At 41.5% G+C, this 110,686-nt stretch overlaps 2 protein-coding genes across 4 annotated transcripts; one reads left to right on the forward strand and one right to left on the reverse strand.

Annotated features, from left to right (window-relative positions):
• The first annotated feature begins 609 nt into the window (after positions 1-609).
• MRPL33 (mitochondrial ribosomal protein L33) lies at positions 610-10,021 on the forward strand. 3 transcript variants are annotated; one of them, XM_003908446.3, is made up of 4 exons: positions 610-727; positions 1,642-1,660; positions 3,367-3,473; positions 9,716-10,021. In XM_003908446.3, the coding sequence occupies exons 1-4, from the start codon at positions 706-708 to the stop codon at positions 9,763-9,765; spliced, it is 198 nt and encodes a 65-aa protein (XP_003908495.1). In that variant the 5' UTR covers positions 610-705; the 3' UTR covers positions 9,766-10,021. The 3 variants fall into 3 exon arrangements, with proteins under 3 accessions (XP_003908495.1, XP_031511373.1, XP_009182176.1); XM_031655513.1 differs by lacking the exons at positions 610-727; positions 9,716-10,021 and adding exons at positions 734-1,210; positions 5,220-5,257 and having other exon boundaries at positions 1,642-1,664; XM_009183912.4 differs by lacking the exon at positions 610-727 and adding an exon at positions 740-1,210 and having other exon boundaries at positions 1,642-1,664.
• Positions 10,022-11,791: 1,770 nt separating this feature from the next.
• Positions 11,792-92,895, reverse strand: LOC116270334 (ribokinase-like). The gene is made up of 8 exons (XM_031655497.1): positions 92,885-92,895; positions 92,479-92,653; positions 81,573-81,636; positions 80,583-80,645; positions 76,621-76,785; positions 64,425-64,516; positions 59,248-59,436; positions 11,792-12,096 (listed from the first exon to the last, which is right to left on the reverse strand). Exons 1-8 carry the CDS (start codon positions 92,893-92,895, stop codon positions 11,923-11,925), a joined length of 933 nt encoding a protein of 310 aa, XP_031511357.1. The 3' UTR covers positions 11,792-11,922.
• Between the last annotated feature and the right edge of the window lie 17,791 nt (positions 92,896-110,686).

A 110,686-nucleotide genomic window follows, 5' to 3' on the forward strand; every position in this document is an offset into this window, starting at 1 on the left:
CAGGAGTCTTTGGAGTCAGATAAAATCTAGGTTTAAATTCTGACTCTGTCACCTGGTAGTTATGTGATATTAGGCAAGTGATGTGAATGCTCTCAATCTGCTATTTGGCCTCTATGTCAGGAACTGTGCTAGGTGTTTGGATACAGAAGTTTGAGATGCGAAGGGTCCTGCCCTCCTAGAGATTCAACAGATAATTAAGGAAAGGTGGGCTTCCTAACGCCGAAGGGACTGAGAGTAGTGAGAGTAAGGCTTAGCCAGGCGGAGAGGGAGTTGGGTCGGGGGAGGCAACATTTTAAGAAAATAAGCGAGGGGCTGATAGGCTGGAGCGGCCGAGGTCCAATACACAGTTGTTCTTGTGGGTCTAATGCAGGTGGTTGCGATTATTTTGTCAAACAAATATGAAAAGCACCTAACGCTGAAAGCACTTGACCCAGAAATAGGAGTCAGGGCCGGGGCGCGAACCCTGAGCTGTAAATCCCTTTCCATAAGGAAGAGGATTCCAACCTCCACTACGAAAAGAGCAAAACACACTCGCTGTAAGGAACGGAAGAACGAGTCAGACGATTGGGGGCAGGTTCCAGGCGGGGGGCGTGGCCTCGGCGACTGCCGGATGTCCTCTTCCGGAACTGGCCCGTGCCCCGGAAGCAGTTGTTGTTTGTTGGGGGCCTTTTGACCAGTGACGGAGACTGTCCAGGGGTGGTCACCATGTTCCTCTCCGTCGTCTTCTGTAAGTGGGGATGGAGGCGCCGGCAGGGGTTACGGTGAGGGTTGGGGGCCCGTGACAGGCAGGGCCTCGGAATGATGCGGGGAAGAATGTGCGAACAGGCCGGGAAGCTACAACTGCGGACTTTTCCAGGCCTTCAGGACCACAGCGCCCGGCATGCCCCGCGGCGCGCCTCCCTGCGCGGACGTGTGGGTGCCTGAGAAGGGGTCTGTGGTGTCTGGATTCAGTTGCCGTCCTCGCGGACTGTTGAGTCTGGCTCTGGGGCGTTTTTCTCCAGCCCGTGTTAGGAGAATCACTACATGTCCGAAGGACATCCGAAGATTCTGAAGGACCTCAGAATTTGTAGCCCACCCATTTCGAACTCTAAAAATAAGGAAACCGCTCCCGAGAGGGGCAATGAATTGCCCGAGTAGTAACGGCAGGGCAGTGAAAGAAGTCCTCGGGCTCCCGAGTCAATGCTCTTCCTTACACCTGGCTGAATTCCCAGTAAGATTTAGTGTCTGATTTTCACCACATGTGATGGTTGTTACTATTTGCAAAGATTAACTTGTCAAACAAGAAGCTTGCTGCAGTGCAAATACTTGCACTTTAGAAGAGGGAGAAAGTGGAGCGGGCATTACTTACTTTAGAAAGATTTAAAAGGTAGCCAGTCCAACAGACATGAAATTGTGCAAAATATTAAATCTAGAATTGTGTTGGTCTGATTGGCTCTTTTAACCTACCTTCTATAAAATATTAAGGGGTTCCCTAATATATAGGGAATAGTTACTTGAGTGACACCTCATGGCGTATTTCATAAGTTAAATATTTTTGGTTATTACTGACATATAATGAACTGACATATAACTGAACTTTGCATAAGAAAGATACATTTATATTTTTATTTTCTTTTCCAACCTTTCCTGTCTACAAAAAAGTTGCCAAGAGCAAGTCAAAGTAAGTAAAGATTTTTCCTTTTTTAAACGTCACTTGTTTATGTTAGATTTGTTAGTCTCGTTGCTCCCAGTACATCCTTATATGAAATTAAGCATTGGGCCTCGACTTCCTAAGAGTTGGTCTGTGGATTACTTAGTTGATAATTTTTTCTCTATGAACCCTTTCACAAAATATTTTCCCTCCTGCCCAACTGAGCTACTTCCGTGAGCATTGAAATACTTAAAGGAGCCTTTGCTGCTTTTCTAGTCCCAGGATTTGTGAGCTCACTGTCTGTTTCTAAACAAACCATTGGGCTGTGCTGTATTTGGACTACCACCATATTTCCATTTCCTCAAATTGAGGACCAGGGGCCATTTGTCTGGAGCTCACTACAGGAATCCAGAAGAACAAACTCTGCTTTGATTAAATCATAGAGTCTGTTTTAATGAGTTTTATAATCACTTGCATTCATGGTATAAGCATTTCAAAAATAGCCAAGATTAAAGATTCCATGCTGTACCAGAGAGACTAGAACTACCAAACTTGTATTTCAAAATAAATGTTGTAGACAATAACTGAAGATTTTGTGGTAAAAATAGGGAAGTTCTAAAGCAGCCTTTCCTTGCAACTCAAGACACTGAAAATCCTTAAAGCTAGTCGTTTGGATTAAAGTTAATGATAAACATGTATGTTAGCGCTTTCCCTCTCAGTATCTTTTAGTTATTCACGTAGCTTTCCCCACAGTCCAGTTATTTATGTCAGAGTTCCCTACCCCCAGGATGTATAGGAATCCCTTGCCTTTGGTTTCTGTAGAGGTATATTCTGACTTTTTCTACCCTTGTGATGTATTTCATATATGTCTTGCCTGATCGACCTCATGTACCAGCTCACTAGGAGTACTGCTAGGAGTACTGTTAGCTCCTAGAGGACATAGACATAGACTTACAGAGCTTTGTATTTCCCAGAGTGCCTTCCACAGAGTAAGTGCTTAAGATTTGTTGAATCTGTGTTGAATGGATAATTATTGTCTATCTTAATTAGAAATAAATACTGTATGCCCCTTATGAGGCACTGTGCTGAATGTTGAAAGCAATGCAGTGATGTATAATATAGTCTTAGATGCTTCCAGGTTGTTCTGGAATTACACGAGAAATAACACGGTCTACGTGAGGAGACAAGACACATGAAAAAATAACAGACAGTACAGGTATTAAAAGATCTGGTGAGGCAAACATGGACTTTCTGCTTTGGATGACTGTAACTTAAATGAAATATGAAGGGGCACAAGGTTTTGCACATTAGCAACCTAAAAGCTTCAGTCCCTTTCTTTTGGCCCTTCCTGATGATAATCATTTATGCCCCGAAGAGAGGGCTGTTCTGAGACAGCTGTCTTTACCATTTCCTCACTAGCCAGCTGTGGTTACCAGTACTTTGATATTTTCCCCTTCCTGACTTCTGCTGCTCGTGAGGGTTGGATGTCTGAGGCTAGTCCCACCATGTGGCTTGATTGTTCTTATTGTTTTGGTTAGGTCATTGTGAAGTAACTCTGTAGTGGAGCAAATCCTAGAGATTTGAAACCATTGAAATTGTTTCATGGAAAACTTAGGCTGTCTTACAGCCGAACCTTCTTAGGGCCAAGTGATATCCCACAAAATGTGCCATCCCCCCATGACTGATTTTAGTTTATTTCGTCAGCTCACACGTAACAGCATACTTTTTAATCTTAGAAACATTTTGGTGAGAATGGTGAGCCAAGCTGGGACAGGTTTCTGCTTCAACACCAAGAGAAACCGACTGAAGGAGAAACTGACTCTTTTGCATTATGATCCAGTTGGTAAGATCTGGGGAGGTTAATGCTTCCAAGGCCTGTTGCCCCCTTTGTAGGCTGAACATCTGAACATCTCTGGGAGTTTTTTTTAGCCTCTGATACTAGCATTCATTTAGTAAATAGGTATTGAATGATTATTATGATGCTATGTAACATCCCAGGTGCTGGGATGCACCAGGACACAAGACAAGTTAAGTCCCTGTATTCTTGGCACTTAGTCTAGTCTGACAGGGGGAGAAAAAATGACAAATTATAAGTGCTATGAGAGAAACAATCAGGATGCTGAGGTGTAGGATTAAGTTGGGGAGTGGTAGGGAAAGTCACATTAGATGGCTAAATCAGGGAAGGTCTCTCCAGGAGGAGATAGTTAACTGAGACCTGAAGGTGAGAAACCAGCTATGTAAAGAGAATAGGTGGTAGTGTTCTGGAAACAGACAAGTGTCTTGAGAAGGGGACGGTATGGTGTCCTGGCATCATCTGTTGAACAGTGGCTACTTTTTGGGTCCTGATATAAGTTACATGAATACGATTTCTATATATTAGTGCAGTGGGGGTAGGAAATTTGATTTTTCCATTTTGTGCCATCCACTAAAATGCTGTACTATATGGTAACTTTAAATGGTCTCATTAGATGGAAGTATTTATCTAGAAGAGACAAATGTTCCCAAGGCCAGATTATCTGCTCACAAACAAAAATAGAGTCAGCACCTGATGCTGTTGGTGGACGTCTATCCTGTTTCTGGATTTTATGTGCAGATTTATGCAAAAATAGCAAACATGTTTCTACTTTTAGAGCTCTGGTTGTTCATTTCATTTTTGTGCTTTCCTTTACTATAATTGTTTTTTGGAGACAGAGTCTGCAAACCAAATACCGCCCAGGCTTCAGAGATCGCAGCGACGCGATCTGACTCGCACGAGCTCGCCTCCTGGGTTCCACGCCATTCTGCTGCCTCAGCCTCCTGGTAGCTGGGACTACAGGCACCTGCCACCATGCCTGGCTAATTTTTTTTTTGTATTTTAATAGAGAGGCGGTTCACCGTGTTTGCCAGGATGGTCTCGATCTCCTGACGCTGGTCCCTCCATCCTCCCCGCCTCGGCCTCCCCAGGTGGCTGGGACTACGAGAGGCGTGAGCCACAGCGCCCGGCCACTGTTTTTGTTTTTAAATAGGGGAGTCTTACTCTGTGGCGGTAGTGCAGTGGTGCAATCTTTCCGGCTCCGCACCCGCAGCCTCTGCCTCCTGAGTTAAGTGATTCTTGCTTTCATTCTTCCAAATAGCTGGGACTACAGGTCGTTGCCCACCTGGCTAACTTTTTATGTTTTAGTAGAGATAGAATTTCCGCATGTTGGGCTGGTCTTGAACTCCTGCCCTCGGGTGATCCACCTGCCTCGGCCTCCCAAAGTTCTGAGATTGCGGGCGAGGCACGCCCGACCATCGGCTTCTTAACAAGCTAATGGCTGTAATAACACAAGAAGCAGAGACATTTTTAAGGCTCACAAAAGCACAATGGTCAGCAAAGTTTAATGTTCCATCCTTTAACAGAAATAAAATTCCCTTGCTGATGGTGTTCAAATTTCTGTTTATTCATTATCACAGTAAAAAGGGAATTCTAGGTTTGTACCTGATGATAAAGGAGTCTGAATTTCAGGGTGATTCCTCATATGGTGGAAAAAATGAGGAGGTTTGCTGTTGGGTTGGTCAGGTTTAGAATTGGATTAGTATGTTTTACTCCCTCACGATTTCTCTGTGTCAGCTGGTGAAAAGTCAAAGGGATGAACTTTACAAAGTAAAGTCTTTTTTTCTACCATATTTCTCTCTTTTTTTTTTTGAGATGGAGTCTCGGCTCTGTGGGCTGGGTGCAGTGGCGGATGCGCAGCTCACTGCAGGCGGCTCTGCCTCGGGTTCACATGCATTCTCCTGCCTCAGCCTCAGTAGCTGGGACTACGAGCGCCCTCATGGCAGTTTTTGTATTTTTAGTAGAGGTGAGGGGTTTCACCGTGGTAATAGGATGGTCTCGATCTCTGACCTTGTGATCCGCCCGTCTTGGCCTCCCAAAGTGCTGGGATTACAGGCTTGAGCCACCGCGCCTGGCCTATTTCTCTCTCTCAGTAAAAGGTGAAAGATTTATACGAGCCGAAGAGAAACCAGAGTATATATATTTAACTCTGAGTTTATTTTTAGAAACTTGCACAACACTAATAAATATTGATTGAATAACCTTCTGTGATATTTTAAGTATCAAAAATGTATGTATTGGGCTTTTCATCCTTAGTATGGAGGTATTAGGAACTTAATATTTGTCAGTTTGATTTTAAGTTTTGAGATTGGGAAAGGATACAACCATAAACAGTTCTGATCGAAGTGGGAGAAAAGATTCACATACAAATTTCAAACAGATGCTTAGAACTTTTCTCAAAAGGAATGTCCTTAGCTTTGACAGCACAGCTTTGTCTTTTCTGAAGAAGAGAATGTTCTGGGATAGCAGACTTCCTGGCTTTCTGCCCACCTGCTGAATGCCCTGCAGGTGTTCGTGATGTTTGCCTCGGGGCCTGCCCCATTGCCCAGGGTACCAAATAGCTTGGCAGTTCTCCTAGCATGTTTTACTGTGATTAGTAAATTGTTAAGATTGAGGAAAATGATTATTCGTCTGCTTTATGAAGGAAATAGGTAAGGAAATGTGAAAAAATTCCCAACTATTTGAGCATTTCATAATACAGTCTGTGGCAAGAAGCAGCTGCATATGCCTGTCCTTTCGAACTCCTTTTCCATGTATAAAACTAGATGCTAATTTCCGAAGAGGAAGGATTAAATGCTGAGGCATAAGCTTATTAAACTTTCGTAAATGTATTGAAGGTTTATCATAAAGAGAATGAAAACTTGTCAGTTTTAATTCCTTGGATGACTAAACAAGACAATATATACTTTAATTGAAGCAGAATCGATTTTGGTTAGATGTAGGGAGAGAACTTGACAGATTCATTCTTCTATGCATTAAGCATTAAATATTTTGACAGAAAATTCATGTTTACAATTGTGGGTAGCAGTGTGTCATTTCAACTCACTTAACACGTGTTGAATGTGCACTGTGTGTCCGGCAACAACCTTGTGAGGGAGATAGTTATCTCTTCCACAGGGAAGAAAGCAGGGTAGAGTATTTTGAGAAATTTTCCCAGGGACTCATAGCTGATAAATGGTGGAACCAGAGTTGGAACCCAGCCTTTCTCACTCCAAGTCCCTGTTCTTTTTTTTTTTTTTTTTTGAGATGGAGTCTCATTCTGTCGCCCAGGCTGGAGTGCAGTGACGCGATCTCGGCTCACTGCAAGCTCCACCTCCCGGGTCCACGCCATTCTCCTGCCTCAGCCTCCCAAGTAGCTGGGACTACAGGCGCCCGCCACCGCGCCCGGCTAATTTTTTTGTATTTTTAGTAGAGATGGGGTTTCACCATGTTAGCCAGGATGGTCTCAATCTCCTGACCTTGTGATCCGCCCGCCTTGGCCTCCCAAAGTGCTGGGATTACAGGCGTGACCCACCGCGCCCAGCAGTCCCTGTTCTTTAATTTTTTTAAAAAAGAGAGATGGGGTCTCACTGTGTTGTCCAGGCTGGTCTCGAACTCCTGAGCTCAGGCAGTCCGCCCACCTTCACTGTCCAAAGGATTGGGATTACAGGCCTGAGCCATTGTGCTTGGCCCTTCTAATTTAAACACAGTTTTTTTTGTTTTTTTTTTTTAAGAGACAGTGTCTTTCTATGTTGCCCAGGCTGGTCTGGAACTCCTGTCCTCAAGTGATCCTCCTACCTCAGTCTCCCAAGTGCTGGGATTACGGGCATGAGCCACCATTCCTGGCCAAGTCCCTGTTCTGTCTCTTACATGGAGCCAAATTAATCTTTCTAAAACTTTTTTTTTTTTTTTTTTTTAAATCAAAACCTATCCCTGTGGTCAGGCCATGGATCCCCACTGTGAGACTCCTACCATCATCTAACCAGATGCCCATTCGTGGTTCATTTAATCCAAATGCTGATCTGTCTTCAGGGACCAAACTTGACACTTTCCATGAGGCCTTCTGTCACCATTCCTGTCCCTTCTGACCTTTAGGGTCCTCTGGGGTTTACTGAACATTTGTGTGGGCACCTCATGATGTACTGATGTATTAAATCAGGGAGTCTTCTTACACTTTTGTAAACTCTACATTGCCTCGCACAGTTCTATGGTCTTAAATATTTATTCTTTGTGTTAAAGGAATAGGTGCAGTGAATGAATGAAAGAATCCTACTCCATATAGCCTTGCTCTACTAACCTTAATCAGTTACTCCTAGTCAGGGTCATTTAAATTGTCTCCAGATTGCTTTTCAGTGAGACAACTCTTTTTAAACCAAGTTTTTAGTTCCCTGTAGAAAACCATGGGGGAAATAGTTCTTGTAATTAATAACATTGATGAGAAACTGTTTTGGTTCTTTACTACCATCTTGTAATGCATTAATGCATTGTAGTCATCCTTGGAGTTTTAGGAGGATCAATCCTACTTACATTTCACGTGGTTTGAAGTATGTTAAAAAGATCCCTTATGTACAGTGTATTAATATTATAGATAAAAATCTGTTGACAGTTTAATAGTTCTTAAATTCAGCTGCCCATCAATTGAGGAGTTTTTTTTTTTTTTTTGAGACGAAGTCTTGCTCTGTTGCCCAGGCTGGAGTGCAGTGGCCGGATCTTGGCTCACTGCAAGCTCCGCCTCCCGGGTTTACGCCATTCTCCTGCCTCAGCCTCCCGAGCAGCTGGGACTACAGGCGCCCCCCACCTCGCCCGGCTAGTTTTTTGTATTTTTTAGTAGAGACGGGGTTTCACTGTGTTAGCCAGGATGGTCTCGATCTCCTGACCTCGTGATCCGCCCATCTCGGCCTCCCAAAGTGCTGGGATTACAGGCTTGAGCCACTGCGCCCGGCCTCAAATTGAGGAGTTTTAAAAAAATATAGACTTCCAGTCCAACTCTAGCCTTACTAAACCAGGATTAAGGTAGGAGTGGAGGGTGAGAATGGACTTACTTAAATAAGGTAATTCTTAATCGTAGATAGCTTGGGAATCTCATATACAGAGTATCCATGTTGACTGTAGAAGGAAAAAGCTAAAATGTCTGTGTGATAGGGACAAGTGAGGAATTGTTAGGTCATAGTTTAGGTCTTCCTTGGGTGATTGTTCCATTTCTGGTGTATTTTTGTTTTAGCAAGGAGGAAATAGGTAGGGGTGGGGTGTGTGTGTGTGTGTGTGTGTGTGTGTGTGTGAGAGAGAGAGAGAGACAGAGAATGTTGGAAGTTAATGGAGTGCCATAGGGCATTATAGAACTATGAAAGCCTTACTGCTCAGCATCTAGTCTTCAGTCATTTTTTTTTGAGATGGAGTTTCACTCTTGTTGCCCAGGCTGGAGTGCAATGGCACGATCTCAGCTCACTGCAACCTCTGCCTCCTGGGTCCAAGTGATTCTCCTGCCCCAGCCTCCCGAATAGCTGGGATTACAGGCATGTGTCATGCCTGGCTAATTTTGTAGTTTTAGTAGAGACAAGGTTTCTCTATGTTGGTCAGGCTGGTCTTGAACTCCCAACCTCAGGTGATCCGCCCACCTTGGCCTTCCAAAGTGCTGGGATTACAGGCGTGAGCCATCATGCCCGGCTAGCCTTCAGTGTTTCATCCAGGCAGGTAGCACTTTGTTTCAGAGAACTGTACTCTGTGATATTTACAATAATGAGATTTTGGTTATGATGTTAATTATAGTAGCAAACTAAAAACTCCATATTTGGGTGTATTAACCCATCTCTGGGAAGTAGAGGTTTAGTGTCTATTACTCTTCCAGACAGTGTGGTCCACTTGGTTCTTGATGCTCTTTTTCTGGAGTCCACCTCCCAGTCTGTCCTTGCTTACCTCCTGCAAGAGTGGACATTAATTGGGTGAAAACATTGTTTTCCATTTTTGTCCCTAGTTTTCTTTCTTAATGTGAATATTTCTACATTGGTTTAAATAATGACTTGTGGGATACCAAGGATGTTGCTGATTAGCTAGTGGCCCTATAGCCATTTTCTCCAGTCTGCCCTGGCTCCTGGGATGGAGGAACTGAGTTTGCAAATCAGCTCCATCCTCATATCAAGAAATAGTAAAATAAGAGAAAGAAGAGGGCTTATGGTCTGATACATATTTTTTATAAAAATGTCGATGATACTTTATAATAATTTTCTGCTACAATTCTTTGTTTTCTCCCTCCATAGTGAAACAAAGAGTCCTCTTCGTGGAAGATAAAAAAATACGCTCCCTTTAACTGGTGGATTGAAAGTGACTTTGATTTATAAAGAGAAGACTGAGGGCGGGGATACTGATTCAGAAATCCTGTAGTGTGTAATAAAAGAAGAGGAAATGGCATGGAATCACTGCCTCCTGTGATTTGAAGGCCATTGTGAAGGAAAACAATGCAGTGAAAGAAAGTTCTTCATATTAGGACAGATATCATTGCATCACATTTATTTATCTTTCTGGGTATTTTTATAGCCCTTAATAAAAAATATTAAAATAGCCTATGCTATTGTGTCTTAGTGATGTTTTTCCACACTATTTGAGGTTTTAAAAATCAACCACATTACTAAAAAATAACCATTGTTTCATGTAATAAATGTTTCCATAACAACACTTATGTAAGAGTTTCCAGCCTGCTCCCTCTGTACTCAAGAGAAAAGGCAGAGTAACATTCCAGAGTGATCTTGAAGAAACTCCCATGTAATAACAAAGATGGCAAGGGGGACCAGGAATGACAAAAGAAGGAGCCTTGTAACACAAATCAAGAGAACTTCTATTTCTGATTTGTGCTTCATTAGGAAAAATGCCACTGGCCTATATTTTCAAACCCAGGTCACCAAAGCAGTATCTAGGATTTTGTGGGACAGCTTTGGATTCCTTTATTCCCTAGATTTTTCTTTCCTTTTAAAATAAAAGAAGCTATAGTGTATTTCCATAAAGCCACTGCTAAGACTTCTGAGGCATGGTGGTACCACACAGCTAACTAGCATGGAATTCTGGGAGCAATCCCTAATGTTCAGATAGGGACCTCTGTGCTGCCCAGAGCCATACACTTTCTTACTTGGGCTTTTGTTTCCCACAAGTTTTCAAAGTTGTCCAGTTTTCTCCTTTGTCAAGTTCCTGGTTGAAAAGGATCTGCTCATTTTAAGCTCTGCTGGTTCACATCCTACCCCATTTAAAGCATTTGTGTGGGAGAATGATACCGTGCCCACCCTGACTACAAAATAAGAAGTTCCTTCTCCATGGCCCAAACCTGGCTCCGAGGGAAATGTAAGAGCAGCTCTCTGGCGGTTTAGAGGAATTAGAGGCAGATAGTTGATGAGTCTTAGGGGCTTGTGGCCTCATGATCAATCAGCTATTTTATGGCATCTTTTGATAAAGCTCTGGTTCAAAGCAATAATAGGTGAGATCTTGGCTCTTTTTAGGCTGAAACTGTACATAGTATTGAGTTATAAGAAAAATCACCTGCTCCTAGCTAAGCTGATGTAAAGGGTCTGTGACATGCATGAATTGCTTTAAAAAAAGGAACTTACCTGGTTTAACAAATGACTTACTTATTCAGTCCATGGGTTGAATGTGGCCCATAGGTGGTGGTTACTTCTTTTTTTTGATACAGGGTCTGCTTTGTCACGCAGACTGGAGTATAGTGGCGTGATCATGACTCACTGCGGCCTCAAACTCCTAGGCTCATATTATCCTCCCACCTCAGCCTCCTGAATAGCTGGGACTACAGGTGTGTGTCACCACGCCTGGCTAATTTTTTGTATTTTTAGTAGAGATGAGGTTTTTCCATGTTGCCCAGGCTGGTCTCAAACTCCTGGGCTCAAGCAATTCTTCTGACTCGGCTTCCCAAAGTGGTGGGATTACACCCACCACGTGAGCCACCATGCCCCTGTGGTGTTTACATTAAAAAAAAAAAAAAATTAGTTGCTGATACATAAACATTGAAGGGTTTCAATAAATATCCAAACTTCTGCCTTCCCTTACAAAACCAGAGGTTTTGACAACACTAAGCTAAAGTTGAGTATCAGCTGCCCCTCTTAGAAAGTGCCCTTTCCCTTAAGAAGAGTCTGCTCTGGCTCTAGACACTGTTGTCCACAACCTCTGCCGCGTGGTGCACATGGGGCATTAACAATCTGTTGACAATTGAGTTTACTTGTCCCTGAAGAGTGGTAATGTTTGTACAGATCTTGGTTGTGGAATCTTTAGTTCTGGTTGGTTTGTGCAAATGCATGGAAAGCAAAAGAATCATTGTTACAAATGAAGCTTGAGGATGACTTTTTGTAGAAGAACTAATATTTGCAAAGAAAGGGGACGAGGACATTTTCTAATAAGTGTTAGCCAGGAGCAGCCACCCCCAAGTACATTTTATTCCCAGGTATATTTATTTTGGGACTAATAGCAATCAAAACAGAGTAAGCGGAAGGTCTTTTTTGTAAGGGTAAGATGACTGTGTTCCTGCAGCCTGGACGCTGACTGCTGCAATGAAATTGGATCTCTTGAGCATGTCTTCCAAGGACAAATTTGGATAGTAAGCCAGGTAGAAGGCCAAAGCTCCCACAAAGCTGTCACCAGCACCCTGTAATTAAAAGCACACTTTTGAAGACAAGCATGTAGTCAATCTGTTGCCCAAACTGCATATTTTAAAAATATTTAAGTAAACTTAATTTTAGTTTTAGATTTACAGAAAAGGTACAAGGATAATACAGAGTTTCCATGTACTCATACCCAGTTCTGTTAACATCTTACTGTGGTACATTTATCACCACTAAAGAAATAATATATTATTAACTGAACTTCATACTTTTTTTCAGATTTTACTAGTTTTGCTTAATGTCCTTTTTCTGTTCCAGGATCCCATCCAGCATGCCATATTACATTTAATTGTCATATTTGCATAGACTCCTGTAGGCTGTGATAGTTTCTTAGACATTCTTTGTTTTTGGTGATTTTTTTTTTTTAAGAGACATGGTCTTACTCTATTGCCCAGGCTGAAGTGCAGTGGCACAATCATAGCTCACTGCAGCCTGGGCTCAACTCCTGAGTGAACTCCTGCTGGGCACTGGCAATCCTCCTGCTTCAGCCTCCCAAGTAGCCGGAACTACAGGCATGTGCAACACCTGGCTAGGTTTTAAAAATTTTAATTAAAAAAAAAAAAAAAGACAGAGTCTCACTATGTTGACTAGCCTGGTCTTGAACTGCTGGCCTCAAGCAATCCTTCTGCCTCAGCCTCCCAAATGCTGGGATTACAGGTGTGAGCCACTGCACCTGGCTGTTGTTGATGACTTTGATAGTTTCGAGGAGGACTGGTCACGTATTTTGTAGCACGTATCTTAATTGAGATATGTCCATTTTTCTCACAGGCTGTGGTTATGGTTTTTGGGGGAAAGACCACAGAGGTGAAATGTCATTTTCATCACATCATCTGAAGGGTACATACGATCAGCATGACTTCTCACTGATGGTGTTAACCTTGATCACCTGGCTAAGGTAGTCTTTGCCAAGTTTATCCACTGTAAAGTTACTTTGCTCCCTTTTTTCATGTTACACTCTTTGTTTTTTTTTTCTTTTAATTTTTTTTTTCATGTTGGAAAGCAAGTCATTAAGTGTATTCCACTCTTAAAGGTTGGGGAATTATTCCCTGAAGTTATGCTCTATCTTCTTAAGGGTGGAGTTTCTATGTTCTATCTCCTTAAGGGTGGAGTTTCTACATAAATTATTTGGAATTCTTCTGTATGGGAGATTGGTCTCTTCCATTTATTTATTCAGTCATTTATATCAGTATGAACTCATCGTTATTTGTTTTATTCTTTGGGCTATAATTCAATGCCATATTATTTTGTTGTTCAAATTGTTCCAGCTTTGGCCATTGGGAGCTTTTCCAGTTGGCTTCCGTGTCCCTTTGACATACGCCCATCCTTTTGGTTTTGAGTACTTTCTGGCATTACAAGATGCCCCAGGGGGCCGGGCGTGGTGGCTCACACCTGTAATCCCAGCACTTTGGGAGGCTGAGGTGGGCACATGGCTTGAGCCCAGGAGTTTGAGACCAGACTGGGCAACATGGCAAAGCCTTGCCTCTACAAAAACAAAACAAACAAAATCCCCCAAGATGCTCCAGGGTCATCTTGTATAGTCCCTGCCCTAGCCCTAGAATTAGCCATTTCTTCATTAAAAATGCATGCAGAAAGAGCTGAGAGCCATTTGATATTATTTCTAAACCAAATATAGGGGCACATCAAGTTTCTTTCCATTTTCTCTGAAGCTCCAAAGATCCAAGCTGGTGAAGGCCATGGAGACACAAAACATCCTGAGAAAGTCTATGGACGTGTGCCTTTGGACAGAGCAATACCTTGTCATGTTTGGCTAACAATTGTGTTCAGGACAATTTAAATGTGACTACACAGTCTCACTTGAAAAACCATTCTTGTATTCAACAGCTCTCAGGGTCGTTTTCTACCTCTTTCCAGTTTGCTGGTTCCTTAGACCAGGCTTTCATAACAAATCTTGAGGCTATACCTCAGGCTTTTTAAAGAACCTTGGCATGCAAGATTGTTCCAGTCACAGTTGATGTATTTGATGGGCTATGTGCCCAGCACAGTGATGGGTGCTAGAAAAGGACTAAAATCCATTGTGGATTAAATGCTAAATAGCATGGCAGAATTTGTAAGTGCTGTTAGATTTTAAGAAGGGGTTTGAAGAAAGCCCCCCCAAGAAGGGAGCCCTTATAGAACAAGCCAGATTTATAAAGAGAAGGCAGACCTCAAAGAATAAAGACACAGGAGAAGAAAGGACCAGAGTGAGCTCATGAAACCATTAGTGGCTTTAAGGAGAATGACATTTCCCCTTGTTTTCACAGACAAAGCCATCAATATTAAATTCGCCAAGGGGTGATAGTAATACAGCTGTGAATGCAACTTTCATTCCCCCCATGAATGTTGTCTGAGTGCCTAAAATGTGTTAGGCCCTATGCTAGGTGCTTTGCAACCTTTACTGGTCTTTCCTGAAGGATGCAATGGAGAAAGAGACAGACATGGTTCCTTCCCACTCGCAGTTTACAGCACAGCAGCTGACATGAGGAAGGTCTGAAACCTGAGGAACTGGAGGGTGAGCTGACTGGAGGGTTATTATGAAAACATGGAAAATGCCACAAGATATGAAGAGCTATGGCAAACTCCCAGATGCCAAGTCTTGACTCCTCCTTACATTACATACAAAATTAAATTCCAGCTAAAGTCTTGAATGTAAAAAACAAAACAGTACAATAATAAGATGAAAATTTTGATGAATATTTTTGTATAACCCCAGACAGGGAAAACATAAGTCAGTAAACACAAAAAGACATAATGAAAAAAATAACAGGTTTTTAATTTTATAAACATATTTTAAAAATATGTCCAAAGACACTATAAATAAAGCCAACTGAAAAAGTACAGATTTGGTGAAAATCCTTGCAATACATGTAACATATCCTCATTATTCAAAGAATATCTTCAAATTGCTAGGAAAAAGACAAATGTAGGATAAAAGTGAATAAAGATATAGACCTGCAATTTCAGAAAAGGAAATGTATATGGTCAGTAATAAACATATGAAAAGATGGTCAATGACTAGAAAATGTATAATGCTTAGCTGGGCTCAGTGGCTCACGCCTGTAATCCCAGCACTTTGGGAGGCTGAGGTGGGTGGATCACGAGGTCTGGAGTTCAAGACCAGCCTGGCCAAGATGGTGAAACCCTGTCTCCACTAAAAATACAAAAATTAGCCGGGCATGGTAGCACGTGCCTGTAATCCCAGCCACTCGGGAAGCTGAGGCAGAAAATTGCTTAAACCCGGGAGGTGGGGGTTGCAGTGAGCCGCGATCGTGCCACTACACTCCAGCCTGGGTGACAGAGCGAGACTCCATTTCAAACAAACAACAACAACAACAAAAAAGACAGAATATGCCTAATGCTCTTTGATTCAACAATTTCAATCCTGCTCCTGGGAATCTCTTACAGAAGGAAAAGCTCCTGTAATATAGGAATATAGGTACAAAGATGCTTATTGCTGCATTATTTTCAAAGGCAAAACATCTACCAAATAGGATGAATAAACTGGCACATTCTTATTATGGAAAAGTATTCAGCTATTAATGAGAAAAGTCTAGCAATATAAGCACATACTTGGAGAAATGTCCATTAGTTAAGTCACAAAAGGAGGTTTCTGCGTCCATGATCCCATTTGGGGGAAAAGAAATAAAAGAATGAAAAAAAGACAAATACCTATCTGTATGAGCATATGTGGGGTTTTTTTTGTTTTGTTTTGTTTTGTTTTTTTTTTTGAGACGGGGTTTTGCTCTTGTTGCCCAGGCTGGAGTGCAATGGCACGATCTCGGCTCACAGCAACCTCCGCCTCCCAGGTTCAAGCGATTCTCCTGCCTCAGCCTTCCGAGTAGCTGGGACTACAGGCACATCACGCCTGGCTAATTTTGTGTTTTTAGTAGAGACGGGGTTTCTCCATGTGGGTCAGGCTGGTGGTTTTTTTTTTGAGACGGAGTCTCGCTCTGTCGCCCAGGCTGGAGTGCTGTGACGCGATCTCGGCTCACTGCAAGCTCCGCCTCCCGGGTTCACGCCATTCTCCTGCCTCAGCCTCCTGAGTAGCTGGGATTACAGGCGCCGCCACCTCGCCCGGCTTTTTGTATTTTTAGTAGAGACAGGGTTTCACCGTGTTAGCCAGGATGGTCTCAATTTCCTGACCTCCTGATCTGCCCGCCTCGGCCTCCCAAAGTGCTAGGATTACAGGCGTGAGCCACCGCGCCCGGCGTCAGGCTGGTCTTAAACTCCCGACCTCAGGTAATCTGCCCGCCTCGGCCTCCCAAAATCCTGGGATTATAGGCATGAGCCACTGTGCCTGGCCCAGCACATGTGTATTTTTTAAAAAGAATATAGAGAATATAGAATGAAGGATATGTATCAAATTGTGAATATTTGGTTTTCTTATGTGCCAGGTACAGGGACAGTGATCTTTTCTTTATATACTTCTATATTGTTTGATTTATTATAAGTTTATAATATTTTTCCAAAAAAGTTTAAGCTAACAAAAGGATGAATAGGTTAGCCATGCCTCTGTGCCTGCCTACCTTGCACCCTGACCAGAGTGGAGGCAGGAGGCAGAAAGGAGACATTCTGGCATTGCCGACAGAAATCAGGTCTACCTACCCCTCTGATAGCTACCGGGGTATTTCTGGCTGCAGACAAGGTTTTTTAGAAAGTTTTAAAAATATGGCTGGGCTCTGTGGCTCATGCCTGTAATCCCAGCACTTTGGGAGGCCGAGGTGGGTGGATCACGAGGTCAGGAGTTCAAGACCAGCCTGGCCAAGATGGTGAAACCCTGTCTCTACTAAAAATACAAAAAATTAGCCGGGCGTGGTGGTGGGTGTGCCTGTAATCCCAGCTACTCAGGAGACTGAGGCAGAGAACTGCTTGAACCAAGGAGGTGGAGGTTGCAGTGAGCCAAGACCGTGCCACTGCACTCCAGCCTGGGCAACAGAGTGAGACTCTGTCTCAAAAAAAAAAAAGAAAGTTTAAAAAATATTATACCCACACCTGAAAACACTCTTAAAATCACTAAAATTTTTTTCCACTACAGCCAAGGCCAGGGAAACACAGGTTTTGGTGGAACTGTGTGTGCTGGAAGCATTATTTAGGCAGCAACAATTCTCACAATTTGATTACCCTTCATTCTTGGGGCTACATTACATATTGCTTTTTTCTTTCCTTTTTTTTTTTTTTTTTGAGATGGAGTCTTGCTCTGTCGCCCAGGCTGGAGTGCAGTGGCGCAATCTCGGCTCACTGCAAGCTCCGCCTCCTGGGTTTACGCCATTCTCCCGCCTCAGCCTCCGGAGTCGCTGGGACTACAGGCGCCCGCCACCTCGCCCGGCTAGTTTTTTGTATTTTTAGTAGAGACGGGGTTTCACCGTGGTCTCGATCTCCTGACCTTGTGATCCGCCCGCCTCGGCCTCCCAAAGTGCTGGGATTACAGGCGTGAGCCACCACGCCCGGCCATATTGCTTTTTTCTTTCTTTCTTTTGAGACACGGTCTCGCTCTGTCACTCAGGATGGAGTGCAGTAGCATAATCATAGCTCACTGATGCCTTGATCTCCCAGGCTCAAGCAATCCCTCCACCTCAACCTCCTGAGTAGCTGGGACCACAGGTGTGCAACACTATACCCAGCTAATCTTTTTATTTTTTGTAGAGATGAGGTTGGCCAGGCACAGTGGCTCACATCTGTAATCCCAGCACATGGGGAGCAAGACCAGCCTGGGCAATGTTGCGAAGCCCTGTCTCTACAAAAAACATAAAAATTAGCTGGGCATTGAGGTGTGTGCCTGTAGTCCTAGCTACCTGGTAGCCTGAGGCAGGAGGATCACCTGAACTCAGGGATGTCGAGCCTGCAGTGAGCTGTGATCATGTCACTGCACTCCAGCCTGGGCGAAAGAGTGAGATCCTGTCTAAATAAACAAATAAATAAATAGGCAGGGTCTTCCCATAAATAGGCAGGCTGGTCTCAAACTCCTGGGCTCAAGGGATCCTCCCGCCTTGGCCTCCCAAAGTGCTGGGATTACAGGTACGAGATGCTGTGCCTGGCCTACACACTGTGTTGCTAGAGAATAAAAGATAAGTCCTTCCTATATTAAAAATGGGGGGTTCCCAATAAAGAAAACTCTAGACTAGATGGCTTCGCTGGATAATCCTTGCAAACATTTAAGTAAGAAGTAATCCTAATTCTACACAAATTCTTTAAGAAAATAGAAGAGCCGGCCGGGCACGGTGGCTCAAGCCTGTAATCCCAGCACTTTGGGAGGCCGAGACGGGCGGATCATGAGGTCAGGAAATTGAGACCATCCTGGCTAACACGGTGAAACCCCGTCTCTACTAAAAAATACAAAAAACTAGCCGGGTGAGGTGGCGGGCCTCTGTAGTCCCAGCTACTTGGGAGGCTGAGGCAGGAGAATGGCGTGAACCCGGGAGGCGGAGCTTGCAGTGAGCTGAGATCCGGCCACTGCACTCCAGCCTGGGCGACAGAGCGAGACTCCGTCTCCAAAAAAAAAAAAAAAAAAAAAAAAGAAAATAGAAGAGCCAGGGAAACACTTTATAATGCTAGCATCACCATGATACCAAAACCAGACAATGACATTGCAAGAAAACAAAAAAGATCAATACCCTTTGTGAATATAGATGTAAAAACCTTAACTTTTTTAAAGCAAATTAAATGTGTGTGTGTGTGTGTGTGTGTATATTTAATATATGATAATACATCATGACCAAGTAGAATTTATCCCAGGAATGCAAGATTGGTTTAACATTTTAAAAAATCAATGTAATTCAGTAATATTAAAAATCTTATGATTATATCAACAGGAGATGAAAAAGCATGTCACAAAATTCTACATTCATTCATGATAAAAGTTCAGCAAATTTAGAAAGAAGATGTAACTTGATCTTCTTGATAAAGAGCATTTATGAAAAATCTACAGCTAACATCATGCTCAACCAGAAAGACTGAATGCTTCCTCCCTAATACAGGGAACAAATCAAAGATGTCTGTTCTCACTACTTCTACTCAACACTGTACTGGATTGCCTAGCCAGTGCAAAAGGACAGGGGAAAAAAAAAAGAAAGAAAAGGCATACAGATTGAAAAGGAAGAAGTAAAACACCTTTTCTTTGTAGATGACATAGTGACCTATGTAGAAAATCCTAGGAAGTCCAGCCAAAAAGCTGCTAGAAATGGTGGGTTTAGCAAGGTAACAGGACACAAGGTCACTATAAAAAACCAAGTGTGGCCAGGCGTGGTGGCTCACGCCTGTAATCCCAGCACTTTCGGAGGCCGAGGCAGGTGGGTAACAAGGTCAGGAGATCAAGACCATCCTGGCTAACATGGTGAAACCCCATCTGTACTAAAAATACAAAAAAAAAAAAAATGAGCCAGGTGAGGTATCGGGCACCTGTAGTCCCAGCTACTCGGGAGGCTGAGGCAGGAGAATGGCATGAACCTGGGAGGTAGAACTTGCAGTGAGCCAAGATCGCGTCACTGCACTCCAGCCTGGGTGACAGAGCAAGACTGTCTCAAAAAAAAAAAAAATTGTATTTCTATATATTAGCAATGAACAAGAACTCAAAGTTATGAAAACATTTGCAACAGCATTTTAAAAATGAAGTATTTAGGCTAAATTTAACTGAATATGTGTAAGATCTATCTATTCTTGCTATGGAAAGTTAAAGAAAAATAAATGGTGAGAGTTTCAAGGATTGGAAAACTCAATATTCTTAAGATATCAATTCTCCCCAAATTGATCTATAGATTAATGCAATTCCAATAAAAATCCCAGCTGGCAATTGTTGTAAATTAATAAACTGATTTTAAAATGTACATGGAAATGGAAACGTTCTAGAATAGCCAAAACAGTTTTGAAAAAGAACCAAGTTACCAGGCTTACCATAAGCTACAGTAATTAGACAGTGAGATACTGACATAAGGATAGACATGTAGGTCACTTGATAACTTGATAGAAGAGTCCAGATACAGACCGACAAATATATGGTCAACTTATTTCCAACAAAGGAATAGGTTGAGTATCCCTTATCTGAAATACATGGGATCAGAGATGTTTTGGATTTCACTTTGTGTGTGTGTGTGTGTGTGTTATACTCACTGGTTGAGCATCTCTTATCCAAAAATTTGAAATCCAATATACTCCAATGAACATTTCTTTTGAGGATCAGGTTGGCAATGAAAAAATTTCAGATTTTGAAGTTATTTTTATTTTTATTTTTTGAGACAGGGTCTCACTCTGTTGCCCAGGCTGGAGTGTGGTGGCATGATCTTGGCTCACTGTAACCTCTGCCTCCTGGGTTCAAGCAATCCTCCCATTTCAGCCTCCCAAGTAACTGGGAGTATAGATGTGTGCCACCACACCCGGCTTTTTTTTTTTTTGAGTCAGAGTCTCACTCTATAGCCCAGGTTGGAGTGCAATGGTGTGATCTTGACTCACTGTAACCTCTGCCTCCTGGGTTCAAGCAATTCTCCTGCCTCAGCCTCCCAAGTAGCTGGGATTACAGGCACCTGCCACCATGCCCAGCTAATTTTTGTATTTTTAGTAGAGATGGGGTTTCACCATATTGGCCAGGCTGGTCTTGAGCTCCTGACCTTGTGATCTGCCCACCTCGCCTCCCAAAGTGCTGGGATTACAGGCGTGAACCATCGTGCTTGGCCGGCAATTTTTTTTTTTTTGGGGGTGTGTGTGTGTGTATTTGTGTGTGTATGTATATGTATATGTGTGTGTGTGTGTGTGTGTGTGTGTGTATGTAGAGAGAGAGAGAGAGAGATGGGGTTTCACCATGTTGCCCAGGCTGGTCTTGAACTCCTGGGCTCAAGCGATCTACCTGCCTAGGCCTCCTGAAGTGCTAGGATTGCAAGTGTGATTACAGGGATTATGGTGCACCTGGCCCATGATTTTGAAGCATTTTGGACTGCAGATTTTGGGTTAGGGAAACTCAACCTGTACCCAGTAATTCAATGGAGGAAAGGGCAGTCTTTTAAACAAATGGTTCTGGAACAAATGGATATCCATATGCAAGAACACAAACCCTTACCTCACACCATAGACAACAATTAACTCAAAATGGGTCACAAACCTAAATGTAAGAGTTGAAACAACAAACTTCTAGAAGAAGATAGGAGAAAATCTGTAACCTTGTGCTAGGCAGATTTCTTAGGACACCAAAAGCACAAAGATTAAAAAACCTGATAAACTGAAATTTATCAAAATTTAAAGCCTTTGCCCTTCAAAAGAATATCAAAAGATAAGCCATGGACTAGGATAAAATATTTGCAAAACATGTATCTGACAAAGAACTGTTATAACTCAATAATACAACCCAATAAGACCAACAACCCAATAAAAATGGGCAAGAGATTTGAACAGAAGTTTCATCAAAGAAGCTTCATCATGCATATGCCAAATAAGTATATGAAAAGATGCTCAATATAATCAGACACTAGGGAAATGCAAATTCAAAACACAATGAGATGGCATTATATACCTAGTACAAAGACTAAAATATTTAAAGCTGAAAGTACCAAAAATTGGCGTAAATGTCCTGGAGATATGAAAAGTCTTATTCATTGCTTGTGGGAATGCAAAATGATAGAGACACTTTGGAAAATAGTTTGGCAGCTTCCTAATAATGTTAAACATATACTTATAAAACCCAGCATTTCTATTCCTAGCTATTTATCCAAAAGAAATGAAAGCATATATCCACATAAAGACCTATATGTGAATGTTTACAGCAGCATTATTTATAATCACTCCAAACTGGAAACAATCCAGATGTCCTAGAACTGACGAATGGATAAACAAACTGTGGCACATCCAGACAAGGCAATATTACTTAGCAATAAAATGGAAGGAACTGCTGATAAAACAGCATGGATGAATCTCAAAAGAATTATGCTAAGTGGGAGAAGCCAGGCACAAAAGATTACAAGTCACATCGTATGATTTCTGTGATGGTGAATTTTGTGTTAACTTGACTAGGCTGAATGATGCCCACATAGCTGGTTAAACATTATTTCTGTTTAATAGAAATAATGTTTCTGTGTCTGTGATGGTGTTTCTGGAAGAGACTGTCATTTTAATTTGTAGACCGAGTGAAGAAGATCGGTCCTCACCAATGTGGGCAGGCATCTTCTAATCTGTTGAGGGCGTGGATGGAACTAAAAGGCAGAAGGGCAAATTCTTTCTCTCTCTTCTTGAGCTAGGACATCTATGTTCTCCCCTCTCCCTCCGCACATTAACTGGGATCTCAGGTCTTTGACCTCAGACTAAACGGTACCACTGGCTTTCCTATTTCTCCATCTTGCAGACCGTGGGCCTTCTTGCCTTCCATAACTGCACATGTCAATTCCCATAATAAATCTACACACACACTTGGGCCGGGCGCGGTGGCTCACGCCTGTAATCCCAGCACTTTGGGAGGCTGAGGTGGGTGGATCACGAGGTCAGGAGATCAAGACCATCCTGGCTAACACGGTGAAACCCCGTCTCTACTAAAAATACAAAAAAATTAGCTGGGCGTAGTGGCGGGCGCCTGTAGTCCCAGCTACTCCGGAAGCTGAGGCAGGAGAATGGCATGAACCCGGGAGGCAGAGCTTGCAGTGAGCCGAGATTGCGCCACTGCACTCCAGCCTGGGCGACAGAGCGAGACTCCATCTCAAAAAAAAAAAAAAAATAAATAAAATAAAAAATAAATCTACACACACACACACACACACAAAATACATATACATATACATCTCTCCATCTGATTTCTCTGGTGAACCCCAGCTAATATCAATTCATGTATATGAAATCCTAGAAAAGGCAAAAATGTAGCAACAGAAAGCAGGTCAAGGGCTGGGGAGTATTGACTGCAAAAGGACTGCACAGGAACTTTCTGGGGTGATAAAAATACTCTAGGTTATGATTACAGTAGTGATTAAATGACTGCATACATTCATCAAAACTCATTGAATCATGCACTGAAAATGGGTAAAATCTTATTGTATAAAAATTATATCTAATACAACTGATTTTTTAAAAAGGCAAAGGAGTGGGTATGTGTATTGAGTTATACAGGAATGTCAGGTTTGAAAACCTTGACAGTTATTTCCTGGGTTTACTATTGATTTACTCCCAAGTGTGTGGTTGAGATAATCATTGAGATTTACTGTGGGCCATGCTTAAGTGTTTTGATTGGCATATGGGAATTTATTTGTCCTTATACTGAGAGCTCGAATTCTACCTCTGCTCTTCCAGTCTAAAGATTTCTTTCTTCTGGCAGTGTGGGCTTTGGAGTAACACAGACCTGTATGTGAATCTTGGCCTCACCACTTCCTAGCTTTATGACATTGGGGAAATTAATGTAAATTCTCTGTGACTTTGTTTTCTTATACATAAAATGAAGTTATTAACATCTTTCTCATAAGGATTTTGTGAACATTAAAAAACAGCTCAACTTTCAATAGAAGAGATAAATTAAAAAATAAAAGCTAAACAATTGTTAGTTCTTTCCTTTCTGACCAAAAGCATTTCTGTCTTTTCCCTAATTAAAAGTTGATGGCTTTGTTTCCACGGAATCTATCATCCCTTGGTGCTCAATCTTTTAACCTAAAATCAATGACCAGAAATCTTAACACATGTTGTTTCTTCATTTATTTTTCTACTTCCTCCCTTGACCTCCCTTGCTCTTTTGCACACCCTCTGCACAGACTGGGCATGTTCACTTCACTGCTGGTTTATGCTCTGCCTTTCTCCTGCTCCTTCTTGCTCTGCCAAGTCCCCCTTTCTCTGTGTCTAGTTTGGAAGCCGTTGATCCTGCTAGTCTTTACCTTTTTGGGCCTTCATTCAAAACTGTTTGCTGTCTTTCTTTAGAAGGCCCTGCTCCTTTATGATATCTTCCCAGAGTACCTCATTTTTTTTTTTTTTTTTGAGACAGAGTCTTGCTCTATTGCCCAGGCTGGAGTGCAGTGGCATGATCTCGGCTCACTGCAACCTTCGCCTCCTGTGTTCACGCCATTCTCTGGCCTCAGCCTCCCGAGTAGCTGGGACTACAGGCACCCGCCACCACGCCCGGCTAATTTTTTGTAATTTTAGTAGAGACAGGGTTTCACCGTGTTAGCCAGGATGGTCTCAATCTCCCGACCTCATGATCCGCCCGCCTCGGCCTCCCAAAGTGCTGGGATTATAGGCATGAGCCACTGTGCCCGGGCCCAGAGTACCTCATTTTGCCAAAGTTACTTGAAACACTTCAACAACCTATGTGCTTAACCTAACAATTCCTACAAAAGCTCAGCATTCTACTTCCTGTTTGCCTTGGTGTAGAGTGGAGTATAGATTAAATGGTCAAGTCCACATCAAGAAAGAGCTCTGATTGCAATTAGGTTGACTCATCCACAAAACGCAAAAGCAATTTACTTAAAGGATTCTGAAAATAGATCAATTGTTAACAGTGACATTAAATGTTATTAAGAATCCACAAGTCTATACTGATACAAAATAAATTAATAAATACTGGAGAAAGAAAAATTCTTCCTTACAGTAGAATGCCAGCTAGTAAAAACCTTTAAAAAGTCACTATTGTGCAACTATCATAGTGCTGTCTGATTCAGGGAGGAATCATCAGTGGAGGCATTAACACTGCTGGGTAAAGGTAGGATGAAGGTAGGATATTTACAAGTTATAAATAATCCCCCCACAGATTATGTATTAATTACACAGGCAAAAAGAGTGACTGTACACTTGAGAAACTTGGGAGGCACCACCTTAACCAAGTGGCCAACAGTAGTATCACCGATAAGACGACAAACTGACACCACTGCTCCCTGATGTGGGGCCTGGAGAAGGACACGAGGTCACGGATGTAGCATTCCTGCCTCAAATGCATAAGACAGACCTAAATTGACATGCATTCTACAAAACAATGAGCTGGTGCTGTTCGAAAAATATCAATGCCATGAAAGACAACATAGTTTACGAACCTGTTTCATATTCAAGAAGACTAAAGTAATACATAGTCTTGGATTGGATCCTGAACCAAAAATTATAAAAAACCACTATTGGGACATTATTAGACTGTACATATAAGATTATCTCCATGTAAAACTTCTTGAATTTGATAATTATATTGTACTTTTGTTATGTCCTTTTTTTCAGGAGACATATCCTGAAGTACTAAGAGGTAGAATCATGATGTTTGTGACTTACTCTCGAATCGAAAAAAAGATATTAATGTGTTTTGAGAGAAAGCAATAAAACAAATGTGGCAAAATGCTAACATCGGGGAAACTAGGTGAAGAGTATATGGGACTACTGTAACTTTTCTGTAAGTTTTACTTTTTAAAAATAAAAAATTTTATTAAAGAAGTTGTGGTGGCATGGTGGCTCACGCCTGTAATCCTAGCACTTTGGGAGGCCGAGGCTGGTGGATCACCTGAGGTCGGGAGTTCAAGACCAGCCTGACCAACGTGGAGAAACCCCATGTCTACTAAATACAAAATTAGCTGGGCGTGGTGGCGCATGCCTGTAATCCCAGCTGTTTGGGAGGCTGAGGCAGGAGAATTGCTTGAACCTGGGAGGTGGAGGTTGTGATGAGCCGAGACTGCACCATTGCACTCCAGCCTGGGCAATGAGAGCGAAACTCCGTCTCAAAAAAAAAAAAAAAAAGAAAAAATTTTAAAAATCCCATGTGTAAGAAGGAAATCAATATCAGTCACTCTCTGTGAATTTGCAAATGGGCCAATTCCTGCCCCTGAATGATTTCTCTTTCTTTTTAAGTAAGTGGACATCTGCTACAAGTCGGGGTGGACTGAAGTGAAGCTCTTTCCCACACTTGGAAATACCAACCTTATTGAGGCAGTTTCCACTGTAATCATGAACTAGACAATGACACTCCCATGAACAATGAGAGGATTGGGAGGAACACTTTTTTTTCTTTTTCTTTTTCTTTTGAGCTGGAGTTTTCGCTCTTGTTGCCCAGGCTGGAGGCAATGGCGCGATCTCGGCTCACTGCAACCTCCGCCTCCTGGGTTCAAGCAATTCTCCTGCCTCAGCCTCCCAAGTAGCTGGGATTACAAGTGTGTGTCACCACGCCTGGCTAATTTTTGTATTTTTAGTAGAGACAGGGTTTCAACATGTTGGCCAGGCTGGTCTCAAACTCCTGACCTTGGGTGATCTGCCTGCCTCAGCCTCCCAAAGTGCTGGGATTACAGGTGTAAGCCACTGTGCCCAGCCTGGTAGGAACACTTTTTAACTGTGACAGTGATTGCCAAAAACCAAAAAACTGAGGCCTGGGATGTTAGTGACAGCCCTGTTGTGATGGTATCCAGCACCCTGTGCCAAGACCACTGCTGGTTTCTTCTGTTTTCAACCAAGAACCATGACAGAGGCAATCTCCATGTGTTAAACTCTCATGAGAGGTCGGAAATCCTGTCCATGTCTTTCCCTGCTGACTCCTTAGAGTTTTACAATCCCTTAAAAGTACTGGGCATTCAATTAATACTTGCTGATGGACCGTCTCTCAGATGCCCCAGTCTCCACCTTCTCACCAGATGTGAGATGCAGGGGTTCCGTGTTTTTCTTCACAAAGAGGGCAGCAGTTGGACTACTGAGCCCCAAACCACAAAGAAGCAGGGAGGCTCCTGGCTGACAGGGGCCTTCAGGTCAAAGACAAGAAGGCTGATCTGAAAAGTTACATTACATCCAACAATGGAAAAACTCTTTGAAATTTAAACATAAAAGGGGCAGAAAAGGCCTTGTACTCTTCACAGAGGAGTGGAAGGGTAAGGAAGAGAGTGAACTTTTCCTGTTTGCTCTGCATCAAGAGGCAGCAAAGCTGGGTATTTATACACACACATACAACACTGACCTCATTTCATCTTCACACTGACCCCCCGACCACCCCCTACTGACACTTGAGGGAACTGAGTCTCAGAAACATCCAGTAATTTGTCCAGAGTCACACAGCTGGTAAATGGCAGAGCTGCACTTTGTACCCAGACCCAGCGATTCCTGCTCTCATCACGTTACACCACCCAGTGAAGGTTTGGGGCAAGCAGGCAAGGAGGGAGGGAAAAAGGAAGGAAATCAAGCTGAGAAAAGTCTCCCTTCCTTTTGACATCCTGTAATCCCTTTGTATTTCTCTTAGGACTCTGAGTTCATTGTGCTGAATGTTTTTTGTACAAGACTTTGCTCTGGGACAATCTGAACTCTCTTTAGGGTAGGTACTACTTCTCTGTCCCCTCTGTTTCTCCTGCTGCCTTGTCCCTTGCTTTGAGCTGACCTGACTTATTGGTCCTAGCTCTATCATGTTCTTCTCTTCCCATGATCTCTTCTAAGGTGACCGGACGGCCCTTGCTGAACTACATGTGACTTTCTTTTGTGTTAGTGAAAATGAAGGTTAGGTTGCCACGGCCCAGAGTTACTTGATATTCTCATTGTTGAATCTATTTATACCACAAAGCTTTCAAGTGCCAATAAATTACTTGGCTGTTGATTCACATCTTCAGTATAACTATTTTTATACACTGGTATGATTTTTTTTTTTAAATGGAAAGTGCTTTAAAAGTAGGAGCTGTATTGTATCACTGTGATTTTCCTGTAAGTCAAGTACTTTCCAATCAATCATTCTTAGAATAATGAAATAGTTCTCATTGATACAACATGATGGTTTTAACCTTTTACTGAAAATTATTTTTGTGCCAAAAGGGGTGATGGCATAATTCATCTTCCTTCAATATAATACCCATGTGGCTACTACCCTTTGCCTTCTCACAGTGATTTCCTCTTAAGGAAGAGCTGCTCTTATAGAATGGGTGTGGCATCTGAAACCCCTGCCTTCCTGAGGTCCTTGACACTTCTGGGTTCTGAGTTCTAGTGGTGCCCATGGAGGAAGCTGGGGAATCAGGGAAGCGCAAGGACAGGAAAATTGGCCCCATGGAATACCTGAGCCTTCTAGTGGGGGTGGGAGGGGTGCCGGTGGGGAGGGTTGAGGACTTGGCAGGGCTGGTGAGAGATGACACTCATGAGTAGCTGGTGAGATGACCCCAAGGGGAGAATCTGAAAGGCGGGCGCCCCTGAGGTCAGCGCCTGGAGCTGGGTATGGGTCTGGGTGGGCAGCCTCTGCTGCTAGGGCCCGAGGCAATGTTGCCATGGGCGGCTGGTTTCTCATTTCCCTTCCCCTCTGTTTCAGACAATCCTGTCTGTCCATAGCTCCCTCCCTCCCCCCTCCCTCCCACCGTCCCTTGCCTGCCTGGGCCGTGGACTATGGCCATGCGTTAGTTCCTTCACTGAACGTACCTGACTCATGTCCCTGCTTCTTTTTTTTTTTTTTTCTCTTTTTTGAGACGGAGTCTCACTCTGTCGCCCAGGCTGGAGTGCAGTGGCGCGATCTCGGCTCACTGCAAGCTCTGCCTCCCAGGTTCAGGCCATTCTCCTGCCTCAGCCTCCCGAGTAGCTGGGACTATAGGCTCCCACCACCTCGCCCGGCTAGTTTTTTGTATTTTTTAGTAGAGACGGGGTTTCACCGTGTTAGCTAGGATGGTCTCGATCTCCTGACCTCATGATCCACCCGTCTCGGCCTCCCAAAGTGCTGGGATTACAGGCGTGAGCCACCGCGCACGGCCTCCTGCTTCTTAAGGCTCTGCTCTCTTAATAAATGCTGTGGAGCTGGGAAAAATGTATGACATCCCCAGCAGAGCACACCTCCATGTTAATCTGAGTCTGCTGGTCTTCCATAGCTTTTGTTTTGAGGCTCTGCTCAGAGTCAGGCTCTCTGCTGAGTGCTTTGCATGTTATGGCCTTTGTTTTCATTAGAACCTGGGGGAGGTAGGCTTATTTGGGGCTGTGGTGTATGGTTAGGCAAAGTGGCATTGCGCAAGGGTGCCCAGCTGAGGGCTGAGAGTGGGCTGTGGGCCATGGCCAGCTCACTGAGCTGTGTGCCTATCCAGATGGGCAGCTTCTTCTATAATAATTTGCACAGAGTGTCACAGATGCCAGGAGCAACCCTGGGCCATCCTTATTTTACACTGAGGAAAATGGGATTTAAGGAGGTTAAATCACTTGCCCAGTGTAAAGAAAAGGTGGTAAATGGCAGTTGAGATTTGTACCAAGGTCATCTGTGCAGGAATCCAGCAGCAGAGCAGATGGAGAAGCTATTTTGGGGGAAAGAGACTGCCCACATTTTCCCATTTCCCCATGGGAAGGCTTATGTTTTCTGTAGTGATGAAGAAATACAGGGATGGAGGAGGGAAGGCTGTGAAGGTCCAGTGAGAATCCACTGCATGGGGGGCCCATTTTCCTCTGTGTGCTTGGGGCTGGAGCAGAGAACATGAACTAGTGTTGTCCTGGGTGAACTAGTGGTGTCCTGGGCAGGTGTGGGGGAGGAGCAGGGGTACAAAAGAATCAAAGGTTTCAGGAAAGAATATTTCAGATGAACAGCCAGAGAGTCTGACCTGGATCAGGAAAGAAGAGAGGTCAAGAGGCAAGGAGAAAGTGCAGGGAACTAAGACAAGTGGGAACGGTGTAGAAGAGGTGAAAGCCAGGGGGTGCTCGGAGAGGACGATGTGAGGTTTTACCGGAGAACTGAAGTGGTTTCAAGGAGGTACTAGCCATGTCCTGGAGGTTGTCATGGGAGTGGGAGGCTGCAATGGAGTGGAGGTGAAGAGTCACCGGAGTAGAGGGCATCTAGGAGCTATGAGACTTGGTAACGGTTCATCCTCATGGCACTGAAGTCATCCCACATCATGACAGCATTGGGGCAGAGAGAAAAATGGTCATGTAGACGCCAAAGTCCTAGATAAATACACATGGATCGAGAGAGGAAGTTGGGGTATATGTAGCCAAACAGTTTCAGCTGCTATGAATATAATGGGTCCTAAATCAATATCTTTAGCCCAGACTCTCGTCTGTCTTTGGATTTGTGTATCTAACCACCTGTGAGCCGGCTCAACCTGGCTCATGTCTCTTGCAGGCAACTCTAACTCAACACGGCTGAAATGAACTCAAAACTCTGCCTTAAAATGGGCCTCTTCTTATCTTTTCAGCTTGTGACACCTCCACACTGAAAACTTGGGGTTCTCCTGGGTATCTCCTTCCCATATACTTAATCAATCACCAGTTGCTGAGTTTAAATCCTAAACGTTTCTCAAATCTGTCCTCTCGTCTCCACCCCTACCCCCACTGCCCCAATAATGGTCACATCACCTCAGAGGGTCACATTAACTTCCTAGCCAGTCTCCCTGCCTCCAGTCTGGACCCTTCCAGCCCATCCTCTACACTACTGCAAATCTGTCCATGTGGCCTCCGTGCCGTCAACTTCTTAACATGGCACATGAGGTTCCCACTTTTCCAGTTTCATCTCTTACTTCCTCCTATTCACTTAAGGAACTTACTTCTTCCTATTCAGTTATGGGTCTCAGTACATAGAGACACCTCGGCGTGGACTTTTCCCTAGGCTAACTCCTATACTCATTTTTGGAGACGCAGCTTGGGTATTAACTTGGTCATCACATATTTATTGCCTAGCACTATGTTCAAAGCACTGTGCTGTCCCTGAAACCACCAGTTTCAGGCCCTCTGGTTGCCCCCTGCCCTCCCCTCGAGGGTAGGACACCCGTCTTCATCACTTCCGTGTCCTGAGACCTAGTGCAGGACCTGGACCATAGCTGAGGTAGGCACTGACTGAACCAAGAACTGTCAGGAGGATGGGTAATGAGCGATGAGGTGAGGAGCACACACTGTCCCAGGAACGCCCTGTAGGAGGATGACAATGGAACAGATGCGTGAAAGTTCTGGTTTGCCAAATTCCAGTTGATAGAAAAGGGGACAAGCTGGAGGAAATGATGGGTATGAAGTGTGGCTGGGAAAAACCCCCCAGTGATGAAAGTCTCCAAGGTAAGACCTTGTCAGGCAGCTCTAACAGATCCCAGACAATCTTGCAAGAATGACGTCACTACCAAGCTTCACTTGTTAGGAATCCGTACCCACGCTGAATGAGTCACTACCCAAACTGCCGAGGGACCCTAACAGTTACAGCCCTTGCATTCCTCCCCGATGTCTTCATGCATTCCATCTCACAAGTAGATGCCACTTTCTTCTCTTTTCAAAACCTCTCCCTACACAAAGCTATTCAGAGCCTACACTGTGGACATGAATTCCCCAGCCATGCTTGTGGTTTTAGAAGCCAGGGAAAAGCAAATGGGATGAAACATGACTAAATCATAAGTCAATGCATTATTTCTTTAAAAAGAATATTGTCAGGGATTTAGGAAAGGGAGAGAGGGCAAATGTAAACCACCAGGGTCTCTGCTACCTCCTACCACCATACCGGGGCCACTAGATTCCACCAACAGGGTCAGCCTTGCTGGCTACACTGGGTTTAGGTCAGAATTTCTTCAAGGGAGAGTGTTTCAAGGAGGGCTGTGCCAGCTGCTGAGACGGCTCATACTTACGCTGGCCCAGGGGCCAGGCTTGCTCTGTGCTTGCTTCCAAGTTCTAAAAATGGGGCTTCTGCCTTGTTCTTGTCTGCAGGAGGCTGAGGCGTGAGTATCTAGCTGACTGGGCCTGGGAACGAAAAAGTCATTTTTTGTCCTCCAAGGGTTAATCACTGACAGGCAGGAGATATGGGTGTCAAACAAACCTGGTTTTAAGTCCTGCTTCTGCCTTTTTGTTAGCTGTGTCTTTTTTTTTTTTTTTTTTTTTTTTGAGACAGGCTCTTGCTCTGTCACCCAGGTTGGGTTACAGTGGCACAATCACAGCTCACTGCAGCCTCAACCTCTTGGGCCCAAGCAGTTCTCCCACTTCAGCCTCCTGAGTAGCTGGGACTACCGGTGCAAGCCACCACTCCTGGCCAGCTCTGTCATCTTTTAAGAATGGTAAATTCATTGCCTTTTCACTGGCAGTAAAGGTCTTGTGTCATTTTTATTTCTATTCGCACAACTGGAAAATGTGATTTTTTCAACTGGGACAATATGGTAAATGGTTCGGAATTCAGACAGACCTGGGTTTAAGTCCTGATTTCACCACTTACTAGCTGTGTGACCTCTGGCAAGTTACTCAGCTTTTCCGTGGGTTTATTTATCTGTACAATGGGAACTTGCCTCATATGGCTATTGTGAAGACTGAATTAAGTAATGTATGTGAAAAGGCTTAGCACAGTGCTTGGCACAGAGCAGGTGTTCAACAAAGGTGAGGCAGACAAAGATGGTATTATCTCAGTGGCCCCTTATGTTGCTCAAGTTTTTGGCAGTGAAAGCCCATGACCTAGGTCAGAGGGGGCCAGACAAGGCATCTAAGAAACAAAGGTCAACATCCTAGGGCACAATCCATAGGATTGTGAGGCAAGGGGTTTGCGCTGTGACTGGCTTTATGTTTCCAGCTCAGAGTAGAAGGATAAGGGCGGCCAGGAATGCACTTGGAGGCAGGAAGAGGTGAAGGTCAGTGTCCTGTGGCCTTGTTTATGAGGGATGCCAGGCTCCAGAGAGTTCCAGCCATGATCACCATTGTGTGCTGGGGTCTCCATTCCCCATGCTTTCATTTGTGGAGGAGGTGCAGAAGGAGAACACTGAGAGAGGCTTCTGGGCAGAGGCCTAGAGCTGGGGCAGGTGAGGCTGCAGGACAGGATGGGAACAGGGTTACTGCTGGCAGGGACAGCCTGCACATCCTCAGCAATGCCAAGTTGATGGAGCATTCCATTGTCAACCACAGCTAGCCAGCCACTGCACAGAGGGCTGCCACCCATGGAGAGGAGATGTAGCAGAGGCTGGAGGACAGGGCAGGCAGGCTGAACAGATGGTGCAGGAACAATGTGATTTTGGAAGATATTCCTCTAGCAGTGCAGTGCTGGAACCTGAGGTCAGGGCCTATCCTGATTAATGATGGATAAAGGGCCACCTGATCTACTTACTCCATGTGATCAACCTCACCACTCACTCAGAGCGAACAGAAGGGCCCTGCCTACAGCCTTCATTTCATCCGGGGCATGCATTCCCAACTGGGGCTATATCTCCCCGAAAGGGGTCAAAATCCATTCTTGGTGGTGTGTGAAAGAAATCTTAGATATTACACAAATGCTCTCCAAAGGGCCACAGTATACATACACACACACACACACACACACACACACACACACACACACGGTCCTAACTTATGATGGTTCGATTTATAATTTTTCAAGTTTATGACAGTATGAAAGTGATACACATTCAGTACAAACTGTAATATAATGTTTGGTAGCTGTGTTAGGCAGTTCTTGCATTGCTATAAAGAAATACCTGAGGCTGGCTAATTTATAAAGAAGAGATTTAACTGGCTCATGGTTCTGCAGCTGTACAAGCATGGCGCTGGCATCTGCGTGGTTTCTGGGGAGGCCTCAGGGAGCTTTCACTCATGGTGGAGGGTGAAGCAGGAGCAGGCATGGTACATGGGGAGAGCAGGAGCAAAACAGAGTGACGGGGAAGATGCCACTTCTGCTTTTGATACAGGGTCTCACTCTTGTCACCCATGGCTCACTGCAGCCTCAGCCTCCTGAGCACAAGCCAGCCTCCTGTCTCAGTTTCCTGAGTAGCTGGGACTACAGGTGTGTGCCATCTTACCTGGCTAATTTTTTTTTTTTTTTTTTTTAAAAGACAAGAGTCTTGCTATGTTGCCCATGCTGGTCTTAAACTCCTGAACTCAGGCGATTCACCTGCCCTTGCCTCCCAAAGTGTTGGGATTACAGGCGTGAGCCACTGTGCCCCACCGCCACACTTTTAAACAACCAGATCTCAAGAGAACTCACTCACTATTTTGAGGACAGTGGCAAGGGGATGGTGCTAAACCATTCATGAGAAATCCACCCCCATGATCCAGTCACCTCCCACCAGGCCCCAGCTCCAACAGTGGGGATTACAACCCAACATGAGATTTGGCAGGGACAACATCTCAAGTATAGCAGTAGGTTAGCTGTATTAAACGCATTTTCGATTAATTATATTTTCAGTTTACAGTTGGTTTGTCTGAATGTAATCCCACTGTAGGTCAAGGAATATATGTGTGTGTGTGTGTGTGTGTGTGTGTATGTGTGTGTACGTGGTATAAAAATTTCATGGGGAAGAGGGAGGATGATTAGGAAAAGAAGTCTCAAAAGTTTCCTTGGAGTGGGGTGATGATAAAGAAACAAAGTTTGAGAAAAAAATGAAGCAGGACCTCTTGTCCCAAAGAACTACCAGTGGCCCAGTTAGGGTCTTCTAGTGAGTTAAGAAGCCCTAAGCAGCCACCCTAACTTCAATGCATGCTAATACTCCCTGCTTTCCTCCCACTGAACGAGAAATCCCTACCTCTGTCAGCCAGTTCCTCTCCTGTTCACCCACATCTACAGTCTCCATGGCCACCAGTGAGTCCTGGGGAAGCTCAACCCCTGGGGTGAGGAATTTATTTTTTATTTTTTATTTTTTATTTTTCATTATTATTATACTTTAAGTTCTAGGGTACATGTGCATAACGTGCAGGTTTGTTACATATGTATACTTGTGCCATGTTGCTGTGCTGCACCCATCAACTCGTCAGCACCCATCAACTCATCATTTACATCAGGTGTAACTCCCAATGCAATCCCTCCCCCCTCCCCCCACCCCATGATAGGCCCCGGTGTGTGATGTTCCCCTTCCCGAGTCCAAGTGATCTCATTGTTCAGTTCCCACCTATGAGTGAGAACATGCGGTGTTTGGTTTTCTGTTCTTGTGATAGTTTGCTAAGAATGATGGTTTCCAGCTGCATCCATGTCCCTACAAAGGACACAAACTCATCCTTTTTTATGGCTGCAGAATTTAACAAGAAGATGAAAACCAGCATGGCATGGCCTATCTTTCCCAAGGTGGGAAAGTGGAAGGGTTCTCCCTATGCAGACAGGACTGAGCGGTCTGTTTGTGAACATACCATTAGGCACAACGCCACTTACACAAGAACCCAGTTCCACAGCTCAAATCTGAATTTTTCTTTTTCTTTCTTTTCTCTTTAAAAAATGTTTTTATAGAGACGGAGTCTCTCTTTGTTGCCCAGGCTGGTCTCAAACTTCTGGCCTCAAGTGATCCTCCTGCCTTGGTCTCCCAAAGTGTTGGCATTACAAGCACGAGCCACTGTACCCGGCCAAAATCTGAATTTTTCTAACTTATCAGTGCATATTTCTATCATAAGGATGAGATCACATCCTTTCCTGAACCTCAACCTTGCAGCCTTCCCTAACCAGGTCAGTTTATGAGCATCATGAAGGACAGTGAGAGTTCAGTTTTCTTATCATTATTATGTAAGTACTGATTTTTTTTTCTAAAGAAATCTGTAGGGAACATGACAAACCACTATGTCGCAAATGTTCGTGACTTTGCCTTCTACTACCAGCCACCTTGATTTTTGACATTTAAATTTCAATTATTAGCCAGGTGTGATGGCTCAAGTCTGTAATCCCAGCACTTTGGGAGGCTGAGGCGGGAGGATCAGTTGAGGCCAGGAGTTCAAGACAAGCCTGGGCAACATGGTGAGACCCTGTCTCTACAGAAAATAGGAAAATTAGCTGGGTTTGGTGGCATGCACTTATAGTCCCGCCTACTTGGGAGGCAGAGGTGGGAGGACTGATTGAGTCAGGGGGTGGAAGTCACAGTGAGACAAGATTGTGCCCCTGCTGGATTGTGCCACTCCATCCTCGGTGACAGAGTAAGACTCTGTCTCAAAAAAAAAGAAAAAAAAAATCTATTAGTCTGAGATAATCCATTTTTTAATTACTCTGCAATTAAAAGACAGAGCAGGGGCCAGGTGCAGTGACTCATGCCTGTAATCCCAGCACTTTGGGAAGCCAAGGTGGATAGATCACTTGAGGTCAGGAGTTCGAGACCAGCCTGACTGACATGGCGAAACCCCATCTACACACAAAAAAAGTACAAAAATTAGCCGGTGTGGTGGTGTGCACCTGTAATCCCAGCTACTTGGGTGGCTGAGGCAGGAGAATCACTTGAACCCGGGAGGTGGAGGTTGTTGTAAGCTGAGATCGTGCCACTGCACTCCAGCCTGGGTGACAGAGCGAGACTCTTAAAAAAAAAAAAAAGTATTTTCCGGCTTAAGGTATTTCAAATGACCACTTTCATATGAATCAAGTCTAAAACTGCATGCAGCAAAGTTTTGATATTATTTTTGCTTCTGTTGTTTAAATAGGCACTTTTTTTTGTCTTGGCTCTATAATTCATTAGCTATTGGGTTTTAAAAATATGTATAATTAATATACATGTAATACAGCCACTTAAAGTATACAATTCAACGTTCTTCAGTATAGTTAGAGTTGAGCAACCATCACCACAATCTAATTTTAGAACTGTTCATCTCCCTTGAAACAAACCTCATATTCATTAACAGTCACTCCTCATTCCTCCCCACCATCCCCAGGCCTAGGAACCACTTATCTACTTTGTCTCTATAGATTTGTTAAGTGGGGACACATTTTTGAGCAAAATCACTTCATATTCTAATTCTATAATTAACCAATAGCTTATTGTTCCATAATTATCCAATAATGGAACCACAATTAACCAATTATTAATATACTCACACCTAATCTTGATTTTAGCTGACACTTTGTGTGAAAAGTGAAGTTGGTGTTGGCCAGGTGGTTCTGTGTTACTGAAACTTCATTCCCAATAAGCACTGAGGCAACAGGTTTAGCTTCCTTCCTGCCCAGAAGTGTTCATTAAAGAGTTTGTAAAGTTTTCAAATTAAATTATAAATGCACCAGAAGATTGCTGTTAAAGAATTCCTGGTCAGGCACGGTGGCTCAAGCTTGTAATCTCAGCACTTTGGGAGGCCAAGGCCGGCGGATTGCTTGAGCTCAGGAGTTTGAGAACAGCCTGGGGAAGATGGCAAAGCCTTGTCTCTACAAAAAAGTGTGAAACTTTAGCCAGGTGTGGTGGTGCACACCTGTGGTCCCAGGTACTCTGAGGTGGGAGGATTGTTGAAGCCCAAGAAGTCGAGGCTGCAGTGAGCTGTGCACTCTAGCCCGGGTGACAAAGTGAGACCTTGTCTTAAAAAAAAAAAAAAAGGATTTCTATGATGAAGTTGTTTGCAAAGGCTAATCTCTAAGGTAAAAATCCATCCGCATTCTTCTTGAACACAGATACATCAGGGGTGTCTAATCTTTTGGCTTCCCTGGCCCACACAGGAAGAAGAATTGTCTTGGGCCACAAAATACACTAACGATAGCTGATGAGGTTTAAAAAAATCGCAGAAAAATTCTCATAATGTTTTAAGAAAGTTTACAAATTTGTGTTGGACAAACTTGCATTAACTGGTTTGGTCTGTAAATCTCAGTTTCCATAGATCTGATTTTCTTGAGGGCTTTTCTTTTCGGTCTCTCTGCAGTGATTAATGTGTGGCAATGAGCACTGAGCTCCCTCCTTGAAGGTCCAGACACCCCTGCACAGGCATAAAATGATGGTTTTAGGATAAGACCCTTGCACGGTTGGTGTGTGCCATGTTCTAGGCACGAGAGCTTCAGTATCCATGCAACGTAGTTAGCCCTGATAGCTCATTTCCGAGCTTTCCTGGGACCTTGTAGGGAACAACAAGTTTGAAAATTGATATATTTTTCTTTTTTTTTTTAATTTTCATTTTTTTGAGACTGAGTCTCACTCTGTCGCCCAGGCTGGAGTGCAGTGGCGCGATCTCAGCTCACTGCAACCTCTGCCTCCCGGGTTCAAGCGATTCTCCTGCCTCAGTCTCTTGAGTAGCTGGGATTACAAGCGTGCACCACCATGCCTGGGAAATTTTTATATTTTTAGTAGGGATGGGTTTTCACCATACAGGCCAGGCTAGTCTCAAACTCCTGATCTCAAGTAATCCACTCACACTGGCCTCTCAAAGTGCTGGGATTACAGGCGTGAGCCACCACACCCAGTCAAAAAAATGGTTTTTTTTTTCTTTTTTTTTTTTTTTTTTTTTTTTGAGACAGGGTTTCACTCTGTTGCCCAGGCTGGAGTGCAATGGCACAATCTCAGCTCACTGTAGGCTTAACCTCCTGGGCTCAAGTGATCCTCTTACCTCAGCCTCCCAAGTAGCTGCGACTACAGGTGGGTGGTTAATTTTTTTGGTATTTTTTTGGTAGAGTCAGGGTTTGGCCATGTTGCCAGGTCTCAAGCTTCTGGGCTCAAACGATTTGCCAGCCTCGGCCTCCCAAAGTGCTGGGATTAAAGGCGTGAGCCACCAGGACCGACCTGAAAATGGATATATTAATATTTTCCTCGCATTTTATAGCCACTAATCAGGCAACGGTTTTTCTCTCTTAATACCAGATGAATTGTTGGACTGAAATGGCAGAATCTGAGACACAGCCATAAGGCCATTATATAGACAAAAAGGAATATCTGGCCAGCGAAATGATAAATATAAGCCTTTGCCCCACTCATTTCCCTGACATAATGCGCAGGCTAGCAGAATTCTGCCTGCAGAGTGACATTACTTTCACTTTTCCACAGCACTTTCTGGTTTACAGGGCATGTTTGCAGATGTGATTAAATTTGAATTTCATTGCAGTCCTGTGAGGTAGGTAGGGTGGGTCTTTGATTTTCCACATGAGAAACCAAGTGTAAGAACCTGCTCAAGGTCAAATGGCTAGGTGATAGAACTGAACACCTTGGTTAAAGCCCAGTCCCCATTAAAGCAGTCCTCTGGGGAGGCCATAAATGTATTCTAACTTTGCTCAAAAATATTTTGAAACTTCTCTTCAGTACCTTCAAAATCTGTAGCATATCTTTGAATATCTTCAATGGAGGCACATTTCATCTCAGTCAGTGGTTCTGAAACATAAGCATGCACTGGAATCGCCTGCAGGGCTTGTTAAAACACCGACTGCCGGGCTCCATCCCCAGAGTTTCTGATCCATTAAATCTAAGGTGGGGCCTGGGATTTGTGTTTCTAATGACTTCCCAGGTGATGCTGATACTGCTGGCATTAGGGCCATATTTTGAGAATCATATCCTAAGGAATTTATTTCTGGAAAGAGTGAATTGTTTAAAGCCAAGTCTAATTATTAAGGTGAGGGATCAAGCTAGGGAACTCCACCATTGGCCAAAAGCAATGGGCAACTGTAAAGAACAAGATTAGCTCTGGCAAAAATTCAAATAAAGAGCTCCAAAAAGGTTCTGAAAACAACATGTGGTCTGAATGTGAAGCTTCCCAATGTGACCACTTTAAAAGGAAGAACACTCTTGGATGTGTGCTAAAGAATTCTCACAAGTGTACAGGAACATCTTGTACAAATTTACACTGTGAGATGTTCACTATCAACCTTTTATACTCCAGCTTAGGAAAAAAGAAACCATGGCGGTAACACCCACATTCGTACTGTATTAAGGAGGGATTAATATTTACAACAGCTGAACTCATTATACTGGCATGGCAGAGGTCTTTTTTTTCTTTTTTTGAGACAGGATCTCGCTCTGTCACCCAGGCTGGAGTGCAGTGGTGCAGTCACGGCTCACTGTAGCTTTGCCCTTCCTGGACTCAAACGATCCTCCCAACTCAGCCTCCTGAGTAGCTAGGACTACAGGCACTTGCCATCTCGCCTGGCTATAAAAAACTATTTCTGTAGAGATGGGGTCTCTCTATGTGGCACAGGCTGATTCTCTTGTCTTGGGCTCAAGCGATTCTCTTGTCTTGGCCTCCCAAAGTACCGGGATTCCAGGAGTGAGGCACTGTGCCCGGCCACCAGAGGTCCTTTCTATGCTGCAAAGGTGTGAAGAGGAGGGAAACTCCCACTCTTCCTACCCTGAGTTTTTGGTTGTGATTGGAATGGAAAAGGTGAAAATATTTAATTTTGGATGCCAGAAATAAATATGCAGTATTTTGTGTGTGTGTGGGGAATCCCAGCAGAAAGGAAAAAAAACGAACTACATTAGGTACTTGAGCTGAGAGAAAGTCAATCCTTCATGTCACAGCAGGGAAAAAAAGAGGCGGAGGACTGCCTAAATATTGGTTCTATTTTAATTCCAATTCTACATTACATTAAACTCTCCTTGTACTCCTCTCTAATTTACAGCAAATGCTGACACAAATTGGTATGCCTTCTCTTCTTTGACATCAGTGTTTCTCTTGAATTATGTATTTCTATCTGGAATGAGGTTTATGAGGCTAAAGCCTTCTTTCATTAAGATAGGTGAGAACAGAGAAGGATCAATAAGGGGTTGAGTGCAAAATCAAAGTAAGGTGGGGAAAAGATATGCTCAGGGCAGCACTGCACTGCCCAAAGCAACTGTAAGTGGTATTACCAATGACACTAATCTTCTGAATTTCAATACACTGATTACATTTCAACTACTACAGAACAAGAAAAACTCTATTAACCTTCATCCCAGAACTGCCAGATTCCTCCTTTATTGGTACCCTACAAGTATTTAGTACCCATTTGTAAAAAAGAGTACAGATAATCATAATAACTACATCACTTGGAATCCATCTAAAATTGAGTCAAAGACACAAGGAATCCCCTGCCTGACACAGTGTGTCTCGGTCATCTCAGCCTTCACACAGGTTGGGTGCTTGGTTGTGGTGCTCAACCTACCTCACAGTTTGGTGCCACGGACAGATGTGGCCCCACTATTGGTGATAAATGGCTCCCGGTCCAAGTCAGTCATTAGTTCATATCGACAGAGGCCAGTGGCTGGCTCCATCTGGGGCCTGACTGTGTCTCAGGGTCCATTCTCAGCTTTGTTAGTTTGTGATGGGCTCTGGGCTGGCTGGTCAGACCAGGACTGAAGTGGAGCATTTTGATGAAGCTGTTTTGAGATAACATTTGCATCAAAATGACCATGTAAAAATGTCGATATATTGTCTTGTATTACCAAATAATATACAGAACAGACATGCCTGATCCTTTCCCTTTTCTATACCTCATTCCACCCTCGGCCCAAGCCTGAGCCTCACCCTATAGGTAATCTTCAGCCATCTCTGAAAACTCTTCCATTTTTAATCTTTACCTATCACTCACTTCACCCCAGGAATGGAAACTGGAGATAAGATGAAGCTCTTTGTTTTTTCACATTTCTTGATAATTAAAAAAGAATATTTTCTGTTTTGCTTATAATAATGTGAAAATTGTCCGTAAGTCAATATGGCTACATCAGTGCAGCTCAACCATAATGTTCTTCGGCTGAAACTGGCTGTGCCCAGTAGCCTTATGGTGACGTGGCTTACCCACTGGCATATCCCTTGTTTGGCCAGCCTAAGGAACATGTGAAGGACACTGTCACCCTGAGAGTGTGCTTGGGCCAGGAGCCCAGTGGGCTGCTCTAGCCTCTCTTCAAGTTCAGGGGCAGGTGCTGCTCCCAGCCATGGCCCTCACTGCTCTGCTGGCTGGCAAGCTGCTGAGAAGAATGGCCTGTGGAGGCTGAAAATTTGCTGAAAACCCCATTCTGCCCAAAATGTCTGCGGTGGGTTAATTTATTCTACAATTTAAAGAATTCCACATTAATAAAAGAGAAGTGGAATCCTGAGAGCGAGCTAAAAATGGAATTAAAAAGGGCCCATTCTTCAGGCAATATTAATGAGAGCTTTGTATATATATTGGTGAGTAAATGGCAATTAAAACTAAAATGTCTGTTAGTGATTCACTGAGTTCTAAAGGTTGGCCTTTTGCCTTTTGTGGTCAGCAATCGCCTTTTTTTTGTGACTCCACCATTCTAGACAGAAAACAATTAATCCAGTAGGACTTAGTATCTTACAAAAGATTTGCTAAAATATTTTCTGCCCAATGTTCATCTTCTAACAGCTGCTTTTTTATTTCAGTGAGAGGTACTTGAAATAAAATCATTGTTCTTCAAGAAAAATGCATGCTAAATAATATAGAGCTACCAGATTATTAAACAGCAAAGGCATTTCATAATATTAGCACCAACCACAGGTTCCACTTCTGCTGATGCACAAAATTTTGAGTAATTAGTCATTGCACAATGTTGTATTTATATTCGTTTTTGCTCGAGCTGTTAGGCCACAAAATCAGTAGGCAGTTGCTGTTATAAAAGGATTCTCTGGGTTATTTATAATGTTTCTGCTTCTTCACACTTGCTGCTTCACTCTTGGGTCTTGAGCCAGGTCTACACTGTGAAAATGAAGGAAGGAACTGAGCAATTGTTCTGTGAATCTAACTGCACTGAAAGCTGGTGTGGATGATTCACAACCAACTGTGTCTGTCTTGGCTGGTGCACCTGGTATATTTGTCTACACAACCCAAATTCGTCATATACTGGCTGATTTGTCACTTTATCAGGGAAGGATGCATAATTACGTGAAGGCTGTGTTTCCACCAGGAATAAGCTAGTGTCTAAGGCACAGGTGGTAGGGCAAGTATCTGAACTAGCATTATGTTGCAAAAGAGTTACTTCAAATGTCAGTTACTTTAAATGAAGGATCGATTTCTGCTCCAAATGCTTGCCTGTTACACACATCAGTGATTCCCTAGAAGGCAGGCATACCGGATGGAAGGGCATTTAGGGATCACCTGAGATTTTAATTTTTTTTTTTTTGTAAGTTATATAGGCATCTTTCTGTGCTATCTGCAGAGAATCACTGATGACAGGAACTCTTTCTAGTGGGAGTAGGTTTTAGCCTTTACGTGAGTCAGAGTAAAAAAAAAATGTGGAAAACCACTCAGACTGACAGAATGATCTGTTTGTTTCAACTATGAAATAACCATCTTAGTTATCTCTCCCCATCCCCACTTTTTTTTAAGGAAATGAACTATCTTTATGTCATCTGAATTCCCATGAGCTCTTAAACCCACTTCTCAGAATCCGTAGTCCAGGCTGCCACCCTCTCTCACCCAGATCAATAGGACAGTCTCTGGACTGTTCTCCCTGACTCCAGTCTTGTCAACTCCAATTTATTCTTCATACAGCAGCCATATTAATCTTTTTATAAAGTATAAATCTGATCAAATGTATCCCTTGCTTACATGGCTCCCCACTGCCCTCAGAAGTGTGAATTCCCCGAAGTGGCAAAGGAGACCTTTTACAACTCAACCCTGCCACCTCTCCACCTCATCCTTTCCCACTCTCCTTTGTACTCAGGTCTTTCCAAATAGAACTATTTGAAGCAGCACAAATACGCCCTGCTCCTTTTAGCTGCTTCATGAGCTGCTGCCTCTGCCTGGGTGCCACTTTACCAAGCGGCCACTGCCTTATCCTTCAGCTCGGCTCCTTCCCTTACCCTCTCAAACAGCTTCCCTGGGCTCCTCAGGCTAGGTGGGCTCCCTCCACTACATCACCATGAGACTTCTCATTCTGACTGTATGGACTATGCACTCTTCTAGATTCCAAGCTCTTTGTGGCCAGGGACTGTCTTATTGTGTCGGTGTGTCCCTGGTATACCAGTGCATATCCACTGCGTGGCATGTGGAAAATTCAAAGTGTGCTGAATAAGAAAGTATACAGTGGGATGTGCCTCATTCCATTTTGCCATTCTTTCCAATAGGGTATTTCCTATTTCTTAAGGAACTGTTTTCAGTTCTAGAGGCCGCTTTTGTATCATTAGTCTTGGAACTCCCACGATGCTCTGAGAATAAGATGAAAGGCAGCCTGAGGACCCTGACTGTGATCACTGCCTGTGAAGAAACCCAATTTAGGCTTCTCTTTGTAGCAATGTTGTAGCCTAGAGTTCTGAAAACTCTCCTTCTACAAGATACTCAGAATTCTGGGATAAAACAGAAGCCTTATTACTATTAATATATCTAAAAAATAGAAATAAGATTTTCCCAGAGTCCAAAAACAAAGAGAGTTCTAAAAATTAGCATGGTAAGAGCATAAACTATGGCCATCCAAGCAGTGTGCTGGTCCTGGTAATCTTGGGACTTCGGTTTTAATGGCCATGTTTGGACAAAAGGTGGGTTTCAAGCAAAGTGGAGTGCTGGAACTAAGACTCCTACAGAAAAGATGAACCAGGAAAACAAAATTCCAGCACCGGCTCAGAGAAACAGCAACAAATCCTGTTACTGAGACTTTGTAACGTGATCTTGTTTTTAGGCAGTTTGGGTTTTGAAATTTATACTACCTGTGTGGCCAGAAATTCACAAGCCAAGAGATCAAAATAAAAGTATTCCTCGGCCGGGCGCGGTGGCTCAAGCCTGTAATCCCAGCACTTTGGGAGGCCGAGACGGGCGGATCACGAGGTCAGGAGATCGAGACCATCCTGGCTAACACAGTGAAACCCCGTCTCTACTAAAAATACAAAAAATTAGCCGGGCGTAGTGGCGGCACCTGTAGTCCCAGCTACTCGGGAGGCTGAGGCAGGAGAATGGCGTAAACCCGGGAGGCGGAGCTTGCAGTGAGCCGAGATCGCGCCACTGCACTCCAGCCTGGGGGCGACAGAGCGAGACTCCGCCTCAAAAAAAAAAAAAGTATTCCTCAGCTAGGGATACTCCCGGGGCAGCAGGCAGAAGCAAAGGCAAACTTCTCTGGCAAGAAATACCTTCAACCTAGACTACATAGGATTCTCACAGATAAAGTACCACTGAAGATAAGCTCACAGCCCACAATTATAAAACATGTGACAAAACATCTACCATAAAACAGAGTAAACAGTTAGACATGAAATTAGTCCTCAGCAATTTCAGATAATAGAGTCAGCTAAAAGAAACTACAGATATATGTTTAAAATGATTAAAGACAAAATAAGAAATTTTAAAATAAGAATCTACCATATGAAAGAATGGGCAGGTTTGAGATAGAATCAAATGGAAATTTTAGAAATAAAATATATGGTTTCTATACACAAAAACAGGTTTCTAAACAAATCAGACATAGCTAAAAAGACAAGTAATGAACTGGGCAAAAGACCTGAAGAAATAACCCAGAATATAGCACTGAAAGACCAGGATATGGAAATTATGGAAGAGACAAAATTTAAAAGACATGAAGAATAGGAAGAGAAGGTCTACATATATCTCTATCTATATATCTCTATCTATATGTATGTGGAGAGAGAGAGAGAGAGAGAGACAGAGAGAGAGACAGAGAGAGAGAGAGAGAGAATGAATATCTAACAGGGTTCCCAGAGAAAATAGGGGAAAGGCAACAATAAGAGAAAATGGTTGTGAGTTTTTCAGAATTGATGAAAACCATAAATACTGAGATTCCGGAAGAAGAGTCATAAGCAGTATAAATAAATTCAGATCTAGGTTCCCTGTAGTAAAACTGCAAAATGGCAAGGAACAAGAGTCATTTTAATAAACAAATACTGTCTTCAAATGTATTATTAATAGCTAAGTTCTGGCTCAGCGTGTTGGCTCATGCCTATATTTCCAACACTTTGGGAGGCTGAGGTGGGAGGATTGCTTGAAACCAGGAAGGAGTATGAGACAAGGCTGTGCAACAAAGTGAGACTCCAGCTCTAGAAAAAAAAAAAATCAGCTGGGCATAATAGTATATGCCTGTGGTCCCAGCTACTCAGGAGGCTAAGGTGGGAGGATGGCTTGAGCCCAGGAGTTTGAGACTATGGTGAACTATGATGGTGCCACTGCACTCTAGCATGGGTGGCAAAGTGAGACCCAATCTCTTAAAAGAAAAAAAGCTAACTTCTTCGTAACACTAAGCGTCTTAAACACAGGAGTCACAGTGTGTTTGTAATATTTTATTTCTTAAAAACTATCGGAAGCGAAAATAGCAAAATATAAAAAATTAATAAACTAGGTGGTGAGTCAATGGATGTTCATGATATTATTCTCTGTACTGTTCAGTGTGGTTGAAATATTTCATCATTTGAAGGAAGGAAGAATAAAAGGAGGAAAGGAAGGAAGGAAAGAGAGGCAATCTGATTTGCCTTGGACTAGTGAGGGGAGAAACAAATGTATATATTTGATGCAAATTATAGTCACATACAACTTGATCTAAACAATTAGATTCCTACATACTAAAACTAAAAGTTAAAGGGAATACTAAACGAAGGAAAAAGATTTTCCTAATTGGGAACAGGACAGTCATGGGGAAGACACCTAGCAGACGTCACTATAATCTTTCTTTTTCTAATTTTGGTTTGCTTGACCAAGGAAAGAAAACAACATAACATTTTCAGTTTTTAGAGCATCTCTTAGGGGAGATGTACTTCACCTAATCTCTGTATCCCTTTGATCTCCAAATCCATAACCTTTTCAGGGGCTGTACCACAGTATAGAACACTTCTGTATTTGTTCTTAAAGGAACTGAAATAGGAAGAGGAAAGCAAGAATGAATTACTTTATAGCTGCTTTAAACTCTGTCCCACAGCAGTACATTCTTTTCACACACACGTACACATAAGCACATGGCATTCATGCAATTAACTGTTTATTCACAGTACATGCCATCAACATAGACGCGCAAAGTATACACACCATTAACCTACAACACACACACACACATGCACACACTTTTATACAAAGGGCAGAGTGCAGCAAGCTATGAACCAGACATTTTCTATTCCCTTGTTCAACTCCATCAGCAATAATGGGCACTGAGGGCAATGGGCATGGCTCCCACTGCCATGGGCTCTATGGTTTGGCTCTGGGCATTTTTTTTTTCTTTTTTTGAGACAGGGTCTTGCTGTTGCCCAGGCTGGAGTACAGTGGAACGATCTCAGCTCACTGCAGCCTTGGCCTCCCAGGCTCAAGTGATCCTCCTGCCTCAGCCTCCCAAGTAGTAGGGATTACAGACGTGTGCCACCATGCTGGCTAACTTTTTTTGGTCAAGACCGGGTTTTGCCATGTTGCCCAGGCTGGTCTTGTACTCCTGAGTTCAATCTGCCCACATCTGCCTTCCAAAGTGCTAGATTACAGGTATGCACCATCGCGCCTGGCTCTAGGTGGTTTTTTTCACCTCCTCATAATTTCAGGTCTACCCTAGAAACACTGTCACTCAATGGAAACCACTTAGAAAATCTATTGTGTTGTCCTGGCAGGTTTGCTCCTGAGAACACCATTATAACATCCCAGGAAGATGGGTGAGGAGTAGACCCCAGGCTCACTGCCATATTATCACACCAATGTCTTAGAAGCTTAAGGAGGGTTAGCTGTAGGAAGCTAAGAGGAAGTGAAATCCTAATCGTAGATGGGTAAGCAAGATCCTATAATCTTATACAATCCCCTCTTACTGGGCAGAGGGACTATTTTATGTCTAGGCCCACAGAACATTCTAAATCTAGATTTAGTTCTCTCTTGACTTTTTCCAAGGCTGAAACAATGGTTCCTTTTCTGTACTCTACATCCACTTCCATACCCCTCTTCTCTACTACTATATTCCTCTTTCAGTCCCTGGCCATATTTGAGTTCTGAAGCAGGGCCAGGGGCCCACATCTCCTCAGGGAGCCCCTAAGCTGTCGGGCAGTAGTCACATGTACACACATGTCCAGGTATGACTGTGGGACAGTACCTTGGGAAAATGGAGAAAACAGCCTTAGATTTGGCCCTGGTTCAATTCCTCAAAGTGAAGATGACATTTCTGGTAAGCAGTTACAATTAGATTTCTAGAGCCCTGGGTATTCAACTGATCACATGCAGGATTAAGAAAGATAATTTAAAATATTGAATTCTGCCTGATTAGCTAATAAATGAGGTGATCTGTTGATGTGGAAGTAATGTAATAGAGCTAATGTGGCCCCCTGGGCATGACAGATGTCTTGTGCCTTGTCTATCCATCTCTTCTGCAATTACCTTGTCCTCTGTCCTTTCCTTACAGTCAGTGAACTTCTTTTTGTCTTCTTCATTTTTTCCAGCCACCAGAGTCTGCAGAGTTTTACTAATATCATTTCTAAGGTTAAGAGGGCTATTTCGGAACCTCATTTGGGTTTTCTTTATTCTATGATGATGATTTCAGAGATGTCGTGCACTCTCTGTAACTTAGTTTTTTTGGCCTGGCCTTTGTATGACTGTAGATAAAACAATCTAAGGATATGTTTAAAAATGGAAAACTGGGTAATTATTCTATTTGCAAATCATTTATAGGGAGCATTTTTATCTAAGATTATTGTTTCCCTGGGCATCTTCAATGTAGAACCTAAGGAATGTAAGAAATCCAATTGATCCCCTAGTCCCCTGAGAAAACTAAGGCTCAGGGAGGGTAAGCAACTCTTAACACTCTAACTAGTTACTTTCCCAGAAGGAACTAGAACTCTTTTTTTTTTTTTTTTGAGACGCAGTCTCTCTGTCGCCCAGGCTGGAGTGCAGTGGCCGGATCTTGGCTCACTGCAAGCTCTGCCTCCCGGGTTCACGCCATTCTCCTGCCTCAGCCTCCCAAGTAGCTGGGACTACAGGCGCCCGCCACCTTGCCTGGCTAGTTTTTTGTATTTTTTAGTAGAGATGGGGTTTCACTGGGTTAGCCAGGATGGTCTCGATCTCCTGACCTCGTGATCCGCCCATCTCGGCCTCCCAAAGTGCTGGGATTACAGGCTTGAGCCACCGTGTCCGGCCCAGAACTCTTTTATTATTTGCAGAGGGCCTGTTATTATATGCCAAGCATTGTATTAAGCAGTGGGGTTGCCCAAAGAGAACTCTCTGAGATGAATCTTAAGGATGGGCAGGAGGTTGCCTCAACTAAAAAGCTAGTTTGTGAATGTTAAAAAATAAGAATCACATTTTCACTAACTTTTATAGTTTAGCTCTTACTTAAATAAATTTAATGAAAAAATGATTTGGTTATAGTCTCTGAGAGTGGTGCACCTCTCCTCTAGGTTTGATCATTCAATGATGAGAATGAAAGAATATGAGTTGTTCCAGAACCTTTGCTGTCTGGAATGGGCATGATCCTGCAAATCACTGTCCATGTGTATTAGTCCATTTTCACACTGCTATAAATACCCAAGACTGAGTAATTTATCAAGAAAGGAGGTTTAACTGACTCATAGTTCCGCATGGCTGGGGAGGCCTCAGGAAACTTACAATCACGGTGGAAGGAAGCACTGTTCTCAGTGTATACAAGTATTATTTCATTTAAATGAGGCTGCAGTGTACTGTACAAAGAAAGCAAGGCCTTTTCAAGATCTGGCAGCTTCTGAAGATCTACAGAAAAGGAGCAATTATAGATGCCTGTATCATGACAAGTGACAAGTAGGCACATCTTACATGGCAGCAGGTGAGATAAGAGCGTGTGAAGGGAAGGGAGAAGAGCCCCTTATAAAACCATCAGATCTCGTGAGAACTCACTCACTATCACAAGAATAGCATGGGAAAAAGTGCCCTCATAATCCAATCACCTCCCGCCAGGTCCCTCCCTCGACATCTGGGGATTACAATTCAAGATGAGATTTGGGTGGGGACACAGAGCCAAACCATATCACCATGTGGTCCTGCTCCTTACCATGGTAGGAAGAAGCTGGAGTTGCATCATGGTACATTGTACTAATATATAGAGCCAAGAGAATATTCATTCTGCTTAATGGTGGGTGATACAAGCTCCTGGTCTATGCTACCTGGTACCCAAATGATCCATAAAGTGGTAAAGTGAACAATAATATATACAGGGATGTACTAGTGAGAACTAACACATACTGAGTGCTTACATGTGCTAGACACTGTTCTCAGCGTATACATGGATTATTTCATTTAAATGAGGCTGCAGTGTACTGTACAAAGTAAGCAAGGCCTTTTCAAGATCTGGCCGCTTCTGAAGATCTACAGAAAAGAAGCCTGTATCATGAGAAGTGACAAGGAAAGTCAGTGCTGGAATGTCAAATAAGAGAGAGTGAAGGCTAGGCAGACTGTCACCAAATCAAAAGACAGGGTGGTGAGTGAGGTAGCAAGTCCATGGGTGTCGGAGACAGACAGATAGGCAGATCGACCAACTTAAAATCAATCCTGGCTCTGCCAACTTACCAGCTGTAGGCCCTTGGGCAGGTCAAGTAACCTTTGAGAACCACAGTTGCCTCCTCCCTCAAATAGTCAAAAACTCATCCTGCAGGTTGTTCTGAGGATGTGAAGTAATGCATAGAGTCCAGCATGATGCCTGGCACAGAGTGGTGCCCAGCTTTTATTGTTAGTCTAAAGAATCCTCATGTCCCCAAAGAATCTAATTTCAGAGGCTAATGAACCAAGGAATTTCAGAGGTCAGAGGTGCCTCAGAGATCAGCCACACCAGATACATCATGCTTGGATGAACAACCTGAGCCCCTAACATAAGAAATCATTTGCCCAAAGCAGCACTGCTAGTTAATGGCTAAATCAGGGTTAGAACTCAGGCCATCATCTGCTCTTAGCCACTGGGACTGATGACTAGAGTTAAACCATATGCAAAAACCCTTGAGATATTTCACCAAAATGATGATTTACGCCAGTCCTCTTAGTTTGCTTTGGATTATTTTCTCTTTACAGAACAGCCAATTTTCTAGCATTCACTTCAGGTCACTTCTGAAGCACATTCACTTGACTCCGTGTATGTATTAGGCTCCTAGGGCTGCTATAACAAAATTACATGGACTGAACAGCCTAAACAATAGAAATTTATTTCTCACAGTTCTGGAGGCTGGGAAGTCCAAGATCAAGGTACTGGCAAAGTAGGTTTCATTCTGAGGCCTCTTTTCTTTTTTTTTTTTTTTTGAGACAGAGTCTCGCGCTGTGTCACCCAGGCTGGAGTGCAGTGGCGCGATCTCGGCTCACTGCAAGCTCCGCCTCCCAGGTTCACGCCATTCTCCTGCCTCAGCCTCCGAGTAGCTGGGACTACAGGCGCCCGCCACCACGCCCGGCTAGTTTTTTTTTTGTATTTTTAGTAGAGATGGGGTTTCACCATGTTAGCCAGGATGGTCTCGATCTCCTGACCTCGTGATCCACCCGCCTCGGCCTCCCAAAGTGCTGGGATTACAGGCTTGAGCCACCGCGCCCGGCCGAGGCCTCTTTTCTTGGCTTGTAGGTGGCCACCATCTTGCTGTGTGCTCACATGACTCTGTGTGCACACAGAGCAGAGAGAGAAAAAACAAAGGGAGAGAGCGAGAGAGCAAGCTCTCTGGTGTCTTTCCTTATAAGGATGCTAATCCCATCGAACCAGGACCCTACTCTTATGACCTCATTTAACCATTGCTTTCTTTCCCTATCTCCAAATACAGTCACATTGGGGGTTAGGGCTTCAACATATGAATTTTGGTGGGAACGCAATTCAGTCCACAGCACGGTGTTACATGTTCCTCCATCTCTCATGAGCCATTCCATTCACGACTGTTTCAAATGGGAGATGAAGTACGTGAACTACTAAATACCTAAACATGAGACATCACCTATTGGCTGGTCCCTTTTACAACTCCAGATAATCCATCAACTGAAGACCAAGCAACGTGGCAAAAGCCAGAGTTAAGATCACTCAAGCTATGATTAATTGTGAGACTGAGGGTTGAAGAGTTAAATGGAAATCTATAAGCAGATTCATTCATTCAGAAAACCTGAACATGAGGAAAATTTGTCTGAAGATCTGCTGTACATTTGAATGATGATCAGAAACAGTGATGCTTTGACATTTATTCTGGTATTTCCAAGAAGAACTGTATAAAATAACATGTTTTCTGAGGAATGATTTCTTTAAAAAGATTAAGAAAAAAACCTGTCAAAGTATATAATAAACTAACCAGACTGACGGAGCCTTAAGTGCCCTCAATAGGAAGGTAATGGAGATCTATCTTTTTGGCACCAGGAGTCTATCCATTCAGAGGTTATCCTACGTCAAGGAGCTCCTCGGCTCAGTTATATGAAGATTATGAATTGCTTGAGAGGTTCTTTGTGAGGATAATGCCCAGTACACCCTCAGAGAAATGGTATCACCGATCTTACTTGCTAGATATGGCTCCAAACAGCTTTTGGCCATGTCCCAAAGTCATATTTATTTCAAATTACAAAGTAATAAATGAAAAATACAGGCTTATGGAAAAACTCAAATAATTCAGTAGAGTATGGAGTAGACAGAAGTCCCCCTTTATAACACCTTCTCCCCAGCCTATACCCCTTCCCATGAATAATGATCATAACAGCTGGTGAGGTTCTTTCCAGATTTTAAAATATGCATTTACTTAGAGATAGCTAGAGAGTTACTTTCAAGTAAATGGCACTACATTATTATTAATATTTACCCTTTTTCTATTGATGATTAGGAAGATACACCTCAATTTTTGGTTATTGCAAACAAAGCTGAATTAAACATTCTTGTACAAATATTCGTGTATGTGAGCATTTTTGTAGGACAGACTCTTAGAAGGAGATTTACTATTTTCTGTCTTTCTTTTTTTTTTTTTTAATAGAGACAGGGTCTTGCTATGTTGCCCAGGCTGGTCTTGAACTCTGGGCCTCAAGTAATCCTCCTGCCTCGGCCTTCCAAAGTGCTTGGATTACAGGTGTGAGCCAGCATGCTTAGCCAAGATTTACTGTTTTCAAAGGGAAGGTATATTTTAAAGATTAGTACTGTCAGCTGGGTGTGGTGGTTCACGCCTGTAATCCCAGCACTTTGGGAGGCCGAGGTGGGTGGATCATCTGAGGTCAGGAGTTCAAGACCAGCCAGACCAACATGGTGAAACCTTGTGTCTATTAAATACAAAAAATTAGCCGGGAGTGGTGGCGCACGCCTATAATCCCAGCTACTTGGGAGGCTGAGGCAGGAGAATCGCTTGAACTGGGGAGGCAGAGGTTGCGGCAAGCTGAGATTGAGCCATTGCACTCCAGCCTGGTCAACCAGAGCAAAACTCCATCTCAAAAAGAAAAAAAAAAAAGATTAGTACTGTCAAACTGCCCCTCTGGAAACACTGTAGAAATTTACATTCCCACCATAATTACGTGACTGTATAATATTTGTTTTGTGATCTATTTGGACTGAAACATTCTCAAATTTTAATTTTGGCCAACCTTATGGGCAATAAAGAGGACCTCACTGTTATGTTAATGTATATATTCCTGACTTCTAATGAGGTTAAGCATTGTCTCATTTATTTTTTTCATATTTCTTCTTCAGTGACTTGCCTATTTATATTATTCTAGAGAAATACTTGATTTTTTTAGTTGTATTTACACTATTTTTTAGTTGTAATTTTTTGGTTGTAATATGTGCAATTACACATATTAATCCTATAATATTGCAAATGTTCAAATTGTCTGTAAGTAGATATTCAAAAGTATATGACTATGCAGAGAAAAAAATCTGGAAGGATTTACACCCAAAGGTTAACGATTACTTTTAAGTGGAAGGATCATGGATACTTGACTTTCTTCTTTATACCTTTCTGTGTTGCTGCTCTCCTTCCCCCCTTGAACATTAAAATATGTATTAATTTCACAAGTAGAAAAAGTGATTAGTGGAATAAAGGGGATAATGAAGGCTCTCAAGGCAATTCTGACAGACGATTTCCAAAGGCACTTTGAGTAGTAGCTGTATCAGTAGAGTAAGTCTCTTAAAGTCAAGGTTTGAAGGAAACAGTTCTTGGATAAAACATTTGACAGAGCAGTTCAAAATTAGCCTTATTACTTTACAGTTACCTCTTCAGCAGCTAAGATTTGACCATTTTTTTAAACCATATTATTTTACTCACCCAGCCCTTTCTCAAGTATTGCCAATCAACAGTAAGGGACACCAAAACATCTTGGCTATAACAGAAGCTTCTGGACAGAAATGTGCAAAGCCTCTATTCAAGGACAAAATGGCTTCTGAGCCACAAATCCCCTCAGAAACTCAACTAATTACCACATGCAAAGAAAGTATATGTTGATCAGAGAGAAGGAGATGAGGAGAAGAAGAATAGTCTGCTGGGGAAACACAGTTCAAGGAGAGTCACGGAGACTAGTACTGGCAGTGCTCATGCAGGAACTGCTGAGTATTCAGTCCTCCCAGCAGGACTATGGCTAAGCAAGGAACAGGGCCTCAGGTTGCCTGCTTTGAGAAACACCTCTTGAGATCACCTCAATTCATTAGTTCTAAGTACATTTTGTAATATTAGTTTGACTTTCCACTGGTGGAAGTGACAACGGTGGGGAGAGGAGAATGTAGGGCGGAGGAAAGGTCACACCAAGTCGGGAGTAATGGCCCCTCAGATGCTAGGTTTTCAAAGATTGAACTGTCAGACTGGATGGGGCCTAAGAGGTTGATCCATTAACCCTATCCTTGAGACAGCTGGGACGGCTGTGGGCCAGAACCCAGGAGGAGAGGAATACAAGAGGTCACCTGGGAAACCTGTGAGTAACCAGCCAGCCCCAGCAATCACCTCATCCTAAGAAAGTGCTTCTGTGCAAACTTTAACAGAAATTATCTCTACTTCTTACTGGTGCAATCCTAATTTAGAGTTAACTCTCAAGCCCTGAGTAGTTATGGGACACCCATGCAGCTGGCTGCCACTGCCTAGTGCCTCATCAGCAACTCTGAACACTACAGGACTCAAATGTGAAGGATAGAAAGGAGAATAAAGAACAGGAAAGATATATTTCCTGTGCCCCTGGCTTGTGTTTGTTCTCAGTTTACTTACATACCCATGCATTATTACAGAGTGAGTGATTCTTGAGAAGACAGATTTAGCCTATGGACTAAATTCTTGAGAGTGTTATTGTAGATTCCAGGACTTAACCATTTACATAAAGAAAAGCAATTTATATGTCAAGAATTTCAGTGCTTATAAGTCAGGGATAACTAATGTTATAATATATCACAGTAGCACAATCCTAAAATATACTATGCTTAGGTGTGTGTCTCTGACTATGGAGTGCTTAGTGCAATCCTAAACGCAAGCAGGCAAACCCCTTAACATTCAGGGTGGAAGAACAGCGGGCGGACATGCACGCTCTGTCATTTGGAGGCTGAGATTCAGATAACATGTAGAAATGGGAGAAAAGACACATCTGTCACGTCTTCCAAACTGAGCTGAGGACATCTGCAGCTACTGCCACCATCTCACTCTAGTACAACGGGAAAAACAGATGTAAAAATAGAAGTGATATATTCAACTATTAACAGTGAGGCAAAACTGAATATAGCAGTCTGCAGAAGCACTGACGTAGAACGGGAAATGGCTTCTTCTAGGGCAGGCTGTCTGCCTTGAGTGGACAACACGCCAACAAACTAAAGATGTTTCCACTATCCATGTCACCCCTGACTTTTTAATAAGGGATTAGGAGGAAGAGAAAAGCGAGAAGGTTACATACCGACTGAGAGCAAGTAATACCCTCCTCACAGAAAAGTGAAAGAGCTCATTTGTTCAGAAGAAAATGCCTCCCTGGGAGCTTCTCACTCACCACGTGAATTATCTTCTCTTTATCAGATTTACGAAGAGGCTGCACAGCTGTGTGCAGAACAGGTAAGAATTTTAATAATGAAAGTGCTGGATGAGAGGACGAAGATAGCATAAAAAAGATGAGGAAGATTCTAGACCCAGAAAATCACTACCCTGGTTCCTGTCAGTGTCACTGCTGCTCCACCTGGGGGATGCCGAGAGTCCACTCACGTATATTCAGTAGGGCAATTCAGTGGAGAGTCTTTATCACGAATATCCATTCATGAGTGAATTGCTTAGGTGGAGCTTTTTTGTTGTTGTTTGAAATATAATTCATGCATCATAAAATTCACTCTTTAAAAGGGTATGCTTTAGTGTTCTTTAGTATTATCCACAAGCTTGTCCAACTATTACCACTGATGCCAGAACATTTTCATCACCCCAAAGAGGAACTCCATACTCATCAGTGGTCACTCTCCATCCCCTCCCAGCAACCATAAATTGACTTCCTGTCTCTATGGATTTATAATACCTATTCTGGATATTTCATAGAAATAAAATCATAATATGTGACCTCTTATGCCTGGCTTCTTTTACTTAGTAGTATGTTTTCAAGGTGCATCCATGTCATAGCATGAATCAGTACTTCATTCCTTTTAAAAAATAATTATTTAATAATTTACCTATTTTAACATAAATAACTCAGGGCATTTAGTATCCTCACAATGTCGTATAATCACCAACCTCTTATCTAGTTTCAAACCATTTCCATTACTCTAAAGTAAAACTCCTTACCCATTAGGCAGTTTCTCCCCATTCCTCCTCCCCTTAGTCCCTGGCAACCACCCATCTATGCTCTGTATCTATGGATTGATCTATTCTGAATATTTCATTTAAATGGAATCACATAATATATAATCCTTTGTATCTAGCTTCTTTCACTTAGCATAATGCTTTGGAGCTTCATCCATGTTGTTGTATGTATCAGTATTCTTTTTAATGGCTGAATAATTTTCCATTGTATGGATATACCACAATTTGTTTATCCATCATCTGCTGATAAATATTGGGTTCTTTCCAATTTTTGGCTATTATGAATAATGCTGCTATGAACATTCACATACAAGTTTTTGTGGACTCATGTAAGGTTTAAGTATAAATGCCCAATCTCTCTCCATTCCCATTTTCATGAGGCAAATACTTTAAATTCTTTTAGTGGTTTCTTCTGGTAATTATCTGATGTTTCTGGCAATAAACTTATACTGCTTTTAGAAAACCAGCTTTAGGGTTGCACACGGTGGCTCACTGCCTATAATCCCAGCACTCTAGGAGGCTGAGGTGGGCGGACTGCTTGAGCCCAGAAGTTTGAGACCATTTTGGGCAATGTGGTGAAACCCTGTCTCTACTAAAAATATACAAATTAGCCAGGCACAGTAGCGTGTACCTGTAGTCCCAGACACTTAGGAGACTGAGGTAGGATGATCACCTGAGCCTGGGAGGCAAAGGTTGCAGTGAGCCAAGATAGAGCCACTGCACTCCAGTCTAGGCAACAGAGTGAGAACCTGTCTCAAAAAAAAAAAAAAAGTCAATTTTAGATATTATCTCTTAAGTTCCAATTATGGAAGATGAGCGTTTAGTTTTATGTCCCCCCATGTGCAAATGCACACTCACTTTATCCTCCCATCTTTAATCTCCATTTTTGGTTAGATCTAGAATTGGCATTTACATTGTTATGACTATGCATTTATAGCATTTATAGCCACGTCATATACAAAGATTATATTCACTTCATCATACTTTTTCCCCTTAGGTTCTAGATGACCTAGAAGGGAAAATTTGCTTTACTTAAACATTTTCCTCAGTTTCCTATGTACTAATTAATAGTTCATCTTCAAATTCTGCAAGAAAATGAAAAATCTCTAGATATATTAAAACACACTAGACATTCTACTGTTTTCTTGTCAGCATCCACTTCCCTATCTTCTGATAAGAGTGATTTGAATCTGAAACCAGGGACAGGGACATGACATGAGGCACAGTGTGGGCAGGGAGCTCACAGCCCACTATGAGGAGGGCAGAGCTGACAGGGAGGGAGCCAGCGAGCAAGTGACCTGACTTGCCTGGATGACACCGTTCAACCTCTGCATTCTGCCATATCTTTACACTTTGCAATTATATGCAACAAATAAATCCTTTTTCCTGCATAAGCCTGAGCTGTGCTTCTGGTGCTTACAATCCAAAGGGGTAGTAACTAACATGGACACCGAGAATAGGGGCTGAGCCACTTCTGTGCATCTATGTAGGTCTTTGAGGAACTCTCATTTCACTTTTAGCAGGAGATATGCATAGAGTCTTTTCACTTTAGGTCAGGACTTAAAGTAGTGTTAGTCTAATGGAGGATCGATTTCAGAACTAAGGATCCCCTCAAATACAGGTTCTTGTCCTTGACAAACAGAAAATAAACTAATAGTTTCAGAAATGACTAAATATGAAGACAATAGCAACACCAAGCACATTTTATCAAATACCTGGTAAAGCACATTTTGAAAGGCAACCAGGATGTTAATTTCATGTCACATAACCATTTCTTGCACTTGAATATTTTTCAAAGTATATTCACATCCAAAACTTCATCAGATCCCCTCAGCCTTCTTTTTTCATAATGACCCACATTTTGAAGTCACTTTTAAGCATAAAAACAAACCAAAATATATTTTATGAATAATTATCTATCAGTTTCTTCTAAATAAAAGCCCTAAAATGTTTATTCTTCCTCAAGTCTAGTTTACTTACTTTTCTAGTCCGCGCTCCTGAATTCTGTTTTTTTTTTTTTTGAGACGGAGTCTTGCTCTGTCACCAGGCTAGAGTGCAGCGGTGCAATCTCGGCTCACTGCAACCTCCGCTTCCTGGGTTCAAGTGATTCTCCTGCCTCAGCTTCCCAAGTAGCTGGGACTACAGGTGTGCACCACCATGCCCAGCTAAGTTTTGTATTTTTAGTAAAGACGGGGTTTCACCATGTTGGCCAGGATGTTCTCAATCTCCTGACCTCGTGATCTGCCCACCTCAGCCTCCCAAAGTGCTGGGATTACAGGCATGAAGTGGCGCCCGGCAAGCTCTTCTGAATTCTAACAATAAACAAACAATTTATGTTTCCCTAGCTTTAGGGGAACCATGAGTCTTTTTTCTAACTTGTTTCCTTTTTATTCCTACTCTGTAGCCATGGCTTGTTCACCTAGCACACTGGTCCTTAGCACAGTACCTTACACAAAACATGTCTGTGTGGAGTCCATATGCCTAGTTTCGAATCTCCAGCTCTGTTACCTACCAGCAATGTGATCCTGTATAAGTTTCTTCATCTGCAAAATGGAAACAATACCTGTCCCACAGAATTGTTTAAAGATTAAATGAGATGTATGCAAAAGAGATGCGGCAAGCATGCAGTAAATGTTAGCTGCTAGAATTTGTTGGTTAAAAGAATGATCTCTGCTTAACCAGTGCTCCTTGCTGTTCATTTCACATGAGAAGCTTGTAAGACACAGCTACTTGTTCACTGTCTAGAATCTAAGCCCTACAAGGGCAGAGACTTTGCCTTATTTATTGCTATATCCCCAGCAACTATCATATATCTGGGACATAATAGGTATTCCACAAATCCCTATTTGTTGAATGAATGACTGGATAAATGAATGAATATAGGTAATACAGGTATAATTTTACTGCTATTCTGACTTTATGAATGAGGAAACAACATCTCAGAGAGGTCAAGTTGCTTGCATGAAGTCCCACAGAGAGTTAGAGAGGGATTAAAACACAGTTCCCCTGCCTGGTTGTTCTTCTCTTTCACCATATCACTTACTAGGCCTTTATTTCATTATCCAAAAATTCAGGTGCGGCATCTAATTAGCTACTAAGTCACAATTTTCAAGGGCTAAACATGATTCTTAAATTTTAAAACTTACCGTGGTATCCACAGCCTTGACTTTCTCTGTGGGAATGTGCTTTGGTTCAGGTTCTGTCTGCGACAGCACCACACATCCCTCAGCCCCTAAGGTAATGATTACCACCTGGCAGCCCCTTCTCAAGAGCACTAATGCAGCCTCCCCAGCATCTGCAGCGCTGTTCACTGTGAGGCCAGTTAAAATCTCAGCCTGGAACACACAAAAGTCAACAGAAACAGTGGTGAAAATAAGTAACCCGGATCCACTTCCAGATTTGTTTTTCTAGAAAATGTCTCCCTTCTTTTTTGTAATAACCAATGCAATGGGAACCTTGATGGATACTGGTACAGGAAAATAAAGCAGTAACAGTGATGACAAAAACAACCTATAAAAGACATTTCAAGCAATAACAGTGATGACAAAAACAATCTATAAAAGACATTCTTGGGACGACTGGGGAAATTTGAATGTGGCTTGGATATTAAATGATAGTATGGAATTACTGACAATCTTCTTAGGTGTGATAATGGTACTGTGGTTCCTCTTAGGAGATGTATGCCAAAGTATTTGGGGTGAGGTATCATGTTGTCTGCAACTTATTCTCAACAATAAAATACTTTTTTTTCACTTACGTTTCAACAAAAACAAAACTAAGTACACACAGGGAAGAGGAAAAGCAAATATAGCAAAATGTTAACAAATGTTTAGGTGAAAGGTAGTTGTTCATTCAGCTTTTCTGCACATATAATAATTTTAACAAAGAGTTAGGGGCAACAAAGGGAATTCTATCAAAAAAAAAAAAAAAAAAAAAAAGGAGGGTTGGAGGAGAGGCAGGAAAGGAGAAAGGAAAGGGCCACTGCCAATGATTTTGGTATAAATTGCACCTGTAAGTTTGGCACCTAAGGACATAATTCTTCCAAGCCTCTCCTGGGCCATAACCCCTCTTCTCAAATTTCCAGTTTTTGCTTTCCATGTTTGCAGACTACTCGTTTCTTTTGTTTTTGCCAGAGAAGATGGAAGCAGATTAGGAGAGGTACTGACAGGTAGCAGAAAAAGCAATGCCCTGGCATTCAGGAGACCTCTCCTACTCACTCAGTCTGTGACCTTCCCCACATCAATTACGATCTGTAAAATGAGGGAGCTCAACAAGATCCATATTTTTCTCCCAATTTCTCTTTCAATGTACTAATTTTTTATTCCATTCTAATGCTTATTTTTCTACCGAGTGATTTAAAAACATTTCCATGACCATTTAGGTTTTCACGACTTCTAATTGGTTGTTTTTCATATTCGCATGTTGTTGCTTCAATTCTGTGTTTCTTTCACAAAATTTTTTCTTCTTTCATAATGAATGTTAATCTTAATTACACTATTTTAAAGTATTTTTTGCCTTGTTTATTTATTTAGAGACAGTATCTTGCTCTATTACTCCAGCTGGAGTGCTGTGGCATGATCACAGCTCACTCCAGCCTCAAACTCTTGAGCTCAAGCAATCCTTTTGCCTCAGCCTCCCACATACTGGGACTCTAGGCATGCCCCACCACACACAGCTCATCTTTTATTTTTGTAGAGACAGGATGAGGTCTCATTATGTTCCCCAGGCTGGTCTCAAACTCCTGGGTTCATGTGATTCAACTGCCTTGGCCTCCCAAAGCACTGGGATTACAGGTATGAGCCATGGCGCCTGGCTGAGTTTTATTATATGAATTTCATCTTGGGCAAATTCATCTGTAGGTTGTTGATTGTGCTGCGTGAACTTCATAGCATTATGTTTTTCATTTGCAGGCTCACTTTGTTCACTGTGAGTTGGAAAGCTGTCACACCTCAGCTCCTACCTGGTTGATGCCTCCTTTTCAGTGTTTTTTTTTTGGTTTTGTTTTGTTTTTGTTTTGAGACAAGAGTCTTGCTCTGTCATCCAGGCTGAAGTGCAGTGGGGAGATCTCAGCTCACTACAACCTCTGCCTCCCGGGTTCACGCGATTCTCCTGCTTCAGCCTCCTGAGTAGCTGGGACTATAGGCGCATGCCATCACACCCGGCTAATTTTTGTACTTTTAGTAGAGATGAGGTTTCACCACGTTGGTCAGGATGGTCTCGATCTCCTGACCTCGTGACCCACCCGCCTCAGCCTCCCAAAGTGCTGGGATTACAGGCGTGAGCCACCGTGCCTGGCCCTCAGTGGTTTTATAGTAGCTTCCGCCAGGCACACAAGAGTCTCTAAACCAGAACCAGGTATTATATTGGCAATAGGGAGTTCTTGCTCTGCTGTTTCTGGAGCTACTGCCAGTCCAGTCACTAAGTCAGTGGTTGGCTTGGTTTACTTCTTGGTCAGAGGCTGTGTCTCTGTCCTGCTAGCTCCTCAGGTTGGGAGCCTTAAATATGCTTCAGGCAGCAGGGGTAGCAGGTTCCTCCACCTTTTACTGTTAGCGGGGAGCCACAGTCTAGCATGTATGGTTTCCATCCGTGGGCTCGGCTCCAGCCACCTATAAGTGGCACACTTTTAGTGCCCATGACTCACAGTGGGTGAACTTCCTGCCACCTCTGCCTGTTTCTGGGGTTGGTGTACAGCCAGCATATCAAGGGCTGAATGCTCTGTGAGGCTGTTCCATTTCTGATCTGTGGACTTATTTATCTTGTTTTAGAGCTTGTGAGTATCTTTTCATTGTCTCCATTAATATTTACATATCAATGGTTTGTGTTTGGAGCAGAGTATCATAAGCATGAATTTACATTATTGCTGTGATTAGAGTTCATCAATAAGAACATTACACTTTTTTTGTTTTGAGACAGAGTCTCTCTGTAGCCCAGACTAAAGTGGAGTGGCGCGATCTTGGCTCTTGCAATCTTCGCCTCCTAGGTTGTGGTTCAAGCAATTCTCCTGCCTCAGCCTCCTCAGTAACTGGGATTACAGGCATGTGCCACCATGCCCAGCTAATTTTTGTATTTTTAGTAGAGACGGGGTTTCACCATGTTGGCCAGGCTGGTCTTGAGCTCTTGACCTCATGATCTGCCCACCTCGGCCTCCCAAAGTGCTGGGATTACAGGCGTGAGCTACTGCGCCTGGCCCCAGAACATTAAGCTTTTAATGTTTTTCTTTCTTCTATTAAGTTTCTGAGACCAATTTCCTTAAACACCAGAGTTCTTTCATTTATTTATTTCATAAGCATTTACTAAGTGCCAGCTATGTGCAGGTACAGTGTAGCAGATGTTATTTTCCAAAGATAACTGTATTAACCTATATCATATCACAAATCCTGGTTTTACACTGTGCCAATGACAATCTTCTAGTAAGGGGTGGGGTACTAGGGTGGACCTTCCTGCTTAAATCAATAGAATGAGTCAGAAGTGATGCCGTGTTACTTCCGAAGCTAACTCACAAAAGCCAATATGGCTTCTGTCAGGTGTCTCCTTCTCTCGGGAAGCTGGATCTTGAAACCCAGCTACCATATTACGAGGAAGCCCAAGTCACACATAGAGGCCATGTTTACGTGTTCCGGCCAACAACCTCATTATGCCCCCAGCCGAAAGCCAGCATCAACTGTCAAGCATGTGAGTGAAGAAAACTTCCAGCTTTCAGACTTTGTGTCTTCCAACTGAAGCCTGGGGCATTGTGCAGGAGAGTCAAATCATGCTATCCCCTGTGTGAAGTCCTGACACACAAAAACTGGGAGTGACAATAAATAATTATTGCTGTTGTAAGCCAGTACATTTTGGAAGTAGTTTATTATGCAGCAACAGATAACTATATACACAGGGATAGCCATCAGGGATACAACAGTGAATAAGACAGATGTCTCTGACCTCATAGAACTTGTAATTGAATGGAGAAGACAGAATAAATGAATAAGTAATTTGAGGTGTGATGAGCATTTGAGTAATAAATAGAGTGCTCTTCAAGTATCTAGCAGGAAAATTTAGGCCAGTTTGGCAGTTGAGGGTACTCTAACCTCTTATTGTGAAATGGTCACTATTTCCCACAATTCCTTTTTCCTAGCATGGTGGTTGCTCAAAAATATTGCATAACCTATTGTGGTTTGTTAAAATTAGTTTCCTTGTAGCAGTCTTCTTTCTTGTTTCCTCTATGTTTTGAGAGATGAAATTATCAAGAAAGCAGGTCAAGAAATCCTAAAAGCCTTCATTCAGCCTTTAAACCAAATGGAAAATTAGGCTGGGTGCAGTGGCTCATGCTTGTAATCCCAGTACTTTGGGAGGCTGAGGCAGGAGGAATGATTTAGCCCAGGAATTTGAGATTAGTCTAGGCAACATGGCGAAATCATGTCTCTACACAAAATTAAAAAATTAGCCAAGCATGATGGTCCCAGCAACTTGGGAGGTTGAGGCGGGTGGACTGCTTAAACCTGGGAGGTAGAGGCTGCAGTGAGCCATGATGACACCACCGCATTCCAACCTGGGTGACACAGTGAGTTCCTGTCTCAAAAACAAAAAGTGGAAATTTAACTATTATGGTTCATTAATTTCTTTCTCTCCATGTTGCATTCACCAGTGTGTACACCTGCATCCCACTGACAGGCAAGAGCTCTGTTCTAATGCTGTCTGGAGTATAAAAAAGGAGAAATATTGAAATTTTCTTCCTAACAATATTTAAGAAAGGGTGGTACAATATCCTTTCTTACTGTACCAGTTGATAGATAGTCTGTTCAGATGATACATCATGACACAGGGTCTTTGCTACTGGATGTAGCAGATCCTCCAGGAGTTGTACACTAATTAGGGTTGCCAGATAAAATACAGGAAGCTCAGTTAAATTTGAATTTAAGATAAATGACAGGTAATTTTACAGTATAAACTTGTTAGGTATGTTATTTATTATCCATCTGAAATTCAAATTTAACTGGACATCCTGCATTTTTACTTGCTAAACCTGGCAACTTTAATATAGTCCTCAGAATATGAAATAATTAGAAAACAAAACACCAGTAGTGTGAGGGCAAGGAACGGACTAAAATTAACTGAGGTTTGATAAGTGCCAGAATATGGAAGTGACTCAGAGAATCCTTTTTTTCCCCCTAGGATTTACTAATTTCCTTTTCTCCACACCCCAGTAAACTGAAAAAATCCGTTTTCACCATGCCTGAGAATTCACGTCATCAAATTGATGTGGTTAGTTCCGCCCCTTTGCTTTATCCACTTGCACGAAGTTTTGGTTTCTCACAGAACAAGCAAAGCAATTCACCCTTACCTCACTTTCATTGCAGCAGAACACATCTGAGAGGGTGTAGAACCGGGGATCCAGGTCAGCAATGGCAGGGGCTGGATTGAACAATGTTTTCACTACAAAGGAATGGAAAAGGGGGTGATTATTAGTTTTCATTTTTAACATGGTGCATTTACAGACATTCAGTAGGGAAAATCCCTGAGTTCATTTTTGTCTTCATCTGGTTAAATATCCACTTAGTTACGGATGTAGAGAAAAGTCTGAAATCTCAGTTTCCACGACAGCTGGGTACCAATTCCCTACTTCCATTTTCTCTACTTTGCACTTTACAACATTTCAGCTTCCAGGGAAAACAGCAATATTACAGTCAATGTGATTGTAGAGTTAAGGCAAAGGCAACAAGAACATTAGAGAAAAGTAAAAATGCTGTGGCATGAAAGTACATGTGTGAATGTGAACAGGCTGGTGGACATTTTTGTGGGTTACTTTAAGGGCTTGGTTTCAAGGCTAGTTCATAAATCCATTTTCCAGGGAAGAAAAGGAGATGATAGGAAATAAACAACGAAAGGTTCAGAACTTTCCTGGTGGGAACAGTAAGCAGGAAGCTCATGTGCATATGCATATTTTATACACCTATGTATGTCTCCCAAATATATCACAATTACTCCTGCAAACATATGCACTTACACAAAAGCTGACATTCTTGGCTTCTGTGAGCAATCTGGGAATATAAAAAAAAAGATTGAGAAAGGAGGAGGAATTCAATCAGAGGCTGGTGCTAGCTCAGACTGAGAGGCTACAAGAGAAGGATAGATGGGAATAGCAGACACAGGGAAATGAGAATATCATGGTCATTTTTCAGAGGGAGGAAAATGAGGCTCAGAAAGATGAGGTCATACATCTCAGGTTATACACTGGGACACAGTGAAGATGGACCCCTACTCAGGGTCCTCTGGCTTTAAGTTCAGAGTTTGGTCCACTCTAAAAAAAGCAGTCTCTCTAGGCCAGGACTCTGTCCACACCTACACATGCCTCAGTGACAATTCACAATATTTTAAAACACCCTTTGGTTTGGGACTTTGTAAATGTAGATATGTATATTTCAAGTCTTTAGAAATTACATTCATAGGAAGTTCCTTCTTTGTCAAAGCACTTATTCACTTGAGTACTCAACTAGATTGGTTAGTCTTCTTTTTCTCAACCCAGGTCCACTGACTTGCATGCTGTCTCATTTGACTATAGACCCATAGTGTAAAAATCTCTAGCTGCAGTTCTCAGAAACTTCAAGAACAGTGGTTTGCAAACTTGGTTGCATATCAGCATCACTAGGAGAGCTTGTGAAAATGCCTAATTTCTCGAACTGACCTCAAACCCACTGAATCAGAATCTCTGGGGGTAACATCAGGGAATCTGCATGTTTACAAGTTCTCCAGGCGGCTCTCACATAGCCAGCTTGGCACTAATCCATTCCACATTCTTGGGGACTAATCAGCATGTGGCTAATGAAAACTGTCTACTACTTCAGCCTGGTGAGGACATCTACTCTACTTCTGCACCTTCCTTGGTCTTACCTAACATTTTAAGCATTTTGATTCAGTCAGTGGGTCTTGTCCAGTATAGGCTAACACTATTCCCACATTTTTGTTACTTTAGAATCCAGAATGTCCACCCACAGAAATTCTATGGTATATTTTTGGCTGCTCAGATTTTTGTATAGAGTTATTGTGCAGCTTAAATTAGAAAACGGATGTAAAAGCCTAGTGTAAACTCTAATCTGCTGTACAAATGTAAAGGATTATTACTGTTATTATATTGTCCTTTACAGATAGCCCAACACCCTCGCCTGTCCACCCATCTCTTCTGCCTTCTGCTGGAGTTTGTAGCCTGGCAACAGTCTCTCTCATTGGTTCTCTCACTTCTGAGAGGTCTTAGAGATGTCAATTACACATAAAGACTCTCATTGTCCCATATTCTAACACATCACTTAAACTTTTTAGGTTTTCAGAACAATATACTGTTCCCAATTTTCCTCAAGCATTAAGTGGAAACAACTGCTCGCCTAGCACATTCATCAGCATTTGAGCACAGATTAGAGTAAGCTACAAGTGTGGAACAACATGGTAGAGCCATTCTTAAAGGATCATTTTTTTCCCTCAAAAGATGCCTGGTCCTGCAATTCCTTTTCTAAACCCATCCTATAGAAATCCATAAGCATACAAAGATGATATACAATGTTGTTTATATAGCCCTGTTTGCAATAGAAAACACAAAAAGAAACCAACGCATTTATTAAAGGGGATTAGTTTAAAAAATTATGACATAGGCCGGGCTCGGTAGCTCACGCCTGTAATCCCAGCAATTTGGGAAGCTGAGGCGGGTGGATCACCTGAGGTCAGGAGTTTGAGACCAGCCTGACCAACAGGGTGAAACTCTGTCTTCACTAAAAGTACAAAAATTAGCCGGGCATGGTGGTGCGTGACTGTAATCCCAGCTACTCTAGAGGCTGGGGCAGGAGAATCACTTGAACCCGGGAGGTGGAGGCTGCAGCGAGCCGAGATCGCGTCATTGCACTCCAGCCCGGGCAACAAGAGCGAAACTCTGTCTCAAAAAAAAAAAAAAAAAAAAAAAGAATTATGACACATGCCTGATGTAAATCACTACAGTTGTTAAAAAGAGTAAAGTAGATCTCTGTTTGTCAAAGAAAGACTTCTATAATTTATTTATAAGTGAACAAGGCAGTTTTGTACTACCCACCCCCAACTTTTTGAGATGGCTCTGTCACCCAGGCTGGAGTACAGTGGTGCAATCTTGGCTCACTGCAACCTCCACTTCCCAGACTCAAGTGATCCTCCCACCTTAGCCTCCCAAGAAGATGGGACTACTGTGCCCATCACCACGCCTGGGCAAGTTTTTTCTTTTTCTTTTTCTTTTTTTTCTTTTTGTGGTAGAGATGAGGTTTTGCCATGTTGCCTAGGCTGTTCTTGAATTCCTGGGCTCAAGTGATCCTCACACTTTGGCCTCCTAAAATGCTAAGATTACAGGTGTGAGCCACCATGCCCAGCCTACTCTCCCTTTTTAATAAGAACAAATAACAAACTCACATAACTATATGTGTATTTACACTTATACACTTACACAGAAGAAAAAAATGTTGGAGAGGTTTCTCACTAAACTAATGAGCCATTAGTTATAAAAAACTGATGGGACTAAATTTGACTACAGGTTAAGTGCTGTATGTAGCAAAGACAACACTCTTAAAACATACAGTATCTAGCCGGGCGCGGTGGCTCAAGCATGTAATCCCAGCACTTTGGGAGGCTGAGTTGGGCAGATCACAAGGTCAAGAGATCAAGGCCATCCTGGCCAACATGGTGAAACCCTGTCTCTACTAAAAATACAAAAATTAGCTGGGCGTGGTGGCACATGCCTGTAGTCCCAGCTACTCAGGAGGCTGAGGCAGGAGAATCGCTTGAACCTGGGAGGCAGAGGGTGCGGTGAGCTGAGATCACGCCACTGCACTCCAGCCTGGTGACAGAGTGAGACTCTGTCTCAAAAACAAAAACAAAAACAAAAACATAGTACCTTACATCAAAAAACAGGTATACTAAAAATGAAGTGTAACATCTGGGTTTTGCTTCAACATAATCCAAGGTGGCAGTGCAGGGTAGGGAGCCATGAGGCAGGATACAGATAAAACAAGATTGGCCATGTGCGACAAAAACAAGCAACAGAGAAAAGATTCCCTATTTAATAAATGATGCTGGAATACTGGCTAGCCATATGCAGAAGAAAGAAACTAGACCTTTATCTTTCACCATATATAAAAATTAACTCAAGATGGATTAAATATTTTAAATGTAAGACCTCAAACTATAAAAATCCTAGAAGAAAACTTAGAAAATACCCTTTTGACACCGATATTGGCAAAGAATTTTTGGCTAAGTCCCCCAAAGCAACTGTAACAAAAACAAAAATTGACAAGTGGGACTTAATTAAACTAAACAGCTTCTGCATATAGCAAAAGAAATGGTCAACAGAGTAAAGAGAAAACCTAGAGAATGGGAGAAAATATTTGCAAACTATGCATCTGACAAAGGTCTAATATGCAGAATCTATAAGGAATTACATAAATCGACAAGCAAAAAACAACTCCATTAAAAAATGGGCAAAAGGCCGGGCGCGGTGGCTCAAGCCTGTAATCCCAGCACTTTGGGAGGCCGAGACGGGCGGATCACGAGGTCAGGAGATTGAGACCATCCTGGCTAACCCGGTGAAACCCTGTCTCTACTAAAAAATACAAAAAGCTAGCCGGGCGAGGTGGCGGGCGCCTGTAGTCCCAGCTACTCGGGAGGCTGAGGCAGGGGAATGGCGTAAACCCGGGAGGTGGAGCTTGCAGTGAGCTGAGATCCGGCCACTGCACTCCAGCCTGGGCGACAGAGTGAGACTCCGTCTCCAAAATAAATAAATAAATAAATAAATAAATAAATAAATAAAATGGGCAAAGGACATGAACAGACATTTCTCAAAAGAAGACATACGAGTGGGCCAACAAACATATGAAAAACTACTCATCATTTCACTCATCATCAGAGAAATGCAAATCAAACTATAATGAGATAGTTTGCTAAGAATGATGGATTCCAGCTGCATCCATGTCCCTACAAAGGACACAAACTCATCCTTTTTTATGGCTGCATAGTATTCCATGGTGTATATGTGCCACATTTTCTTAATCCAATCTGTCACTGATGGACATTTGGGTTGATTCCAAGTCTTTGCTATTGTGAATAGTGCTGCAATAAACATACGTGTGCATGTGTCTTTAGAGCAGCATAATTTATAATCCTTTGGGTATATACCCAGTAATGGGATGGCTGGGTCATATGGTACATCTAGTTCTAGATCCTTGAGGAATCGCCATACTGTTTTCCATAATGGTTGAACTAGTTTACAATCCCACCAACAGTGTAAAAGTGTTCCTATTTCTCCACATCCTCTCCAGCACCTGTTGTTTCCTGACTTTTTAATGATCGCCATTCTAACTGGTGTGAGATGGTATCTCATTGTGGTTTTGATTTGCATTTCTCTGATGGCCAGTGATGATGAGCATTTTTTCATGTGTTTGTTGGCTGTATGAATGTCTTCTTTTGAGAAATGTCTATTCATATCCTTTGCCCACTTTTTGATGGGGTTGTTTGTTTTTTTCTTGTAAATTTGTTTGAGTTCTTTGTAGGTTCTGGATATTAGCCCTTTGTCAGATGAGTAGATTGCAAAAATTTTCTCCCATTCTGTAGGTTGCCTGTTCACTCTGATGGTAGTTTCTTTTGCTGTGCAGAAGCTCTTTAGTTTAATGAGATCCCATTTGTCAATTTTGGCTTTTGCTGCCGTTGCTTTTGGTGTTTTAGACATGAAGTCTTTGCCCATGCCTATGTCCTGAATGGTACTACCTAGGTTTTCCTCTAGGATTTTTATGGTATTAGGTCTAACATTTAAGTCTCTAATCCATCTTGAATTAATTTTCGTATAAGGAGTAAGGAAAGGATCCAGTTTCAGCTTTCTACTTATGGCTAGCCAATTTTCCCAGCACCATTTATTAAATAGGGAATCCTTTCCCCATTTCTTGTTTCTCTCAGGTTTGTCAAAGATCAGATGGCTGTAGATGTGTGGTATTATTTCTGAGGACTCTGTTCTGTCTCATTATAATTTTTTTTTTTTTTTTTTTTTTTTAGCAAACTATCACAAGAACAGAAAACCAAACACCGCATGTTCTCACTCATAGGTGGGAACTGAACAACGAGATCACTTGGACTCGGGAAGGGGAACATCACACACCGGGGCCTATCATGGGGAGGGGGGAGGGGGGAGGGATTGCATTGGGAGTTATACCTGATGTAAATGACGAGTTGATGGGTGCAGCACACCAACAAGGCACAAGTATACATATGTAACAAACCTGCACGTTATGCACATGTACCCTACAACTTACAGTATAATAATAATAAATAAATTAAAAAATAAATAAATAAATAAATAAATAAATACTAAAAAAAAAAAAAAAAAAAAAAAAAAAAACTATAATGAGACACCATCTCCCACCAATCAAAACAGCTATTATTAAAAAGTCAAGGGCTGGCCATGGTGGCTCACACCTGTAATCCCAGCACTTTGGGAGGCCGAGGCGGGCGGACCATGAGGTCAGGAGATTGAGACCATTCTGGCTAACACAGTGAAACCTCGTCTCTACTAAAAATACAAAAATATTAGCCGGGCATGGTGGCAGGTGCCTGTAGTCCCAGCCACTCGGGAGGCTGAGGCAGGAGAATGGCGTGAATCCAGGAGATGGAGCTTGCAGTGAGCCGAGATCGCGCCACTGCACTCCAGCCTGGGTGATAGAGCAAGACTCCATCTCAAAAAAAAAAAAAAAAAGTCAAAACACAACAGATGCTGGTGAGGCTGCAGAGAGAAGGAAACACTTATACACTGTTGGCAGGAACGTAACTTAGTTCAGCCACGTAGAAAGCAGTTTGGAGATTGATTTTCAAAGAATTTAAAATAGAGCTACCATTTGATCCAGCAATCCTATGCCTGGGTACACACCCAAAGGAAAACAGATCATTATACCAAAAAGAAGCATGTACTTGTATGTTCATCACCATGCTAGTCACAATAGCAAAGACATGGAATCAACCTAGGTGCCCATCAATGGTAGACTGGATAAAGAAAATGTGGTACATATACACATGGAATACTATGTAGCCATAAAAAAGAATGAAATCATGTCCTTGGCAGCAACATGGATGGAGCTGGAGGTCATAATCCTAATCAAATTAAAACAGGAACAGAAAACCAAATACCACATGTATTCACTTATAAGTGGGAGCTAAATATTGAGTATGCATGGACAGAAAGATGGGAACAACAGACACTACGGAGTACTGGAGCAGGGAGGGGCACAGGTTGAAAAGCTACCTATTGGGTACTATGCTCCCTACCTGGGCGCAATATTCCTATGTAACAAATCCGTATATGAGGGCCCGGCACGGTGGCTCATGCCTGTAATCCCAGTACTTTGGGAAGTTAGGGCAGGTGGATCACCTGAGGTAAGGGGTTCAAGACCAACCTGGCCAACATGGTAAAGCCCCGTCTCTATTAAAAATACAAAAATTAGCTGGGTGTGGTGGTGCAGGCCTGTAATCCCGGCTACTCTGGAGGCTGAGGCATAAGAATCACTTGAATCTGGGAAGTGGAGGCTGCAGTGAGCCGAGATCATGCCACTGCACTCCAGCCTGGGTGGGCAGAGTAAGACTCTATCTCAAACAAACAAGAAAAACAAAATCAAAACAAAAACAAGTATGCACATGTACCCCACGGTGTCTAAAACAAAAGATTGAATTTAAAAGTAGAGAAAAAGACTGGCCACATGTTGGTAACTGTTGAAGCTAAATGATAGTATAGATAGGTTTACCATACTATTCTCTGTATGTCTATATATATTTGAAAATTTCTATAATAAAAACAAATTTTAAGGAAAAAATTACATTAAAATTTAAGTATCAATTGCTAGAATAAGGAATTCTATAATTTTACTGTAAATACTGTATAAAAATCAATCTTATTTGCCTGTACTTTACTGAGGGACAGCATTCTTCAATAGTAACTGGATACATAGGCTTAGAGTCTGACTAGTAACTAAATTTAGAGGAAAAGTGTAACTGCCATAAAGAAAGGATTCTTCTCGGCTTGTGCTACCACAAATAAGCATACTCTACCACGATGAAAGAAACATAAATTAGCAGATGCAGCTAATCAAAGAATGCAAATCTGTAATAGACAAGGTGGAAGCCATTATGTCATCCTGGGACCAGGCAGAGCTAGAGAACACAGAATGTACCATGGAGTAACTTGGAGTTGCAGAGGTGACTGGCAGCACCCAACAGTAATTATTATTAATTGTAGTGTCAGATGAACTAAACTCCTAGTTATCTTAACTGCATGTTAATGGATAGCACAATAATGTCAGTAAGGAACTGGTGAGGCCTGGAGGAGCAGATGTATAGGCTAAAAGGCAGGAAAACGAGGCAGAAACTCTTTATGATGTTGTCAAGGAGGGCAGGGGCTGGACAGTTAGGAAGGCCCTAATAATTAGCTCAGAGAAACCAGGGAAGAAAATCACCCTAAGTGAAGATACTGCGAGCATGTTGGGATACTCAAAGTACTGGCTTTGCTGTCCATTACTCCAGAGGCTCTTTTCTGTGACTTGAGCAGCAAGAACACTCAAAGCTTGGGCTATGTGCTGGACAATGTCACTGTGAAAGTCTGGATGACCAGACAAGAAGTTTTGCTTGCCAAAGGCAAAAGGACTAAGTGGCATTAAAAGATACTTTGTATCATACTGATAATTTAACTTTGGCAATTTTACAATCTCAATTATTTATAATTGTTCATGTACTGTTCCATTTGCTTGGAAATGGATATAAAGACCAGAACCAACATGCATAATTTCATCACAAGCAGCTGCAGCATTAGCTCTTTGGTGGGCCTACCTCATAGCATTGTGGCCTGGTGAGGATGGGGGCTATACAGGGCTACCGATTTTTGGTGTTGTAGCTGCTATGTCTTTAAAATCGATGCTTTCATTTTGATAGAGACAGAGAGTTTTGAGACAGTATATTCAAAGATGTAGGGATCTTTTCCTCTGGATTTTCATGACTGATATATTAGCATAATCTAGTTATACAATGTGCTTAATTCAAAATTCACTACTTGTAAGAGGTAAAGATAATGGAACTGTGATAACAAAACCCATAGACGATGATGATGATGATGACTTTATCATCTTTCTTGAAGATGGAATAATGCTGTTCAGCACATAGGCAGCTTCCTGGGGCAAAGGGTAGGGCGCTCAATGCTTAAGAGATCATTAAGCCCACTCTGCTCTGGGATCAGTCCAAAGTGACGTGAAAGAACCCTGAGAGCTGTCAGCCCAATTCTGGTTTCACAGAAGAAAGTGACGTCCACAGTGAGGAACTGACTTACTTGACTGAGATCCCCCATTTGCTGATTGATTATGAATTTAAAGCCATATTTCATGATTCCCAAACCAATGCTCTCCTTTCATTATACCAATCTTCTTCTTCTTCTTTTTTTTTTTTTGAGATGGACTCTTGCTCTGTCGCCCAGGCTGGAGTGCAGTGGCGCGATCTCGGCTCACTGCAAGTTCCTTCTCCCGGGTTCACACCATTCTCCCACCTCAGTCTCCTGAGTAGCTGGGACTACAGGCGCCCGCCACCATGCCCGGCTAATTTTTTTGTATTTTGAGTAGAGATAGGGTTTCACTGTGTTAGCCAGGATGGTCTCAATCTCCTGACCTCGTGATCTGCCCATCTTGGCCTCCCAAAGTGCTGGGATACTGCTCTTCTTGCATATGAGAATGATGATACATTACACACACACAAACACACATATACACATACACACACATACCCTCCTCATGGAATAGAATCTAAGCTGCATCTGGTTAGTATCTACCAAATAGGGACCAGCTGACTTGGCCAGAGAAAGCCATCTGACTGGAGGACTTCTGGACAGATGAGTGTGTGTGCTTGTGTGCGTGTGTGTGTGTGTGTGTGTGCGCGCGCGCACCCATGTATGTGTTCTGTTGGAGTCACAGTGCTGAAAACACTTTAGAGCCTTTTCTCTGTTTCTTGGGCAGAAAAACACATAAAGCTTAGGCCACGTGCTGGACAGTGTTAACATTTATGGACTTGACTTTTCTAGAGATACTCTTCATAAAGGCTCAGTTTGTTGGAATCAATGGGTTGTGGCAGTTTGAAGTGCGGTTTAAACTAGGAGACAGAACTTGGGTCTTAGAGTCTGAAATCATGGTTTCCATAACTTAAAGTGTGACACTGGTTGAACAAATGACTTAACTTCTCAGTCTCAGTCTTCTCACCATTAATCTGAGAGAACACTACCTGCCATATCTTTGTCATAAGGTTTTTCTGAGGATAAAATGTGTAAGAAAGTACTTCGTAAGCTGTAAAGTACATATAAATGCATGATATTACTATTTCTGATATTATTATATAAGGAAGTTCATGCAGAATTAATAGCAAGGCATGCTGGCTCTTAGTAAAAGTGTGAAGTAGGCCAAGTGGTCTGTGACCCACTGTTACCTACCCACCTTCCTGCTGCCCTGGGTCCTCCAGCTCCCAAATGGAAGAGCTACACGGAAGGGGATGGAGGAAGCCTTTCTGGACCCAACCCAATGACAGCCCCAGGGTAGGCTGCCTGCCCATCCGGATTACTCTATTCTCACCTGTGAAAGGTTAGATCCTCAACTGTGGCTGCCGTACCTTTCTCTCCTTCACAAGCTGGGTAGGTAACAGGCAACTAGACTAGGACAGAGGAAACAGTGATCTCTGAGCAGCAAGGGATAGTAGGAAAAAAACAGAAGTACACGAGAATACGCTTTGATCTATACAAAGAAAGACAAGAGCAGGAGCAGGGTGGCACCCTGTATTCACATCACTCTGCTGAGATGGGCACAGTGCAGAGAATGCGTAACCATAAGCATTAGACTTTACTGTGACACTCTGAGAAAATGGAACCAAATGGGTTTTGGCTTAGAATTCTTTCTGACAGCTTCAAGTCCATTAAAAATACACTAAATGTCAGTGAAAATTTACCACAGCATGTTGTTTTGCCAAGAGGAAAATTTGTGAAATCAGGATGAACATTTAAAAATTCTCCACAAAATCATTTCACTGACTTATTTTCCATTTATTTCTATGTAGAACACTGTACACTTTGGGAGAAATCACTTATATAAACACACACACACACACACACACACATACACACTGTTCTTTTTCTTTTTTCTTTTTAGTTTTGTATCTTGAGAAAAAGTCAATGTGGTTCTCTACTTTATTCTTAAAAAAATCACAGAACTATTGCCACAACATCAAGAAGTCATCATGTTAGAGTGGCTACTATTTATTTTGAATTTTTTCACCAAATGATGCTTGATCAGGATATTATCCTAACTTTAAAGAGAGAAGTGGATGGAAGAGAAAAAAATTGGGATTTACCACCATGTACTACACCACGCTTGGCATCATATTTTATTTTATTCCATCCTTAGAACAATTCTGCAGATGGAGTATTTCTATATGCATTTTACTGACAAGGCTCAGACAAATCAGGTAATTCTGCTAGGACCACAGGCTGACAGGGACAGAAATGGGATTTTAATTCAGAAGATGCTTTCCCCACTAGTCAGTGGTGAAAAAGAAGCAAACAAAGAAATTATCTGGATTCTTAAAAAGTCTGTTATTTGCTGGAGGTGAGAGAAGAGGAGTGACTGGGAGAGCAGATGAATCAAGATTAGCTACAGGTTGATAACTGGAAGCTGGGTGATGGATTTCCTCGTACAATTCTGCTGCTTTTGTAGGTTTGAAAATTTCCAAAATCAAAGGTCAAACAAAAGAGGCAATGTCAATGGATATTGATAACATAGAAAATATTACATATAAACAATCTTTTGTTGTTTATTGAAAATGATAAAGTTTTACGAAAAGGAGAAAAAAACCTAATCTTCAATTCCTAGAGATGTTTGTCAAAAAGTAACTGGGCTGCCCCAGTTAGTTTTGTATGTATGTATGTATTTGTATGTATGCATGTATTTGTATGTATGTATGTATGTATGTATGTATTTGTATGTATGACATGCAGCTTGACCTCTGCTTCTCAGAGTAGAAAACATTTCACCACCTAATATGTACCTTGGACAAGCGGCTGCTTCAGGGATTCTTTTTTTTTTTTTTTGCGATGGAGTCTTGCTCTTGTCACCTAGGCTGGAGTGCAGCAATGTGATCTCAGCCCACTGCAACCTCCACCTCCCGGGTTCAAGCGATTCCCCTACCTCAGCCTCCTAAGTAGCTGGGATTACAGGAATTCTAATTCTACTTGTACCATTTCTTCCAACTACATTGAAGATTTATATGGAGGGATTTTGGAAATGCTACTCATGTTTTTTTTTTAACCGTTTGTAAGGTTCTCTAACATTATCAAGAACCACAAGACTATGAATCTCACAGATGGAAGAAAGAATATTTTACTACAGAAAGAGTATTGCTTTGCTTAACTTAAAATTAAGACGGCTAACTTTAAGATGGCGATAAAAGCTTTTATAGAAACAATGACAAATATGTATAATTACCTCCACTCCTGTGGGCCATTGTTAGGGCTTCCAAAGAAGTTGCTGGAGTTATTTCGAGCTGGCAGACCATGACTTTGGCTCTACTAATGACATTGGCTGCTGCCCTCAGGTCCTCTGTATTCAAAAGTAAATTTGCTCCAGCCACTATGACAATGATATTCTGGCCTATAAAGAAATTCCACCTATTTATATTAAAACTAAACAAAGCCAAGCAATGATATTCTGCAGTGTTATGAATACAATCACCCTTGTAAAGTCATTATACAAAATGTGTTGTAAGTATTAATTTTAACATTTCTAGGTTATTCAGCTTGAATTTTGAGTTCCAAATGTATGTTTTGTAATATCTCTGTAAGATTCACATTATTCTGATCACCTTAAGCAAAATCTTAAAAAGATTTTCCCAATATTCTTATATATAAAGAATATTAGTTGAGAAATGACATATAACATACTTTAAACATTTCTTCTATAGAAAATAGCTGGTATATGTATGTGGTAAAGGTTCTGAATCCTAAATGACAGATGCTATAGAGACGAATATAAATAGGAATAAACTCGTATGACACTGTAGTATGCAAGCAGTTCATGTGTACCCTATGGTATTCTAAAAAGTGATGCTGTCAATCAAAACACATTTAAAATATCTAACAGATAGAAAATTGTATCAGATATAGAAGAGAGAGGGATACCTGGCTTATACTATAATGGATCAAACAGAAACAGAACTAAGGATTCTGATATATTCTTATTACTTGGACCTGCTGTCTTTAATCCCACCTGAATGAGGGAGGGGTGGTGGTGCATTTCATCTGTAAGGTGAACCCTTAAGAGCTGTGCTGTCCAATATGGTAGTCATGAGCACAAGCCCCACACAGCCATTGAACATTTGAAATGTGGCTAGTCCTGGCTGGGCACAGTGGCTCATATCTATAATTTCTAGCACTTTGGGAGGCCAAGGTGGGCAGATCACTTGAGGTCAGGAGTTCAAGACCAGCCTGGTCAAATGGTGAAAACCCATCTCTACTAAAATTACAAAAATTAGCTGGGCGTGGTGGTATGTGCCTGCAGTCTCAGCTACTCGGGAGCCTGACGTGTGAGAATCGCTTGAACCTGGGAGGCAGAGGTAGCAGTGACCTGAGGTCACGTCACTGCATTTCAGCCTGGGCAAGAGTGAGTGAGACTCTGTCTCAAAAAAAAAAAAAAAAAAAGAAAAAAGAAATGTGGCTAGTCCACTCAGGTGTGCTTCAAGTAAAATACAAGTGGATTTCAAAGATAGTACAAAGGAAATAAGGTAAAATATCCATTCATTCTTACCATTTTAAAAATTAAAAAAAAAAAAAGATAAATTTTTGGGTCTCGCTCTGTTGCCCAGGCTGGAGTGCAGTCATGCGATCTCGGCTCACTGCAGCCTCCACCTCCTGGGTTCTTCAATCAACTCTCCCACCTAAGCCTCCTAAGTAGCTGGTATTGCAGGGGTGTGCCACCACGCCTGGCTAATTTTTTTTTTTGCATTTTTAGTAGAGACGGGGTTTCACTATGTTGGCCAGGTTAGTCTCGAACTCCTGACCTCATGTGATCCACCTGCCTTGGCCTCCCAAAGTGCTGTGATTACAGGCATGAGCCACTGCGCCCAGCCAAGATAAATTTCTGATTACACACTGTAATGATAATATTTTGGACATATTGGGTTAAATATATTGCCTAAGTTAAATTTACCTGTTCCTTTTTACTTTTTAAAATGTGGCTACTAGATAATTTAAAATTCCACATGTGGCTTGCATTTTATTTTTATTGGACAACACTGATCTGGAGGAATGAGTTGTAGCAGGCATTTTCTGTGCTCCAGGCTGCTCGTGCTGATCTTGTATAGACATGACCTAAAATCACCTCTCAACACAGAACAAATTCTATCCTATCATCTTACCACAGATGTGTTTGTTGGCCACGAGGAAGGCTTAATAAAGTGGGGATGGTTCAGCATAAACCTAACCTCAGTCCTGGAAAAATTCAAAGTATCCACTTGCTGAAAGACAGCATCTCTCCTTCATTTTCTTCAGTGACCTCAATTTCTCTGTTGGAGTCAACTGCTACTTCCATGTTGCTGTCTCCCAGATCCAAATTTTTGGCCTGGCCTTAGCTGCTGAGCAACAAGCCCAAGACTATAGCTGTCTGATGGACAATGCCATATGGCTAGCTTGTTCATGCCTCAAATTTAACTTGTCAAAACTAAACTTGCAAACTCACTCCTTCGTTTAAGGGAGCTGATTGTCCCATCTCTGTGTATTTGTCTGAATTCTTCTATTACCACCTATACTCTTGAGGGCATTACTGTACACTGTAAACCAGGCAAGGTCTACCAAATAGGCACTTGACACACACTATTACATTATATCTTTGCATGGAAAATGCAGATTTTGTTCATAAATAAGAAAGAGAACTTGAGGATATTCCTAGAACAACAACAACAACAAAAGAGGGTTAAGACAAGGAATGAGCTGCTGTTGGCAGGAATAATTACTTAAAAGGTAGCTTAAATGAACACAGACTTTCTATAGTTAGAATGAAAACTTTTATCTACTACCTTTAGGTGAAACATATCATTATTATTGCAACTTGGAATCACTAGAGTTAAAAATACTGTATTTTCTGTGAGAAATGATCTTGCAAAGCTGCATTATAAATAAAAGACACGTTGTGACAAATCCTAATTTAATAAAATGCACACTGTCCACAACACATGAGGCTCTGTCCTAGGTGCCCCACAAAATGCTGGGTCCTTCTGAATATTGATTCTGATTTTAAAACATCTTATGTAGGTGTTTTTATAATTAAAACAGTTGGCAGAAATTATAAAAACCTGACTTGAAGGTTGTTACTATTTTTTTTTTTTTTTTTTGAGACAGAGTCTTGCTCTGTCGCCCAGGCTGGAGTGTAGTCACCCGATCTGGGCTCACTGCAACCTCCACCTCGTGAGTTCAAGCGATTCTCCAGCCTCAGTCTCCTGAGTAGCTGAGATTACAGGCATGTGCCACCAGGCCCGGCTAATTGTTTTTGCATTTTTAGTAGAAACGGGGTTTCACCATGTTGGTCAGGCTGGTCTTGAACTCCTGACCTCAAATGATCCACCCGCCTTGGCCTCCCAAAGTGCTGAGATTATAGGTGTGAGCCACCACGCTCAGCCACTGTTTTAATTAATTAATTAATTCATTCACTCATTCATTTATCTATTTAGAGTCAGGGTCTCACTCTGTCATGCAGGCTGAACTGCAGTGGTGGGACTGTGGCTCACTGCAGCCTTGAACTCCTGGCCTCAAGTGATCCTCCCACTTTAGCCTCTCAAAGCATTGGCATTACAGGTGTGAGCCACTGTGCCAGGCCCAATTACTATTTTAAAAGATACATGTATCAGCTATGGCAAAGCCTTGTGGCAGACTTAGTTGTATATATAGACTTTTGCGATTTGATTGCTGTTGAAAGAACAGACGAAATTGAACACTAACGATAAGTTGGATGTAATTAGTTGCTGCCATTTGCTCAGAACGTATTCTATAAATATGACTCATCAAACTTTTCTTTGCACCTATTTACATTTATTTACCTAGTGTAACTGAAATGACAGATGAATGCTTGACTGCTTTTAGAGACAAATGTCAATTATAAGTTCACATGAAGGGTAATGGGGACATTACAGCATATACATATTATTTTGAGGCAACTTCATATATACTGGAGAGACAATTTTGAAAATCGTCTGAAAACTGATCTGAACAAACAACGTGAGAAGTATAAATAAAGGGAAACACATTTACATTTGGATTGGAAAAACTATGTTTTAGGCCTTGAGTGGTGGCTGTAGTAAGAGGTCCATAGGATTATGGGTCAAAATTGATGATGCTTCTGATCTAACTCTGGAAATACACTGTCTTACGAAATGACACTCCAATATGCAAAACACTTACCTTCATTATTGACAATTATAGAAGCAGTTCCTGTAGCAGCATCTTTAGTCTGATATGTAAATTCTGAAAGAAAAAAGAAAATTACAATCACATGTATACAGACTGTCATGTATAATTTATTTTAACAATTTCAATACAACACTAATCCTCGGAAAAACTTTTTAACCTTTAACCATCTGGAATGATAAAAAAAATAAGTAATTAGTGCTAATTTATACCCATCATCTATACAACAAGAAAAATAGACAGTTTTATATTTAGTTGCACCTTTTCTCTACATTAGTAACAACCCACCAAACTGCTCCTACTTTCAAGTCCCCCCAATTATTCATAATTGTATACATATGCATTTTTCTAGACCAACACACTTATGTTCTTCCTTGAAAGGAATGTCAGAGTTGAGATAAAAAATAAAGGTCAAACCTATAAAATGAACTTGTTTGATTATTTTCATTCTCATAAGCTTGTTATTTCACCAAGAATCAAGGTCTAGCATATAAACAGAAATGTTGACCAGGCAGTCTTTGGTAGCAGCAAAGAGCCCTGAACTGGAGTCAGAAGATTTTATTCTAGTCCTGGCTCTGGCTCCAACCAACTGTGTGCTCTTGGAAAAATCACAGAACATCTCTGGCCTTTGGTTTTCTCTTCTGTGAAATAATGGTTTCAGTCTCTATGGCTTCTAATGAGTGTTGCCAGCTGTAACGTTCTTAAAACACCTTTTGTGAATGCAGCACATTTTTCTCCTTGTCATTTGTCACATATCCATGAGATGAAGGTATGTAATCTCTTATCATTTTATTCCCATCTGGAGGAATGTACATGGAAGAATAAACCAAAGGACATTTAAGCAAGAATGGACAAAGCTGTGCATAAAAATTCTCTGGCCACCAGGGGAAGGTCTAATAATTCTCCTCTAGATTCAATTTTTCTCATAACAAAATCATGGAAAAAAGCTATGAACAGTAACTGTAAAAAAGATGGGAATTTTACCTGTAGAAATATCATTCTGTTTTAAGTTTTCTATATAATCATTGCCAAAAGAATCTTTGCCAACCTGTACCAAAGAAATAATGAATATTAGATCTTTTATAGTTAGTAAAATGCTACAATGTAGTTTTTAGAATACTTAGCATTTTAAAAGGGCATATCTGCATAGTACTTTACAAACATTAGCTAATTAATCTTCTTAATATAAGATGCTAGACTTGATTGCAGCCCAAAGAATTGTTATATAATAATGTTTCACTTATATCCTACTTAAAATGTGAAGTATTTAATGAACGCCACTCATTAAGTCATTCTCATTTTGAGCTGTTCATGTGATAATTCCCACTGAGATGGAGTTGTCTACCATCATCAATCCTCAATATTTATGAACAATCTCAGCTATTTGTACTTCATGGTAAATATGGGCATCTTTGTCATGACTTACCTGATGTTCCAGAATCTTTTTATCTTTTCCCTTGACACTGACATGTGGAGGCAAAGAAAAGGAAATTTTAAAGGCCCTAGCTAACTTGAGTAACTTGGTGTAATGGAATTCTGTTTATGCATCCTAGCATCTATTCTGTTAAAGGTATTTCAGTTTTTCCTTTGGACACCCATTTCTGTCCCATTCTATAGACAACAAAATTAAGTTGGCCAAGGGACCCAGGCCTGATTAAAAAGCGTGTTCCTTGTAGTCCCAGCTACTCGGGAGGCTGAAGCAGGAGAACTGCTTGAACCTGGAGGTGGAGGTTGCAGTGAGCTGAGGTCACGCCACTGCACTATAGCCTGGATGACAGAGTGAGACTCTGTCTCAAAAAAAAAAAAAAAAAAAAAGTTCCACCACCCTGGTCACAGTGATGGGTTCATGAATGGGCATGTGACCTAAACCAGTCCAAAAAGACTCAATCCTGGGACTTTTATTGAAACTACCAGGGAAGACAAGTTTTCTTCCCAGTAAGATTGCTGGCTATAAGAGAATGTAAGCTTGTAGTCACTGGGGCTCACCATATAGAGACAGCTAGAAAGAAAACAGAAACGTAACAGAAAGCAGGAGTGACAGACACAAACAGACACAGACTCCTAACAGCCTAATGGACCCCTAAGTCATCTGAAGCCAGCTCTACCACAGGGCTTTTCAGTTACACCAGGCAATACATTCTTTTTAAAAAATTTATTTATTTTTATTTGTTTGCTTAAGCTATTTCGAATTGAGTGTCTATTGTCTGTTACTAACAAAGTCCTGATTAGCTTCAGGCTGGGCGCAGTGGCTCACGCCTGTAATCCCAACACTTTGGGTGGTCAAGGCAGACAGATCACCTGAGGTCAGGAGTTCGAGGCCAGCCTGGTCAACATGGTAAAACCCCATCTCTACTAAAAAATACAAAAATCAGCTGGGTGTGGTGGTGCATGCCTGTAGTCCCAGCTACTTGGGAGGCTGAGGTAGAAGTGCTTAAAGCCAGGAGGCGGAGGTTGCAGTGAGCTGAGATTGCGCCATTGCACTCCAGCCTGGGCGACAGAGTGAGACTCCGCCTCAAAAATAAATAAATAAATAAATAAATAAAAAAGGAAAAGAAAAAGCTAGTTAGCCCAGCGCCTAGTGTCACCCCTGAACCACTGAACTATAATTTAAGTGGCTGTGTTTGTGCCTGGGTCCTGTGACCACATTCTTGCTTTGTGGTCCACTTTGGTAACTGGATCTCTCCCCGTTTCTGTCAGCACGAGTGTGTATCCTCTTCATCTGCTTAGCCCTCTAGCTCTTTCAGAACAGGTACTCTTCTCTGCCTGGCCAGCTATTTGCAGGGGCCAGAACTTTAGGTCTGTGGCTCAAAGCCAGAAAACTATGATTGCAAGGCCTTTGATACCAACTGCTGGCATCTTACCGACATCTCCCTACTGTCCGTTTCTGCAATCACTGTGCTGGTCAGGACACCCCTGTTATCTTCTCCCATACCTCTCTAATGCTAACCGTTTGTCTGACTGCTACCTTGGCTGGACCTTGGCTTGAACTCTACGGTTGAATCTACAGCAGAGGCTGTAAATTGGTGGGTTGAAAGTTGAATCTGACTCCTAGATATGTTTCGTTTGTCCTACTACTGTTTTCTAAAAAGCAGCCTTTTTTTTTTTTTTTTTTTTTTTGGGACGGAGTCTCGCTCTGCCGCCCAGGCTGGAGCGCAGTGGCCGGATCTCTGCTCACTGCAAGCTCCGCCTCCCGGGTTCACGCCATTCTCCTGCCTCAGCCTCCCGAGTAGCTGGGACTACAGGCGCCCGCCACCTCGCCCAGCTAGTTTTTTGTACTTTTTTAGTAGAGACGGGGTTTCACCGTGTTAGCCAGGATAGTCTCCATGCAGACTTTATTTTTTATTCATTTTATTTTATTTTTGAGACGCAGACTCTCTCTGTCGCCCAGGCTGGAGTGCAGTGGCACAATCTCAGCTCACTGCCAGCTCCACCTCCCGGGTTCACGCCATTCTCTTGCCTCAGCCTCCCAGTAGCCGGGACTACAGGCGCCTGCCACCACACCCGGCTAATTTTTTGTATTTTTTAGTAGGGACGGGGTTTCACCATGTTAGCCAGGATGGTCTCGATTTGACCTTGTGATCCGCTCGCCTCGGCCTCCCAAAGTGCTGGGATTACACGTGTGAGCCACTGCGCCCGGCCAAAATAGACTTTATTTTAAAAACTAGTTTTAAGTTCTCAGCATAAGTGAGTAGACAGTACAGAGTTCCCATATACTTTGTCTCTTCCTACAACTAGTATCCCCCACTATTAACATCCTGCAACTAAGTGTACATTTGTTACAACTGATAAACCTACATGACATATCATTATCACTCAAACTCCATAGTCTACATTAGGGTTCACTCTTGGTGTTGAATATTCTATAGGCTTTGACAAATATAAAATGTCATATATCCACCGTTATAGTACTATACACAATCGTTTCACTACCCTAAAAATCCTCCGTGTTCTGTGTATTCATCCCTCTCTCCCCACGAGCCTCTGGCAAACACTCATCTTTTCATTGTCTCCATATGGTTTTGCCTTTTCCAGAATATCATACAGTTGTAATTACACAGTATGTAGCCTTTTCAGACTGACTTCTTTTACTTAGTAATATGCAACTAAAGTTCCTCTGTGTCTTTTTGTGCCTTGATAGCTAATTTCTTTTTCGAGCTGAATAATATTCCAGCATCTGGATGTACCAGAGTTTAAATATCCATTTGTCTACTGAAGGATGTCTTCAAAGTTTGGGAAATTATGAATAAAGCTGCTATAAATATCTGTGTGCAGGTTTTGCTATGAATGCCCTGTTATTTTTGTTTTAATTTTAATTTTGTTTTTAATTTTAATCAGTTCTCAATACTTAAATATTAGAAGACTTCACAAAAACAGACAGATGTCCAGGAGGTTCTGAACATTCAGAGGTTCTGGTAACGCCGCGTCCACATTCCTGCAAGGCAAACCGTCTGGAACTGAGAGGTAAGTGCCTTCAAGTGGGCATAGACTCTTGACTTCATCACAGTCCCTATCTAGCCTACTGCAATTTCTGTGACCTGCTTGGTTCCTGTAGGCCTTTCGGCTTGCTACCTCTGAACTATACTTCTGAACTGAACTTCTATTTTTCTGTCCTGCCAGTGAGCACTACTTCAATGGACTATGTCTCAATCCAGGCTTCAGTCACTCCTGGTGTGTTCCATTCTTCCACAGAAAATTGTTCCTTTCTGGATATATCAATAGAAAGAAACCTGTCTGCTTCCTTACCATCATTTCTGAGAACTTAGAAGTCCTTTGCCCTCTCCTCCACCAAATCAAACCTCACCTGTTTTTCAGGTATCAATTTAAGGTCTACCTTCCCTACTCTGGCCCTTGTTAATCCTCTCATCTCCAGACCTCCTATGACATTCCTAATCAAGCCCATAGTTCAATATCATCTTATATTGTTGGCAATTTCATATTTGTTAGTCTAGCCTTCTTAAAAGCTTACTGGAGACTCTTTAGGATGTGATCACATCAGTTGCCCTTCTGTTCATTTCCCTTGGACCCATCTTGTAGTCATGTTCCATTCTTTTTTTTTTTTTTTTGAGATGGAGTTTCGCTCTTGTTGCCCAAGCTGGAGTGCAATGGTGCAATCGTGGCTCACTGCAACCTCTGCCTCTTGGGTTCAAGTGGTTCTCCTGCCTCAGCCTCCTGAATAGCTGGGATTACAGGTGTGCACCATCATACCTGGCTAATTTTTGTATTTTTAGTAGAAATGAGGTTTCACCATGTTAGCCAGGGTGGTCTTGAACTCCTAACCTCAGGTGATCTTCCTGTCTCAGCCTCCTAAAGTGCTGGGATTACACGCATTAGCCACCACGCCCGGCTGTCATGTTCCATTCTTGAAGGAACATGACTACAAGCACCCAAACTATTCTAGAATGGTTCCATACAAGGTTTTGTTTTCAACAGCTTCCTTGAAGGCACTCTCACACTCTTTTGCCTATAGCAGTGAAATACTTTTGGGCAGAAAGATTCTTGGAAACCCACATAGTCTGAAATAGCCTGTCTGTGTGAGCTTGTTCCACATGAAGGAAGCCAGGTCAAGAGCAACTATGGACAAGCGCTTGCACATAAGCCAAAAGGGAACGCTCAGAACTCAACATGCTCTTTGGAAATCCCAGGTTCAGTTCTGTCCTGAATATTGTAGAGTAGTGCCATCCGACAGAACTTTCTGCAGTGATGAAATGTTCTATATCTGTGCTGTTCAATACAGAAAATGTTTTCTATTTGTTCTGCCCAATACAGACACTCAAAATACAGACTGTGTGACTAAGGAATTCAATTTTTAACTTTGATTACATTTAAATCTAAATATCCACAAGTGGCTAGTGGCTTCTATATTTGACAATGCAGCAAGGGTAATGGAAAGCAAAAGGGCTGGGTATATGACGAACAAGAGCATTTCTTCAGCTAAGGGTGTTGAGATGCTTCTTTCACTCTTATCACTGGGAGGGGTCCTTCTGCACTGAAGCAGAGCTTTGGCAGGGCTTCCAGAGTCCAGAACTATGACCTGAAGCTAAGGAGGGCAACTTCAGTCAGCACCATAACTTCTATTTTGCAAAATGATTGAGGAATGGTTGTTTAGGCTGCTTGGAATCCTCAAATGGCAGAAACCATCTAGTAATTCTACTCTTCAACATACACTTGGGGTGAATAAAACATAGGAGATCAAAATATCGTATCCAAGGCCACATGAAATTGAATATTCTGCTCGAGAGGTTATCACATATATTAAAACAGGTTACCAATTTCAAAGCATTAGAATACAGAAAATAGGTTTAACACTAAAACTAAGATGAATATAATTTAATCCTTGCAACTGAAGACATTTTGTGACTTTTCAGTGCCTGAGGGTTATAATGAACAGCTGGTTGAGGAGACTAAGTTGCATTTGTTGTCATACAAAACCCAGCTGTTACTTTTTTGAATAAATCCTTCAAATTAACTTATATATTGTCATTTGTGGCCTTACAACAAAATACATAAGAAGAATCTATAAAATCTCAGTTATTTAAGCTTGCTGGTTGTTTAAATCCTAGATAAAGGGGTGTTTACCTTGATAATGGCGTTTAGGCCAGGCATGGTGGCTTATGCTGCAATCCTAGCATTTTGGGAGGCTGAGGTGGTAGGACTGCTTGAGGACAGGAGTTCGAGACCAGCCTCAGCAACACAGCAAGACCCCATCTCTACAAAAAATTAAAAAATTAGCTGGGTGTGGTGCTGCATGCCTATAGTCTCAGCTACTCTGGAGGCTGAGGTGGGAGGATTGCTTGAGCCCAGGAGTTTGAGGCTGCAGTGAGTTGTGACTACACCATAATACTACAGCCTAGGTAACCTGTCTCTGAAAAAAAAAAAAAAGGCCTTTGGGCATGGTGATGCACACCTGTAATCCCAGCACTTTGGGAGGCCAAGGCAGGCTGACTGCTTGAGCTCAGGAGTTTGAGACCAGCCTGGGCAACACGGTGAAACCTTGTCTCTACAAAAAAATACAAAAATTAGCTGGGTATGGTGGCATGTGCCTGTAGTCACAGCTACTTGGGAGGCTGAGGTGGGAGGATCACCTGAGCCCGGGGAGGTTGAGGCTGCAGTGAGCCCAGATTGCACCACTGCACTCTAGCTTGGGCAACAGAGTGAGATCCTGTCTCAGAAAAAAATGAAGACCTTTAACACACAAAGTTAATGCTACAATCACCATTATTAGGCCTGATTATATGAGAGTGGTGATAGGTTTGAGATAATCCAGTTATTTTCTCTCATTTCTACCATTTCTTCTTATATAAGGTGTATACTATTTGCTTGGTTATAGGATCATTTGTTTGAACATATGGCTGAGCATTCCAATCAACAGAGCCAACTACTTTTAGCTAGCTGTCTTTCAACAGAGTTCAGGAAAGGACAGATTTCTCCTCATTACATATTACCTGGAAAGACCTGGTGACTAATTTTTGATCTCTGAAAATGAAAATCTCAATGCATGATCAGATGATTCTCCCACAGTAATCTAGCACAGAAGGTACTTTTTGGTTAAGGTGATGGATACTCTAATGCACTGCTTTTCAAGCTATCCATGGAGAAACATTGGCCTTGTTTTCCTTTTCTTGCTTTCAACCCATTGTGGACTATTTTATAAAATACAATAACAAGGAGATGAAAACAAAAAAGAGTCATACAAACTACAAGGCCTAATTTATTATTACTATTATATTCAACAGCTATGAAGTTATTCTGTCAAATTGCTATAAATGATCCTAACTGCTTACTCTCCATTCCTGTACTGTTTGGACCAGTGACAATCTACATGCAGCCTGGCACCAGTCTGAGGACTGGACTTTGAACGCCGCCTTAATACACCGAGTTAGGAGGCCAGCAGGTCTTACTTTCCGGTTGGACCCTGCTGGTGGAAGCAGGATCTGGTCAAAACATGGTGCAATGAAGAAGCTGGCTGAAACGGAGGAAAGTGACCTCTAGTTGCTCTCACTGCTCATTAGCACAAGACGCTCCTACTGGACCCAGGATAGTTTACAAATGCCATGGCAATGGCCCGGAAGTTACCTTATATAGTTCTGAAAATTCCCCACCCTTTTTCCAAAAGTTCTGCATAACCCACCTCTTAATTAGCATATAATTTAAAGTACATGTAAATATAGTTGCTAACCGTCCATACACTACCCTCTGGGCACCCAGCCTATGGGTTAGCCGTGCAGCACTGGTTCAGTCAAAGTGGCTTTTTCTTATCCTTGGCTCACTCTTAAATTCTTGCCTGGGCAAAGCCAAGAACCCTCCCTGGCTAAGCCCACCAGGGCAGCCTGCATCAGTATCGCCTCTGTCACAAAACTTCATGCTTGATGGTTCTGAAGGGAGAACAGATAGCTACCTGTATTAGAGAGTTTGACAGTCTCATATTTGAAGGAAGTAAGACAGGGTAATTTTTTGAAGGTGTTTCCAGTTTGCTGATTCCTGACCTGGGTCATTTGGGTTCATACCTGCTCATGGTTTCTGTGCTCATATTGGGCCACTGCATCTTGAGTTCCTTACTTGACCATGGTCCTCTCCTGAACTGCCAATTTTTGATGTTTAGGAATAACTTCCTCCTCTTAACATTTGGCTTCGATGGAATGGAGCAGGAAACACTTAACTCAGGTGAAGTCTCAAGAAAGACGTCCTAATAGGCTCTTTGTCCTGGGAGGACGACTTTCATATTATACAATATCTGGGGGGATTTTAAATCTGAAAATACCATCTCCATTTATCACTGGACTGTAGCTTTGGTCCATGACTCAGTTAAAAACTGACTAAATAACTTTTAAGTACTTCAAATGTTTCATTATACGTGTATCACTGTATAAATATTGAGGTAACTCTTTTAATATTCTTTGTCACAATATCTTAACAAATATTTCTCCCTAGCTCAATATAAGAAGTTTGTTTGGGCCATCAGTCTTACTTTGTAAGAGCTTGAAGTTTAGTTTGTTATAGGTGGTAACAGGTAAATCAATCTTGCTGAGAAAGCCATAGAAAATTTTTACCTGTTTTTCTTTTGCTCCATCTGTTCATTTTTATCTTGATAAATTTCATAGTTTTGGTTTCTACTTAGAACTTGTCATCTTTAAAAAACTGCTATAGGCCGGGCGCGGTGGCTCAAGCCTGTAATCCCAGCACTTTGGGAGGCCAAGACGGGCGGATCACGAGGTCAGGAGATCGAGACCATCCTGGCTAACACGGTGAAACCCCGTCTCTACTAAAAAATACAAAACAATAGCCGGGCGAGGTGGTGGGTGCCTGTAGTCCCAGCTACTCGGGAGGCTGAGGCAGGAGAATGGCGTAAACCCGGGAGGCGGAGCTTGCAGTGAGCTGAGATCCGGCCACTGCACTCCAGCCCGGGCGGCAGAGCGAGACTCCGTCTCAAACAAACAAACAAACAAAAAACCTGCTATAAAGCAAGTTTGACTAATTTGCTTAATAAAAATGTATTTCACAATGGATAAAATATGATTAATGGACAGAAATAACTTCTATTATAAAAATATATTATTTTCTTTTTAAGAAGTCTAAGAATATTGTGCAATTTGCTTAAGCTTTTAAATAATTCCATGTCTAAAGGTCCCAGGTTATCTAACCAAAGTTACCCTGGATAGGTTTTAGCTACAGTCATGTTTTTTGATCCTTTGCTATGCAGACACACAGGCTAAAATCCACTGCGGTGCTAAACATTAGATGACTAAATCAGGGGCATGGTAGATATATAGAACTTTCAACATTGTACAGATGCTAACATAAACCGTCATACGCAAATAGTACTTTTGCTTTAATCAACCTCCTAACTGGAACATTTCCCAAAATACAGCCCCCTGCTTCTATTCCTCTCCCATCCACTCATATGGTTTTAGGATTCATTTCCCAAGTTCAGTTCCATAATTCAAATATTTCTCTTTGTCATTTCTTTCTTTACCTCAAATTCAACAGACCTAAAATAAAACCAATTTCATAATCTTAGGCTTGGAAGAGATCCCAGGGGACATCCAATCTTGACTTTAATGGCTACATAAATAGCTTCTATAAAGCTTCCAAGACGGAGGGGTTCTCTAATCTCTCCTTTAACGTCTCCAGCTCTAGGAACTCCCCTCTTTCAGGAAGCCATTTTGGGTACATAGCTTCCAACGCCAATTCTACGTCCAGGTTTTCCTACACAGGAAATTGTATCATCCTCTTTCCAGTTCCCAGGTCCTCTTAATTAAGTCAGCACCATCTGATCACTCTCCAAACCTTCCACAGCTAATCAGGTACGAGATGGGTCAGGCGTAAGTTTTTAATCAGCCCCCTCTCACAGCCCCATAATTCCTGGGACATAATTAGTTGCTGATTAATTACAATGATATTTTAAATCTATCAAGAGCTCAATCTTAGCGAAAGAGGGTTTCTTACTTTGAATCTTATGCTTCACGTGATGTTTTTGACCCAATAGCCATGTGAAAATTATGTTAATCATAGGTTAGACATAAAATTACAGTTCACTAGTAGATGAAGTGATAATTGTATAGTTTAAACATCATTTAAAACTCCTGTGGAGAGAAAAGTGCTGACTGCAATGAAAAATGACATTTTGAGAATTTTGGTAAAATCTATATAGTTCACAGGAGAAAGCTCATTCTTTTAAGTTCCTTGTATTTTTCTTGCCCTTTAATAATGTACAGACCCAGCCTGGCTTTCCCTAAAAATCAAACAAACACAGTTATCTACCTTTCCTGTTATACTAATACTATAATGCTAGCACCTTAAAATTTCATGAAAAATGAAAAATGTAAACTTTTGGCAGCCCATTTAATTTATTTTCAAATTATTTCAGTAGCATGGATAAAAACAGGAATACTGGATGTTACAATATCATATCTCTACATACATGAAAACAAAACAATGCCAAAAGATCAGTTATGTGCAGTTCATTAAGGCCAAGATTCTTTTCAGATCTAAGATACAGCATTAGAAGAAAATGACTTAGAGATGAGTAAATCACCAGTTATTATTACACGAAGTTTCCAAAAGCTGTGTTGCTGCAGTGAAACCTGCTAAAAACAGGATGACTCATGCTGTTGTTTAGAAGCTGGATGACAGAAACCCACTGGAGTAGGCTAATTTCCCTCACTTCTCACACCCCAGTTAGAAACTCATTACATTCAGGGAATGCAGCATTAAGTTATTTGAGAACTGCTACTTCCCAGAGGATGTAATGAGGCAGACATTAATATAAAGGACAAGGGAGACTACTCTCTCTCATTTAGATCTTTAAAAACAATAAACTTCCATAAGAACTGAAAGCAGGTACTCAAGTAGACGTATATGCATGTTGGTAGCAATGCTATTCATAAGAGTCAAAATGTGGAAACAGCCCAAGCATCCATCAATCCATTTATTGATGAACAAAAAAATTGTGGTATATCCATACAACGGAATATTATTCAATCATAAAAAGGAAGGAAATACTGATATATGCTACAATGTTGTACCCCAAAACCAGTATGCTAAGTGAAAGAAGCCAGGTACAAAATGTCACATAATATATATTCCATTTATATGAAATGTCCAGAACAGATAAATCCATAGAGATAGAATGAAGACTGGTGGTTCCCAGGGCCTTAAATGGAAGACAGAATAAGAAGGAACTGCTTAAGGGGTAAGGGATTTTGTTTTGGAATGATAGTAAAGTTCTGTAACAAGACAGAAGTGGTGGTTGAATGTATTAAATGCCACTCTACGTTTTATAAGCCGCTGAATGGTTCACTTTAAAATGGTTGAAAAAAATAAAAACAATGAACTCCAGTCTTAAAACCAGATTCTTACCTCTAGAATCCTCTCCACTATACTTTATACTTACCTTGCACACCATGGATGTCGTTGCTCCAAGTCGAGCAGCTTGGACACACTGGTTGGCACCTTTCCCTCCAAAGCCAATAAAAAACTTATGTCCGTGGATGGTTTCTCCAGTTTTTGGCAAACGAGAAGTAAGACTATTGTAATTTAAAAAGAGAAGAAAAAAGGCATATTGGTAACTGTAATCAATTTAAGTTCTTTAGAAGAGAGGGAAGGCTATATGGTAGAGCTCTAAATAGTCTTAACACTTAGAATTACGAGCAGAAGCAAGGAAGATTGTCTCTTCCTTTAGGATGACATTTAGTAGTTTGCATCATTATCAAGAATGAGTCTCTTTGACAGAATTCCTCTCTGTCTCCTAGAGCCCACTACTGTGGCTAGTGTACTGCATCAGGGTTATTCATGAATACCTTTCCTTCATATTCCCTTTCCTAATGCCAGCACAGAACTTTATTCACAGTGGGATTTAATAAACGGGATGAAATTAATGTATATTTCTATATGGATTTATCTGGTTACTTTAACAAGAAGCAGGAAGTGTATCAGGATTCTGATAATCAAGTACAGGACCTAAGGAGAGAGGGAAGTTACAATTCCAGGTACTAAAGAATCTTTTTTGTTTACTAAGGGGTAGAGTAAGAGTGGGGTGTTCAGACAGCAGGATCAGGTTTTAGTCTTAGGCCATACTGCATACCACATCATTTCATGCGCTCACTCAAAAAGAGCATCTGTTTTAAAAAAGGAACCCTAAAGAGCTAAGTTATTTTTAAATTTTTATTATGGAAGGTTTCAAACCTATAAAAGTAGAGAAAGCAGCATATTGACTTCCCTTGCCCTCATTCACCTATCATCCAGATTTAATAATTTAATAATTATCATCTCATAGCCAATCTTGTTTGAGTCAATACCTTCATCAGTTTCTCCAAGAGGTAAGAATTTTTACCATAATGCTATTATTGCCTAATACTGATAGTATTAAGTGAGGCAAAAATAATAAAAGGTTTGATCCAGGGTATGATTTTTATATTTCATATTAAAGATGGAAGGTATGAAGAAATAAAATATTTGAAGGATGGAAGGAAATGATTGACTTTAAAATGAAAGAGGCGTTCTGGGGAGTTCTAGGGCACGTGAAGAAGATGGGCGCAGGTGGCACAAACATTGGCTAGTTGGCCACAAAGAAGTGGACCAAGGGCCAGAGGGAGAGATAAAAAGAGGGTAGGTGTGACCATAAAAGGTTAATTAGCTTTAGATAGGGAAGAAAGGTAAAGAAGTAAGTTCACAATAGTAAGGCCACTGAGAACCTATGCTGCTTTTACAGGTTAGAAATCTATATTAATTTCCCACATAGATTGTGATCTACCTGAAGCCAGTATCTTATATTAGAACAAAGCAATGCCAATTCCTCTAGGTCCCTAACAGCCAGTTTGCAAGGGGATGACTTATAACTGATGCTAAGAACACACGATTGTTTCAATAAGGACCAAGCTCAACCTGTTAACCTCCCTTATATAGCTCTAAAAGTGTCAATAAATTGAGCTGAACTACTCCATTCCCTTGCAGTACACTGTCAAATATGGTTGAGATTCAAAAGAGCCTTCTCAATAATTTGAAAACATCCCACTCCTCCCCTTTAAATTCTATTTTTATCTTGGATTCTAAATGCATTTATAGTACTGATGAAAAAAATATACATCTAGAAGGTTCACTTCTGAAAAAGGTACTCAATCAAGAGAAAAATGGTTTTAATGTAATGTTATTATCCTGTCATTTAATTTAGCAATGACAAGTGATGATGAGATTTTGATTTGCATTAGAAATCTTAAACATTTTAGGATTCTGTTATGAACAGGCAATGATGAGTAATCTGTGTGATTGAGTAACTATGTGAATTCTTGGCTTACTGATGCTGCTACAAACAACACTCACAGCAACCTTAAAAAGAAAAAATATCCCATGTGGCTAAAAACAGGCCAAATAACTTGATTAGTAAGACTGTCACTAAAGAAACTTACGATTTCCACTATATTTATACTTAGATCTGGGTTACAATTCACTGGTTTGAATCAAGTGTAATTTTTATTATTGACGTGAGAATTCATTTAAAAATCACCAGATGATTACTGGGATGCATATGTATGTGGGGGAAGGGCAAAATCATGGGTACAGTAGGTGTGTTTGATGTGGGAGCAGATGGCTGGGATTTAAACTCATTTCTAAACAACTTCTATTAACACAAGCACTGTATTAATTCAGTGATCACTGAAATTCTTCACTCTTTTGCTAATTTCTCCTCTTTTTCTTCTGCATCCTTCCCCTACTCTTGTCTTTCTTCCCTCAACTGTAGACTTTCCCTGCATGAGGACAGGGACCAAGTATGTCATGTTCTCCATTTTATGCAATGTGTCTATCACTTGACAAGAAGTTAACAGATATTTGCTAATTGAACAGATTTTTGTAAGACTCTCCCTTTGTCTCTCTCTCTCTCTTTTTTTTTTTTTCAAACGGAGTCTCTCTCTGTCACCAAGGCTGGAGTACAGTGGCACAATCTCGGCTCACTGCAACCTCCACCTCCTCGGTTCAAGTGATTCTCCTGCCTCAGCCACGCGAGTAGCTGGGATTACAGGGATGCGCCACCAGGCAAGGCTAATTTTTGTATTTTGGGTAGAGAGGGGGTTTCACCATGTTGGCCAGGCTGGTCTCGAACTTCTAGCCTCAAGTGATCTACCTGCCTTACCCTCCCAAAGTGCTGGGGTTACAGGCATAAGCCACAGCAGCCAGCCTCCCTCTGTCTCTTTTCTGTGTCTCCCCAATATAGCATCTATTACTGTTCTGAAATGAGGATGTGGAAGTGTAGATTAGGGAAGCAGGGGGAGACTGGCAGGGATGACTGGGCAACTGTCTGACAATGACAACTTCATATTTTACCAGACCTTGCCCATTGCATTCCCAGTATCAGCAGCATTCCTCTTCCATAAGCAAGAACTGTAACTAGAAGTGATATATTCCTTCATTCATGCACTAATTCAACAAATGTTAATCATTGTGTCCTGATGTACCTCCAAGGCAAAATCAACTTGTTGACAATGGCATTAAACCTAACCCCGATGCAAGTAATACACGAGTGAAGAAAATATGTCACGGAATAAGGAGATTAGTACGTTTGATTCTTTTTTTTTTTTTTTTTGAGGTGGAGTCTCACTCTGTCTCCTAGGCTCAAGTGCAGTGGTGTTATCTGGGCTCATTGTAACCTCTGCCTCCTGGGTTCAAACGATTTCCCTGCCTCAGCCTCTCGAGTAGCTAAAATTACAGGCACGCACCACTATGCCCAGCTAAAATTTTTTGCATTTTTAGTAGAGATGGGGTTTCACCATATTGGCCAGGCTGGTCTTGAACTCCTGATCCACCTGCTTCAGCCTCCCAAAGAGCTGGGATTACAGGCCTGACCCATGGCGCCTGGCCTGATTTTTTTTTTTTGAGACAGAGTCTGCTCTGTTGCTGAGGCTGGAGTGCAACACAAAAATGGCTCACTGCAGCCTCAACTTCCTGGGCTCAGATGACCCTCCCAACTCAGCCTCCTAGACAGCTGGGATCAACAGGTGCACACCACCACCTCCGGCTAATTTTTTGTAGGATGGGGTTTTGCCATGTTGCCCAGGCTGGTCTCAAACTTTTGGGCTCACGCGATCCTCCTGCCTTGGCCTCCCAAAGTGTAGGGATTGCATGTGTGAGCCACCGTGCCTGGCTGATTTATGTTTTTTAAAAGGAAAAAGATGGCCGGGCGCGGTGGCTCACACCTGTAATCCCAGCACTCTGGAAGGCCGAGACGGGCGAATCACGAGGTCAGAAGATTAAGACCATCCTGGCTAACACGGTGAAACCCTGTCTCTACTAAAAACACAAAAAAACTAGCCGGGCGTAGTGGCGGGTGCCTGTAATCCCAGCTACTCGGTAGGCTGAGGCAGGAGAATGGCGTGAACCCGGGAGGTGGAGCTTGCAGTGAGCCGAGATCGCGCCACCGCACTCCAGCCTGGGCGACTGAGCAAGACTGTCTCAAAAAAAAAATAAAAAAATAAAAAAATAATAAAAAAAAGGAAAAAGATATATGTATATGTTCTCCCATGATATGTACATGCATAAAAAGTGAAAAGTTAAATGACAGGTATTCAGAAAGAAAGGTGGGGACTAAAAGTTCGTGTTTTACTTTATATTCTTATGTACATAAATACATATGACAAGAATATTTCAGCGTATTATACGATACCACTTGTCACTACTTCAGATTCACGTGGCCTCTGCCTCATTTACTAGCCACGAGTTCTTCATGGGCACTAGCTGGCTTCTTGCAGGTGTCACCTAACAGAGCCTTACTGAATGCTGCTGTCATCCCACCCCTGGGCTTCTGTCTCTTCAGACTGTCCTGAAGGACTAAGCAGCCAGTGGTCAACTTGCAAATGTCAAATACCTTTGTATACACTCTTCCTTCTTCCCTGTCCCCTGCTCTTGACTCCTGGGTTATGGTGCTAACCGAGTATGTGCACTTAAGCCTCTGTCTTATGCTCCAGTTTCTGTTAAACCCAGACTAAGACAGTTTACGGCTGATTTAATTTTTTTTAAAGTAAATAAACTGAAGAGTGGAGAGAGCAACTAGAAAGTTAGTTACAAACAGGCAGAAGCATTTCTGAATTATAAATCCTAATTTACTTTGAATTAGACTTTCCTATCTTTCTTCCTTATTGAAATCATGAAATTATGCTCAGGTTCAAGAAAGCATCTGCACAAAGCACTGTCTCCTGGGATGAAAGCATTACTATGATTTGTTCTAATTTTAAAAAAAGAGGTTTAACAGAGTGTCAAAGACAGAAAAATTAAATTGCTCAAATTAAAAAGAAAAGGAAACAGTATTAGTAGAGATACGTTGTTACTACCATTTAAAGGTAAAAACAGTGTAAATTTCTGAATGAGGGAGAAAACCTGAACAGAGAAAACCATGCCTAAGAAATATATTTGAATTTAAAACAAATGCATAGCTTTTAAAATGCCACAATTGTCTTTAGGTTGGATTGAAAGGAACAGGGATAAATGTTCATACATGGCCCCAGTCTTCCCTGCCATGAGAGGCCACGTGGTTAGAGCCTGGGTGTGCCAGGCAGGAGGCCTGAGCCACTTACTGATTGTATTACTTTTGACAGCTTTTCCCTCTTTGAACCAGCTTCTTCTCTTGCAAAACAGGTTTAATAATACTTGTCAACTCCTTAAATGCCTGGGTTTTGTGCTCTGAGTTAATTCACTGACAGGTGTTACCAGAACAACTTATCAATTGCTCTTAACTTCTTGACAATGATGTGGTTTTTACAGATTCTCAGAGATTATTCAAACCAAAGGAAGAAATGACCCGGTTATATGGGGATGAGAAGTCTTTCAACTAAAGAGGTCACACTAATATTGGCTTCAGCCAAAAGTCACCAAATGTGTTGCTTTTTGGCTTTTGCATTGATCTTTTCTCCTTTTGGCTGCAAGCTTCTGACAACAGAAGCCTCTATAACAGGAGATTGTACTGTTAGTTATTACCCAATTAAAATTCATTACGCTAATTTATTATTCTTACTGCCTGTATTCTTCAACCATATCTGTTCTTCTCGGCATTTGTATATGCCACATTTAAAAGGCTGAGAGTAATTTCAAAATCAAGTTAGTGACATCTATTTCTACCTCTGTAAAAAAAAATTCCCAACTAAAAATTCATTCTATGTTCCCTAACCCTTCATTTGGAGACATATATATTATTTATTTAAGGTAATGAAACATAAATTACGCTTTATACAGTTTTTAACTGATCTTGATTTCTAACCCATATCTTTTTATTTAAGAGACAGGTTCTTGCTCTGTTGCCCAGGCTGGAGTGCAGTGGTATAATCACAGCTCACTGTAACCTCGAACTCTTGGGCTCAAACGATCCTCCTGCCTTGGCCTTCTGATTAGCTGGGACTATAGGGGCACACAACCATGCCCAACTAATATTTTTTGTTGTTGTTGTAGAAATGGGGTCTCGCTATGTTGCCCACGCTACTCTTGAACTCCTGGTCTCAAGCAATCCTCCCGCCTTGGCCTCCCAAAGCACTGAGATTACAGGCATGAAACTCTTATCTTTTCCTAGCTAAAATGTCTGTGACAAAAATGTCATTTTGTCTGAAGATGCAGCTACTCTGGAATTTGTACAGTGGACAAACAACACTCTAGCCAGAAGTGACCAGTCTTTCAGAGTGTCATATCCTTGACCCCTGTCTACTTAAAATTTACGTATGTGTGAAAAAGTGTACCAGGCAATGAGAGAGACAATAAAGATTAGTACATTATGGTATTCTCCCATGTTACAGTCTTACAGGGCTGACTTCATTCACATCTCTGCTCAAAGGTTACCTCTTTAGAGAGGACTTCCCAGACCACCTGATAGGAGACACTCCGTTCTTGATATAATTTTTAAGTATTGACTTATTTATTCTGACAAAAACAAACAAACAAACAAAAAACAAAAACCACCAGGTTTTTGAATCAGAGATAGTATTTACATACTTATAGTTTAGTTCTAACAGTCCCCTACAAGGTTACATGATAAGAATAACTCCCCAGTAATGAAATTTGGAGCCTATGTAGGACTTTTCACACACAGCTGCTGCTCCTTCTCCCCTCTGGGGTGGGGGAAGAAGCAGCTTGCATCACCTGCACATGACTTACTGACCTTTGCTTTGTAAACAAATCATCTCAGGGGGAGAAGGGGAGGGTCTCTAGGTTTACAACCCCTAGCATGAAAACAAATTATCTTGGGGAGAAGTCTCTGAATCTCTCCACACGTCTTTAACTTCCAAGGCTTGTTTGCCATTCAAACATTCTTTAGGCTGGGCGCAGTGGCTCACGCCTGTAATCCCAGCACTTTGGGAGGCCAAGGCGGGTGGATCACGAGGTCAGGAGATCAAGACCATTCTGGCTAACACGGTGAAACCTTGTTTCTATTAAAAACACAAAAAATTAGCCAGGCATGGTGGCGGGTGCCTGTAGTCCCAGTTACTCGAGAGGCTGAGGCAGGAGAAAGGCGTGAACCCGGGAGGCGGAGGTTGCAGTGAGCCGAGGTCGCGCCACTGACTCCATCCTGGGCGACAGAGCGAGACTCCTTCTCAAACAAACAAAAAACATTCTTTAACCCGGTGCCAGAAATCTTTGCTCAGAAAGTCCTGATCATGCAGAAACATGAAAACATTCATGAAGCATTACTTCCCAATAATTTTCTTCATAGCAATATCACTACATGACATTACAATACTCATTTCCTTCTTCTTTTCCTGCTTTCTTTTGGATTAACTGTATTCCATTTCACGTTCCCCGTTTCTGTGTTATAGTCTACCTTCTCTCCTCCTCCTCCTCCTTTTTTTTTCTGTAGAGACAAATCTCAGTAAGTTGCCCAGGGCTGGTCTCGAACGCCTGGCCTAAACTGAGCCTCCTACGTTGGCCTCTCAAAGTGTTGGGAATACAGGCATAAGTCACCATGCCTGGCTGATTCCCCCCCCCCCCCATTATTTTAAAAGTGGTTGATCTAGTGTTTAGAATACGCATCTTAAACCGATCACACTTTATTTTCAAACAGTACCATACCACTTTACTTAAAAATGTAATCTACTTTACGTATTCTTCCATTTCCTCTTTCTAACCTTTGTGCTACTGTCATACATTTTACTTCCACATGATGTGAACCTCACAATACTAGGTTACTACTTTATTAATTTAAAATGTCAATTGCCTTTTAAAGAAATTAGGAAGTGAAGAAAAAGTCTTTGTATTTACCCATATATTTACCATTTCTGGGGGTCTTCATTCCTTTGGACGGATCTGAGTTTCCATTTGGAATCATTTTGGTTCCACCTAAAGGAACTTCCTTTAACATTTATTATAGTGTGAGTTTTCTGGTGATAAATTCTTTTATTTTCCTAAAAAGTCTTTAGGAAGTCTTTATCTTTCCCCTTTATATTAGAAAGATATAGAATTCCATGTTGACAGTTTATTTTTCAAGCACTTTAAAGATTTTTTTTTCTTCTGACTTACATCTTGTTTCTGACAGGAAGTCTGCAGTCAATCTTCGTTCATCTATATGTAACGTGTGTCTTTTTTTTCTTAACCTCTGGGTGCTTTTAAGAGTTTCTGTTTATAACTGATTTGCAGGAATCTGATCACAATGTGCTCTGATGTGGTTTATATCATGCTCATCTTGCTGGATGTTCATTGTTTGCATAGTTTGCATCAAGTTTAAAAAATTTTAGTCATTATTTCTTCAAATGCTTTTAGTGCCTCTCTGCTTCTCTCTCCTTTTATTCTTAAGACTCCAATGACATATATGGTAGACTGTTCCACAGGTCACAGACACTGTGCATTTTTTTCTCTGTTGCTTCAGTTTAGATAATCTCTTTTACTAGTTTTTCAAGTTCACTTATCCTTTCTTCTGTCATGTTCACCCTATTAGGCTCATCCAGTGAATTTTTTATTTCAGATATTGTATTTTTCATTTTATAGACCTCTAATTTGGTTCATTCATATATCTTCCATTTTTCTTGTGTTCATCTTTTTCTTTAAATCACTGAGCACATTTGTAACACGACTTTTAAAATCCCTTTCTGGCTGGGCGTGGTTGCTCATGTCTATAATCCTAGCACTTTAAGAGGCTGAGGTAGGAGGACTGTTTGAGCGCAAGAGTTTGAGACTAGCCTGGGCAACACAGGGAGATCTTGTCTTTACAAATAATTTAAAAATTAGCTGGGTATGGTGGCGTGCACCTGTGGTCGCAGCTACTCGGGAGGCTAAGGTAGAAGGATTGCTTGTGCCTAGGAGGTTGAGGCTGCAGTGAGCTCTGATTGCACCACTGCATTCCAGCCTGAGTAACAGAGTAAGACCCTGTCTCAAAAAAAAAAAAAAAAAAAGCCTTTTTGCTAATTCTACCATCCCTGTTTTTCTGTGTTTATTTTGAGTGAGTGGTTTTTCTCCCCACTCTTGGTTATAGATCACATTTTCCTGATTCTTTGCATGTCTAGTGATCTCTGGATGCTCACTAGTTATTCCAACATGGGCAGAAATAAATATTTTTGAATGAATGGTCTACAGCTTAAAAGACATTATATAGAAAGTTGAGATGACAGATGCCTAATAAGTAATACAGATAAATAATATAGAGATGACAGGTACATAATAAATAATACAATGGGGTGAGAGCAGGGCAAAAGTGCTATGTACGACAGAAGCCCAAGGGAAAAAGTAAGCCAGTTATGAAATTTCCAAATTGGAAATGAAGTTATGTGACGGGAGTCTTTATAAACTTAGTTGGGAATATAGTCAGAAAAGTGGGGACAAAAAGGGGCACATCCTTTTTATTCTTCCAGTATGGCATGGAGGGCTGAGTATACAAGGTGTTGGGAGAGGCTTATCACTCAAAACATTAAACATACACATAAAAATTAAAATACCACCTAAGCTCAGCAAATCTTTTTGGATAATTATATATACATCTCCTTACTTCCAGCTGAGAACAGTCCTAGAGGAAGAAAAAAAGTTGGATAGGGAGGTGGAGAATGAGCTAATTTTGGAATTAGAGATTGCAAGAGGTGAGGGCAGGCAAAATGTATATGTATGTACAGGGGATTAGGAAGTGGGGATTGGACAACTATTGCCATTTTGGATGGCAAAAGGTATGTGTACAAGAACTGGAAAGTGGGAAAATCAGAATGCTGAAAAACAGAGCAAAAAGGGTTTGGTGGAACAAAGTCATTTGTCAAAAGTTCCTGATGACTTGCTTTTAAATTCACTGAAGACAAGAAAAGTATGCATTTGTAAAATAATAAAAATGACAGTGACAAATAACTACAAAACCAATATTTTATTTTGTATTTTGCCAATTAATTATAGTAAATTTTAAATTCTAGAATGACTTCTGTCACTACATTATAATTATCTGGGTTACATCTTTTTGCCATCTGTTCATGTAGTTTAAAGAAATAAAAACAGATTTTAATTTTATCCTAAGCAAAATACAATTAGAAGGATAAATCAGCATAAGAAAAAATAATGTAATCTGGAATCAATTATTAAATTTTAATTTATCTACTGTTTTTGGTGATCATGTATAATCAATAACTCATTATGTTATTTTGAGCTTAACAGGCATTATCATCAGTTTTAGGGAGAAAGTGAGAATTCAAAAAGTATTGGCTTATCAAAAAAACACAAAGCTGTTAGGGGTTGAGCGAATTTTTAATTCGGCTATTCTGACTCCACTGCTATAGTTTTTAATCACAATATGCTACTTTCTTTGACAATTGGTATTCTTTCAATTTTGACTATAATGTTGGATATTCAATAGATAAAACACACAAATATTTACTTAACAGTCAATTTATATAAGAGCATAAGAAACAATAATTCTATACTAAAAACGACCTATATTTCATCCCTTTCCACCACTTCTTGTTTTGAGTGTGTCACTAGGTGACGTTACAGAGGAAAGAATGGTGGCTTTCCTGGTGGTCTCTTGACACTGTTCATTCTTAAAATCTTACTTATATTTAAAATATCTTTGCACAGCCTATTCTGTGTGCCTGAAGGTTCTTTCCTTTGCTTCTCAGTTGAGCTAATCCATTCAAATCCTTTAAAATTCAACTCAGACAATCATCTCCTTTGGGGGTCCTAATATAGTAAGTCCAATTGAAATAATACACTAATAATGGCAGATATTTCCAGAGGACTTATTATATGATAAATACTGCACTAAACACTTTATAACTATCAATTCACTTAACCATTACAATAATCCCATGAGAAAGTTATTATTATTTTCATCCTATTTCACAGATAAGGAGAATGAAAATCAGAGAGATTACAAAACATATCCATGTTCACCCAGTAGAAGATGGCAGGGCCAGGATTCAAAGCAAGGTTGATCTGACTCCAAAACTTACAACATATTATCCAGAAATGTACCTAAAGCCTTTGGACTGATTTATATTTTACGATTTTATAATTTATTGTGTAATTTTTATTTAATAGTAATTATACTTCTGAAGAACGTTGGTGTTCTACAAGCTGAACTAAGATGCTGAGATGGAAAGGTTAAATAATGGTGCTCCTTTCCTACTTAATTCAGAAGGCATTAAGTGAATGGACACAATGTTATCAAATTTAACTTTTCTTCTTAAACCCCTGAGTGCAGTATTCTTTATGTAACCTATAGTCTAGCAGAAGAGAGCACACAATTTCATGGGAAGTATGAATATAGTTAACTGAAGTTTAATGTTCTGTGGTATTCCACAAAAAGCATGACTTGTGCTCTACAGCAGTGGTCCCCAACCTTTTTGGCACCAGGGACCGGTTTTGTGGAAGACAATTTTTCCATGGATCAGGGGGAGGAAATGGTTTCGGGATGATCCAAGCACATTCCATTTATTGTGCACTTTATTTCTATTATTGTTACAATGTAATATATAATGGAATAATTATACAACTCACCATAATGTTGAATCAGTAGGAGCCCTAAGCTTGTTTTCCTGCAACTAGACGGTCCCATCTGGAGGTGATAGGAGACAGTGATACCTGAAGTGTGTTGTTTATGTCCAGTCTACTCCATAATCTCATTTTGGTTGCTGTTACTGCAGAAAACCCTGCTCACAAAGATAGGACGTTGGAAATGGAAGCAAGCTTTTCAGGGCTTTTGGGGCAATCTCTGGATATTCTGCCTTGACTTCAATCTGGACTGTATGAAGATTTGAAGCTGTTTCAACATACTTTTAAGGCCACCGTCATTTGCGATTTCAAGCAGTTGGTTCTCCTCCAGCACGGACAAAGTCGATTCACCTTGGCTTATCCACAAATGGGTTGTGGATCCATTCCTTCCCAGTTTGGGGGGTCTTTTGTGGTTGGGAAGTAATGCTCAAACTCCTTTGAAAGCTGAGATATGTGATCATGCACCAGCTGGGGGAAAGAAGGCCCTGGCTCAGTCTCTTTCAAAATCTCTGCTAATGTTTGAAACATGTCAGAAATTCCAGTGTTCACTTGTCACCCCCATAATTCCAGTTTGGTTTTGAATGCGGCCCCTTTATCTGACAACTCGAACACAGTCGTTGTTCTCCCTGAAGTGACAGATTGAGTTCGTTGAGCAGGTTGAATATGTCACACAAGGAAGCAAAGTTTGCAACCCATTCTGTGGCACTGAAATGTGCTGCCAGTGGTGACTGTTTTTCTCAAAGAAATCTCTGGAGTGGCTCTTGTAACTCAAAAACTCTGATCAGTGACCTACCTTTAGAAAGCCATCTCACTTCTGTGTATAAGAGAAGACGTGTGCACTGCGCCCACCTCCTCATAGAGCTGTGCGAAGGAGACGTGAGTTAAGGGCATGTACTTTAATGTGGCTGATAATTTTAATCACATCCTGCAAAATGCTGTTAAGTTCAGGTGACATTTTTTGGCTATCCAGCATTTCTCTATGGATGACATGGTATGTAGACCCACATTCAGAAGCAACCTCTTTGATCTGAGTAGTGAAACCAGAAAGCTGTCCAGCCATGGCAGCCACTCTGTCCACGCATATACTCACACAAAATGACCAGTTCAGTTTTCCTGACATGTAATCATTCAAAGACTTGAACAGTTCTGCAGCTGTGGTGTTGGCTGGCAACAAAAGTGCACATAACATATCCTCATGCACATCTTCCTGAAAAATACATTACACAAAACAAGCATAGTTGCCTTGTTGTCAACATCGGTAGACTCATCAACCTGGACTGCGTACCACAGTGACTCATTAATCCACTCTAGCAATTGTGCCTCAATGTCTTCTGCTATTTCATCAATTTGTCTAGTTATGGTGCCAGCTGAATGAGGAACTTGTGCCACCTTTTGAACTGCAGCCTCTCCTAAAAGTTCATGACAAATGTCTTTAGCAGCAGGCAAGGTCAACTCTTCACCAACAGTAAAGGACTTCTTAGCTTTAGCGATGCGTTTAGCCACTAACAATGATACTGTCAGTACAGACACATTTGATGAAGCTGTGGCCTTCAATGATTGCTTCTGTTCTTCCCGTTCACTTTTTTTTTTTTTTTTAAACTCCAAAGGCTTGTCTTTTAATGTGCAGTGCTTGGTCTCCATGTAGCAAAGCAGTTTTTAAGGTTTCACGGCTTCGTTGGATAGCCAGTTACCACATATTACACAAAGCAGGTTTGGAGAATGTGAAATCACCTATTGCAATGCACCCGTAATTTAAATAGGACTCTTGGTATTTTCTTTTAAATGCAGCTTTCATTTTGTTGCCAGTCTTAAAGTCTTCTGCTGTCTCATCACTGGGTCTTTCCCCCCTTTTCAAAGAAGCTCTCCAGTGACGTTTATTTTTTACTCATTTTGGCTAGGATTAGCTCATTGGCTTACCAAAACTGTGACTGAGACAAGTGTGCAGCGTGAGAAAGAGGCATGGTAAATAAAATAATGGGTGGCCCATGTGTGGGCTAAAATAACTGTCGGATTCTGACTTAAAGCCTGCTACCAGATGCAGCTGTACAACTGAAGTACATCAACTCACTTGCCACTATAAAGTTAAGCCTGCCACCAGATACAGCTTAACTGTCACTTGCCACTCACTGATAAGGTTTTGACATGAGTCTGCAAGCAGTTGACTTATTATGGTTTCTGTGCAGTCAAACCTCTCTGCTAATGTTAATCTGTATTTGCAGCTGCTCCTCAATACTCCACCTTAGATCATCAGGCATTAGATTCTCACCAGTGTACAACCTAGATCCCTTGTATGTATAGTTCACAATAGGGTTCACGCTCCTATGAGAATCTAATGCTACTGCTGATCTGATAGGAGGCGGAGCTCAGGAGGTAATGTGAGCAATGGGGAGTGGCTGTAAATACAGATGACGCTTTGCTCACTTGCCTGCCACTCACCTCCTGCTTTGCAGCCTGGTTCCTAACAGGCCACGGATCAGTACTGGTCTGTGGCCCAGGGTCTGGGGACCCCTGCTCTACAGCCTTAATGAGTTTGAAAAATAGTGTTCTAAAGAGTGGTTTATTGTAACATAACACATTTAAAATAAATTCAAATAAATCAGAACTCCCAACAAATGTGACTGGATTACATTCTCTAGTAAAAAGAAAAAAGTATCGCAGTTATAAAAAAATTAATAAATCAAACAAGCCAACAAAAGGCTAAAATCCAGGTATGTGCTGTTTATGAGACACAATGAAGGGTGAAAAGAAAAAAAGACAGGACAAGATATACAAGGCAAATAGCAACTAAAATAAACCTGGATAGCTTTATCAATATTAGCCAAAAATTAAAAAATAAAACAGCTTAGGGCAAAGACAGATAAAATATGGCAACTCGCTTTAATCAAAAGGTTAAATTCATCAGCACCACAGGAAAGGGGGAAAAACAGTTAAACTCGGCAGGAAAATGTAATAATTCAAGTCTAAATATAACCAATAAAATAGCTGTAAAATACATAAAACCAAAATAAATATAACAACAAGAAGAAATTGTCAAATCCACCATCATGGTAGGTGATATTAACACAATTCCCTAGGTAAGGGACACGTCAAGCAGACAGAAAATCAGCCTAGCTTAATAAATGTATATAAAACACCACAGTTGAACACCCAACAAACAACAAACATGGTAAGAAGGAAGCAATTTGTGGTGGAAGCAGAAGCTTGAATGGATGCAGGGGTGTAAAGGAGACCAATAAGGGCAAAACACTGGCAGGGTTGGGAAGGAGTAGGTGCTATATTTGCAGAGAAAGCCTGCAAATAGAGAGAGGAGCGAGGGTATGGAGCACACATGGGGAGGACAGTGGGGCCAGGGTAATGATGGAGCACTTGGGTAAAAATTCAACAACAATCCATTTCCTAGGAACCTTCCCTGGTTCCTGCTCTTCCTGAGACCTGGCTGTTAAGCTAATTCTGGGTCCCCTGGCAAGCAAGTATCCATTCTTGAAGTAACTGAAATGATCCTCCGCTCATTACAACCCAAAGAACTAACCAGTTAAATAATGCAGTTTCCTGGCTGCAGCTGTCAGTAGGGTGAAAGTTCTGCTGGAACCAGGGACCCCACACAGCCATTCTACATAGCTGCTATTCTTGGGCAACTGTGGCATGCCAGCATTCCTACCTTCCCTCCACAAATGTTCACTGAGTAACTACTTTGAGCAAGGTACTGTGATAGTTTGAAATAGCTTAAAAGAAACATTTTAGATAATATTCTATTTTCTTTATGGTCTTGACAGAATACCAAAGAACTGCTTATGATTTTCATTGAGACAGCCTGAAGGACTTTAAAATCGAGTTTCTAAAAGATTTTTGGCAGAGTATTTGGTTGAAAACTTAGGTAACTAAAAATGTAGATCTGTGTTTCTCACTTCAAAATGAAGATTTCTAACTCAGAAAAAACCAATATTGTTGCTATAACAGTGTATGAATTGTAACTTTTTAAACTGGTGGTAAAAATCCAGATGTAAAATATAATTTGTAAAGGGTACTTAAAAAACTGTTGCACAAATTACTTTCTGCAATGCTACAGAAGAATTGCATTTGAAGATATTTTTGACTATGGAAGACAAGCCAGTACCTAATATGTGATGTATTTGGGAAACAAACCAAAACAAACAAACAAACAAAAAACCAAAACACCCTGAAACAAAAAATCCCAAACCCAAAGCAAAAACAAAACTCTCAGCTTTTATTTAGAAAACACATCAACCATATACAAACAGAGATAATTTATAGCAGCCTTCTGCATGTATACAAGAAACACTCCAAGTCAAACTAGTCATATAAAAATCACAAAGAAGGTAAAGCAAGGCAGATGGAAATATTTTAAATGCTCATATGAAGAATTTGAGGCCTCAAAAAAGTGTCTTCAATCAGTCGTCTTAAGAGGAACCTTATACAATTCAAAGAAATCTTGTCCTTGAAGATAATATGACAAAAAGGTAGTTCATTACTGTGTAGAAAATACTAAAAAGTATTAAAATTGTATTCAATGAAGTACATCTTGATTTAGTATGAAAACTACGGAAGAAACTGGAATAATCTCAGATCGTTTTTGTGATACTCAATCCATTCTCAGCATATATTTGTTACAGTTACTACATTCCAGACTCTGTGTGAAGTTCTAGAGATATTCAGACCCTGTCCTCACTTAGCTTACAGTTTAGTTTTAACATTGTACAATCACTCTCAGAATGGAGGAAGATGCAGCCACCTAACTAGGAGGCAACTGTCCTGGGCGGAACTCACATAATTCAAGAACTGATATTCACTGGACAGCATCATGTGATATAATGTGTCAAGAATGAAGACTCTGTATTACCACAGTGGAGAGACTGGATAACCAGATATGATGCCACTTAAACACTGATGTGTTTATCTGTGCCAATCATGATTCCCCTTGGTCAGGAATAACTCCAACCCCTTTCTCTTAAAGGTTAATTTCTCCAAATTGCTACAGTATTTTGTCACATTTGCTCTACTTCATAGTTCCTGCTTTTATCAGTAAGTCACTTTTTCTCTATCCCTGTGGCACATTAAAATTTACGGGGAATTTAAAAAACAAAAATTGATGCCTGGATTTCCTCCCTGGAGAGTCTGGTTTAACGGATTCTAAATGGCAACCAGGTTTGAGAATCTCTCTCTTCCATATTTCCACAATATTTTATGCTAGCCAGAGTCTTAAAATTCTCCTTTCACTCTTACATTATTAGTTTCTTTGCTGCAGAACTCTTAACCAGCATCTTTACATTTTTTTTTTCTTTGAACTCTCTTGTTTAAAATCTTAAGGAGTGTTCAACAGAAAAATGGACAAAGGATCCGTGGCTGGCAACTCACAAAAGAAACACAAATAAATAACAAACATCTGGAAAACATTCGACATCTCCTTTTATAATCAAACATGAAAACATTTATCATCTCTCAACTAGTAATGTGTTCGTTAAAAATCCAGGAAATAGGCCTTTCATACACTGTGAGTAGGAGTGTATTTCAGAAGAACTTTTATGAAGGCAAATTACCAATATATTTCAAAAGTTTAAAAAATGTTACTTCCAGCCAGGTATGGTGTCTCACGTCTGTAATCACTGCACTTTGGGAGGCCAAGGTGGGCAGATAGCTTGGGGTCAGGAGTTTGAGAGCAGCCTGGGCAACATGGTGAGACCTTTGTCTCAACCAAAAAAAAAAAACAAACAATTAGCTGGGCATGGTGGCATGCACCTGTAGTCCCAGCTACTCAGCAGGCTCAGATGGGAGGATTGATTGAGCCTGGAAGGTCAAGGCTGCAGTGAGCTGCGATCGTGACACTGCATTCCGGCCTGGGTGACAGAACTAGACCTTGACTCAAAAGAAAACAAAACACAAACAAGAATGTTATTTCCTTTGACCTAGAAATTCCATCTCTAGGAATTTACCTAAGGAAACAGACATGAGTCCAAAAGATAAGCGTTCAAAGAAGTTCATCATGGCAAACAGAAACAACTTAAAAGTACTTATTTAGGGCACTGAATCAACAAATTTTTGTATATCTATGTAACAGAGTATTAAATGGCCACAAAAATGATGCTGCTGAGACTGAGGAGGGCAGAGAAGGTATGAGGTTTACTGAGCTCCTTGCCTGTACAGACACATTTTTCCTCTTGCACAAACATATACTTAGACATGATAGATATACATGCATACGGGGATGCAAAATTGCATAAGAGGACATAAAAGAGGGACTACAAATGGGAGACAAAACAAAAAAATAGTCTAAACTGAAATAGGAAAAGGGAGGCTTGGTGAGTAAGATGAAGAATAGGGACTTTACAAAGAAAATGCAAGAAACTAAAAGGAAAAGCAGTGTTGCTGTTATGGAAAACAATATGGTGGGTCCTCCAAAAAATTAAACATAGAATTACCATATGATCCAGCAATCCCACTTTTGGGTATATACTCAAAAGAACTGAAAACAGGGGCTCAAACAGGTATTTGTACACCCATGTTAATAGCAGCATTGTTCACAATAGCCCAAAGGTAGAATGATCTTATGATCCAGCAATCCCACTTTTGGGTATATACTCAAAAGAACTGAAAACAGGGGCTCAAACAGATATTTGTACACCCATGTTAATAGCAGCATTGTTCACAATAGCCCAAAGGTAGAA

Source organism: Papio anubis, chromosome 14 (assembly GCF_008728515.1).
Source record: "Papio anubis isolate 15944 chromosome 14, Panubis1.0, whole genome shotgun sequence".
NCBI classification, from domain to species: domain Eukaryota; kingdom Metazoa; phylum Chordata; class Mammalia; order Primates; family Cercopithecidae; genus Papio; species Papio anubis.

Bases quoted from the DNA above. Each gene is read 5' to 3' on its own strand.
- MRPL33 (XM_009183912.4), top strand. From the start codon at position 1,121: ATGAATTGCCCGAGTAGTAACGGCAGGGCAGTGAAAGAAGTCCTCGGG. The intron at 1,211-1,641 runs GTAAGATTTAGT...TCTACAAAAAAG, and splicing joins TACACCTGGCTGAATTCCCA to TTGCCAAGAGCAAGTCAAAG. The intron at 1,665-3,366 runs GTAAAGATTTTT...TTTTAATCTTAG, and splicing joins CCAAGAGCAAGTCAAAGTAA to AAACATTTTGGTGAGAATGG.
- LOC116270334 (XM_031655497.1), bottom strand. The intron at 59,437-64,424 runs GTAAGGGTGAAT...TGTGTGTTCCAG, and splicing joins TCTGCTGCAATGAAAGTGAG to GCTGAGATTTTAACTGGCCT. The intron at 12,097-59,247 runs GTAAGTTTTAAA...TTTTAATTACAG, and splicing joins TCAAGGCTGTGGATACCACG to GGTGCTGGTGACAGCTTTGT.